At 38.0% G+C, this 137,055-nt stretch overlaps 2 protein-coding genes, 1 long non-coding RNA gene and 2 pseudogenes across 5 annotated transcripts; 2 read left to right on the top strand and 3 right to left on the bottom strand.

Moving 5' to 3' along the window:
• Window positions 1-19,451: 19,451 nt before the first annotated feature.
• LOC308395794 lies at window positions 19,452-21,468 on the bottom strand. Its single transcript, XR_013971471.1, has 3 exons — window positions 21,410-21,468; window positions 20,994-21,312; window positions 19,452-19,598 (listed from the first exon to the last, which is right to left on the bottom strand). It is a non-coding gene; the product is annotated as an uncharacterized lncRNA (long non-coding RNA).
• A 5,664-nt stretch (window positions 21,469-27,132) lies between these two features.
• Window positions 27,133-30,773, top strand: LOC308395033 (serine protease 1-like; the record flags this gene model as incomplete). Its single annotated transcript, XM_080879686.1, has 6 exons — window positions 27,133-27,172; window positions 27,426-27,621; window positions 27,716-27,883; window positions 28,341-28,402; window positions 28,700-28,842; window positions 30,615-30,773. 6 exons carry the CDS (start codon window positions 27,133-27,135, stop codon window positions 30,771-30,773), a joined length of 768 nt encoding a protein of 255 aa, XP_080735812.1.
• A 31,249-nt stretch (window positions 30,774-62,022) lies between these two features.
• On the bottom strand, window positions 62,023-67,542 carry LOC308395827 (kallikrein-8-like; annotated as a pseudogene). Its single transcript has 6 exons — window positions 67,494-67,542; window positions 66,143-66,311; window positions 65,805-65,982; window positions 62,702-62,754; window positions 62,278-62,435; window positions 62,023-62,178 (listed from the first exon to the last, which is right to left on the bottom strand). The product of its transcript is annotated as a kallikrein-8-like (transcript).
• A 1,907-nt stretch (window positions 67,543-69,449) lies between these two features.
• Window positions 69,450-75,632, top strand: LOC308395313 (ras-related C3 botulinum toxin substrate 2-like; annotated as a pseudogene). Its single transcript has 8 exons — window positions 69,450-70,068; window positions 71,117-71,234; window positions 71,366-71,428; window positions 71,827-71,986; window positions 72,293-72,426; window positions 73,633-74,089; window positions 74,293-74,379; window positions 75,077-75,632. The product of its transcript is annotated as a ras-related C3 botulinum toxin substrate 2-like (transcript).
• Window positions 75,633-97,329: 21,697 nt separating this feature from the next.
• LOC308395032 (lysosomal alpha-mannosidase-like) lies at window positions 97,330-100,493 on the bottom strand (the record flags this gene model as incomplete). The annotated part of the gene is made up of 5 exons (XM_080879685.1): window positions 100,395-100,493; window positions 98,483-98,656; window positions 98,213-98,406; window positions 97,644-97,776; window positions 97,330-97,538 (listed from the first exon to the last, which is right to left on the bottom strand). The coding sequence occupies exons 1-5, from the start codon at window positions 100,471-100,473 to the stop codon at window positions 97,330-97,332; spliced, it is 789 nt and encodes a 262-aa protein (XP_080735811.1). The 5' UTR covers window positions 100,474-100,493.
• Between the last annotated feature and the right edge of the window lie 36,562 nt (window positions 100,494-137,055).

Here is a 137,055-nt window from a genome sequence, read left to right as displayed (position 1 = left end):
AATTGCTGTTAAGTAACTTTCTTGCACTGAGGTCTGTTTGTTGCAAATATCTTTGACCTGTTTTTATGTCTTGTAATGTTTATGTGTGTATTTATGTCTTGTATTGCTGGTAAGTAACTTTCTTGCACTGAGGTCTGTTTATTGCAAATATCTTTGACCTGTTTTTATGTCTTATAATGTTTATATTTGTACTTATGTGTTGTATTGCTGGTAAGTAACTTTCTTGCACTGAGGTCTGTTTGTTGCAAATATCTTTGACTTGTTTTTATGTCTTATAATGTTTATGTGTGTATGTATGTCTTCAATTGCTGTTAAGTAACTTTCTTGCACTGAGGTCTGTTTGTTGCAAATATCTTTGACCTGTTTTTATGTCTTATAATGTTTATATTTGTACTTATGTGTTGTATTGCTGGTACGTAACTTTCTTGCACTGAGGTCTGTTTGTTGCAAATATCTTTGTCCTGTTTTTATGTCTTATAATGTTTATATTTGTACTTATGTGTTGTATTGCTGGTAAGTAACTTTCTTACACTGAGGTCTGTTTGTTGCAAATATCTTTGACTTCTTTTTATGTCTTCTAATGTTTATGTGTGTATTTATGTCTTGTAATGATTATGTGTGTATGTATGTCTTGTATTGCTGGTAAGTAACTTTCTTGCACTGAGGTCTGTTTATTGCGAATATCTTTGTCTTGTTTTTATGTCTTTCAATGTTTATGTGTGTATGTATGTCTTCAATTGCTCTTAAGTAACTTTCTTGCACAGAGGTCTGTTTGTTGCAAATATCTTTGACTTGTTTTTATGTCTTATAATGTTTATGTCTGTATGTATGTCTTCATTTGCTTTTAAGTAACTTTCTTGCACTGAGGTCTGTTTGTTGCAAATATCTTTGACTTGTTTTTATGTCTTCTAATGTTTATGTGTGTATTTATGTCTTGTAATGATTATGTGTGTATGTATGTCTTGGATTGCTGGTAAGTAACTTTCTTGCACTGAGGTCTGTGTATTGCAAATATCTTTGACCTGTTTTTATGTCTTGTAATGTTTATGTGTGTATTTATGTCTTGTATTGCTGGTAAGTAACTTTCTTGCACTGAGGTCTGTTTATTGCAAATATCTTTGACCTGTTTTTATGTCTTGTAATGTTTATGTGTGTATTTATGTCTTCAATTGCTGTTAAGTAACTTTCTTGCACTGAGGTCTGTTTGTTGCAAATATCTTTGACCTGTTTTTATGTCTTATAATGTTTATATTTGTACTTATGTGTTGCATTGCTGGTAAGTAACTTTCTTGCACTGAGGTCTGTTTGTTGCAAATATCTTTGACCTGTTTTTATGTCTTATAATGTTTATGTCTGTATGTATGTCTTGTATTGCTGTTAAGTAACTTTCTTGCACTGAGGTCTGTTTGTTGCAAATATCTTTGACTTGTTTTTATCTCTTATAATATTTATGTCTGTATGTATGTCTTCAATTGCTGTTAAGTAACTTTCTTGCACTGAGGTCTGTTTATTGCAAATATCTTTGACCTGTTTTTATGTCTTGTAATGTTTATGTGTGTATTTATGTCTTCAATTGCTGTTAAGTAACTTTCTTGCACTGAGGTCTGTTTGTTGCAAATATCTTTGACTTGTTTTTATGTCTTATAATGTTTATGTCTGTATGTATGTCTTCAATTGCTGTTAAGTAACTTTCTTGCACTGAGGTCTGTTTGTTGCAAATATCTTTGACTTGTTTTTATGTCTTATAATGTTTATGTCTGTATGTATGTCTTGTATTGCTGGTAAGTAACTTTCTTGCACTGAGGTCTGTTTGTTGCAAATATCTTTGACCTGTTTTTATGTCTTATAATGTTTATATTTGTACTTATGTGTTGTATTGCTGGTAAGTAACTTTCTTGCACTTAGGTCTGTTTATTGCAAATATCTTTGACCTGTTTTTATGTCTTATAATGTTTATATTTGTACTTATGTGTTGTATTGCTGGTAAGTAACTTTCTTGCACTGAGGTCTGTTTGTTGCAAATATCTTTGACTTGTTTTTATCTCTTATAATATTTATGTCTGTATGTATGTCTTCAATTGCTGTTAAGTAACTTTCTTGCACTGAGGTCTGTTTGTTGCAAATATCTTTGACTTGTTTTTATGTCTTATAATGTTTATGTCTGTATGTATGTCTTCAATTGCTGTTAAGTAACTTTCTTGCACTGAGGTCTGTTTGTTGCAAATATCTTTGACTTGTTTTTATGTCTTATAATGTTTATGTGTGTATGTATGTCTTCAATTGCTGTTAAGTAACTTTCTTGCACTGAGGTCTGTTTGTTGCAAATATCTTTGACCTGTTTTTATGTCTTATAATGTTTATATTTGTACTTATGTGTTGTATTGCTGGTACGTAACTTTCTTGCACTGAGGTCTGTTTGTTGCAAATATCTTTGTCCTGTTTTTATGTCTTATAATGTTTATATTTGTACTTATGTGTTGTATTGCTGGTACGTAACTTTCTTGCACTGAGGTCTTTTTGTTGCAAACATCTTTGACTTGTTTTTATGTCTTATAATGTTTATGTCTGTATGTATGTCTTCAATTGCTGTTAAGTAACTTTCTTGCACTGAGGTCTGTTTGTTGCAAATATCTTTGACTTGTTTTTATGTCATATAATGTTTATGTCTGTATGTATGTCTTGTATTGCTGGTAAGTAACTTTCTTGCACTTAGGTCTGTTTATTGCAAATATCTTTGCCTCTTTTTTATGTCTTATAATGTTTATGTCTGTATGTATGTCTTCAATTGCTGTTAAGTAACTTTCTCACACTGAGGTCTGTTTGTTGCAAATATCTTTGACCTGTTTTTATGTCTTATAATGTTTATATTTGTATTTATGTCTTGTATTGCTGGTAAGTAACTTTCTTGCACTGAGGTCTGTTTATTGCAAATATCTTTGACTTGCTTTTATGTTTTATAATGTTTATGTGTGTATTTATGTCCTGTATTGCTGGTAAGTAACTTTCTTGCACTGAGGTCTATTTGTTGCAAATATCTTTGACTTGTTTTTATGTCTTATAATGTTTATGTCTGTATGTATGTCTTCATTTGCTTTTAAGTAACTTTCTTGCACTGAGGTCTGTTTGTTGCAAATATCTTTGACTTGTTTTTATGTCTTATAATGTTTATGTCTGTATGTATGTCTTCATTTGCTTTTAAGTAACTTTCTTGCACTGAGGTCTGTTTGTTGCAAATATCTTTGACTTGTTTTTATGTCTTCTAATGTTTATGTGTGTATTTATGTCTGGTATTGCTGTTAAATGTGTATTTATGTCTTGTATTGCTGGTAAGTAACTTTCTTGCACTGAGGTCTGTTTATTGCGAATATCTTTGACTTGTTTTTATGTCTTATAATGTTTATGTCTGTATGTATGTCTTCATTTGCTTTTAAGTAACTTTCTTGCACTGAGGTCTGTTTGTTGCAAATATCTTTGACTTGTTTTTATGTCTTATAATGTTTATGTCTGTATGTATGTCTTCATTTGCTTTTAAGTAACTTTCTTGCACTGAGGTCTGTTTGTTGCAAATATCTTTGACTTGTTTTTATGTCTTCTAATGTTTATGTGTGTATTTATGTCTTGTAATGATTATGTGTGTATTTATGTCTTGGATTGCTGGTAAGTAACTTTCTTGCACTGAGGTCTGTGTATTGCAAATATCTTTGACCTGTTTTTATGTCTTATAATGTTTATATTTGTACTTATGTGTTGTATTGCTGGTACGTAACTTTCTTGCACTGAGGTCTGTTTGTTGCAAATATCTTTGTCCTGTTTTTATGTCTTATAATGTTTATATTTGTACTTATGTCTTGTATTGCTGGTACGTAACTTTCTTGCACTGAGGTCTGTTTGTTGCAAACATCTTTGACTTGTTTTTATGTCTTATAATGTTTATGTCTGTATGTATGTCTTGTATTGCTGGTAAGTAACTTTCTTGCACTTAGGTCTGTTTATTGCAAATATCTTTGACCTGTTTTTATGTCTTGTAATGTTTATGTCTGTATGTATGTCTTCAATTGCTGTTAAGTAACTTTCTTGCACTGAGGTCTGTTTGTTGCAAATATCTTTGACTTGTTTTTATGTCTTATAATGTTTATGTCTGTATGTATGTCTTGTATTGCTGGTAAGTAACTTTCTTGCACTTAGGTCTGTTTATTGCAAATATCTTTGCCTCTTTTTTATGTCTTATAATGTTTATGTCTGTATGTATGTCTTCAATTGCTGTTAAGTAACTTTCTTGCACTGAGGTCTGTTTGTTGCAAATATCTTTGACCTGTTTTTATGTCTTATAATGTTTATATTTGTACTTATGTCTTGTATTGCTGGTAAGTAACTTTCTTGCACTGAGGTCTGTTTATTGCAAATATCTTTGACTTGCTTTTATGTTTTATAATGTTTATGTGTGTATTTATGTCTTGTATTGCTGGTAAGTAACTTTCTTGCACTGAGGTCTGTTTGTTGCAAATATCTTTGACTTGTTTTTATGTCTTATAATGTTTATGTCTGTATGTATGTCTTGTATTGCTGGTAAGTAACTTTCTTGCACTGAGGTCTGTTTATTGCAAATATCTTTGACTTGCTTTTATGTTTTATAATGTTTATGTGTGTATTTATGTCTTGTAATGATTATGTGTGTATTTATGTCTTGTATTGCTGGTAAGTAACTTTCTTGCACTGAGGTCTGTTTATTGCAAATATCTTTGACCTGTTTTTATGTCTTGTAATGTTTATGTGTGTATTTATGTCTTCAATTGCTGTTAAGTAACTTTCTTGCACTGAGGTCTGTTTGTTGCAAATATCTTTGACCTGTTTTTATGTCTTATAATGTTTATATTTGTACTTATGTGTTGCATTGCTGGTAAGTAACTTTCTTGCACTGAGGTCTGTTTGTTGCAAATATCTTTGACTTGTTTTTATGTCTTATAATGTTTATGTCTGTATGTATGTCTTCAATTGCTGTTAAGTAACTTTCTTGCACTGAGGTCTGTTTGTTGCAAATATCTTTGACCTGTTTTTATGTCTTATAATGTTTATGTCTGTATGTATGTCTTGTATTGCTGGTAAGTAACTTTCTTGCACTTAGGTCTGTTTATTGCAAATATCTTTGACCTGTTTTTATGTCTTATAATGTTTATGTCTGTATGTATGTCTTGTATTGCTGGTAAGTAACTTTCTTGCACTTAGGTCTGTTTGTTGCAAATATCTTTGACCTGTTTTTATGTCTTATAATGTTTATGTCTGTATTTATGTCTTGTATTGCTGGTAAGTAACTTTCTTGCACTGAGGTCTGTTTGTTGCAAATATCTTTGACTTGTTTTTATCTCTTATAATGTTTATGTCTGTATGTATGTCTTCAATTGCTGTTAAGTAACTTTCTTGCACTGAGGTCTGTTTGTTGCAAATATCTTTGACCTGTTTTTATGTCTTGTAATGTTTATGTGTGTATTTATGTCTTGTATTGCTGGTAAGTAACTTTCTTGCACTGAGGTCTGTTTATTGCAAATATCTTTGACCTGTTTTTATGTCTTATAATGTTTATATTTGTACTTATGTGTTGTATTGCTGGTAAGTAACTTTCTTGCACTGAGGTCTGTTTGTTGCAAATATCTTTGACTTGTTTTTATGTCTTATAATGTTTATGTGTGTATGTATGTCTTCAATTGCTGTTAAGTAACTTTCTTGCACTGAGGTCTGTTTGTTGCAAATATCTTTGACCTGTTTTTATGTCTTATAATGTTTATATTTGTACTTATGTGTTGTATTGCTGGTACGTAACTTTCTTGCACTGAGGTCTGTTTGTTGCAAATATCTTTGTCCTGTTTTTATGTCTTATAATGTTTATATTTGTACTTATGTGTTGTATTGCTGGTAAGTAACTTTCTTACACTGAGGTCTGTTTGTTGCAAATATCTTTGACTTCTTTTTATGTCTTCTAATGTTTATGTGTGTATTTATGTCTTGTAATGATTATGTGTGTATGTATGTCTTGTATTGCTGGTAAGTAACTTTCTTGCACTGAGGTCTGTTTATTGCGAATATCTTTGTCTTGTTTTTATGTCTTTCAATGTTTATGTGTGTATGTATGTCTTCAATTGCTCTTAAGTAACTTTCTTGCACAGAGGTCTGTTTGTTGCAAATATCTTTGACTTGTTTTTATGTCTTATAATGTTTATGTCTGTATGTATGTCTTCATTTGCTTTTAAGTAACTTTCTTGCACTGAGGTCTGTTTGTTGCAAATATCTTTGACTTGTTTTTATGTCTTCTAATGTTTATGTGTGTATTTATGTCTTGTAATGATTATGTGTGTATGTATGTCTTGGATTGCTGGTAAGTAACTTTCTTGCACTGAGGTCTGTGTATTGCAAATATCTTTGACCTGTTTTTATGTCTTGTAATGTTTATGTGTGTATTTATGTCTTCAATTGCTGTTAAGTAACTTTCTTGCACTGAGGTCTGTTTGTTGCAAATATCTTTGACCTGTTTTTATGTCTTATAATGTTTATATTTGTACTTATGTGTTGCATTGCTGGTAAGTAACTTTCTTGCACTGAGGTCTGTTTGTTGCAAATATCTTTGACCTGTTTTTATGTCTTATAATGTTTATGTCTGTATGTATGTCTTGTATTGCTGTTAAGTAACTTTCTTGCACTGAGGTCTGTTTGTTGCAAATATCTTTGACTTGTTTTTATCTCTTATAATATTTATGTCTGTATGTATGTCTTCAATTGCTGTTAAGTAACTTTCTTGCACTGAGGTCTGTTTATTGCAAATATCTTTGACCTGTTTTTATGTCTTGTAATGTTTATGTGTGTATTTATGTCTTCAATTGCTGTTAAGTAACTTTCTTGCACTGAGGTCTGTTTGTTGCAAATATCTTTGACTTGTTTTTATGTCTTATAATGTTTATGTCTGTATGTATGTCTTCAATTGCTGTTAAGTAACTTTCTTGCACTGAGGTCTGTTTGTTGCAAATATCTTTGACTTGTTTTTATGTCTTATAATGTTTATGTCTGTATGTATGTCTTGTATTGCTGGTAAGTAACTTTCTTGCACTGAGGTCTGTTTGTTGCAAATATCTTTGACCTGTTTTTATGTCTTATAATGTTTATATTTGTACTTATGTGTTGTATTGCTGGTAAGTAACTTTCTTGCACTTAGGTCTGTTTATTGCAAATATCTTTGACCTGTTTTTATGTCTTATAATGTTTATATTTGTACTTATGTGTTGTATTGCTGGTAAGTAACTTTCTTGCACTGAGGTCTGTTTGTTGCAAATATCTTTGACTTGTTTTTATCTCTTATAATATTTATGTCTGTATGTATGTCTTCAATTGCTGTTAAGTAACTTTCTTGCACTGAGGTCTGTTTGTTGCAAATATCTTTGACTTGTTTTTATGTCTTATAATGTTTATGTCTGTATGTATGTCTTCAATTGCTGTTAAGTAACTTTCTTGCACTGAGGTCTGTTTGTTGCAAATATCTTTGACTTGTTTTTATGTCTTATAATGTTTATGTGTGTATGTATGTCTTCAATTGCTGTTAAGTAACTTTCTTGCACTGAGGTCTGTTTGTTGCAAATATCTTTGACCTGTTTTTATGTCTTATAATGTTTATATTTGTACTTATGTGTTGTATTGCTGGTACGTAACTTTCTTGCACTGAGGTCTGTTTGTTGCAAATATCTTTGTCCTGTTTTTATGTCTTATAATGTTTATATTTGTACTTATGTGTTGTATTGCTGGTACGTAACTTTCTTGCACTGAGGTCTTTTTGTTGCAAACATCTTTGACTTGTTTTTATGTCTTATAATGTTTATGTCTGTATGTATGTCTTCAATTGCTGTTAAGTAACTTTCTTGCACTGAGGTCTGTTTGTTGCAAATATCTTTGACTTGTTTTTATGTCATATAATGTTTATGTCTGTATGTATGTCTTGTATTGCTGGTAAGTAACTTTCTTGCACTTAGGTCTGTTTATTGCAAATATCTTTGCCTCTTTTTTATGTCTTATAATGTTTATGTCTGTATGTATGTCTTCAATTGCTGTTAAGTAACTTTCTCACACTGAGGTCTGTTTGTTGCAAATATCTTTGACCTGTTTTTATGTCTTATAATGTTTATATTTGTATTTATGTCTTGTATTGCTGGTAAGTAACTTTCTTGCACTGAGGTCTGTTTATTGCAAATATCTTTGACTTGCTTTTATGTTTTATAATGTTTATGTGTGTATTTATGTCCTGTATTGCTGGTAAGTAACTTTCTTGCACTGAGGTCTATTTGTTGCAAATATCTTTGACTTGTTTTTATGTCTTATAATGTTTATGTCTGTATGTATGTCTTCATTTGCTTTTAAGTAACTTTCTTGCACTAAGGTCTGTTTGTTGCAAATATCTTTGACCTGTTTTTATGTCTTATAATGTTTATATTTGTACTTATATCTTGTATTGCTGGTAAGTAACTTTCTTGCACTGAGGTCTGTTTGTTGCAAATATCTTTGACTTGTTTTTATGTCTTCTAATGTTTATGTGTGTATTTATGTCTTGTAATGATTATGTGTGTATGTATGTCTTGGATTGCTGGTAAGTAACTTTCTTGCACTGAGGTCTGTGTATTGCAAATATCTTTGACCTGTTTTTATGTCTTGTAATGTTTATGTGTGTATTTATGTCTTGTATTGCTGGTAAGTAACTTTCTTGCACTGAGGTCTGTTTATTGCAAATATCTTTGACCTGTTTTTATGTCTTGTAATGTTTATGTGTGTATTTATGTCTTCAATTGCTGTTAAGTAACTTTCTTGCACTGAGGTCTGTTTGTTGCAAATATCTTTGACTTGTTTTTATGTCTTATAATGTTTATGTCTGTATGTATGTCTTCAATTGCTGTTAAGTAACTTTCTTGCACTGAGGTCTGTTTATTGCAAATATCTTTGACCTGTTTTTATGTCTTATAATGTTTATGTCTGTATGTATATCTTGTATTGCTGGTAAGTAACTTTCTTGCACTGAGGTCTGTTTATTGCAAATATCTTTGACTTGTTTTTATGTCTTATAATGTTTATGTCTGTATGTATATCTTGTATTGCTGGTAAGTAACTTTCTTGCACTGAGGTCTGTTTATTGCAAATATCTTTGACTTGTTTTTATCTCTTATAATGTTTATGTGTGTATGTATGTCTTCAATTGCTGTTAAGTAACTTTCTTGCACTGAGGTCTGTTTGTTGCAAATATCTTTCACTTGTTTTTTTGTCTTGTAATGTTTATGTGTGTATTTATGTCTTGTATTGCTAATTGTTAGGAACCCTAACTTTATTTATTTTTTTAATAGTAAGATGTATGTATGTATGTGTGTGTGTGTGTGTGTGTGTGTGTGTGTGTGTGTGTGTGTGTGTGTGTGTGTGTGTGTATGTATGTATGTGTGCGTGTGTGTATATGTCTGTCTGTGTGTGTGTGTGTGTGTGTGTGTATATGTGTGTCTGTCTGTGTGTGTGTGTGTGTCTGTTTATTGTCCACAGATCAGGTTTGAAGTGTCTGTGTGGTGCAGCTGGTCTGGTCTGTCTCTGTACAGTCGAGGCTGCACCCACCCATAAAATGGTGTAGGCTCACCAGGACATGCACACCTCACAAGTTCCCGGCTCTCTCGGCTCGGTTGAAGACGGGTTTCTTGGAGAAGGGGAGGGCAGTGAGGCACAGTCCCCCGTCCCCCGACGCCCCTCGCGATGCCCCTCCTTCTTCGACTAACCCTCTGCAGAGGAGCCGTGAGAGCCAGGAACTTGTGAGTTTTGTATGTCCACTCAGGCATCCTTCATACCTGGTCTGTAGGAAGTTCCTGTCAGAAGGAGGATGGACAGTGAACATTTTAAGCCCACTCGGCAGCGACAGATGGCCACCCCTTCCTGAGCCTGGTTCTGTCGGAGGTTTCTCCCTGTTAAAAGGGAGTTTTTCCTCCCCACCGTCGCCAAGTGCTTGCTCATAGGGGATTTTTTGGGCTTTTTTTCTTAAAACCAACCGCTGATAAGTTCACTGGCATCAAGTTTAGGACTCTGCAAATATTTAAATGGATAATTCGTCATCAAGTGAGGAATGATCCATTTAAATCATATTTGAGAGTCACATATATTTGTATATAAATATGATTTGTTGGACAATAAGGCAAATCACAGACTAATTTGGACAATTGGGAAAAATTAAATAAATAAAAAAAATTGGATAAAATGCATGTGTCATTGTTTCATATTGATTTCAAATAACATACCATTTGATTTCAACATATTTTTGTTACACTTGCAGTGGTGTTATTTTGTTATGATCCTGTTCCTTTTAAATATAAATATAAATCATCTAAATAGAAATGGAAAACTAGAAAGATTAAAAATATAGCTTTACTAATCTGAAAGTTATTTGTCATTGGATCCATCATTCCCACAGTGGAAACACATTATTTCATATTATGTTCAATTCAGTAGTTAAAAGCATAAAATTTAATAATGTCTATTTTTAGTTTACTTTGTTAATAAACACATTTTTTAGTATTTTAGAAACACTAACATCATACATATCCAAATATGAAGCAATGTTTTAACTCCCATTTACATACAGACCTGTGGCCAACTTTACAAACCATTTTGAATTTTTCCAGCTGAGGCGTTCAAAATAGATATACTTTTGATTGTCACAGTGTTATTTGGGCAGCTGCCTGCCTAATATAACATAACATCACCACAATATTTTACATTAAATGAGGAAATGTATCTTTGTTTCCTCAGCTAAGACTGCTTGGCTGCTGTAGCTTGTGTTTATGTTGAGAGTGACATCTGATTTAAAAGCAAGAAGCAAAAGCCACTGAGCACCATCAGTCAGCACAGAGGCAATGCTACAAATTTAAGGAACGAAGGTCAATTCTTTGTGTGTGTACATGCACAGAGCACATGTGCACACGGTTGTGCAGATTAACTCACAGATGTATATGACAACTCACGTTTGTGGCATTGATATTGTTTTCCAATCTTAAATGTAATACATACATTTCCGTCATTGGCCATAATTCTTGCAAGGAAGGGACTCAAAGGTCACAAGTTATTAAATAAAATTAATTAAACACACCATTAAAAGAAGTTCACTATTCACTCCTTAAACGTCATAGCTAGCAGCAGTTATTTATATCTATGAAAGAGAGAGCTTAATTGTTTGATTAAGCTTGATTGGAATGTCAGCTCCACACTGTGGCTGGTTGATTAAATAAGTTGGGGGAGCAAAAGTAAAATGAGCTACTTGTGGGATACTATTTAACTTGGCTTGGGTAAGCTGCTCATTTTATGCTCATTTTACTTTTCAGATGGTGTCAAGCCTGGCAGTTTGGTGTAATTGTTAGCCTAGTAATTCATAGTAATATATTTCTCACACACAACCTCAACCTCTGCCTCTCCATGTGAGCAGAGACGCAGCAGCATCTTGTTTCTACAGGAAGCTTGATTAAAATGTGAGGCATTTATACGGTGTACAAGATTAAAGAATATAAAACTGATATTACTAAACCTGACTTCCTTCCATCTATTTTCTGCTGCTTATCTGAGTCCGGTCATGATGCCCAGACGTCCCCCTCCCCAGCCACCTACTCCTGCTCTTCCTGGAGAACAGTGAGCCGCCACTCTGGTGCCTTTCGGTGTAAACGAGTAGCTTTCCAAATAACTCAGCTCTTCATCGTGTTTCTAAGGCAGAGGTCAGACATCCTTCAGAAGATGCTCATTTGTGTCAGATTTTAGTCATAGGTAAAGGTATGACTGTAGACTGACGGGTAAATCAACAGGGATCAATACCCTGCTCCTCTTTTTTCCAATACAAGTTCCTCTATCAAATCATTTTTTGACACTTGAGTCAGCAGTCCAAGCAGAGATGTCCAGAAGTTCCTTTTCCCACTTAAGTGGTATTTATGGTCACACAAATGCGTCTGACAACAGACAGGCAGCGAATACTGGGATACCACGGCGAGCCGGCCGAGATACATAATGTGTCCAGTGTGTGTTTGGTCTGCCCTTACCAGCTCGTCTAGGAGACATTCTGGAGGCCTCCTATTTCAGATGCCAGTCAAACCACCTACACTGGCTCCTTTCCTTTCTGTGAATGATCGCAGTTGAGGAGGAGAAGCTATGCTGTCCCCTGGTATGGTCTCCCCAAGGCAACTGGTTCTTGATGAGGGGCCAAACTTAAGTACAATTCAAAAGACCAAAGTTACTAGCCTGGGACCAGTACTGGGGAGGTTTCTTTGTTTTCCAGAACAGCTAATAGCTGTGCCCCATGAGTTCAGCTTAAAATATCCACACAGGTACTTCGTCCTCCCTCGGGTGGGCAGAGAGCTTTGTGGTCCAGGTTGTGGTCCAGTCCCCGGCTGCTTTAGCTGGCTTTAGAAAAAACCTGAAATTAGAATTAAAACTGTTTTTACCTTCACCTGTGTTACTTACAGTGATATGTTATGTAATTTGTTAACTGTCTCTTTAAGCTTTCAGCAGCTGGAGAGTTAAAAATAGTCTGTGTGAAAATAGGCAGGCGGTGAACTCGAGCCTGTGATACGTTTTTAATGTCAGGCTGTGACCACAAACACCAGCGTGGTCATCAGCATTCAGATCAGCTGATAGTAACCAGAAACGGCTTTATGGTCATTCTCTTAATTGTTATTGGCGTTTTCTTTTATTTGACTTGTTTAAAATAATAAAAAGCTGATTTGGGTTCATTTTATAAGCAAATCACATAACTTAATACAACAGAAATAAACTGACAGAGTAATGGAAAATAAAAAATTATAAATGTGGCCCAAAGCTACATGGATCACTGGCCACAATTCATTCAGCTGGAGGTCTTTTTTTTTTTCAAAGTTAATTTTAAATAGAAATAAATGTGGGCAAGAAATTTAAACTAAATAGGGAGCAAGCCTGAACCCTAAAGGCTTTACTAAGTGTTAATTATGCAGGTTTAGACATGGGCTGATTTGTAAGCTTGTGATAAACCTTAAATAAGTATATATGTATATTTTTGTCTGTTCCCTTGAAACGCATGCAGGTTCTGCAGGAGTTTCAACAGCAGCTGTTTGTGCAGAAGAACATGGCGTTCCAGCAAGCACCAGACTTCATGTTCCAGCCTGTCGACTCAGATACGGTAAATACTGATGTTTTTCTCTTTTTATTCATTATTAAATGCATAAAATATCACATGCGATTGCTTTTAGTGATTATTGGGGAAAATAAACTCGTATTTATTATGCATGGAATGAAATCCCCAACCTTAAAAATTTAGAACTTAACATGATTTCTCTAAAATGTTCAAGTAAAACTTGAAGAATAATTTTTGAAACTATTAAAATCCAAATCTCAAAGTGTTTGGGTTGCTTTTAATACAAATTTTGTAGCATAAAATAAGGTTCGTGTTTGACTAATTTAGTTGGCAGGAGGTGTTAATCAGTTTACCGGAAAATCAATTTCTACAGAAAAGTGAAGTGAAATGTGGATCCTTCAGGTTTGAACTGCACAGGTTGGAAACCACAGGTAAAATGCTGTAATGAACACAGATCAGAGGAGATTGTTGAGAAGTGGAACAAAGCTCAACAGATGACAGATTAATTTGTTTAGACAACAATCAATACAAAATCAGACGAGTGGAACAAGCAGCTCACGGGCATCCTGAAAGCTGAGCTGGCCGTGGCCACAAAAGCCCGGACTGGACTCGGCTCAGGACCTTGATGCTCAAAGCGGCTTTAGGCAGAGCAGATCCACCTTTTTGGTCCAGAGTTAAACATCTCAACAATACCAGATGCAGAAAAGATTTTTTTTTTTTTTAGACATTCATGATCACTGGAGTATGAAGCTTGAGAAGCTGGGTGATGACCTTTCCTCTAAATTGATACACAAGCAGGAAAAAATGTTCTAATTTTCTAAAAAATTGTAAGTAACAGACAAAGTAGCTCCATTGTTTGAGTGTCAATAATCTGTCTGCACTGAAATAAACAACTAATTTAAATAGATTTTAATCACAAAAGTACTGCACACACATTATGGAACAGTCTGGGTAAGAAGTCAAAGCAGGAAACATAATAAGTCCTGCGTGATTGGTCTTTATCTTTGTTAGTCTGAACTATGAGCCTGAAGGCAGAACAGTGAACTTTGTACTGTACTCCTTTCCCTGCACAGGAACTTAGATTATTTCCCATTTTTAGTTTTTATTTACAGATGTGTCGTCCTGCTTCAAGTCCTCCACCATAATCCCTGTCCCCAAGAAACCTAGGATCACTGGACTAAATGACTACAGACCCGTGGCTCTGACATCTGTGGTCATGAAGTCATTTGAGCACCTAGTTCTCTCCCATCTCAAGACCCTCACGGCCCCCCTCCTGGACCCCCTGCAGTTTGCATACAGAGCCAACAGGTCTGTAGACGACGCCATCAACATGGCCCTACACTTCATCCTGCAGCATCTGGACTCCCCAGGAACCTACGCCAGGATCCTGTTTGTGGACTTCAGCTCTGCCTTCAACACCATCCTTCCAGACCATCTCCGAGGCAAGCTTTCCCAGATGAATGTGCCTGATCCCATCTGCCGGTGGATCACTGACTTCCTGACGGACAGGAAGCAGCACGTGAGGCTGGGAAAGAATGTCTCGGACTCCCGGACCATCAGCACCGGCTCCCCTCAGGGCTGTGTTCTTTCTCCTCTGCTCTTCTCCCTGTACACCAACTGCTGCACCTCCACCCACCAATCTGTCAAGCTAATCAAGTTTGCAGATGACACCACCGTTATCGGACTCATCTCGGACGGGGATGAGTCTGCCTACAGGAGGGAGGTTGAACGTCTGGTGTCCTGGTGCAGCCACAACAACCTGGTGCTGAATGCCCAGAAGACAGTGGAGATTATTGTGGACTTCAGGAAGCACACAGCTCCACTCCCCCCCATCATCCTGACTGACACCCCCATCACCTCTGTGGACTCGTTCCGCTTCCTGGGTACCACCATCACCCAGGACCTGAAGTGGGAGCCCACCATCACTTCCGTCATTAAGAAAGCCCAGCAGAGGATGTACTTCCTGAGGCAGCTGAAGAAATTCAACCTGCCAACACGGACGATGATGCAATTCTACACTGCAATCATCGAGTCCATCCTCACCTCCTCCATCACCGTGTGGTACGCTGGAGCCACTATCAGGGACAAACAGAGACTGCAGCGTGTTGTGCGCTCTGCTGAGAAGGTGATTGGCTGCAGACTCCCATCTCTGCAGGACCTGTACACCTCCAGGACACTGCGGCGTGCAGCTCGGATCTCAGCTGACCCTTCTCACCCTGGACACAGTCTGTTTGACCTGCTCCCCTCAGGCAGGAGGCTCCGGTCCATTCGCACCAAAACCTCTCGCCATAAGAACAGTTTCTTCCCCTCTGCTGTCGGACACATGAACAATAAACGTATGACTGTTCCCACCACTAACACATGACCCTACGCTGTGTTCACTGCATCATTCCATGTTTGGCACTGATCACCACCTGCACTCATGTATATATCATGTATATATCTATCCACTTAGCACTTTTAATTCTTATTCTTATTTTTATATTTTTATGACAGTATGTTTGCACTGAAGCACCGCAGCAATTTCCTAATGTTGTAAACCTGCTCAACATTTGGCAATAAAACCCTTTCTGATTCTGATTCTGATTCTGATTCTCATTTCCTCACCGTGGGACTATTTCCAGCTCGTGTTTGTTCCGACTTTATCAGACTGTTTATCTTCCTAAATAAATGCACAACCTCCACTTTTAATTAAATATTTGGATTGGACGTGGATCTTTAACATGTCACCAGGTGAAGGACTGGTGACATCCTTCAGAAGATGCTCATTTGTGTCAGATTTTAGTCATAGGTAAAGTTATGACTGTAGACTGACGGGTAAATCAACAGGGATCAATACCCTGCTCCTCTTTTTTCCAATACAAGTTCCTCTATCAAATCATTTTTTGACACTTGAGTCAGCAGTCCAAGCAGAGATGACCAGAAGTTCCTTTTCCCACTTAAGTGGTATTTATGGTCACACAAATGCGTCTGACAACAGACAGGCAGCGAATACTGGGATACCAGTTATAATTCTGACTTTGAAGTGAAGCCACTTTTTGTTTTGGCTGTTTTTAATCAGTTCCAGTCGTGTTTAACCCCCATTTAGATTTACTTTCCCAAACTTTGTGGCACTAATGATTCTGTGTCCAGGTTTAAAACACCTGCTCTTTGAATTTGTACAGAAATTCTAGTTTAAGTCTGAGTTTTGTGCTGCTTTGGAGTATTAGTTGTTTTATATTACCTGAGTCCTGAGTAAAGTGTGGTATAAATGCAGGCATGGTCTCAGTGTTTTCTTCAGTGTTCTGGCTGATGTTATTGAAGCCACAGTGAGCATTTTTGTCCGTTCACCAGTGTGGCGGTATTTGAAAAATATACATCACGGGTGAAATGAAGATGGTTAAACTGTTACATCGCAGCTTTAATTTGAATGAACGTGTTTGTCTGTCTGCAGGCTTCTCAGCCAGACGAGCTGACCATCGAGGAGCAGGAAATCTTGGAGGTCATCGATGATGGCGACATGGAGGACTGGGTCAAGGTACAAAAATAACACAAACACAGTTATGTAGCAGATGCACTCTCATGTTTGAGGGTTGGTTGTTTTGTGTATTAGTTCACTCTCTGGCTCTTAGACTGTTTGACAAACATTTAGTTTCAGTTTTTATAAGACCTCGCACCGGTACAGACTATCTACTGGACGTTTTAGTGTTTCTCTGGGATCAGTTGAACTGATGTGGCTTCAGGAATTAGAATAATTCAACTAAAATGCGTGCGGTGCATTGAGGCAGGTCAGGTTGGCCTGGGTGGTAGAAGCTCTGCTGAACATAAAGACAAATCAAAAAATGTACAAATACACAGTTCTCTGCTTCGTTTTTTTGGCCCCGCAGCCGTAAAGGGCTGATGGGAGATTCTCGTCACGCAGCCGGGCAGGCAGGTGGGCGGGCATGGCACCCAAGTTTGTGAATGCAATAATTCATGAATGAGGCAGTTTTTAAATTCATACCTTAAGTGCAGCTACTGAAAATCTGGACCAAATCCTGATTGATGGTGATCCAATCCTGCCTCAGCAGCGCTCCGGTTTGATCACAGTTTGTCAGCTTCTGCTTTTTAACAGCGGTTCGTGGACTCTTGATCAGTTTGAGATCTGCGGAGTGACCTGGTCATGGATATAAAATGTTAATTTGATGATCTCCCAGCTACTTAGTTATCATTTTCACTTTGTTTGTCACAGACTGTTACAAAGTTGCTCCTGGACCTTTGGGAGAAAATTTGAGAAGTCTTTGAGGACATTTTTCGGGTGGTCAGTGGTGTCTACTTAAATGTAGAAATGTCAGCTGTGGATGCTCCCATCATTGTGTGAAGTCATTCTTTTATAAACGCCTCTGCAGAGCTGCTGGTGTGTAGTCATTGTGTACTTTGTGTGTGGTTGTTTTCAGATCATTTCCCTGAAGGAACATTGTGCATTGTTGCTGTTTTACTTTTGTTTATTGTGTAAGTCTGGCTTTCCTGTGAGCCATTGTGCAAATGTTCCACGTGTTGAGCCAATATTTTATGTGTATTTACTTAGGTGATTATCTTTTCATATACAGATATAGTGTTTTAATGGGATATTTATTTTAATGAATATAATCATACATAAAAATGTGAGCAATATCATTTATATAGATCTGTTTTAGTGCTGTGATTCCCCACAGCATGCCCCAACAGAGATCCCAATACCTCTGAGTGTTTTCAATCTGAATGAAAATAAGTAAGCAGCGGAAGGGGAGGCCACCGGTGTTCATGAAATCAAGCTTCATGAATTCAGCAGAGGCTTGTTTAGGATTTTAGATTTCTCGTTAATTCAGGAAGAGCGAACAAAAGCTCTCCTATTATTCTCTTTGTGGCTGTTATTAAATTCTGGCGACGATGCAGTGATATTGTTACAGCCCTACTCTTTACATCTGACTTTATTTTTTCTCATTAGGAGTTTTCCTGTTGAAACATTTTTGGCTGTTGTCATCGTCTGTGTGCATTGTCTGTGTTTCCAGGCCAGAAACCGTAGCGGACAGGTGGGCTACGTCCCGGAGAAATACCTGCAGCTGCCCTCCTTCAATAGCCTGCTGAGCATGCTGCAGTCGCTGGCCGCGCTGGACGCCCGATCCCATTCCTCCAGCAACTCCACCGAACCTGAAACCGAACTCCCAACCGGCTCCGTCAACGGAGACTCGAGGAGTGAGATCCGCCTCCACCAGATAATATCGGAGTTTTGATTTCCTGCTTTGTTTAATACCCTCGTTGCCACTGTCTGTGTTGCAGTTTCATTCGCAAAGGCTTTGTACGACTACGCGGGACAAACGGAAGATGAGCTGTCGTTCCCAGAAGGCGCCATCATCCCCATCCTGAGCAGAGAGACCCACGAGGACGATGGCTTCTGGGAGGGCGAGTTTAACGGCGTTGTTGGTGTAAGAGTTCAAATAATAGTTTGCAAAAGCTTGTGACTGCAAAATTGTGTCTGCCTAAGGGACAGTTTGTTCCAGGAGATAAGCGAGAGTTAGAAGATTAATAGGAAGCACCTGGCCTCCAGACGGAGAAGATGTCCTTTTAAATGTGTCCAAAGTCGTCAACAGAACATTTGTGGTTTTGAAACTTATGCCTGTGTTGTATCTGCTTGACGCATGAGGGGGCGTCATAAAAGTAAACCCTGATGGTATAAAACAACTGCTTGTGTATCATTGGGCGGAGATCGATGCTGTCTGTGGGCAGTGTTCATCTCCCCACGCACGTGTTCATTAAAAACATTGTTTGACCGAAGCTCTTCTGGACCATTATTGTTTTGTGCTCACCCTCAATATTTGAACTCGTAACAAACAGCAATAACGGCAAAACATGTAATGGACGTGCTGGTCCACTAGACAACATCATGTTGATGTAAAGCTTTGGGTCTCTTATGCAAAGTAAAGAGGCTGAAATAAGGTGTCCATGAGTATCAGTTTTCAACATTCAGTATTAAGAGACAAAGACTGTACGGGTTGGGCCAGTCGTCAAGTCCCGGAGCAAAGTGAGCCTGCAAATCAATAAGATGCAAATCAGTTTATACCTTTCATATAATGTTTGAATTTGTTTATTCTGAGTTTTATTGTTCAGTTAGTTTCCACAGTTCATATATCATGTGTAATTTTTCATTAGTTTCAGTGTTTGTTTGTATTTTATTCTATTCATGATGGTTGTGTTGACAGATTTGTCCAAATTTAAAGCTATAGATGTGAACTTTTGGTTCCTTTATTATTACCTGTATAATTAGTTTCAGTCTTTGTGAAGTGGGGAAGGAGGACCCAAAAGCAGGACTCGTGCGATGGAGAGTGCTCTTTATTTACAGTGGAGTAAATAAGACAACACAATAATCTCTTGAGCTCCCTCGACTCCTGTGTCATGTCTTCACCCAAAACTCCGTGCTCTCTGCTCCGTGGCTGCTGTCCACCTGTGCTCCACTCTCCTCCTCCTGGGAAAAAAAACAACAGAGGCAGCCGTCAGGACACCATGCCGCCTAATCAACAAAAAACAGTCCCAGTCTAAATAATCTAAAAGACCAACCACGGCTCCAGTGATGGCAACACACAGTTCTAGTGACCAACCCAGTGGGCGGCACTCGAGACAAAGCAGTTCAGGTGGCCTGCATACATTTAGTATCAGGCTTTACAAAAAAAAGTATCAACTATGTTAGGATCCATGTTCATCATGTGTGATGTGTGTTTACATTTGAAGGTGTTTGTGGATTTGTCACCTCTCTTCAAGGTGTGGTTTGTGTTTGATGCTGAAACAGATAAAGACTGCTGATTGGCTGAAGTAGGGTCCAATAAAAATTGTTTGGTTGTTGGTTTGGGCACTGCTCAGGTCCACATTAAATAAACTGCTGCTCATGTGTGTTTGTAGGTTCTCAGTCATCCAGGTCATGGTTGTCTAAGGAGCCTGGAAAGAAAGCGACTTTACTTCTTTAAGGTTCTGGATGATGTTTAACTTCTGATCCAAGAAGCTTCTTCAGTTGATGTGCTTCCTTTGCTCATTTTCCACCTCTGCACAGTTTCGTTTGATGACAGTGCAGTGCAGTTCTCCCAAACATACAACAGAGGGCGCTATGCACATTCACTGAAGTGCAGAAAAATACAAGTGGAGGAGGAAACAAACAGCAGCATCAAGAGAGAAAACTGAAGTGTTCAAAGCGAGTTACTTTAGTCTCTTATTGTAATATTAATCGACATCTAAACATCACGTTGATGCTTCATGTTTGACTTCCGTGTCCTTTTACTGCTCAGTTGGAAAATATTGATGCAATTTAAAAGAAGAGGAGAAGAGTAATTTCTCTGTACTACTTCAAAAGTAATTTGAAAGCACTGCCTCATATGGAAAATGAATCATGATGAAATCCTGAAACAAATAGTGTTTGTGAATATGAAGAGTTTAGTTTTCATTTTGGTCTTAGAAGTATAAAAATGCAGGACTGAAGACAAGATGGAAATGATGTGTTATGAGAAATAAAACACATATGTCGCTATGTACTATAATTTTATTTTGTTTATTTTTTGTTCTTGTAGGTTTTTTGCTTTAGTGTAAATTTTGAAAGCACTGCTTTTAGTTTGAAAATTGGATTCAGTGTTTAGAGTTCGGACAAAACAATGGACGGTTTCAAGAAATGTATTTTATCAACAAAACTTATTTTCATGGTTACTGTATTTATTTTAATGCCCTCAGTGCAGTGATTGAAAAAAAGTTCATCTGACACCAATGAGCCAACAGCCTCCACGTAAACATTTCTTTTTTTCTTTCTTTTTTTTAAAACAGGGTTTAATCAGCGCTGACATACAGACATTTATGCGCTGGGTATAACAGACATGCTTACCGTGTGAAAGGACCGCGGATGTCTTGGAGCAGAGAAACATGCTGTATTGTTGTTTTTCTTTATTGCATAAGCAGCGCCCGACTGTCAGAAACGCTCTGTGCGGGTAGCAAAGTCGGCTCCAACGCACCTGCAGGCATCCATTTGAAAGAAAGGTGTCGCTGCGGCTAGGCTCTCGGGATAGTCAGACTTTTATTTATATTTGCGGCATTCTGGTGCGTTAAAACTAGCAGCCTCTGTGTCCCGCTTGGATCACCATTCTGAAAATTCAGATATTTAAATAAAATGATGAATCGGCGAGTGATGAGGAGCCACGTAGATCCTGAAATGAGGTTTGATTAAATTAAACTCTTATGAACAGTGATGACGCGTTCCAAACAAACGATGCTTTCTACATGGCCAAATTGTGTGCTAACTACCTCACAGCGCTGTGTCCGGGGTCCGAAAAAAAAAGTTAAAACGATATACCTTGCGAAAGTTGTGAAGTGCTGAGGAAAATACTGTGTGTCTGATGGGGTGTTTTTATATAGGTGGACTTGGTTTCAGTTGACCTCTGACATGGAGAGATGAAAAGAGCAGTTTGTAAAGAAAAAAGGTGGAAACTATGGAACTACAGTTGGGATGTGTGTGCTGGGATGCTCTTGATAAGTGTGCAGCTTTTATTGTTTTATGACTTGTTTTGCTGACTGTTGGGGCCCTACCTGTAACCCCCTCTGTCTAATCATCAAGTCTTACTGTTGCAGTGCGTTTGTGTGGCTACTAGACAATTATAGGTTGTATTAAAGGAACATTGGGGGGTCGATACAGTGCTATTGTGGCTAGTTAAGAATGTGGTTTTTAGAAGTATCACAAGAAAAGTTTATTTCTAAAGGGATACATGTTGTTTGTGGTACTCTGTTTTAAAAACTATTAGCCTCTGTGTCTTTCAGAGCACAAAAGAAAAGTGAAATGCTCCTAAACTAGTTATATTACTACTGAGGTTGAGGCAGTAACAAAGTTCTTTAAATCATCAGGCAAGAAAATCCAGAAACCTTGGGTTAGCCGTGGCTATCCGGGTCATCTGAGCCCGAATAGCCTCCTTCTCCTCCTCCTGCACAGGAAATAATCCAAAGTCCGTTAAATTCAAAAGAGTCACTGAAATAAATGTCTGCTGGGTAAAACACGGTCAGGTTAAAAGCGAGCCGTTTAATGTGGCTGATAAACGAGTACAAAAACAAAAGGCAGATGCACACAAGAAAGAACCTAACTAGAAGTAAACTGGGAAAACTAAATGCAAAGAACAAAACCTTGAACGTTGCAAAAACATAAACATGGACACTCCTGGAGACATGGAACAACAGACAACCTGACAAAGAATGAACAGAAACACACAGAATAAATACACACAAGGGTGATTAGGGGGAAGTGGAAACACATGGGGAAACAGCTGACACTAGTCTGACATAAGGAGACAAAGGAAGCAAAGCTGACTACACTGAAATAGGACACAGACCTTCAAAATAAAACAGGAAACATGAGACGCAGACAAGACAATATAAACTTGATAACATAAGAGGGCAAAGGGAGACTAAAACACAGGGGTAGAAGACACAAGAGGAATCTAAATAAACAAATGAGCTTAGATAACCTGATGAACTTAAAAATAAACCATAAACATCAAAAATAAACTAAAACTTAAAACGCTGGGTCAAAAGACCCAGGATCGTGACAGTGGGAGGTTGAAGCTGCCACAGGGCAAAAGCAGGACAGGCTGCCAGTTTATCACAGGGCTAACACAATATATGTGATAGAAAATCAACTGAAATGTTTGATATTTATTTATAATAATAAGAGAATAACTACTATTTATAATAATATTATAGTTGTTATTATAAATATGTGTATATTTTTTATAACACCCAACATAAAAGGCTTCTTTCCAAACCTGAGCTGTTTCAGACGCTTCTTGAAATTCTGACTTCTCTGAACTCAAATTCAAATACAAATACAAATTCAAAATACAAATACAAATTCAAATTTTATTTGTCACGTACACAGTCATACACAGTACGATATGTAGTGAAATGCTTGGACAACTGCTCGTGACCTAAAGAAAACAAAAAAAGGAAAAGGCTATGAATAAGATAGGAAATAAATATGAAAAATTAAAAAGGGTAAATTTAACTAGGAAGGAATAGAATATAAATTAAGGTTAAAAATGAAATAACTGTACAACACAAATTAGAATGAAGGGTAAATTTAACTGGGAAGAATAAGATAAAGATAAATATATAAATTAAAGTTGAAAATAAAATAACTGTACAACAAAATACACAATACACAATATAGAACTATATAAGAATGTATGAAGAAATCTAAATATAAATAAATATATACACAATAACAGCAGCTGTACAAGTATTAACCGGAAATGAAGAATATAGTGACCAGTGTTGTGCAAAACCAAAGTCCAGAAAGTCCAGTGTGTGTGTAAGAACTGTATGTGTGGGTCAGTACTGTGTGGTGGTGTGATTGAGAGACCGTATCGCCTGCGGGAAGAAGCTCCTCCTCAGTCTCTCTGTGTTGGTCTTCAGGGAGCGGAATCGCTTTCCTGACCTCAACAGAGAGAACAGTCTGTTGTTGGGATGGCTGAGGTCCTTCACGATCTTCCTGGCCTTGGTCCAGCACCGAACTCAGTGTAAGGTGTCTGCTCCCTCACTGTGGCTGTGCCTGGAAGTACTTCTGCTTCTTGTCTTCCCCTAATGCAGCTTTAAAGTATTAAGTATGAAGCAACAGTGCTTCTCTTTGCGCCTCTGAAATCTGTGTTCTCTCTACTGATAAACAAAAGAAACAATGTAAAATGTATTAATAAATCAGTAACAAAAATATAGCGTAGAAGGTAAGTAGAGATTTTCATACCATCTTCAAGCCTAATGCTTTTAAGTCCCACACTCAATGCAGCCTGACTCAAAACCTGATTCTAAATGGTTCAGCACAGACACAGACTCGCTGACTTTTTATAGTCACTCTATAAATGCTGTCCATTTAAATCATCTCACTTGTAAACACTGCCGTATCCACCGGAGATCAGTGAGAATGGATTCTGGAGTCTTCCCATCCTCCTGTTAGTGATCCTCCATCTGAATGGATGATAACAACCTTCTGAACTGACTAGCAGGTGTAGAAAGCCCGACTAGCCCATATCTATGGGACTGATCACTGCTGATAAACCCACTAAATGGATGGATAAGAGCTCTGGTCACATTTGGAGTTGGGCCACAGCTCTGCACAGTGGCTGCCAAATGGTCGTCTTCTATTGTGAAATTCAGCACAGCAGAGAAGAAATAGCACATTATGACACAGTATGATGGAAAGGCAAATAAGAAAAGTGTGTAAATTAATAGATTCAACTCATGTTTTACTTTACATTTTGACAGCATGACTGCTCTTCCCTTCCATCAAGTACATTTTTCCACTTCTAGAATCCCTAGAAGCCAGAAACACAAAACAAGGCTACGTCCACACGTACACGGGTGTTTTTGAAAACGGAGATTTTCCGTTTTCGTTTTTTTTAAAAATCCCATCCACACGTAAAAGCCAAAGACGAAGGAAAACGCTGCTAGGAACATGCCAAAGCAGCAGATGGCGCTATATTCCTATCCGTGTAGAAATGTTGGCCAATCAGAAGTCAGCCTGGGTGGGAAAGAGTAAACAAAGATGGCGCATAGAAGCAGAACTGAGTCCTATGTGTGGAGGGACAGTAACTGTGTAAGCATTTAAACACTGCAGAGAGTAAAATGAACAGTAATGGTATTTTGTGTAAGTCCGCCATTGTAGAAATTCATTTCACCGAAACAATAACCTGGCGCACAGTGTGACGTCAAAAAATGCGCACACCTTTGACGCTGCGTTTTCTCCGTTTTTCTCGTCCACACGTAAACGCAAAAACTGAGTTTTCAAAAATATCCACCCTGGCCGGAGTTTTTAAAAATCTCCGTTTTCAGTGACCGAAAACGCCGTTTACGTGTGGACGAAAGGTGCAAACGCATAGAAAAATCTGCGTTTTCAAAAATACCCGGGTACGTGTGGACGTAGCCCAAGATACTGCTGTTATTATTAAATAGTTTCAATTTGTTTCTTAGTTTATTTGTGATTTAAATTTTCACCTTTCATCTTTATGCTTAGTTTGTTCTGGTTACTTTGAATTTTGTAGCCTCGAGCTTATTTCTCAGACTATCTCCTTTTGTAATTTGTAAAAATAGTTCAGTGAGTTTATTTTCCTCCATTGTCCTGCGTTCTGTGTCACGTCTGTGTTTCTGTTCTTGCACACCAAGTTACTTATTGTGTTAGTCTGTTGTCTCTTGTGGTTTTTATTTAGTTTTACGTCGCTTGTCTCGTTTTCTTATTTAGGTTCAGCTGCCCTCCCAGGTGTCTCCTGTTTGTCCTGAGCTCCTTGTGTATTTACTCCCTCAGTTTGTCTTAATTGGTTGCTGTGTCCTCCCTCTCTGTATTGTTTCCTTCCTCAGTGTTTCCCTGCTTTTGCTAGTATCCAGTTTCCCTGCTGCTGCCCTGCCACTGTGTTTTTGTATTTTTTGCTACTGCATTGAAGCTGATCTTTGAGTTCATCCTTTGTCTCCTGAGTTCTGCATTTGGGTCCATATTTGAAATATATTCGAAAAACTAACTCTGTAGGTGCTCACACGCCACTGCACGCTCATGCATGTGTGGGAAAGAAAGAGAAAGAGAGAAATACTGCTACAAGCTAGTTCAGAAATCAGAAATCAGAAAGGGTTTTATTGCCAAATGTTGAGCAGGTTTACAACATTAGGAAATTGCTGCGGTGCTTCAGTGCAAACATACTGTTATAAATTACGTTTAAATAGACATGAAAATAAAAATAAGAGTAAGAATTAAAAGTGCTAAGTAGATAGATATATACATGATATATACATGAGTGCAGGTGGTGATCAGTGCCAAACATGGAATGATGCAGTGAACACAGCGTAGGGTCATGTGTTAGTGGTGGGAACAGTCATACGGTTATTGTTCATGTGTCCGACAGCAGAGGGGAAGAAACTGTTCTTATGGCGAGAGGTTTTGGTGCGAATGGACCGGAGCCTCCTGCCTGAGGGGAGCAGGTCAAACAGACTGTGTCCAGGGTGAGAAGGGTCAGCTGTGATCCGAGCTGCACGCCCCAGTGTCCTGGAGGTGTACAGGTCCTGCAGAGATGGGAGTCTGCAGCCAATCACCTTCTCAGCAGAGCGCACAACACGCTGCAGTCTCTGTTTGTCCCTGATAGTGGCTCCAGCGTACCACACAGTGATGGAGGAGGTGAGGATGGACTCGATGATTGCAGTGTAGAATTGCGTCATCGTCCGTGTTGGCAGGTTGAATTTCTTCAGCTGCCTCAGGAAGTACATCCTCTGCTGGGCTTTCTTAATGACGGAGGTGATGGTGGGCTCCCACTTCAGGTCCTGGGTGATGGTGGTGGTAGTTGTGATAAATGGTAGTTTAAATTGTGTCCAGGTAATGAACCATTAAATCTCCTCTTGCACCATCTGAATCTCTCTGCAATCACATCACATAGTATGCATATTTTAATTTATACAGCCAAATATCACAAATCTGACCTTAAGGTCTTTGCCACCTGGACACACACACACCAACCGCTCTGAAGAAGCTTAGAGTGGATTTGGAAATAGACACCTGAGGTGAAAGAATTCAATTGATTAAAGTTGTGCTATTATTAAAAAGGTAACAATATCAAGATATGATTCAGGAGGATGTGAAACAACTTCTTAGGTTATGTACTTATTGATTATCAATAATTAACAATGAATATGTTTATTTTACAACCATGCAAACATGACTGATTAACCTGCATGGGGAAAAACTGAATATTGAGTATTAACAACTAAGAGTGCAATAAGTGACCACTGAAAGAGGCCCACACAAAAAGTTTTAAGGCTGTAAGACAGCTGTATGTCACAGAACAATGAACTTCATTTTGAGCTTACTCATAATCAAATAGCATTTCATATCTTTGTTCACTAAGGCAGGAAAACAGCCTCAAGGTTTTGTACTGAGTGAATGAGACATTGTGGATTCGTTTCTGTCAAACATCGGTGTTCAATGTTGTCACTTATGGAAGTGCAATAACGATATGTACAAGACAAATAAAAGAAAAGAAATTGTTATATCAAGTGAGCCAATATCACATTAACTGAACAACTGATGTTTCATGCTTTTTTTATACTGCTTTTATAAAAAGTTTGAGACAGACCCTAATGAGCTACTGAAGCAAATAAATAACTGTCACTGAGCTTTGCATCTATATCACTGAAAAAGGCAAAGAGTTTGTGAAACAGAACAATTGGGACTGCGAGTATAGTTGCTGCACAATATGTTGTTCAGGTGGTAAGCCAACCATCTGTAAGTATATTACTCTTCTCTCAGGTTTCACGGTGTGCACAGAGGTGGATTTGCACAAGAGAATCTTTCACGACCATAGCTGTGAGAAAAATGATCGTCTGTATCACGTGCACATAACTCTGACCCATGGAACACATTACCATCATCTATGTGGCGGCTCTCTGATCCACAGCCAGTGGGTTCTAACTGCAGCTCACTGCTGGAAAGATCAACCTGGATGGTGAGAAATGACTGTTTCACATATTTAAAAAAAACCAGTCCAGAGACAAAAATCATTACTGGTATTTTGTTCTTTTACCATTTCCATTGTTTAGGACTATGTCTGCATATGTAGGAATTCATCCAGGTCCAGGAAGAATGGTGACAATTATTGATCACAAAATCTTTGAGGACCAAACAGGAAAACATGACATCATGCTTCTGAAAATCGACCCACCAGAGAATAAGATTAAGCCTGTTGTCTTCCCTAAATGTCGCAAAAAGTGAGTTTTGAGTAACCTTTTAAGTGTAAAGTTTGAATTCTGGAATTCCTTAATATGTTGACATAATATGTATTTTTCTTGTTTAGTTGGTTGGTTTTTTAAACTTCCAGGAAGAGCAAAAAAATGTAGCAACATCTGTAGTCTATGAACAGAATGACATCATGCTTTTGAAGTTACAAACCCCCATTAGTGACTGTAGAGCTTCTTTATTAACAATAATGTAACTGAGACTTGAATATTGAGCAGAGGGTTCTGGTTTTGATTTTAGGTACCTGCTTAGGAGCTACATCCATGATCTATAATAACTGACAATAAAACACGAGCATGAGGAAATGGAAGGAAATGTAATGTTTTAATAAAATGTTTGAATCTGAAAAGATTAGCTGACTTAGAGTGAACTGGAAATACTCAGCCTGCAGACATGGAGATGGAATTTTATTTATTTTTTAATTTGTAGGATGGATGTCATTCAGATTGCAGGCCATGGTGGCTATACGGTTGATGTAAACTACAACAAACGTAAGACCAGTATTGTTTTGATTATTTCACAATTTTTTAGTTTATATTATACTTTGATTTTGTCTTGTGTGCCTGTTATAGTTACTTTTTCATTTTATTTGAAAACTGTGATGACATAAAGTATTTATTTCATTTTTTTGTGGATATACTGTCAATTTCCCTCCTTTTTAAATGCTGCTCAGCTTCTTTTAAAGAACACATTTTGTTCCAGAAATGAGGCAAAGCATGTTTCTTTCAATAGCTGATTTCCTTGCATGAAACATGCAGTAGCATTTGTTATTTTCCTTTTTTCTCTAGTCCCTGATGAACCGCCTCATCTCCAGTGTGCAAAGATGCATGTTGTTGAGTGTGAGCTTAACCTCCATCCATGTAATTCAGCATTCTTATGGCCAAATGGAAACACGATGTGTTACAAAGAACCTCGAGTGGACATATGTAAGGTGAGTTACCATGCTGCCAACATTTTATCTGTATCATTATCCAGAGGTGTGGACTCGAGTCACATGACTTGGACTCGAGTCAGACTCGAGTCATTAATTTTATGACTTTAGACTTGACTTGAAAAAATGTTCTAAGACTTGTGACTTGACTTGGACTTTTACACCAATGACTTGGGACTTGAATTGGACTTGAACCGGTTTACTTGAAAAGACTTGATATTTTACCCCAAATATAAAATTTAACATGCATATTATATAGAGATTGAAAATGTGACGTCATTCACGGGTAGAACCGTAAAGGATTCTGGGAACTCGTGGCAAGCGGTACTAGCGCACGCAGGCTTTCAATTGAAATCAGTCACACAGCGATAAAAAGAAACACAAAAATGTCAAGAAGCTGTTGTATCATTAACTGCAATAGCCGGTCGCATGACAGCCACGGGAAGCCGACGGGTAAAGAGATCGGTTGTTATCGGATTACGTCGTTGAAGAGAAATTGTTCGAGCCATGTTTCCAAAGTAACAAAGACGCGACGGATGGTCTGGATTGCAGCCATTCAAAGACCAAATATAACGTCCCAGAACACTCCAGCTCACAGGTTAGTCTGCTCCAAGCATTTACACGAAGGTCAGTGTTTTTTAGTACTTAATACGTCATTTTCATAACATAATTGGTGATATAGGTTACAAGCAAGTCTGGCGCTGAACAGAAATTGTCGCGCTATGCTCCTTTATTTATTGTGCATAAATAGTGAATTGTCCTGACACAATATTGCGTTTCGCTTCTGTTATTATGGTACATTGACAAAAACATATACTTTTATTCACAGGATAAAACAGGTTTTTTGTATCACTAATTGCCCAGTGCGATTACAGCATACAGTATTATTGTCACTGCTACATTTCTGTAACGCGTACCAGAAATTATTTCCACTACTAATTAATTACCGTTGAGCTCAAAGGTCCTATTAATAAACGGTTAACGAATGTGTATTTATGACGACGATTTGTGAGACTGGTAAACTTATGATACGTACGATGGTCTTTCGTTCTACACGGTGCGTTTCAAGGTCCTGCACCCATCCGTCGGTAAACTGTACCTGGGCTTGTTGCAGTGACCGGAAGTTACTAAACTTCATGAGTGTATGCACTCACTCCAAGAACCGTATAATTATAAATATGCATATAAATATGCTACGATGAGATAGCTGACTTCATCTAACTAGCAAATGTTTTCCAGGCTACGTTGGTGATGCAGTTTTTTTTAATATGTATGATATTTTTGTCATGCGATTTTAAAGCTGGTCCTACAACCGCATCCAAGAATAACATGCAGCTTATCTCAGAACTGTCCGTGAAAATTATTCTTGGAGCTAGGTTTAATTGAGCTGCATTTTAAAGAGGTGCAATTTCACAATTTGTGTATATTTTCTAAGTTCACTATTTTGTCATGTGTTGAGAAAAACACAGATTAAAAAATTACATGGTCTAATATTTACATTTAGCATATAACTGCAACATTATTTTTTCGTTTTTTTTTTTTAAAGACTCGAAAGGACTTGAAATTCAAAGTTTCAGACTTGTGACTTGACTCGGACTTTTACACCAGTGACTTGAGACTCGACTCTGACTTGCCTGACATTACTTGAGACTTGACTTGAGACTTGAGGATAAAGACTTGAGACTTACTTGAGACTTGCAAAACAATGACTTGGTCCCACCTCTGTCATTATCAGATGTTTTGGTACAAAATATTTATGTTTTCTCTCTCAGGGTGATTCTGGTGGTGGAGTGATGGCCAAAAACAACAAGATTCATGGTGTGCATGTTGGTGGTTGTGAACCTGCCTGTACCGGACCAACTATTTCTCTGAAGGTCTGCTCTTACATTCATTGGATAAAGCCGATCATTACACCAAATAATGGAAAATAATAAAATTAAAATAACATTCAAAATAAACAGTCCGCTCTGCAAGAAGCTGCTTCGGTGTGAATTGTTTCTACATGTGAACTTTCGATTGTTAAAATATAAATATGTCATGTGTGTTTTCAATGTAGTTTCAGGCGTCAAGTAGATCATTCAGTTGTTCAGAAACTGTGAAGTTTGCATGAAGGTTGTTGGGTCCTTTTTGCCAGATGATATTAAGTACAATTACTACAGTAAAGTACAAATGTAAGGAATTTGTACTTTATTTTATTTTATTTGGTCTTTCCATCACATTTGTGGCTTCTTCTCCGCTGCTTCTAAGTGGAAATTGGTACATTTAACTTCACTACAATTATCTGACATCTTTAGTTGTTATTTTACAGATGAAGATTTGTGCTCATGAAACACATGAAGTACAATTTTGTTTCTGTAGTTGATCAATCAGTTATTTGACTTGCATGAATTTAGCAACTATTATTATATGTTTAATCTTTAAAAGTACTTACTGTTGATATTATTTACTGTAAATTGTTCAAAATCATAAATGTGTGAGAAGCACTCAATCAGGGACGACTCCAGCATCAAACCTTTAGGAGGGCTCAGCTCAGTCTTAATGTCATGCTTTTAGTGTTGCCTTCAAAAGAAATGTAATTTTTGGATGGCCTACAGCAGTGTCTAAGAATAACAGATTTTAATATAATACATCAGCTTTACGGTGGTCACTTTAGTTTAAAACCCGATGCAATGGCACAGTCATGTTGACCAGTAAATTTCAAAAACAGTTTAAGAAAAAGCAGATCAGAGGAGAAACCTGCACGGCATTGTTTCAGTCTCTTAACCACATAGAGGCCAGTCCACCAAATCATCAAGTATTTAAAGTACCATTATACAATACAGACAGTTCAAAATCCCCCTGCGACTCCACCTGCACAAGAAGCAAACTGGTAATAGAGCTGGTTTTAAATGACAGCTTTTGAATTCATGCAAACCCAAACACTTTGTTGAGCAGACTCAGCACAGAGACTCGTGTACACCAATTCAGAGAGTGGAGAACAGATTTGTAGTCTGTCACATCAGTATAGTAGCATTCATCCTGTTCAAGTTTACAGTGATGTGAATGCTGCTAAATGCTATTATTCACATTAATAGCAGAGTGCTACTGAAAAGCACACAACGCATCCATTTAATGCATGTAGATTGTGTGAAAAATCCACCTGATCTCTGTTAGTTCCAGTCTCTCTGTCCGCACTTCCTCTTTGTACTGACAATCACACACAAACATTTTATATTCAACTAAAACAATAACGAAAAATATATTCTTGTAATAATTATTTTAAAGGCGTCGTTTGATAAGAGCATAGCACCCTGCTTAGTTATGAGCGATCACCATAGATGAATGTGGGCAAAGCAGAAGTGACATATATGTAGCCAGGTGGAAGGTCTTTATTATCGGACATGTCCCTGACTTTGACTTCATGTCCACTCTTACCCGTTTCTTATATGTGCTGAGTTCCTCCATCTTTCTCCCTCTCTGTCATCCCCTCTCAGTCTTTGTGCAGTCACCCAAAGGTTAATTATAAAAGTATATCAGAGTTTACAACCGAATAAAAGGCATAAACTGGTCCATATCAGTTTGCTGCTGCTGGCGAGGGCGTTGCTAGGATCTTGAAGCATACAGGGCTTACAACAGCCCTGAAGTCTTTTGAGTTTTCACTCAATAACAGCACCTTTTAAAGTTATTTGTTTTTATTTATTTAAACATATAGTAAAATTAATATAAAGTGGTAAATGTTATGCACTACCTAAAGTGTGAAGTCACAGAATGATACTATTTAGTGCAGTTTTTAATCATTACTAGTCTTCATCTTAGAGCTTGTGCTCTTATTGTGCCATGATGTCTCCTTTTAAACTGTGTGGATGTTCACCTCTTCTTCATCCTTCCTGTTCCTTTCACCAAACTGCTCACTCTTGTTCTCCTCTGATGTCACTTCCTGTTCTGGTTATAAGAAGAATGCAGTCAGCATGTGTCAAAGACACTCCCTCCAAATATATGATTTTTGATATGATGATTAGATATTTAACATTTTATTTATCAACTATTTTATGCACTAAATCAATCAATTATTAAACAAATATCATATTGTAGAAAAGCAAATAATAATGCACTAAGCAGTTTCATGCCACAAGAGCTAAATGGTCACTTCACTGTATTTATTTCCCACAAACTACTATACCTAGGATCTTCAGGTTTCCACTATATTTCATTAATCTGCAGCGACTGTAGAACATAAAGTATATTGACCTCTATTGTTTTCTTTATGACTTGGCCTGAATACACACACATACACATCTTTGAATAGCACAACAAATGAGGTAATTTTCCATGTGTTTTAATAGGTTTTAGTGATTTATGGGTTTTATGTATGTGTGTGTATTTTGGTCTTCGGTGTAAATTTATACAAACTGTAATTTTTTCAGGTGAAAGATCCGTTATTTAATGTTGCTTAATGTTGACTCTATGGAGAATAAAGCCTTACATGAGTGTTGCTATTTTTAATTGCGGAGTGGAAGACCTACTGTACTTGTTGTTTAGTCTGTGATCTGAATGATGAATTTAACCAAACTGAAAGCAAAGGTTACAGCTGGGATATTCCACACATTTGAAAGACTCATTGTGTAACTCAGGTGTTTATGAGCTTTGATCACTCCAGCATAATAATTATCATGTAACTGCAAGAAGACTTAATGAAACTGAAACAATGCACCCTAACACAGGCATTTGAACTGTAGGCTAATGAGTACATGAAGTGTACCTCTACAGCTGAAAAGAGTTTGCCTCTATAATTTCTGGATCTACTGATTTGTTTCTGATGTATCTCTTCTTTTATTTAGCCTGTATTATGAACAGAAAGATGATGAAATCCTCTTTATTTGAGAAAGTGTCCTTAAACTATTTTTCCTCCTTCTTACTGAGTTTCCGAGCTACCTCTTTGTTAAGTGAATAAACTATTTGAACAAGAAAGATATCATGGCATTTATGATGATACAGTGTGTGTGTGTGTGTGTGTGTGTGTGTGTGTGTGTGTGTGTGTGTGTGTGTGTGTGTGTGTGTGTGTGTGTACGCTCAGCAGAGGGGAGGTCAAGACAGGAGCTGAGTTGACCTGGTACATCAAGTTTGGATTTGCCCAGTTGTTGGTAAACAAAAAAGATTTAAACTTAAAAGATTTTGAGTTCATGCACACTGGAAAAAAAATTCTCTTCATCACAATCATTTGTTTAAAAATATGGCTATTTTACTGATCTATGGTTATTATTAAAGAGGAAGGAAAGAAGAAGAGGAAGCCTGAGCCCAGGTTCTGTCCATTTTCATAACAAGTGACAGCACAGACATCTGAGCTTTTTCGTCATAAAGATTGTGATGTGAAGCATCAGCAGGTAAAGTGTCGTTAAAGTGTCACTTCAATAATGCTGCTGGCAGAAAGAAGTGTTGACACATACTAGCTTTGAATAAAAGGCTTAAAACACAAACAGTCTAATCCTGGGTGTTGCTTTTAAGCTTAAAGAATATAATAAGTTCTAAGACAATTCAGTTTACTTCTTACTGTCCATGTTGTGTTGTGGTTTTACTTTATCATGAATGTACGTGATAGGTTTGTAGCTTGAACCCATCCGCTGGAACGTTGAAGACAATATAATTACACTGCTAAGCAAGACACAAATAGGCAAAGTTCTTCATGTTACTCGTGCACGGGAGAGACCGGACAGAGTGCCGTTCCTTCACTTGACCCCAGTTGCTCTCGTCCGTTCTCCCGTACCACTGTCCTTTTATTGAGGTTACATGAATATGCATAGGTTCATTAACATGTGACGTCTACATACACACAAAGAGTACCTTGCCTGTGTGTGTGTGTGTGTGTGTGTGTGTGTGTGTGTGTGTGCCGGGTACTGCTGATCAAAGGGTCATAAAAGCACACAAGCAAACATCCTTGGTCAGGAAGAGGGTAGACCCCCCCTCATCCTAGATAACACAGTAAGGAAGTCCAGCAGTTCATTTATACACAAAAAGCACTTAGACTAGAACAGACGTAATTACGTTAATCCTACCATAAAACAATAAGAGAAGGTATGACCTCTCTCATGCTCCCAGGATGTAGGTGTGGAATGCACACCAAGCCTCTGTAGCCTGTTAAAGATCACACAACTTATCACTACACAATTGATTATACACCTCTAAGCATCTATGGTTAAATATTTCTAAGCATAAATGACAATCAACAATACAAACTCTAACATTCCCCCGTTTTTGACCTTTATGCTAGAAAGTTCCCAGTTATGAATACCTCATGTCTGACAGTTTCAATGCAAACATTTTTATACTCAGCATATGTCAAATCACCCTAAATTATTGCAAAGATACACAGTTTAATAAATGTATTAGCAGTTATCCCATTCATTGAGCTCATCTCATGGCAAACTGCATCTTACGAGCAACCAAAGAAATTGTTGATTTAATAGTGAAACTAAGAAAGTAACATTTTCAAACACATCTCAGCTTGGTGGTGCTTCCTCCAGGTGTGCACATCACATGTCTCTCTGCAGGGTGGTTTGAGTTCTGCAGGACGTCATAATGTCTCTTCCAGTTGTTTCATTGTCCATAGGACCAGAGTCCAAATGTATGTAGAATAAACATTCAAACATACCAGTTAGTGTTGTTGTTTGTCAACATGGGTCTCAGCTATTTCCAAAGCTGCAGACCTCTCAGCACCCTAGTTTTATGGCCTCCACCAACCCCCATCACCTCATTCAAGCCTTCGTCCTGTGAGGGGGATATTTATGACTCCTTAATTGTCCACGCTCTGCAGAGAAACACCTCTGTGGAAAGGGTGCAGGGTTCCGTTGTCTTACTGCTGTTATGATCCCAGCAGCCTTCAGAGTGTCATCATATGCACATAGGAAACTGCTGTCATCACCACCACAGCTTCTGGTTCCTGTGCTTTCACAGAATCATGATGTCATCCTTAGACTCCCTCTGCGCTGTCGATGGAGCTTGGCACGCTCCCCTCATCCTTCAGGTGCCCGTCTGCTGTCCACAATCTCCTCTGTTGGCCTCTGGAAAGCCCTTTTGGCACAGCTCTCATTCCAACGCAGTTTCATGGTCCTTGCTGTGGCTCCAAAGTCTGATCTCATGATGGGCCCCAACCAGCTTGACCTTTGACCTCAACCACTGCCTGGCTGTCGGCTATGCCTGGAATGGTTCACGCTTCTCACTGGGCCTCTGAAGATTTCTCAGGAGATTACTGCTGCACCTGTATTCCCTTGCTAAAAAGAAAAACTTCTATTTGGAGAGCATGTCAACAATCATCAAACCACATTCTTTAGTTCAGTGAACTTCACTTATAGGCCATCAAAGCCTCATCTGAACATGGATGCACCACTTGCATAGATTTAATACTTGTAAATAAACGGCTAATCACACAAATCACTGCAACAATAATAGTAAACCTTGTTTAATGTTAATTCCTGGACCCCTCCTCTTGACGCATGGGCACCCCCACGCGTCAACTCATCAAACCTGGATCCCTGTCTTACAGAAAAAGATTAGCTAGATCATGTCCCAGGCAACATCAGGGCATCTCCTCCGGAGTAGCTCCGTAACCCTGCAATAAAAGATGTTAGTGTGTCTTGCATATTAAGTTTGCTTAACACCTGGCTCCACCAGGAGCCTGCATACACACCATCACGGCCTGGAAAGAAAAATCTGGAAGTGAAATCAAACTTCATACCTGTAAACAATTGTATCATAAGAGTAATAAGCATTCAACATCAGCAAGACAAGTGTCATGTGCAGGTTTTCTCAGTAAACTACAATCATTTCCATAATTTGCCTCAGACATGGATCATCCCATGTACTCAGTCAACATTAATGTAATCAGTGACTACTCTTAAGCAAGGTCACTCCACTCATATATTATTATGGGTTCAAAAGTGGCCAGCAAATGAGCCCATAATAAACTATTCCATAAATACCGTAATCTCTTATTTGTTTTACTCATGTCACTTGTCCGCTTCAGCTGAATCTACTACAGCATTCGCAAAGAAACAAACATTAGCAATACACATTGACTGTGGTCAGACGGAGGTCAGACACAGGTCAACAGATTCTAGAGGTGCCATAAAAAAGACCATAAAGTCAACCATCCCTTCTCGTGGAAAGAATGTCATTCACATATAAACCCAAAAATCCTATAGTAAAAAAAAAAAACATCAACTAATCCTCTTATAAACCACATGATCAAACACATGATTAATCATCTGCTGTAAAAAGAAATGTAAATGTTAGCGCTGCGCAGGTGTGTACACTTTCTCACAGTAATGTCTGTGAGCAACACAAGGTAGGGAATAACACCTTTGGTAAATGCACAGACACAGAAAATGGCATTTCACAAGTTAAATCATCATGCAACCTCGAATGTTGCTGTCATCTTTCTGCTCCTGTAACAAAAACACATAAATTCATCCACCTTTGTCAGGTGGGGGTTAACTTTGAGTCGTGTTACATCAGTAAAGTCTTGTCAGCTTTTACCAGTTAGTCAGTTTTTTTTCCTCTTTCACTCATACATTCATACATGCATTCTTTCTTTCTTTGCTGATAGTGGAACCTGTCGTCGCATTCAGTTTCCACTCTCAGCAAAATGACGTCATTTCAAAAAGAAAAAGAACTTCTAGATCAGATTACATCGCTGTATCCGTTTTAGGCCGGGACTTTTATTTAATATTGTCCCAATAAGTGGCTTTCTCCAGAGCCCATTTTAATGTGGAGAACTCACTTGTAACGACTTTCTCGACAGGTCGTATAGCACTTTTAATTCCCGACGTGCAGATCTGCTTAAAGAAAAGAAATCGACAAACAAAATCAGTGCCTGTTCAAAAGATAAAAATGAAAAATAACAGAGATTATCAAACCAAACTCTCAGTGCACTGTGAAAGTATCAAAATAAAAAGGCCTTGTTAAGTCATGACACAAGCTCCTCATCTCAGGAGGGTAAATCATACCATTATACTAATCGGCAAGCTCGACTTCACAACAGAAGAAAAATCATCAGCTAGATTCACTCCAAATCAACCATCAGCTGCACAACACACACATAAGCCTAATGTCTTATTAGCTATGAGTTTAATCACCAGGTCTGTGCTCTTCACTCATTTAGGCCACAGATCTATTTTATTCAGTTTTCCTGTTCCCGTCATCATAAAACATGTGACATGCTGTCATGCACTTCACAAAAAAGTTTGTTCTGACGTATTCAGAGTTGTGTATCTAGATACAGAATTCACTCGCACATCAAAACAGGAAACTCAGTGTTTTAGAGTCTCCACTCTAACAAACTCCAACACATCTCATTCACTCGTGCTAGAATTCAATCACCTTTCATTAATCTAAGAACGATCAACTAATTTGCATATCAGCTATTAACCCACTAAGTTGACAGGACAACAGAAAAGCATGTTCAAAAAGTTATCACTAAAAGAGAATTTCCCTCATACAGTAAATTTATAGTAAACTTGTGCTGCATCAATCAAGCAGGAAGCTTCTCCCAATTTACTATATTAACAACTAAATTTATTGTCTGATCACTGGTTGTTCAAACCAGAATCTTTTTTCCCCACAAAAGTTAAACTGTTGTCCTGCAACCTAGAGAGTCAATTTTTTTTTTTTTGCATTGGATAAATTCAGCATTTGATAACAAGTGTCTGCTAAATTGACACTATTTTAACACTGATGAAAGATGACAAGCTAATTTTCATTGCATGTGTGTGGAGCTGCATCTCCAGCAGAGCATGTTCTTAAAGCTGCCTGTCCTACACACTTCTCTACTATTATTTGATCATTCTGTAACTAATGTGCTATGAGTCCACTGGTTTTTGCATCACACTGAGTGACTTGGACAAGATGATAAACAGACTCACACGCTTAAGATGTTGTCTAATCTTCATGAGCTCTCTTGTGTTTGTGTTAGTAGGGTTAATGCATGTTGTGCTTGTGTGTGTGATTTTGTATGTTTCTATTTTTGCAGTGTTTGAGACTCCTTCTCAATTTTCCAACTTAAGCAGTCAGTTTTCTTTTCCCCAGGTTTGCTAACCCAAATTTTGATTTCCCACATTAAATAATTCCTGTGTTCTCACCTAGTCTTCTCACTCTGTTGTCCTCTCCCACTTCAACAGTCCCGGCAGTTCTCCTTCAGCTTTGTCCTGTCTAGTGGCTGAAGTGCTGCTGCTGCCTTCTTGCGCGACTTCTTAGCAGCTGCTGCCGGTTTCTTGGCTTTGGCCGCGGCGGGCGTCTTAGCTTTGCTCTCAGTAACCTTGTTCATCTTGAAGGATCCGGAGGCCCCGGTGCCCTTGGTCTGCACCAGAGTGCCCTTCGCCACCAGACTCTTGATGGCGGTCTTGACACGGGCCTTGTTCTTGTCCACATCGTAGCCTCCGGCAGCCAGAGCCTTCTTGAGAGCGGCTGCGAACACGCCGTTGCGCTCCTTGGAAGCGGCCACGGCTTTCACAATCAGCTCGCCCACGCTGGGGCCGACCTTCTTGGGATTGGAAGTCGTCGTCTTCTTCTTCTTGGCCTGAACCTCTGCACAGGGCGCAGGGCGTGTTTATGATGGAGCCTTTCCCACCACAGCGCCGGCACGTTGAGCGCATCATGAAGGGTCCATTTCTTTCATGTAGCTATGGTCGCTAGCCAGCATGCTAGCCGCATGTGGCTTGCCCGAGTCACTCAGTCCTTTCTGAGCATTTCGACATGCTGCCGCCGCAGAACCTGGCCTCAGATCCAGCAAGCTTAGCGCGCTGATCTCCAAAAAAGTCCCGAAAGCCAGAAAGACGTCAAATAAGTGTCTCGTGCTAAGCGCTCGAACAAAAACTCTTCTTCACGCCGCCATCTTGCTCGCCCTTCCGTGGAATTCATCCAATCAGACAGGAAGATGGGTTTGCTTTTCTTCTTCTCTGATGCTTTGTTAGGTTGCTTCTGCAGCCTCTGCTCCGATACTGCCGCTGCTGATCAGGTTTTTTCAGGGACGAGTGAGAGCTTTGAGACAGATCGTGCTGTAAATAAGTCAGCCAGAAACTTGGCTTGAACGTTTCCAATTGTTAAACTATAACTTTTCTTCCGACCGCTGCATGTGGAAAATTGATTCAGGTCTGCTTTTCACCTGAAAGTGACAACTAAGACATTTTCATTATTATCATCACTGCTTAATCAACACATATCTCTCTCTCTCTCTCGCTCTGTGTTTTTGTGAACAATCCTTTCTTAAAAGCAGAAAATGAAATTATAGTTGTTTTTTTGGTTGATCAACACAAAACCTTTTTCCTATGATTATTTTTTTTCTACAATATAAATTCTCCCTCTTATTCACTCTTTTTTTTTTTACAATAGCTGGCGACCTGCAAAATCACCGCTGTCACTCACAATCAAAGGCAATTACTTTTGCACAGTGCACAAAAACACTGTGATGTCAGACACATTCACACTCACTTTGTCACCTGCATAAATAAATCATATGGCTGGAGATATGTGCCATGGTGATCCATAGGCATGATCACATGTTTATTTAATTATTTTCAACCCAACAAAACAAATAAACAAAAACATGATGCTGATGTTATGAACACTTCACACACAAGAGTCAAGATTCAGGAAAACTGCTCATGGAAACGCTGCACACTCCAGTTATCACAGTTATCATAGCGCTGTTTCCCTCTCTTTGAGTAGTTCTCAGACAGCTCTCGATCTGATAATGTGTAGCTTGCTCATCAGCTCAGAAAAAAAAACTGCAACGCAACATCACACAGTAGTTGCTCTGCCCACAGCGGCAAAGTCTTACACTTTCATATTCAACACAGCTTCTCCATCATGTACTTTTAGATGTTTCATACAGGGTTCAGCATATTAGTTGTTTTCACAGGTGTGCTCTACATCTCAACAATGGTTCATAATAAGACGACAGTCTTCCACACAGGTCAAGTGCCTCTATGCACTTCATTAGTTTAAATATTTATCTATATCACTTCACCTCATATGTCATTGTACTGAATTTGAGCAACCACAAGCGTAATGTAGATTACTTTTAACAACTATCCACCTCAATTACGTCTATGGTCTCCACACGCTCTTCAAGGCTGGTGTGTTTTCTGAAAACTTCTAACATTTGAATCTCTTCCATTTATAAGCCTGCGATTAACCGCACGGCTCAGGTCCGCGTGAAACCCGCGTGACCGCGCTCGCGTGAACCCGCGCAGCTGTGGAGCCGTCGCTCCCTCTCTTTTTTACATAAATACTTTGTGCTGCCAGGAGCAAAGTCCAGCACAAACGTCTGTCTCCCTCCGACTCACTCTTGGTTGCTTAGAAACCCATGATAACAACAACAGTCGGTGTCACAGACCACATGTTCTGCTCCGCACACACTCACACAACAACAACAACGACGACGACAATGACAACAACACAAAATAGGCCTACTGTCCAGCACAATCTGGACCCCGCGGAACCTCTCAACGCCTCACAAAGTGGCGGAGAACTCACCTCTCGCTGCACAAAGTAGCGAGGAACCTCTTACCCCACAAAGCGGTAAGGAACCTCTTACCCCACAAAGCGGTAAGGAACCTCTTACCCCACAAAGCGGTAAGGAACCTCTTGCTGCACACAGTAGCAAGGAACCCGGGTTTCGCTCCACAAAGCAGCGAACTTCTCAACGCCTCACAAAATGGCGGAGACTGCACAACAACACGGTTATAGAGTCGGCCTCTGTAAACTTACTCGGTGTTGCTTAGCGTGTAATATAGCCTCGAATCCCGCCGATCGCCATTCATCGAGGAGAAAGACAGACCGCGAATCCACAGGAACTTCCTGGCTGACGTCAGTCTTTCAGCGTGTCCCTCCTCCCCCCGGTGAATGCCGATTCCAGGGCTCCGGCACTCGAAGGACCAATTAATGATAGGTTTGTAGCTTGAACCCATCCGCTGGAACGTTGAAGACAATATAATTACACTGCTAAGCAAGACACAAATAGGCAAAGTTCTTCATGTTACTCGTGCACGGGAGAGACCGGACAGAGTGCCGTTCCTTCACTTGACCCCAGTTGCTCTCGTCCGTTCTCCCGTACCACTGTCCTTTTATTGAGGTTACATGAATATGCATAGGTTCATTAACATGTGACGTCTACATACACACAAAGAGTACCTTGCCTGTGTGTGTGTGTGTGTGTGTGTGTGTGTGTGTGTGTGTGTGTGTGTGTGTGTGTGTGTGTGTGTGTGTGTCGGGTACTGCTGATCAAAGGGTCATAAAAGCACACAAGCAAACATCCTTGGTCAGGAAGAGGGTAGTCAATTGCCCAACGGCTCGTATCAGAACAAATGACCAGACATCCTCCAGCTTCTGTCTCCTGAGGGGCACCAGACAGGGATGCCCACTCTCCCCTTCACTTTTTGCAATTTTTATCGAACCTCTAGCAGCAGCATTTAGACAGGCTACAACAATTAAGGGCATAAAATGTAAGAACATAGAACATAAAATCAGTCTCTATGCGGATGATGTGTTGCTTTTTCTGCAAAACACACAAACCAACCTCTCTGAGGTAATTACTTTAATAAACTGGTTTTCAAGAGTTTCAGATTATTCAATTAACTGGCCAAAATCTACAGTTCTCCCCATTAACTGCTCCTTCCATAATTCTTCCTCTGCCCCACTGCAATCCGGAAATATTAAATATTTAGGTATTAATGTCTCTCCTAAGCTTTCAGACTTAACTAAACTAAACCACATCCCACTTCTAAAGAAAGTAGAAGGCGATCTGACTAGATGGAAATCTTTACCCATATCACTCATGGGAAGGGTCGCCACTATAAAAATGATGATCTTGCCAAAAATAAATTACTTATTTTTGATGATCCCTAACAAACCATCACAAGATTGGTTCAGATCTCTGGATTCATATATTTCCAAATTCCTTTGGAAAGATAAACCCCCGCGTATTAGCTTAAAAACGCTACAAAGAACCAAGGATAGAGGAGGATTAGATCTGCCTAATTTTCACCAATACTTCTTAGCCAACAGGCTTCAGTTCATCTCAGAATGGTTAAAACATACCTTCTTAGTTGAGCCCTGGCTAGATGTTGGACAGGCACTATGCAAGGATCTAGAGATTTCAGACCTACCATTTATTAGCTCAAACATCAAAAGACATGAATGCTTTAAAAGTATCAACATCAGCTTTTCTCTAACAGCATGGTGGGAGTTTCTAAAAATAACGGAGTCTTCATTAATCCCATGCAAACGTACACCTATTTGGAATAACCCTGACATATTACAAAACAATAATATGATTAATTTCCCAGAATGGAGTTGTAAAGGAATTAAATACTTAGAACATATATTAGAGGGAACAGAATTTATTCCATTTGACAGACTAGTTGAACAATATGGGATCAACAAGACAAGGTTTTTAGAATATCAACAAATTAAATCCATAGTAAAAAAGAAATTTAACCTCAGTCAAGTTGAATTACAAACACCACTAAGTGCGGCACATTTTCTTACTCTTAAATCCCCCAAATTATTATCTAAAATATACAGAACACTTTCTAAATTAGATGAATCAATATCCCTTCCTACTGCAAAGTGGGAAGCAGATTTATCAGTCAACCTAGACCAAAACTTCTGGTCTCAGATTTGCTTAAAAACTTTTAAACTAATTAAAAATCCCAGTCTGCAATTAATACAATACAAAATACTTCATAGAGTGCACTATACAGGTCATCGGATGTTCAAGATGGGCTTTACATCTTCCAACAACTGCTCACACTGTCAAGGCAATACACCAGACAATTACATCCACGCTCTTTGGTTCTGTCCACCAGTGCAAAAGTTTTGGCGCGAGATATGTGAAGACTTATCGAAGTGTCTGAAATGTAACATTCCAACTTCCCCCTTAGTGTGTCTACTGGGCAGCTTAGATAATGTCACTTCAGAAAAGAATATAGCCCATATGATCTTCACTGCCCTATGCATAGCCAAGAAAACAGTCCTCATGAACTGGAAAAATAAAAATAATCTTAATTCTAACCAATATAGAAATTATCTATTAGATTACATTAGTCTTGACACAGCCTCTGCCACCACATTAGATCAATTGCTCTGGGCCCCTTTTATCAGCTCCATCACCTAGTGGGGGTGGGGGGTCATAGTTTGGTCCCGCCTTCACTGTTGTGATTGGTGAGGGGGTAGGGACAGGCTTAGGGCGTCGGGGGGTTCCCCGGAGGCATCTTCCTTGGGGGGCTCAACCCGGGGTAGCGGTCACGTCCGGTTGGGGGCTCTGTTGGCTCTCAGGTGACTGTTTCCTCGCGGCTGCGTGCAGCGGGGCTAGGGGAGGGTCTGTGCTGACGGACGTGGGTTACTGACCTGGCAACCTGGCTGCCCCTGGGTGGGTCCGGGATGGGCGTGAGGTTCTGGGGGCGCTCCGTCTCTGGGCTGGGGCCCGGGCCGGGCCTCGGGGGCTTGGGTCCTGGTTGGTGTGTTGCCGGGGTTGTGGGCGGGTGGGTGCATGGGGGCCCGGCCCTGGAGCAGGGTGCCGCCGGTGCGTCGAGCCGCCTGGGGGGCTCTTCAACTGGTGGGGGGGATGGTCACATCTTGCAGGAGCTTTCTTCTCTTCAGGAACTCTCTGCAGGAGGGGGAGATACAGGAGAGGTGGAGGAAGATCTCAGCCTGGGCGTTTACCGTCTTATGTAGTCTGGAAGATGTGTGGATGGTGGGGTGGGTGCAGTTTTCTCTGTGGTGGGGTTGGGTGGACTATCCAGGGCTCTGTGGAGCCGGAGGGCGCTACTGCACTGGGCCCCGGGCTGATGGGCCTGGGCCCCCCTTCCCTGGCGGGTCGCGAAGGGTGGGAGTGCCTACTGGGGTCAGCGGGGGAGCTGGCCCCAGGGAGGGGTTACCTGCCCCTCCCTTCCTTCCCTCCCCATCTCCAGCTGCCTCCCTCTTCCCGCTCCTCCACAACCACTCACACATGCAGGGCCTTGGAGTGGGGGTATGTCACCAGGGTGCAGAGGAGGCTACCCCCCCCCCCCCCTGTCCCCTTCTGGCTGCCTCTGCCTCAATTTTATCCCACAACTTAGACATTCACATTATTCACACTCTCATTACACATACATATAGGATCTTGGGGGTGGGCACAATCACGGAGTCCAAAATACCATCAGGGTGTATACCTCACCCCTGGCGTCGTTGCCCACCTCTCAATTTTAAATACATGTAGACATTGAGGGCTAGCAGGAGGGACTATGCGCTTACCTGCTGCTCCTTGGCAGGTAGCTCCATGCCCTCCTGGGTTTTAATTGCACCTTAGAACACATATGCATCAACACTACAATGAGCGGGTGGAGGGAGGTTTGGAGTCTTCTCCCACCCCCGTTCTCTGCGGCCTGCTGGAGCGGGAGGGCTAGTAGGAGGAGTTGGCCGTCCGACTGCGGTCTGGGGTGTGGGGCCTCCCTGCTGCTGCGGAGTCGGGGTGGTCTGCCTCTCCCCACCGCAGGGAAAAGGGTAACACCACCTGGGTCTGGGTGCAATTCCCCCCTCCAGGGACAAGGGTACCTAGACCCGGTTTGTAGAGTACGCTTGGGGAGTGTGATTGTGTGTACAGCGTCTCTTTATGTCTGTCTCCACGTTGGTTGAGTGTGGAGTGAGTGCATATGAGAGCATGAGGGTGGGAATGGATGTTTGTGTCTGTGTGTGCCCGTATGTCTGTGTCTATATGTCAGGTTGGGTATCAGACGCCACCTCTCTGGGGACACCTCAGGCCCTCCAAGGTTTGGAGGCCTATCTCCACCCACCACCACTTCCCCTGCCGGTGGCGGACTCCCTCAGGTGTCGGTGTGTTGGTGGTTCTTTGTATCTGGGGGTGGGCGTCCGGGTACACACCGGCTCACTCCTTGGCGGCCGCTTGTCGGGGCCTGGGGCCTGGGGCTCGCTCGGGCCCCTTTGGAGGTGGGGTGCCCCCGGCCTCTCGGCCTGGGGCTCGGTCACTCAGGCGCAGCTGGGGGCCGGCGGAGCTCACGGGCGCGTCACTGCAACTCCCCCTGACTTCTGCTCCGCGGCTGCTGGGCGAGCCCTCATCTGGGACTCTCCTCAGCTCTTACTGGGACAGTGGCGCGGCTGCCCCTCTGTTGGTCTTCCATGGTCTCTTGTGTTCTGGGGGCCTCTGGATGTCTGGAGTTTTGATCTCCTCCATACCCACTTCACACCCTGGAGGACGGGGCTGTGGCCCCCCCACACTCCCTAGCAGATCATTACATGGAGAAACCTTTGGAATGCAAGCATGCTGATCCACACAGGTATGCACACATGGGTATTCACAGACGCGGACTAAAGCTTTCTTGGCTGCTGCCTCAAAGCACACTGTGCGCTGTCTATCTTGCGTGCTGCACAATATCGTTTATTATTTAGTAAATATTGATATCTATGACTAGCTAGTTTATTGTGATGGTGCTTTGTTTTCTCTATTATTATGTTGCTCTTTGTTGTTTGCTGTCTCCTCTGTTTGTTTTTTTTGTTTTTTTGTTTTTTTCTCCATACAGGTGACCCAGGAGTTCTTTTTTTTTTTCTCTCTCTTCCCCCCCCTTCTCACCGTCTCTTCTCCCCTTTGGTTTTCTTTCTTTCTCTCCCCCTCTTTCTCTCATTCATTCCCCCTGTCCTATTTATTTAAAAAAAAAAAAAAAAAAAAAAAAAATGACAAAGGATGAACTGAAGCTCTGCCATCACGTAATGTCGCATACTGCTGTTTCTGATGTCATTTAAAAAAAAAAAAAAAAAAAAAAAAAGGAAGAGGGTAGACCCCCCCTCATCCTAGATAACACAGTAAGGAAGTCCAGCAGTTCATTTATACACAAAAAGCACTTAGACTAGAACAGACGTAATTACGTTAATCCTACCATAAAACAATAAGAGAAGGTATGACCTCTCTCATGCTCCCAGGATGTAGGTGTGGAATGCACACCAAGCCTCTGTAGCCTGTTAAAGATCACACAACTTATCACTACACAATTGATTATACACCTCTAAGCATCTATGGTTAAATATTTCTAAGCATAAATGACAATCAACAATACAAACTCTAACAGTACGCTACTTTGTTCTAGCGACTGTAAAAAATAATTGTATTCATGAAATAAACTAGACTTTCACAGTCTGCATCTTCCACAGTTTTTATGCTTTTGTTCACTCCAAATTTGACACAAACCCACAGACAACCAGAGTTAACTATGTGAAGCAATCACAGACACTGTAATGGCTGATTTTTCTAATAAACACAATCAGGTTAACATTAAGGTTTAACATTGAAGGAGATTTGTTCCATAGTCACAGTTATACTTGTATTTCCTTTACTTACATCCAACACTACTATGTTCTGTTTCAGTCCAGGTGCTGGCAGTTTATCCTTTGTTGTTTGGACAAATAAGCTTAAAGCTAAACCTTCATGTTTTTGATGGGAAAGTTTGTTAAACCATTGCTCAACTTATGTCTGCACAGAGCAGATAATTATGATGTACTTGTAAAAAGACTTGATAAGCAGGTCACAGCTGAATCAAGGGGTAATAAAAATAAGACCACGCGGTCTCAGCACGACTACACATGCAGTGGGTTATCGCACACATTTGAAAGACTCATTGTGTAACTCAGGATGTGACCCCTTATAAAGGAGACAGAGAAGTTCTGTTGTTCAGTCAAGTAAAACCTGGTGAAAGCGCAATTCTAAGACTCTGGTCGTTGCTTAAGTGTATAGATAAAAAATCTTTTTTTCATGCATTATTTTCTTACTATATTAGTATAATCACCAAATCGATCATTTCATATTTATCCCCTGAAACGATCTACATTAACTTTTCTATCCCTAGAAATGTGTTTCCAGAGTCCCAGGTTTAGTGACTTCCTGTCCACCATCACATCAGCTGAGTAGTTGTCAAATTTGAGGGGAGCAGAGAAGATCAGACACCAGTCAGCAGGTCAGAGGCCATCTCTCATTTCACAAATCAATCACTTGATTTATAAATGGAACAAACACCCCATCAGACCAGGTAATGACCCATTATGAGACAACAGCCGTCTGAGAGGAGATGTTCTGTATCACAAAACATGGAAAACAAACAAACTCTAGGCATTCTGAAATATATAAAGCTCAACAAAAAAACAAAACCATATCAGATCCTGATGTAATTCATTTTGTTGTTGTCTTTATTAGTCATTTAAAAAGAGGTCTAGAAAAAGTGTCCAGGAAGAGATTCTACTATTTATGCAGCACTGCCCCCGTGTGGCCACAAAGACACACAACAGCTTCATTTCTCAGCCTGTTGCCTTCTTTTTCCTTCATGATGTAAACAGTGAATGAACTGAAAGAAGTCAACCCATAAACTGTTAAACTGATACAACAGTCATGATGATTATGTAACAAGTTGTAGTTGACTTTCTGGTGGTGGTTTTGGTATACAATTTAAAAGCCATTTTCTTTTATAAATACACCATACACTTTGTTCTTGACCATTTCTTTTCCTCATATCCTTAATGGACAGTGGAGGAACACTACATCTAGCTTCTGTTTAACATTTATCCAGGCGCCCCCTCACTGTACCTCTACAGAAACCAAGGGAGAGAGACAGACACACAAAGATTTCCACTTGAATCTTGATCTCAAAATAGAAAAAGTTTTATCACAAAATAATTACAAGAGCTCAGCCAGGTGAGATATAGCAGAACCATCAATTCAGAGTCTGACAGTAAGGGTGACGACGAGCCTGACTGTTGGTCTGCTCCAAAACAAGCCCATAAGCAAGCTTTGAAATAATATGTTACAAAATTGTGAAACTGCGACATGAAATTTGATTTGAAAATGAAATTCATCCTGATCAGGAGCTGTTATGATCTAAATGGTGTTCTAGATCCAGTAAGCATTCATTCAACTTGTCTGCAGCAAAATTAAAAATAAGTTACCACATGTTGTTTTTTAAATTGGTAAATAATTGATAAAATGTTAAAAGTACTGGTTGTGTTTGACCTCATCACCAGGATGAGTTGGAAATACTTCAAATTCCCTCAGGTGGCCTTTTGCTGGTTGGATTGCCACTACAGTCTGTAAACTGTGGAGGTAATTTTGTGAGCTCATTGGATGAGCAGTTTCTGAAATACTCAGACCAGCCCATCTGGCACCAACAACCACGCAATCTCTTTCCCCCATTCTGATACTTGCTTTGACCTTCAGCAGGTCATCATGAACATGTCTGTATGCTTAAATACTTTAATTTGCTGACGTCTGATTGGTTCACTAGACATTTGTGTTTAACGAGCAGGTGAACAGGTGTACCTGGCAAAGTGTGTGTAACCCTCAGTGTTACTGACATGTTCCACACTGATGCACAACAATACTCTGTGCCCCACACTGTTTTATTAAGTATGTCTAATCACTGTAGACATTACATGTACCTTCTTGAAGGAGAGGTCAAAGGTCAGTTACCTTTATAGGTTCCTGCTATATGTTGTGACATATACACAGCACAGTTGTAGGAATGATAGTTTCTAGATTAAGTTGATAAAGTTGACCTTGAAGACCACAAGTTTGAATGGATTGTTAACATGACCCCACTCTACAGCACTGCAACATTTTAACATGAGTTATTTAAGACTTTCCAGGTATCCTGGTTACAGAAAAAGATTGATTAGCAGAAAAAAAAAGAAACAAACTTTAATTGTTTCTGATTAGAAGCTGTACAATCCGGACTGACTTTAACAAATGTGCTATAGGCTCAGCTGGAAAATAGTGAGCTTTACAAGACTGATTTTGTTCCAAAGGCTTTCACAGACCTCAACCAATCCTAAGGCTAATTAGCACGGCTAGAATTTTAAAAACATTTGTTAAATGTTGTCATTGCTAACATATACCTGTTTTAGAGCATGGTGAGTAGCGAGAATGCAAAGTTATTGTTATCTCTAAAAAAAAAAGTGAAGATGTGATATTAGCATGTACGGAGCCCCTCTGATGACATGGTCCAAAAAATAAATAAATTGTGGCCACAAAATACTACTTCGTGGCCACGAAATGGGTATAACGTGCGCACGAAATGCTTATTTGTGAGCACGAAACACTTGACCAATAACCGTGATCCTTCCCAGGCCCTTGCAGTTGGTTGACAATAGAATCTATCCCAACGTCCGGGTCGTACTTACGTCTGCAATGCAACTGGGCTCTTAATATCCTGTTTAAATGTCTCCCCATAATAATGGTTCCTTTCAGTGCCAGGCTTTTCAAAATGCATGTGTAGCTCATTCCCAGCCTAAAATTGTCAGGGATCTGGGTCTGAGGGACATAGACCTATTATTGTGTATTGTTTACTCCACTGTAAATAAACGCATTTTGGGTCCTCCTTCCCCACACACCCAAGGTCTGCCACGCAGACCATGACAAAAATAAAACTCAATCATACTGTCTCTGGCCATGTTGTACAGGTTTAGCCTACTCTTATGCTTATGTCTCTACACAGCTGTCCAATGTATCAATATGATGTGCGCACGTCATCTATTTGTTGCCACAAATGCGTAATTCGTTGCCACGTTATACCCAATTCGTGCCCACAAATTAGCATTTCGTGCGCACGTTATTTCGTGCCCTCGAAATAGTATTTTGTGGCCACAAATAAGTATTTCGTGGGCACTTATACTATTTCGAGGGCAGGAAGTAGTATTTTGTCACCACAATCTATTAATTTTTTGGAGGATGTCATCAGAGGGGCTCCGTAAGCATGAGCTATATAGTATCTCCAAGAGAAAAGCGATCAGCTGATCATTGATCAGTTTCATGATTTAAGTAGCAACAGGAGAGAGAGGGAGAGAGAATGGGAGAAGAAGAGGCAGCTGGCCACGTAAAGACACAGAAGAACTCCAGCTTTGTGTATTTGTTTTTCATTCAAGCTGAAGTCCGGGACAAATCGGGTTCCTTTTCAATACGAGACGCGGCCGGTCCGCGGGTCTCTCCTCCTCCTTCCTCCCCTTTCCCTCATCCACCTGCTGTACTCAAAATTTGTACTCAAGTACAAGTACTGTTACACTGGTTAAATTGTACTCAATTACAAGTAAAAGTACTGGTGTTAAAAAAATACTTGAGTAAAAGTACAAAGTACTCTTCTCAAAAACTACTCAGAGTATTAATTACTTTTTAACAGACTGATGTTTTATTCTGTCGTCAATAGCAGGCATTCAACTCGATTCACCAGTATAAATATTTATGTTCAAAGCACATTTCTCAGATGAACAAGGTATAGAAAGGTAACTTGTTTTGTAAATAAATGTAGATATAAAAGAAGGAATTTTGTTTGTTAAAACAATGACAAATATGTTTCTGAACATGCGTAGAACCATTTAAACTTTTCCCCATACACTGAACAACAGGCAGGTGAGTGTCTTAAACTCTTAGCATTTCTGTCACACTTGAACCTTTTGTTCAGTTTCAGCAAGAGCTGGTTTTCTAAATTAACAGAGGCAATCCAACTTGGTTTGGCTGTGAAGAGTAGACCAGCACAGCTAAAAAGTCGTTCACACGCAGCAGAAGCAGGCAGAGCTGTGTTCAGTTTAAGAGAGAGGTTTTTGATACCTGAGAAGGAGTGCAGCAGCTCCATGGTGTCTGTGGCACAAGCAAGGTAACCATCAAGCTCAACTGCACTTTGCAGCCTTCTGGAGATTGGTCTGGAGAAGAATTCATCTTCATCAGATGACTCTCTTTGCTGATCCTCACTCTCATGCTCTGTCGTTTCAAGATGTTGTTTGATGTATGTCAAGGCTGTAATTGCAAGTAGATAACACAATTTTGTTATTTAAATTTCAGTGATTATTCCTGAACACAAATTTAAAAACGGCAAATTCTCAAAAAGGATTGTTTAGTATTCAGGACAGACCATCAATAGCTTACAATGTATTAGGTGAAATACTCACTTAAGCATGTGTTCTTTGTTAAGTCTTTGTTGTGGAGTCTGACAGCAGTGGGGAGGAAAGACCTGCGAAATCTCTCCGTCCCACACCGTGGGTGCCGCAGTCTCCCACTGAAGGAGCTGCTCAGTGCTGTCACAGTCTCCTGCATGGGGTGGGAGACGTTGTCCAACAGGGATGACAGCTTAGCCGCCATTCTCCTGTCACTCACCACCTCCACTGGGTCCAGAGGGCATCCTAGAACAGAGCTGGCCCTTCGGATCACCCTGATGAGTGGCACACATGTCTTGCTTGATGTCTCCAGCCTGCTAAGTTTGGACAGTAGTTGTTGGATTACTGGCAGGAGCCATCCCATAAAGGAAGTGGACTCAGACTGAAGAATGTTTGAAGCTTTCACCAGTGGCTTCATGGTGGTACAGTACTCCCTAAGGAATGCAACTTCTGCAGGACTCAACCTGTAAGACACAACAACAAAACCCACCATGACTATAATAGGGATCTTCTGATTTAATATTAAGAGTCTGCTCACGTTTTTAACCATCCATTAAGGAAAATTCACAAAATTTGCAACCATATTGGTAGGTGTCCAATTTTACTCACATTTTCACCTTGAACTCCTCACAAATGCTCCTGATGTCATTTTCCCCCTTCTCATCAATGATGCGTATTATCCTTTCAATGGCAAGGTAGGTTGAATTCCATTGTGTTGCATTGGGACGAATGATCTGTAGTTCACACTTGTCCTCTACCACTTCATTAGCCAAATGAGTTTTGTTCCAAATGGCCTGGCATTTTGCAAAGCTTGCACGGGAGAGCCTCTTGTAGGTTTCATTCATGCTCTCTGCTAGGGCAGCATCAGATGTTGCCACAAGGTTTAGCAGGTGACATGCACATCGCTGATGAGGCGGGAGTTGATACTCCAAACCAGAGTCTTCATCAAGAATTGCACTTGCCTCATGGTAGTCAATATGGTCAGTCAGGTCAATAGTTTCTGGGTCTGCTTCATCTTCAGCTTCATCTGCATCATTTTGTGCCCCAAACATGTGGAAGGCCTTGACAAAGTTGGATCCACTATCAGTTGTGGTTCTTACAACTTTGCCTCTAATCTTGTATTGGCAATGGATATCATCAAGCGCACCAGCAAGCATGTCAAATGTGTGAGACCCTCTCAATCTTTTGCATGCTGGTGCTGCAGATCTTCTTTCCAGGGACTCTTCCTCCAATGGCATGTGACTCCAAGGTAATTTTTCTGATGAGCTGACCAACAATCAGTAGTGGTAGCAACCAATTTGACTTTATCCAATGCTGCAACCAAAGTCATCTTCATGTGATCAGCAGCTTCACAGATTCTGGCACGGACAGTGGGTCTGGAGATGACTTTGGCTTGAGGTTGTAATGTGGTAACCAATTCTTTGAAAGATGGCTGTTCTAGCACTGCAAATGGCTGTAGACCCTCACATGTGAAATTGATGACAAGCATGTCAACAGTTGCTTGTGGAACATGTTTGTTTGCAGCTCTCAACATCAGGTCTGGTAACTTGGCTTGTGTATTTGCTGAGAGCTTGTTTGGTGTGGCTGTGGTCTTTCGCTGACGAGATGTTGATGCCACAGTGATATTGTACTGCTCAATCTTCGATGGATGTTTCCTCTGTAGAGATAAATATTATCATACGTCAGGTTCATACATTACTTCATAACATCACTGTGATTAACACTACAGGAAAACACATTTTTAAAACATCATTCAACTAGACATGAGCTAATCTTTGATTGTTTAGCATAGTATAAAAGAGTGGTGAATTTGGTCAAATCTTGCAGATATATTGCTGTATTTATTTACAAATGTAAACCAATTTTGAACGATCATTGCAAAAAACATGAATTTCTGTATACATTCTAAGTTCTGTAATCTGTATACTATCTGTAAAAAGAGTATCGACCAATGTATCAGTATCTAAATTTTTAACTCCTTTTTATCAGTATCACCCTAAAGTTTTCAGTATTAGTCGGGTTCTAAAAATACTAAGAGAGCAAAATATGTGTATATAGCAAATGTAATTTAAGAAAAGGGATCACATACACAAAAATGCTGCCCATACAGCTAACAAATAAAAACAATCCACATTATGTTCTTTAAAAAAAAAAATCATATTGGGAAACATATAACCCTACTGATTAAGAGCCATGTCACTATGATAGACCTATATCAGGCCAATGATCCTGATCAACTGATCCATCGGGCTCTGATACATGTCAGCTGAGAGCTGGAAGATTCATTTGAGATGCAGCTCAGCACTGTGTTCAAATTTTGTTTTTGTTTTTTATATAGGCCAGCTGATTGTAGGCCCGTGAGTTTTAAATGACTACAAATTTAATTTATTGTAATGACGGTGGTTATCCAAATAATAGGCTAAAACATTCCTACGAATTTAGCTCAATTATGCACACACACGCACATTAGCTAGCTCCGTCTTATTTTAATATCAGGCTAACCAATGGCGGTGACAATATCTTAGCCAAACTAATAACCTTAACACACATGAAAAATAAGAAGGCAATATTGTACACGTATAGTTGTAAAACCTCTTACCTCAATGTGTTTTTTTAAGATTAGACGCTGAAGTCTTGTAAGCTGAAATGACTGTAGAGGTCAAACAAAGTTTGCACTGCATCTGGACGCTGTCTCCTTTTCTCCCTCTGCACATGAAAAATTCCTCCAGGTATGGCCACGGGCACGCGTCCTCCGTCTTTTCTACGTCGTTTTCATGGTTGACAGTGTTGTCCTCTGTCTCCATTTTGGCTTCTTTGTCTCCAAATCTTCCGTCTATAAAGTAGTTTGTACTCCACCATGTAGCACCTCCAGACACCTGTGCCTGCTGCTGCAGCAGAGTTTATCTTTGCTTATGTCTTAAATTGGCCGGTCGGGATTGCACGGCCTTATTGGCTGCAAAAATGCAGACGAAAGGTTTGAATATTAATTCAAATTGTGGGCGTACTCAGTAGTACTCAGTAGATTACATGGTGTAAGTTGTACTCAAGTATGAGTAAAATTACACACTTGAAAAATTACTCATAAAAGTACAAGTACCCAAAAAAATCTACTTAATTACAGTAACGTGAGTATTTGTAATTCATTACTTCCACCCTGACAGTAAATGACCATAAATTAACTGTAATTACACTGTGGTGAGCTCCATTCCTATAGTTCTATCACGTGCACCTGTACACGTTGACAACCGTAACCATGGCCGCCGAGGGTATATAAATGCTTCACAAGGTTCCAAACGTCTGTTTACACTTGCTCGTGGACTTGTTTCGACCTGCTCCAACCTCAGCCTGTGGAAAGCTAAGTTTTGCAAACCATTTTACTAAAAGCGGATATAACTTGAACGCATAACAAGTACTTCATCTGTGGATCGTTTGTACTTGTTTTTGTTTTTCAAGTTTGAAGATGGCTCGCCGTGGACCCGGACTCCCCGACTGTCACCTGGACTTCGCTGCAGGTACGTTTGAAAATTTCTTTAAATGTAAATTACTGTAATAATTTAACAAGTTCCAGTGTGAATATCAAGTTTTAACGTGATCAAATATGTGTATTCAAGATTGTTTCCCGTAAATTGTTTGTATGTTTTAAATTTTCCGGGAGAGGTGTAGAAATTATTAACGACTGGTGTATGAATATGAAAAAAAGGTGTTACTTTGATTTGAAGGCTTCAAATTTGACACTTTTCTTTAAAATGAAATGGTTAAAAATAGCTTAATGGACTAAAATTTGTAAAATGCCCAAAAATCAGTTTCTGTGGTAACGGCATCTTCAAGATGTCATGGCCTCAGAACACGCAGGCGTAAACACACATATCCAGGTCCCCTCCTGACATCATTCTCTTCTCCGGATCAAAGACTTTATTGACATAAACTATATTTTTTCTCTGCTGCAAAACACAAAGATAAAAAAATACAAATAAAATAATATCAAAAGAATATGAAAACAGTAGTAATAATGGCATTAAGACCTATCTTCTGTTACGGTAATGCTTTTAACCTTATTAGATAGCAGAGAGAGATATTGTACACAGGGATATTTACACAGTGATAGCATGTTTACCACAGATTAGATGTATCTGTCCTTATGGCAGATACAGTCCTTGTGCACATTTCTAAAAATGTGGATTCTGAGTTAAGAGTTTCTGTTTGTTTGTTTGTTTGTTTGCTTGTTTGTTTGTTTGTTTTTCACTTGACCATCATTTTCAGACATACCTGCAGAGCTTTGTGTGTGCAATTCTTGCCAACTCTTGCCAAGAAGGTTGTGTTTTTATTTAAAAAAAAAAAAAAAAAAATATATATATATATATATATATATATATATATATATATATATATATATATATATATATATATATATATATATATATATATTTAGGACATGCAATTGGTACATGTGGTCTAAATGTTACATTATGGTTTGCATCCACATATTTAACCTATGAGCTTTTTTCAAAATGTGTGACATCGTGAATTGTAAATAAAACAGGAGAATGAGCTGCATGGTTAGTTATAAATGTACTGTAGTATATTTATATAATAAGTTACTCATGTCCGGCTATTTACAAATCAATACCTATTATCCATTACCTATTCCAACATAGTGTTTGCATAAAGGCTTACAAGGAACAAATAAAACAAATTGAATGTACACAAAATACAGTGACATATATAGTGTCAATATAGTGTCACCTTAAAAGTACACAGAGTGAGCTGCCTTGGTGGAGGTTTGGTGGTCTTCTATTAAAAAACTTGACTTAAAGATTGAACAAGTAGAAGTGTCATTCAGTCTGACATAAAATGCTTTTCTCTCATCCTCTGCTCAAACTAACAGATGTAGGTCTGTTGCTTTAACACTGGGTGTCTATTACATTCCTAATGTTATTTTAAAAATTGTTTCCTCACAGGGCGTCTTGACTATGTGGTTGAACGCCCTGCAGAAGAAGGCCTTCCTGAAGTCATCAGGATCCTGGATGACAGTCTCCAGAGCACCACCTCTTCTGGTGAAGCTCAGGACACTGATACCCAGCGTATCAGCGAAGGTGAGTATGGTGAGTATTTTATCCCTCTCTCACCCTCACCCTCTTCTGATGAAGCACCAGATGCTGATGACGGTGAACAGCAAGGTGAGTATGGTAGGTATTTTATCCCTCTCTCACCCTCACCCTCTTCTGATGAAGCACCAGATGCTGATGTCGGTGAACAGCAAGGTGAGTATGGTGAGTACCCCCCCTACCTACCTGTAGACGATGAAGAGTTTAGTGAACAGACTGACAATTCATCTGACTGGAACGACTCAGAAGAGTGGGGGGATTGGCTTAGCGATGACTCTGGGTATGACACCATGGATGAGAGAGATGATTCCCCTCTCATCCGGGAGCACCCTCCAGAGCCGTTTTGGCACGATTGGCAACGTCCTATCGCTCCAGGTGCTGCCCCCATCGCCATGCCGCCTTTCGGCCAGGCCAATGCCCCATTCTTCCCTCGAGTTGTTGCCCCAGTTGGTGATCCGCCAGCTGCTCCTCCCTCAGCTGCTCCCTCAGCTGCTCCCTCTGCTGCTCCCTCTGCTGCTCCCTCTGCTGCTCCTCCCTCAGCTGCTCCCTCTGCTGCTCCTTCCTCAGCTGCTCCCTCTGCTGCTTCTTCCTCAGCTGCTCCTTCCTCAGTTGCTCTCTCTGCTGCTCCCTCTGCTGCTCCTTCCTCAGCTGCTCCCTCTGCTGCTCCTTCTTCAGCTGCTCCCTCTGCTGCTCCTTCCTCAGCTGCTCCCTCTGCTGCTCCTTCTTCAGCTGCTCCCTCTGCTGCTTCTTCCTCAGCTGCTCCCTCTGCTGCTTCTTCCTCAGCTGCTCTCTCTGCTGCTTCTTCCTCAGCTGCTCCTCCCTCAGCTGCTCCCTCTGCTGCTTCTTCCTCAGCTGATCTCTCTGCTGCTCCTTCCTCAGAAAAGAGAAGCAGAGAAGACATCTGCACCGAAGAGGTAAGTGCAAAGAGGTGCAAGGTGAGTGACCAGTTTGATGCCCCTTCAACATCCTCAGGTAGTTTTGGAGTCAGACGTTTCTGGGAGAGGCCTTTTAGCCTTTCCATGGATGACAGTGACTCTGATTAGTTTATGTTAGAATGTGTTTTTAAACTTTGTTTTTACAGATATAAGAACATGTGACTCGCACATGTGAAATGTATTGCTTTTTTTGTTGATATGTGACATTAATATTAATATTACATTGTGAATTAAAGGTCGTTTTTTAGTTGTTATTACTTCCAGTTACGTCCAAGATGGAGCAAACACCCCACCCAGAAGACAGCCTTACCCCAACCAACCCGATGAGAAGGATGGATGACCAAGTGAAAAACGGGAGAGTGGTGCTGTGTTCCAACTATGTAAGTTATCACCTCACATTGACAACAAACTGTATTGAAGACAAAATTCTTCCAATAGTTGGTATAAATCATCATCCTATGTCAGCAGCACTGTAGGTTTAGCTTTATTTATATTTTTCATGTGTATACGTTGGGTTTAAAATTGCTTTTTAACAACATACTGCAGTTACCAACAATGAAAATGCTGTTTTGTGTTAAAATGACGTTTTTCTTGTGTTATTACTTTGCAGGGCAGCTGAGAGTGGACAGAGCTGCACAGAGGACCAAAGATCCACTCTCAGCACTTCATACCTGACTGGCCACAGCACCAACCCTCCTCACCCTAGGTGAGGAGGGTCCTGACCCCGCCTGCACAGAGGGAGTTGTGAACATGCACTTCTGTGTTGGTGGGTTTAGGATCCTCCTCACACTCACACTGATGAAGACTGTCACTGGAAGATGTCTCCATTGCATCAGCAGGACGTAAGCATTTGTAAAATATTACAGTTTGTGATGTTTTATACATATTTTTATTGCATCATTTAAAACTATGAGATATAAAATAAACCAATTTTCATAAAATTTTCTGTGTATTTAGTTGTTTTCTTAATAAGTTATTTGGAACGTCATTGCAACCTGTCAGCTTTTTATTGAGGATTTAGAAAGTTGCTGGTGGCCCGAGTGTGTAGAGTGGGGTGTTGTTTTTGTCACATGGTGAAAGTGACCTCATGGGGAGCAAAGAGAACAACTGAACAATTTGGGGATTCACAGACTTTCGTAATCGCTAAAAACAATTAATAAAAATTGTTCTGTGTGAACTAAAAGCTCAAATATAAACCATCCTGACACTGACACAAATGATCTGCTGTTTATAAGCAGGACAGTGTTTTCATGAGCCTGGATGAAGCTAATTTGCATGAGTTTAACCTGCTGGTCAAAAACTTGCATGACTCTGATATCACTCTAACTTTCTTCTGTTTATTTATTCATTTTTGCTAATTGTAGTAGATTAATATGTTCACCAACTGATTGTTGGCCTGAATGTTTGAATGTTTGCAGTTTCAGGTCCTACTGATCAGTTTTAAGTACTGTAGAAAGTGAGCAGCAATTTAATCAAGTCCTGGGATGAAATGGGACAAAAGGGTAATGTGACAGCCACATTAGTTCCCTTCCCTCGTTTAACAATGTGTAAGCAGACTGCTTTAACCTGCAATTTACTGCATGTTGTTAGGCTGCATGGTACAACCACAGTCTGCTAACCACCCGTGGTGATCGAAGGTTTTGAGGTCTTGCTTGAGCTACTGATGAAGTTTTATCAAAGCTTGTTAAGTTTCCCAACCACATTTTATCCTGATGGTCCAAGGCTTACATCTTTATGCTCACAGACGTACTTCTGTAATTAATCAGTGACCGATTTATTACTTTAAGTTACAGTGTGAGGGGCATTAATGAACATAAATCAGATTTAACTGGATTATGTGTTTAGGTCAAGAGACACAGACCTTCATCTTTAAGAGGCTCTTCTTGAATATCTAATCACGATGTTTGCCATGCAAGTACACTGGGCGGTTGTTTTTAACACAATCATTTGAAGATTCTGATGAAATGAAGTATTGTTTCAATGAGTTGTGGCACCATTCTTGCTTTAGCAGTGAAAGGAGTCAGGTAGGGCTCCATCAGGAAGAGGGCCCCAGAGGTCCTATCCCCCCGCCCACTTCCCTGGGGCTTGAACATCAGTGGATTTCCACTTAAGCAAAGCCTCATCAAGTTCCTGCAAACAGCACCACACACACACTATCATGTACAGAGTGTGGATGCTGTGTCTAAGACCACGATCATTGTGTTCCCACCATCTGGTGCAAGCTTCATCTGTCTCACTGTGTTCTCCTAAAGGCCAAGACAGCAGGACAGTGAAATCAATCTCACTTATAGGTGCCAGAAATCAGAGGATGTGAGATGGTGGTAATCAGGTTATGCATTTGTTGTCTTCTCAGCAGGTGGGAAACATCTCTCTTTATTTGTTTATGTACATGTGTATCAGAAATCTATTTTCCTGTACAGCTCAGGATTAAGGAACAATGTTGATCTAATCTAATGAAGATCAGTGCCTTTTTAGAGTCAGTGAAAATACTGACATTAGTGACGTTAACCCTTGACTAAGAGTTTCTTAGTCAATTGTTAATGGGAAACACATTTCCACACCACCATCTTCTAAGCTGTGATGCTACATGTGCAGCAGCAAACGTCCAATTAGTACCGATCAGAAGGTTGGAGGTTCGATCGCAGCCTGATCTGATCTGTATCTCAAAGTATCCTTGGACACGATACTGAACCCCAAACTGCTCTTTCATGTGTCCATCAGAGTATGAATGTTAGATAGAAAGAACTTAGGTACAGAAAAGTGCTTGTATGAATGGGTGAATGAGGTGTATAAAGTACTTTGAGTGCTTGAGTAGAAAAGTGCTATTTAAGAACAAGGATGTGCAAGAATTTGCTAGACACGCTCTTCTTTTTCCAAAACTAAAAATGTTATTTCAAATTTGGCAGCCTGTGTGTCAAAGAGACTGAAGAGTAACTAAAGGGCAAAGTCCAGGAATACAGCCAAACTCAGGAGACCAGTTAGGAGCACAACTGAGCAAAGGTGATTCAAAAAAATGGAGAGAAACTCTGCCATGCAGTGCCATGCTGAGCAGACTGGTTTACAGCCACAAGAGAGACTCAGCGTTCACAGATCATAAAATCTTCAGGGAGCAAAGCTCTCAGAGAAGCTATAATGCAATCCACAGATAGAATACAGTCAATAAGCTCCAAGTGAAATGTTAAACAGTGCATGGATAGCTTTTTGTTCAGCTTTTTCGTCGTATCCTTTTTCCCCCTTTCTAAAGTCTCTTCAGAGGCTTTGCAGTTTGTCAAACAGCAGCTGGTAAAAAGGCTTTTGCAGTGAGGCAGGGAGCCTGTTCAAACCAGATTATGCTTGATTTGATGACTGCAGAGAACTTGGGGCTGACAGCTCAGATTAGGATCGGTTCTCCCTTGAAAAGGCATTAGTGTGTTCTGTCATGGCAGGATTTCTGTTCAATGTGCAGGTAGATTGAAATCAAAGGGCACCAAAGACACCCAAACCTGAGGGATCATTACGTGACACCCAAAGCATCTGAGCAGTCTTATTCCTTCATCTGTACCAAATTACTCAGATTCACAGACGTCGTGCACAGCAGACCTGCAATACAACAATGAATAACAGGAGTTACGCCTGCGTTTGACAGGTCAAAATGTCACAGGGAGCAGTTCAGTTAAGTTTCATTCCCCTCCAGAAATCACTTCATGCATGATTATCAGGAACCTTTGAGTAATGACAGCACTTAAATGAGTGTTTCCTTACCATATTCCACTTTGTCACCAAGTTTTAGGATGAGAATGTTTTTTTTCTACTTTATTTTTTTTTATATCGTTGTTATTATTTCTGTTGTAATTTGTGTTTGTTTTTTGTTTGTTTGTTCAGTTTTTCAGCCCTGTTGCATTTTTTTCTATTTCCGTTGTGTTTTATTCAACTTCTGTTACATTTTGCAGGATTTTGCAGCTTTTTCTATTGACGGGTGTTTTCTTCAGGGCCACCATATTATCATTATCTTTAAAACTGCATTTGAAACTTAATGCTGAGTTTTTACTTTCTGCAGTTGAAGTTATCTAAAGAAACTGTGTGTTGGTGCAGCTGAAAAAACGTCTTTTGGCAAATAACACAGAAATTCTGAAATCCTCTACTGCTTATATCAAAGAGAATAAAAGAAACCAAAGCTAAACTCTAAAAGATTATTTATTTCAGCTTGTTTACAGTTATCCACACCTCACAGCTTTTTATGGGTTGATAGTTTTCCTGATCCAATCTGCATACTCAGGATCACAGAGGTCCATGAAGGCAGCCGGTGCTCTGCATACAAAGTCTGGATCTCCCACAAAAGAAGAGACACCATAAATCCTGCCATTATGAACCACTCCTCCACCAGAGTCTCCCTGCAAGACAGAAATACAGTTTCCCAGTTTTATAAAATCTTTCTGTATTTTGAATGTTTAATAAATGCAGCTGTGAGCTGAGGGATCATGCAAACTCACTCGACATATATCTTTCCCAGGACTTTGTCCACAGAACCAGTGCTGATAGCTCCTGACTCGGTGGACCTCGGGGAATTATTTCTGTAAAATATCATTGAGCTCTGTACAGCTGACAACCTCAGTCTCTGCACAGTGAAGAGAGGGTGATTCACCAGGTTCTAGAAATAAAGGGACAATTAGTTCAGCTTAAAGCACTTTTTTAGAAAATGATGCAGATTTGTATTTTATGCAGAAATGCAGCAGAAAGAAATAAAATGGTCTGAGCTCACAGGAAAAGCTTGTTTTTGCTTTGAACACATTAGAAATGAAGAAAAATACAATTTCAGTACAAATATCTGCAACATCTCTTTACTAATAAAGTAACAGTTTGGATGGTTTGTTTTCTTTTTTCTTAATACAACAAATTTGTTAAAAATCATCTTCCTTCTTTTCTCATTAGCTAGTCCAGTGGTGGCACCATAACCTGCGACCTCAACTCTGGAATGACACAAGAAGTGTTTGGACGCTTTTCTCTCCTTTTTTTGTCAGTTACATACAAATACATATATTGATTGTTTTGCACGTTAACTTTGAAATGTTGCCCTGAGGCCTGTACTATGAAGCAGGATCTCATCTCTCCAGGTAACTTCAGAGTTCTATATGAAGGATTTTGACTTCTTACCAGAGAAAATTGTAAGAGTAACCCTGACCTGCTGTTATATTAGTTATGTCCTTTATAGAGTTTTAGTCACCACTTTATCATCACGCACCACACCTGGCTAGCATGCTTGCACTGTGCTTGCTCAGCGCATTGGGACACCATTCAAGCTCACTGCAGCACATGCTACTTCCTGTTTTAAAGGGCTTTGTAGCAGCCCTTGTTACATGCGTGGGCACGGAGCGTGAAGCAGAAAGCACAGCTTAAAAGAGAAGTTGATATACCCGGCGGCGTGACACTGACTGGTGTTTTACGTTTTCTCAAGCCAGCTAACGCAAAGTAAGCCAAGCCTTGTTGAATTTTCTTTGTACTATATCCCTCTGGTTAAGTTCAAGCTTAGAGATCATTTGTCCAGAAAAGCAGCATCACCATTCCTGGAAGATCCCTTGAAACTTTCAACTTTAGACCCTCCTACTGTACTACATGGACAGTGGGAGGGGCTAAAATTCTTCAATAGCATTTTTTCGTAGACATTTTTCAGTTTGCAGCCTATGTTTAAATTCTGTTGTTATATTAAGTTTTATTTTCTCTTAAACTAATAAACAGCAGAAAGTTTGCAGCTGACAGAATAAAAGCTGAAACTGTCTTTCAAACATTAATTAAATGAAATACTTGATTAATGATCCATCAGATTCTCCTGTGTAATGATAGGTCGTGATGTCAGTCAGGATTTTTGCTGTCTTTTTTTTTTTTTTTTTTTTTTGCCTGTCCCATTTGGTTCTTTAACCATCAGAATTGTTGTCTGAAGACCAACAAGGATACCCAATGGATTTACTTTGCCAAATGGATCATCGTGGCATTGCCGTATTGGTCCATTTGGTCGATCTTTGTTTTTATTATTTATTATATTTTATTTTCAGATTTTACAGACGGGACAGACATGAGTGAGGGATAGGAAAGGAAGAAAGAAAGAGGAAGGAAAGGAGAAACAGAAGGGGAGAGGGACAGTGAGAAAGAGGGGGGAGAAAAAAAATCTCCTGGATCACCTGTTGAGAGAAAAATAGAAAACAAGCAAAAAAAACAAAGCAACATACTAAACACAACACCATCGCATTAATCTAGCTAAGTGTAAACAGCAGTAAATACTAAATATTCAATGTTGTTGTGCAGCACGCAGGACAGATGTGCTTCGAAGTAGCGGCCAAGAAAGGTGTAATTTGGGTCTACGAGCAGTGAACACCCGTGTACATACCTGTGTGGATCAGCGCGCTTGTATTCCAAAGGTTTCTCCATGTAACGATCTGCTAGGGAGTGTGTGGGGGGGCCACAGCCCCGTCCTCCAGGGTGTGAAGCGGGTATGGAGGAGGTCAAAACTCCAGACATCCAGAGGCCCCCAGAACACAAGAGACCATGGAAAACCAACAGAGGGGCAGCCGCGCCACTGTTCCAGTAAGAGCTGAGGAGAGTCCCAGATGAGGGTTCACTCAGCAGCCGCGGAGCAGAAGCCAGGGGGAGTTGCAGTGACGCGCCCGTGAGCTCCGCCGGCCCCCAGCTGCGCCTGAGTGACCGAGCCCCAGGCCGAGAGGCCGGGGGCACCCCACCTCCGAAGGGGCCCGAGCGAGCCCCAGGCTCCAGGCCCCGATAAGCGGCCACCAAGGAGTGAGCCGGTGTGTACCTGGACACCCACCCCCAGACACAAAGAACCACCAACGCACCGACACCTGAGGGAGTCCGCCACCGGCAGGGGAAGTGGTGGTGGGTGGAGATAGGCCTCCAAATCTTGGAGGGCCTGAGGTGTCCCCAGAGAGGTGGCGTCTGATACCCAACCTGATATATAGACACAGACATACAGGCACACACAGACACAAACATCCATTCCCACCCTCATGCTCTCATGTGCACTTACTCCACACTCAACCAACGTGGAGACAGACATAAAGAGACGCTGTACACACGATCACACTCCCCAAGCGTACTCTACAAACCGGGTCTAGGTACCCTTGCCCCTGGAGGGGGGAATTGCACCCAGACCCAGGTGGTGTTACCCTTTTCCCTGCGGTGGGGAGAGGCAGACCACCCCGACTCCGTAGCAGCAGGGAGGCCCCACACCCCAGACCGCAGTCGGACGGCCAACTTCTCCTAGCCCTCCCGCTCCAGCAGGCCGCAGAGAACGGGGGTGGGAGAAGACTCCAAACCTCCCTCCACCCGCTCATTGTAGTGTTGATGCATGTGTGTTCTAAGGTGCAATTAAAACCCAGGAGGGCATAGAGCTACCTGCCAAGGAGCAGCAGGTAAGCGCATAGTCCCTCCTGATAGTCTTATTGAACAAAGCATCTGAAGTTCTTGCACATTCATATAGTGCTTTTACTACTAAGCAATTTTCCACACACACACACACACACACACACACACACACACACACACACACACACACACACACACACACACACACACACACACAACACTGATTTTTCTGCAGCAGCTGTTACCTTCAGTCTGTATTATGCATTTAAACCCTTCATATTTTTCTAATATTACAGTTTTATCTTCCTTTTTAAAACCTGCACTGCCAGTATAGTTTATCCACATCCATTAGGATTGAAAGCCCTGGTTAACTTGATAACCAGGGCTTTCAATTGATAAGCAGCTTCCTGTGAGTACTTATCCTGATTCCCACTGTTGGGATAAGATAAAGGAAATATATTCTACATATGCTGAACTCACTTCACAGCACAGAGCTCAGGTCAAGAAGAAACTTTAAGAAAAAAAACTTCAAAGCAAGAAACTTTGAGCCACAGGAACATCAAAGTATCATTTGAATCTAAAACTGAAGTTAGCACGACGTGTCAGTATCTGTCAGAACACATGAACCTGAAGCAGAAACATCCACAACTCACAGTCAGGTAGTTTTATAGGTTGGACATCAGAGCTGCTAGTAGCTGCAGCAGCATGATGTCATGAACTCTGCCTGTGCTGGTGTCTTTGTCTGTATAGATCTCAGCTTCTGCTGTTATCTGCACTTCTTGTTCGGACCCCCTTGATGCACACTTAGATTTGCAAACATGGTCCTGCATGTGCACAGCAAACATAAAACATGATTACTGATGGTCACCATATTCTATTTCTCATCTTGTCTGAATGTATTTTACTTTTTACTGAATAGCAAAAACACGGCTACTAGACATTCCTTGGGTTAACAAGTTTTAGTTGCTGCTCTGGTCTCCTCACCCTCCTGGCTTCAGCTGCAGAATCCAGCGGTCGCTGATCAAAGAGCCTCCACACAAGCTGGAAGGTCCATGTGGATAAACTGCTCTGAGCTGTACATGATACTGTCGCTCACATTCATCACCTCCAATGACTCTCTTTTGCAGAGCGACCTCTGTGTTCGCCGTCACACCTGAAAGAGGAATCCCCCGCCCACCAGGTCACTGCCAGTTTTTCTTTGTACCTGTAAAATATCTGCTCTCAGAAGTAAGGCAGAAACACACAGTGAGGACCAGAGCCATTAAATATAGATACTGTAGCTGAACACTCGCTGATACACAGAGAAAAGAGAAGAGGCACCACACATAGTGTTGCTGCCATTCACTCTCTAATGACTGCATTTCAGTTTGAATATTGGACACTGCATAGTCACATAGTGTCATTATGAAGCTTTATGAACTGCAAAGCTGCAAAGCTCCACACATTTATGCAAAGTTACTTATCGTCTCTTTTTGCTTTTGGCTTTCATAAAGTGACAGAAGGGAAATGAAGGTAAAATATTTCTATAGAGAAAGTGCTTCACAATAATAATCAATAAAAATAAATACAAACATTAAAAGACAATAATAATATCCACTACCTAAAATTAAGCCTGTACAAATAAGTAGAGCTGCTCTTTCAAATGTTCAGACCGCAGAGATCAAATGTAATATTAGTGCATTCCATAGATTATCAGCCAACAGCCTTGAAGACACACTTAGTCTCTTTTGGTTTTCAGCCTAGAACGAGGAACCACCAGCAGGTTTCTGTCAGAAGACCTCAGTGACCTGCACCTTATAGATGGAAGCAAATGAAGTTTGATCTCAGCTTCATGCTCTTGTTCTGCTCGTGCTCTGATTTGAATTACATGTTCTACACACTTCACTGTATCTCACTGTCAGTTTGTCAATTTGTGACATTAATTCAGAGGAATGTGGTGTAAACCAATGATTTATAAACCTAAAACAGCTCATGATCACTAACCAATGCTAACTTTGAGAAGCAATGCAGAACATATTGTGCCCTCTGTGTGGCTAATGGAGCTCTTAAGAGTAGAAGAGCAAAACAAAAGAAAAAAAAAACCTCGCTCACGAGTCTGCGACTGCGTGCTGACAGAGAGCGAGTGGGTTACCTCTGTGTGACTTCAAGCTGCAGAGGGTAAGGCTCTGACTGTGGTCTGCATATATGTGCCGAGCAGCAATTCAGAATACCCACCGTGCACAGTTTCTGTGAGGTTTGGCATAACTCGATGCATTGAATCATTTTCATATTATACAGACAGAATTATGCAGTAAGAACCAGCAGTTAAATATAGAAACTGTTGTTGAATACTCACTGATACACAGAGGCAAGAGAAGAGGCAGCAGACACAGTGTTCCTGCCATTCACCCTCTAACAACTGCCTTTCAGTTGAGCAAACACTTTGGCGACAGTGGGAAGGAAAAACTCCCTTTTAACAGGAAGAAACCTCCAGCAGAACCAGGCTCAGGGAGGGGCGGGGCCATCTGCTGGGACCGGTTGGGGTGAGAGAAGGAAGACAGGATAAAGACATGCTGTGGAAGAGAGACAGATTAATAACAAGTATGATTCAGTGCAGAGAGGTCTATTAACACATAGTGAGTGAGAAAGGTGACTGAAGAAGAAATACTCAGTGCATCATGGGAATCCCCCAGCAGCCCACCGCATTGCAGCATAACTAAGGAAGGATTCAGGGTCACCTGGTCCAGCCCTAATTATATATTTTGGAAAGTTTTAAGCCTAATCTTAAAAGTAGAGATAGTGTCTGTCCAAACAGGAAGCTGGTTCCACAGAAGAGGGGCCTGAAAATTGAAGGCTGTCCCTCGTATTCTACTTCTAAATACTCTAGGAACAACAAGTAAGCCTGCAGTGTGAGAGTGAAGTGCTCTAATAGGGTGATATGGTACTACAAGGCTTTTCAGGGAGTTTTTAGGACATCCTGATAATAATGAATTACAGTAGTCCAACCTGGAAGTAATAACTGCAGCTTCACTCTGAGACAGGATATTTCTAATTTTAGAGATGTTGCTCAAATCGAGGAAAGCAGTCTTACATAGTTGTTTAATATGTGCATTGAAGGACATGTCCTCGTCAAAAATCACTCCAAGGTTCCTCACAGTGTTACTGGAGGCCAAGGTAACGCCATCCAGAGTAAGAATCTGGTTAGATGCCATATTTCTAAGATTTTAAGGGCCGAGTACAATAACCTCAGTTTTATCTGAATTTAAAAGCAGAAATTAGAGGTCATCCAGGTCTTTATGGCTTTGAGACATTCATGTAGTTTAACTAATTGGTCTGTGTTATTTGGCTTAGCTAAGCTAAGGTAGCAAATTCCTAAAAATACAGGGAGTGAATACAAGAGAGTGTGCTTCGGATGAAGCAAGTGAAGATTAAACTATGAAATAAGAAGTTATCTATAAGTTTTTAGTTATTTCGGCTATCCAGATAAGCTACACAAAAACACAACCATGTGTTGGAACAGGAAGTGATAGGAGGTGAGAAAAATAACCTTAGGACAGGTGAGATTGGTCAATGGTAGAGCTATTTTTCTGAAATTACACACGTTAGTAACGTGTGTAATTTCAGAAAAATAAAATAAAAATAAAAATAAATAAAATAAAAATAAAAAATAAATAAAAATAGGAAGACACAGTGCTGGTTCAACAAGACAAAGTGGACAAGTTTACAACACCATTCAACGCAACACCACACAAAGTTGTAAGCAGAACTGGAAACCAAGTCATTATTGAATCACCAACAGGAGCTCGCTATCACCGGAATACCACACATGTGAAGAAATACGAGACAAATGAGACCAGAGAAGGACACTATGACACAATACCTGAAAGGGAGGAAGGTGAAACACCCACAAAGACTGACACCTTCACTCCAACACCACAAGAGGGCTCCCAGGGGCCAGAGAGACCAAGTAGATCACAGAGGGCTAAAAAGATACCCGAGAGGTTTCGTGATTTTGTGGTGAAATGAACTATAATATGTTAAGGTGAAGAGGTAACTTACATTTGGCAAGTTTCAAGTTCATATGTGTATTTCGACATGTATATATTGAAAAAAGAAAGGTACATGTGTGGTGAGACATTTAGATTATATAATTGTTAGAAAGTAAGACAAGAAGAATGTTCAATGTTGGGGGAAAAAAAGACATAAAAGTTATTACAACTAAAGTTTGAATCTAAGGAAAAGGGGGGTATCATGTATTGATATGGCTATGTCTTAATGTGATGACCTTTGAACCGGATGTGGTTGTCCGAAGGAAGCCCCGTTAAGTGGCTAGTTGTAAGATGGACAGTGTTCAATAAAGCAACATAAAGACCGTGCTTTATGTCCTGATTCAATTCAGAGTGCTCTGCCTAATTTAGTAATAAGGTGGGCACACAACAAGTGGGCTTGACTTTTGCGCCTATTGGCTGATCGTTTACTATCGACTAGTTTTCCTGGATACCTGCTCCGCGGACGGCTGCCACAGGTAGCAAAAACGTGCTAGGTCAAAGGTCAGGGAGGATGGCGGACTGGTGTGAACTTCAGTCAATTCTGCTCATTTTAGCAGATCAGATAGAGAGGGATCATTTACCTGTAGATACTGTTTTGAGTCGTTTAGATGATGTTTCTGAAATGCTTGGGATGATAATTGCTCTTCAAGATGTTAGCATCGATGACAGCATTGTCGAAAGTTTAAGATCAATTCAGCACCGTGTTCGTTTGGAATACGCCGAGGAAGAACAGTCTTCAAATGTTGGTCGTCCACGTCTTGAAATCCCGGCTGCAGCACTCAGGACTTTAGTGCTGTCCTGGATAACCATCGGGGTAATTGCCGATATGTTTTCTGTGTCTCCGAGCACAATTAGGAGGAGAATGACGGAGGAAGGTCTAAGGTAAGTTTATGCTGTAATTTAACACCTGTGTGAGTCTGTACACAGCATTATTTAGATGTTGACCTTAATTATGACGTTTGATATTGAAATATTATCGCTTACTTTTTTATTGTGAATGTCTAAAATAAGCGGGGCAGCTACGGCTAGTATAATAACTATACTAACTATATTATATATGTCAAAAAATACACTCTGTTAATATCACTAATGGCACAGGAGGATGAGTGTACTTAAGTAGTATTTGCACAGACCTAATGGAAAAGCAGAGTGTGCCATGGTTAGCAGGTGTTTCTACATTTTGGGAGAAAAACAGCAATCAGACTGCGTGAATGTTGTTCTTCCAGCAATCTGAACTCTTAACTCTATAAATATGTTTAAACAACAAACAGAATCACGTATATCCTCCCTAACCACCAGCAGGATCTCAGATAGTGTTGACTGTTTGTCATAGTTGTTCTATGTTTGACAGTTAACGTTATTTCAGTGACTTTTCTATTTCAGGAAATCCATCCATCTTTTTAACTACTGGGTCATTAAGGAGGCTGAAGCCCATCCCAGCTGTCATTAGGCAAAGGGCGGGGTAGACCTCGGACAGGCCATAAAACAGGATTAATCTGGTACACTAGTCTCTTTCTTTCTGTAAAAAAAACATCTGTGTCTGCAAACATTTGTGTTATCAGTTTCATTTGAGCCTGAATACATTTGAATATGAATATGAAATTTCTCAAGTTTTTAAAAATGAGAAATTAAACTGTTATTCTACTATGAGACCACACGGGGGCAGCCCTGCCTTATTATGTATTATTCTCTCTTACTAGACATGGTTAGGATGGCTTTTGTGTCAAACTAACCAAAGTAATGTTGTTGGTTAATGTTTTTGTGAACAGTGGTATTTCAAGTATGGTCCTGTTTTTTTCTCCATTACAGGAGTTTCACTGGTTAAACAATCAGTGAATTGAAAGATTGTTGAATGAATGAATAACCAATGAAATGAAAGGTTGCCTATGACTTGTTGGCTGATCGCTGACCTTCTCTACTCTCCCCACAGATTCGACAAATATTCAGCTAATGTGATGGTGGACAGCAAGCCGGTCAACCTGGGCCTCTGGGATACAGCTGGACAGGAAGATTATGACAGGCTCCGCCCACTGTCCTAGCCACAGACGGTACAGACTCACACAGGCACACACAGTAACTAATGGACATAAAGTTACACAGACAGAACTTGTATAACATGTCAGCTAATTAAAACTGCAGCAGCTATTCTAATTCTTTGTCTCCTTGTCTCTCCATCCAGGATGTTTTCCTAATCTGCTTCTCCCTGGTTAGCCCGGCATCCTATGAGAACGTCAGAGCTAAGGTGAGTTTTGGCTGTTTTTTATGAGGCCTGTCTCTCAGCTGCCGAGGAACAAAATGTAAAAAAGAACAAACGGAACAAAAGCAGTAATTTATTATAGAGAAAAAAAATAGGTACTTGGATTACAAAATGGAGAAAAAGCCTAAACAGGTCTAATAATTGATGTGAATGAATGATTGATGCTGTGGGTGAAAGTTGGATGATGTATTTCTCTCATCTTTAATAGCTACAGCATATCATTTGTTTTTCATGCCTTCATCCACCTTTCTGTAACACCTGGCATCAGAGCTTCATCTCCCTCCACCTTTGATTCTGTTTTTTGCCTCTAACACGTTCCTTGATTTTGCGTGTTCCCCTTTCTTGCCTCTTATTTAGTTTTCCTTTACTCTGTATTCTGCCAGTGGTACCCTGAGGTCCGTCACCACTGCCCCTCCACGCCCATCATCCTGGTTGGCACTAAGCTGGATCTGAGGGATGAAAAGGATACCATTGAGAAACTGAAGGACAAGAAGCTGGCGCCTATCACCTATCCACAGGGCCTAGCTCTGGCTAAGGAGATAGGTCAGTCACTCTTACTTTATTTGCTTGAAAAGCACTTTAAGATTTGAATCTCTCCTCACCAGTGAAGATATGAAACTAGCAGATGAAGATGCTAGAGAACTTTGTAGCCTGACTGCCTCTGCAAATTTTTGTTATTCCCCTCATTTCCTGGCATCACAGTAAAAGTATAGTAGCTGTAGTTGACTATAGTGTTCTTTGAAAGTTGAACTTATTCTTCTCCACTACCAGCAAACCTTTCTTCTCTTACTTTGTCTTTGTAGTTCTTTCTCTTCTTTTATTAACATATATGTGTCTTCGCATGTATAGATGCAGTCAAATACCTGGAGTGCTCAGCCTTGACCCAGCGTGGTCTGAAGACTGTGTTTGATGAGGCCATTCGTGCCGTCCTCTGCCCTCAGCCCGCCAAGGTCAAGAAGAAGCCCTGCTCGCTGCTGTAAACGGTACGACTGAATAAAACACAGAGGAAGAGGAGGAAGAGAGATTAGACGTTTGAGAGAAGAGAGAAACAAAGTGAACTCGCTCATTAAATCAACACATAAAGTAGAGTAGAGGTTTGAGGGCTTCTTTTCTTTTCTTTGAACATAAGTCTGAAGCTATTCAATCAAGCCTTTTATTTGTCACATGCAATGTTTACATCTGCAGTGAAATTGGACCCCCCGAACATACATACGTATCAGCTCCAGCCTTGAGACCACAGCTGACACCGATACGGTAGCTGCATGAAATGATGGTGGTTTTCCTTTAGTGCGAACAACTGCATGTCAATTTCACAGTTGGTCTAACAGTCCGTCACTGGTCTCTCAGTCTCCCATTGGAGAGCTTCTCTGAGATGTTATCAATCTTGTGCTCAGAGAGCAGAGACTGCCGTGAGCTTCTCCAAGATCTTATCCGTGCTGCGTTCAATGAGCCCATTTTGAGAAGTCACGACCCGTCCCATCATTTCCATCACAGCGGGCAGCCTTGTGGGGTTTTGGAAAGCCAATTCCGCCTTCCTTGATAAGCCAGGGCCAAGCCAACTCCGAACAGCAAGAACCCTGTTATCATGGTTCCGAAAAGGTAGATGTCTACAATGTCCTCGATTGACAGTCCCGCCAGGCACACGACCCTCCAGTTCCTCCACCCGTCCATTGTGTATCCAGAGGGGAACGTCCCTCTAGGACACTCGGACTTACTCAAGCCCAGGCTTCTCGTTGAGAAGAGCGTGTCAATTGCATTCAGGGACTAGTTGTTCAAATCCATAATTCCTCTTTTAGGTTGTAACAGACCGTGAGAGTCATCCAGGGCAAAAGTAGAAAAGTAGACGAGACTAGACAAGGACATTGAGAAGCCAAGCAGGAAAGAGAAGGAAGAGGGAGAGGAGAAAAGTGCGACTGCCTTCGTCCAGAGCCAAACGAGAAAGGAAACTGTAGACACTTATCACTAAGAGGTGATTCAGAAGTTTGTTCTTGCACATATAATGGACAGAAACATTAAAGAGAAAAGAAAAGACATAAATGAACACAACACAAGACAGAAAAGTTTCACATGCTTTGTACTCAATTTCATTTTTTTGCAGAGGAAAAATAAATTTGTCCTGAATATTGTTGGAGTAATTTTGTCCCACAGGCATCAATTTAACCCCATGATTTATGTGACCTTTGTTTTAGATTCTCACAGGAGCACAGAAGAAGAGAAAAGGACTGCAGACCCTGAAGAATATATGCAAATCTGCCATGTCTCTAATGTATATCTACAACTTTAAACAAAACAAAAAACCAAACAATGTATGGTGTGCAGGTTTGCTACAGGGGCGGAGCGTGGGGGTGGCTTACTGGGCTTAAGCCCGGGTTGTTTTGTCAGAAGCCCGGGGTATTTTGGAGTGCAATTTTTTCATAGTTAGATGCCTGGCTGACAACTGTATAAAACAAAAAGTACACACAATATTCGAAGCACATAGTGCACACTGTGGGAATTTACGACTGTGCGTGAATCCCCCCCTGATATTGGTATGATCCAAGCTCAGGCACTAAGCGACTGAGCGAGGGGGCGGGGCAGCTGCTGCCCGTCAGTGCGCTGTTGGAGAGACGGAGCCAGCCATACTAAGGAGAGCTTAAGTTTGACCAGGTACCAAAGCAAATCATTCGTACCGTACAAATAATGTAAATATGACGGTGAATCACGAAAGATTGATATCAAACTGATCACTTGACCCATATTACGTTACTTGCTCTTCAAGTGAATCAACAAATGGCGAAATGAAAAGCCGAACAAATGCTATTTTTTTTTTAGAGATTCTTAGCTTACGTGTGTTTATTTCATATTTTCAGTTCTTACCCTCCCCGACTAAATCGGTTTCAGTTATGTACTGAAATATAAGAATGGACATTAGAGGGTTCTTTCAAAGAAAAACTCAGGTAAATGTTATTTTATATATTATGCTTTGTATGTTGTTCAGTATATTTGTATGCAAAACGAGGAATTTCAGTACACAGCAGGATATTCACATTTGTAACCAGATATTTACACTTTAGGGAGAAAACATAAAACATTTTTACTGCACAACATCAATTTAGAGTAAACTTTTGTTTTAGATAAATATTGAAATATCTTTTGAATTAGTTAAATGTCACAATAAAGAGAGACAGAGCTTTCTGTTTTTTATCACTTTCATCAAATTTAGGAGTACATGTACACTAAGTTTATTGTTAATTAATAAGAAAACTCCAGACGATTCCATTCTGAGCTGAAGAAGCTTCTGATAGGTTAGTAGAGTCCATGTGAGTAAACAGGTGGCACAGCTGTGGATGCATATAAGGCAAAACACAGAGCCTGTTTCTGTGACATGGGAAAATCAAGAGATGTCAACCAAAACACCAGGAAAAGAACTATGGAGCTCCATAAGTGTGGCTCAATTTTGAATACAATTTGGTGCCATTTGCAATTAAGAAATACAGACGATTTCTCTCTTTACTCTTAAAGTTAACAAATATGTTTTTTATATTTATCAATCTAAAAAAATAAACATTTAGTCTGATTTGATGTTACAATTAAAAAGTGTTTGTGTTTTTATCTGAAGAGTTTGTAAATATCTGTATATTTGATGATTGTCAGCACAAAGAGGGAGAGAGGAACAGAGAGGGAGATGGAGAATGAGGACAGAACAGAGATGAACAAGAGCAGGTGAGACACACATGTTAGTCAAATGGTTGTTTACCAAAAGTATCACCGTATCATAGGTACTCATGTATCTCATACCTAGTGTTTCTTTTTAGGTTTGTTATTTTTCAAATTCTATATTTATTAAGTTATGCAGGCTTGTTTGCACAACAAGGCTAAATAATTATATAAACCTTTCTCAATCTAAATATTGTACTTTGGTAAAATTAAAAAATAAATGTAGTGCAGGTCTATGATGATTTTTAGTGCTACTATCATCTAGTTCTGATTCTGGTTCTGTCTTGGTTAAGTCCCAAGTAGTCCTGATTTTGAACTGTTGTAGTCCTGTTTTAATTCTGGATCAGTTCTTAGTCTGGTTGAATTGGGGTTTAGTCCTCGTGTCTTGATACAGCCCTGATTTTGTTCTGCCTTGCTGCTTAATTAAAAAACTAGTTTAAGGTGTTCTGCACATGTGATATATATTTTTCCCTATATGAAGTCATTCTTTTTTGAACAAAACTCAAAACAGAGCCAATTAATCTTTCAGTCATTTCTACCCCCCCCCCCCCCCCCCCCCCAGGGAAAAAAAAATCCCACATGCATACTATCCTTTTGGGCTAAGCCCCGGGTGTTTCAAATGTCTGGCAAGCAACAAGCAAACTTGTGTCTGAATAAGATTTATTAACAAATGTATTATTTGTTGTGCTATTAAAATAAAAATAAAACATTTGATTGCACAAAAGATTCACATTATTTCTCCACAACATGTGACCTTTTGGATTGAATGCCTATACTCAACTATGGGGGATATAAAATTCTCATTTTGATCCAGCTGCTGATATCGCCTATACTCTATCCTTATTTACATATTGTGGAGAACAGCATCTTTTTCTGGTGGTGAGTTGAAAATGTTCAGACTCAAACAGCACTTTCAGTTTTGCAGTTTAATGTTTGACCAGCTTTTTTTGCCAAAACACCTTCATGTCTGTGAAGGTTCTCAGTCATCCAGGTCATTGTAGTCAAAGGAGCTTGCAAAGAAAAGCGTCTGGACTTCTTTACAGTTTTTTACAGACGCTAGGACACATGTCTCAATACTTAGGTCACTTTTGCAAAACTCTTCACACAATTCTCCGAACTGACCCTCAGCGTGGCAAAGCAGTTCATTTCACATTCAAAATGCACTACAACTACCAAAACACTTCATTCAGGTCTCAAATAAACTCATTCTTCCAGAACACTAGCAAAGGTTGACAGCCGACAAACACACTTTGTCACCCACAAAACAATGACCTAAAAAACACTAACAACATGTAGCATTACACAGTGTTTTCCTGTGTAAAACAAGGAAACATCTCTGTTTATAATTTCAATATATGTTACTGGAATGAATCAGACATCATGCAGAATTCATTAATATTTGTTTATGTATTTTTATTTTTCTGCACTAAGTAATCCCAAAATACAAGAATTTGTATACACACCATCCACTGATACTCATACAATAGTAATGCTAATCTACTCGGTCTTCTCCATTTGGCCACAGGTTCTCATCCACATCACATCTTATGTCATCTAGGGCAATACACCTAGGAAAGAATCTTCTGGCTGCCAGAATTGAAGGAGTTGAAAAATTGAAGGAGTAACACCTGTGTAGATGTTCATCTACAATGAGAATAAGCTGTGGCTGGTTAAACTGCATTTTTAGATTTAAAATATGTGTCAATAAAATATTGCTGTTGGATTTTGCTGTCTTTTCAAGTTTTGCATTGTGTTATTGTTTTGGCCATAAGTTTAACAGTTTTGAAAACAGTATGTAAGCACATGCAAAATGTCCTGCACGTACAAAGGTTTTTGGCAGTTGTTGTGTCTGAGTGAGAAGATAATTCATGAAATTTGAGAGATGTAGTCATTGAATGCATTTTGTGCCAAAACAATGATAACTGGTCCTCAGTTTAGCCCACATAGACTTCTGTTGTGCTCACTGTGTGAGGAGTTTTGCAAATGTGACCTAAGTATTGAGAAATGTGTCCTAGGTCTGTAAAAAACTGTAAGTTACTTGAAGACGTTTCACCTCTCATCCGAGAAGCTTCTTTAGTTCTAAGGTCAAATGGTGGAGAGTCCCAGATATAAACCTAGTGGGAGTATCCCCCCACAGAGGGACAAAAGGACCCCCTGATGATCCTCTAATCGCCTGAGCCAAGGTGTGAAACTGGGTGTGGGTCCCAATCAGCCAGAGTTTCGGGTGAGTTCATTGTGAAACCTGGCCCCACCTTATCATGCGAATTCCTGAGATCAGATGGCCCAGGATGTGAGTGGGCGTTAAGGCGTCTGGGGAGGGAACTCGAAACTGGATTATAGATGGCAGAGAGTTGGTGTCGTAAACCCCCGCCTCTGTTCAAAGATGGTCGCTCACAGTGGACATAGATGGCTTCTTTCACTCCTCTTTCAAACCATCTGTCCTCTCTGTCCAAAATGTGAACATTGGCATCCTCGAAAGAGTGTCCTTTATCCTTAAGATGCAGATGGACTGCTGAGTCTTGTCCTGTGGAGGTGGCTCTTCTGTGTTGTGCCATGCACTTGTGAAGTGGCTGTTTGGTCTCTCCAATGTAGAGGTCTGGGCATTCCTCGCTGCACTGTACAGCATACACCACATTGTTAAGTCTGTGTTTTGGCGTTTTATCTTTCGGGTGAACCAGTTTCACTGGGGGACAGAAACGCGTCTTACAGAAGACGTTACAGGTCTGTGAGAGCCAGAGATTTTCCATGTTTGAGGTGACCAAATACTTATTTTCCACCCTGATTTACGAATAAATTCTTTACAAATCCTACCATGTGAATTCATGGATTTTTTTTTCACATTCTGTCTCTCACAGTTGAAGAGTTGAAGTGTACCTCTGGTGCAAATTACTGACCTCTGTCATCATTTTAGGTGGGGGAACTTGCACAATCGGTGGCTGACTAAATACTTTTTTGCCCCACTGTATGTAGCCAGGTGGAAGGTCTTTATTATTGGACATGTCGCTGACTTTGACTTCATGTCCACTCTTACCTGTTTCTTATGTGTGCTGTGTTCCTCCATCTTTCTCCCTTTTCCTCCCCAGCCCTGAAGTCTTTTGAATTTTCACTCAATAACAGCACCTTTTAAAGTTATTTGTTTTTATTCATTTAAACATATAGTAAAATTAATATAAAGTGGTAAATGTTATGCACTACCTAAAGTGTGAAGTCACAGAATGATACTATTTAGTGCAGTTTTTAATCATTACCAGTCTTCATCTTAGAGCTTGTGCTCTTATTGTGCCATAATGTCTCCTTTTAAACTGTGTGGATGTTCACCTCTTCTTCATCCTTCCTGTTCCTTTCACCAAACTGCTCACTCTTGTTCTCCTCTGATCTCACTTCCTGTTCTGGTTATAAGAAGAATGCAGTCAGCATGTGTCAAAGACACTCCCTTAGATTAGATATTTGACATTTTATTTATCAACTATTTTATGCACTAAATCAATTATTAAACAAATATCATATTGTAGAAATGCAAATAATAATGCACTAAGCAGTTTCATGCCACAAGAGCTAAATGGTCACGTCACTGTATTTATTTCCCACAAACTACTATACCTAGGATCTTCAGGTTTCCACTATATTTCATTAATCTGCAGCGACTGTAGAACATAAAGTATATTGACCTCTATTGTTTTCTTTATGACTTGGCCTGAATACACACACATACACATCTTTGAATAGCACAACAAATGAGGTAATTTTCCATGTGTTTTAATAGGTTTTAGTGATTTATGGGTTTTATGTATGTGTGTGTATTTTGGTCTTCAGTGTAAATTTATACAAACTGTAATTATTTCAGATGAAAGATCCGTTATTTAATGTTGCTTTATGTTGTGTGTGTGTGTGTGTGTGTGTGTGTGTGTGTGTGTGTGTGTGTGTGTGTGTGTACGCTCAGCAGAGGGGAGGTCAAGGCAGGAGCTGAGTTGACCTGGTACATCAAGTTTGGATTTGCCCAGTTGTTGGTAAACAAAAAAGATTTAAACTTAAAAGATTTTGAGTTCATGCACACTGGAAAAAAAATTCTCTTCATCACAATCATTTGTTTAAAAATATGGCTGTTTTACTGATCTATGGTTATTATTAAAGAGGAAGGAAAGAAGAAGAGGAAGCCTGAGCCCAGGTTCTGTCCATTTTCATAACAAGTGACAGCACAGACATCTGAGCTTTTTCGTCATAAAGATTGTGATGTGAAGCATCAGCAGGTAAAGTGTCGTTAAAGTGTCACTTCAATAATGCTGCTGGCAGAAAGAAGTGTTGACACATACTAGCTTTGAATAAAAGGCTTAAAACACAAACAGTCTAATCCTGGGTGTTGCTTTTAAGCTTAAAGAATATAATAAGTTCTAAGACAATTCAGTTTACTTCTTACTGTCCATGTTGTGTTGTGGTATTTACTTTATCATGAATGTACGGTACTTTGTTCTAGCGACTGTAAAAAATAATTGTATTCATGAAATAAACTAGACTTTCACAGTCTGCATCTTCCACAGTTTTCATACTTTTGTTCACTCCAAGTTTGACACAAACCCACAGACAACCAGAGTTAACTATGTGAAGCAATCACAGACACTGTAATGGCTGATTTTTCTAATAAACACAATCAGGTTAACATTAAGGTTTAACATTGAAGGAGATTTGTTCCATAGTCACAGTTATACTTGTATTTCCTTTACTTACATCCAACACTACTATGTTCTGTTTCAGTCCAGGTGCTGGCAGTTTATCCTTTGTTGTTTGGACAAATAAGCTTAAAGCTAAACCTTCATGTTTTTGATGGGAAAGTTTGTTAAACCATTGCTCAACTTATGTCTGCACAGAGCAGATAATTATGATGTACTTGTAAAAAGACTTGATAAGCAGGTCACAGCTGAATCAAGGGGTAATAAAAGTAAGACCACGCAGTCTCAGCACGACTACACATGCAGTGGGTTATCGCACACATTTGAAAGACTCATTGTGTAACTCAGGATGTGACCCCTTATAAAGGAGACAGAGAAGTTCTGTTGTTCAGTCAAGTAAAACCTGGTGAAAGTGCAATTCTAAGACTCTGGTCGTTGCTTAAGTGTATAGATAAAAAATCTTTTTTTCATGCATTATTTTCTTACTATATTAATATAATCACCAAATCGATCATTTCATATTTATCTCCTGAAACGATCTACATTAACTTTTTATCCCTAGAAATGTGTTTCCAGAGTCCCAGGTTTAGTTACTTCCTGTCCACCATCACATTAGCTGAGTAGTTGTCAAATTTGAGGGGAGCAGAGAAGATCAGACACCAGTCAGCAGGTCAGAGGCCATCTCTCATTTCACAAATCAATCACTTGATTTATAAATGGAACAAACACCCCATCAGACCAGGTAATGACCCATTATGAGACAACAGCCGTCTGAGAGGAGATGTTCTGTATCACAAAACATGGGAAACAAACAAACTCTAGGCATTCTGAAATATATAAAGCTCAACAAAAAAAGAAAACCATATCAGATCCTGATGTAATTCATTTTGTTGTTGTCTTTATTAGTCATTTAAAAAGGTCTAGAAAAAGTGTCCAGGAAGAGATTCTACTATTTATGCAGCACTGCCCCCGTGTGGCCACAAAGACACACAACAGCTTCATTTCTCAGCCTGTTGCCTTCTTTTTCCTTCATGATGTAAACAGTGAATGAACTGAAAGAAGTCAACCCATAAACTGTTAAACTGATACAACAGTCATGATGATTATGTAACAAGTTGTAGTTGACTTTCTGGTGGTGGTTTTGGTATACAATTTAAAAGCCATTTTCTTTTATAAATACACCATACACTTTGTTCTTGACCATTTCTTTTCCTCATATCCTTAATGGACAGTGGAGGAACACTACATCTAGCTTCTGTTTAACATTTATCCAGGCGCCCCCACACTGTACCTCTACAGAAACCAAGGGAGAGAGACAGACACACAAAGATTTCCACTTGAATCTTGATCTCAAAATAGAAAAAGTTTTATCACAAAATAATTACAAGAGCACAAATAAAAACCAAAGACAAATGAAATAAAAGGCAAGGCCCTGCGACTGAACACAGCACATCTTGCACCTTTAAAATTCACAAATTTCAGTTTTCTTTGTCAGTCTGTGGTATTAAAAAAATCTCAACATGATGACCAACGTTTGACCTTTCACCTCTAGCATAGTTTTCTCTGGATTTCAATCTGGCCACTCCTGAAATGACATTTATCAGTGTATGTACAGCATCCATTTTTGGTTTAGACAGTCTGACACAGACCGTCTCCATGGCAACCTCCAAGACTCTTCTTTTCCTAAAAAAAAAAAAAAAAAAGTCTATATGACCACCAACAAACCTGTTACACCATATTTTTTCACCAGCTCACCTTTGCTGAAGGTTCTCATACAAATCTAAACATCTTTTGAGAAAGTCCACATCACTCTGATCTGTAATGAAAACAGAAAAACAATGACAACACCAGCAGAGGCCTCCGACATAAATCTGGCAACATAAATCCAGATAACTTTGCTTATTTATCTCTTAAAACATTCAACAAAGATTACATTTCTAACAAATATACCAATATCAATATATATTCCAGAAACAGGACATTCCAGTTAGATCCTCTCCAAACTTACACTGGGCAGCTCAGCCCATCATCCACTTTTACAAAACAGAAAGCCGCCTGATACAACAGCCCCAAAAGTGACAAAAATCCACCTCCAAAAAGCAAAACTTCTCATAATGGAAAAACAAAAAAGATTGTCAGTCCTATCAAACACTTTCTCTTAATCTAAAGAAATTATTCCAACATCAAACTGTACAATTTACAAATAACTACCAAGTCTCTCATGAGAAAACTCTTGTTCACATTAGAGCTGTGTGGTACACAGTACGACTGATCTCTGTGAGTGATTCATTTCACAAAGTGTTTCGGCCTGGTGGCCAGTACCTTTGAAGGAAGTTAGTAATCTGTGCATAACAGAGCCACGTCTCCAGTTCTAAGCAGAGACAAATCTCTGTTTTTTAGGGAGAAGAGAGAGCCCCACATGATGACTCGATGCCAGTAACAGTCTTTTACAGAAGTCTGCAGGCAGCCCACCCTGTGCAGGAGCCAGCTGACCAGCAGCAGCACTAATCTCCTCCAAAGAAAAGTTAGCATCCAGGACAGCTCTGTCCTCAGAGCTCAGCTGAGGAAGCCCCTGCAGCAGCTTCTCCACGCAAGCTTTGTTACTTTACTCCATCCCTAACATGGTGGTGTAAAAGTCCACGGCATACTGACCTGCTCTGCATCCAGGAAAAACCACTAACGCCACATAAACTACACCATACACAATTACACTAACTCATCATCAGCCTCACAACACACCACACATAAAAAAAACACAACTTTCAGCCAGACAAACCACACAGTCCACCAAACTTCCATCATTCACCAGAGAGAGGGAGAGATATAGAACGAGAGAGTTTAGTGGATGTGTGTTTGTGTGTGTGATACACACAATTTATGAATGTACTCTCCAATAAAGGTTATGTAGTTGATGAAAAGTGGGTTAGATTAAATGTTTACATTTCTTGTGCATGAAGTAAACTATAATATTTATATGTAAAATTCCACACCTACACCTGTGCGCCCTCACACTGCAGCACATTTTACTCCCCTGGTTGCAGAAACCGTTCTATATTTTGTCACAGCTGCAAAAGAAGCTCCACTCAAAGAAACTCAAAGATGATGGAGAGGAAGAGATTTCAGAACATGAGGCAGGAAGGTGGGGAGAGAGTGAGGCGGTATGGCACACAGGAAACGGTCGAGGGCAGACTCAAACCCAAGCTCCTGCAGTGGGAACTCTAACGTTTAGTACATGTGTCCCCACTCAGCCAGGTGAGATATAGCAGAACCATCAATTCAGAGTCTGACAGTAAGGGTGAAGACGAGCCTGACTGTTGGTCTGCTCCAAAACGAGCCCATAAGCAAGCTTTGAAATAATATGTTACAAAATTGTGAAACTGCGACATGAAATTTGATTTGAAAATGAAATTCATCCTGATCAGGAGCTGTTATGATCTAAATGGTGTTCTAGATCCAGTAAGCATTCATTCAACTTGTCTGCAGCAAAATTAAAAAATAAGTTACCACAAGTTGTTTTTTAATTTGGTAAATAATTGATAAAGTGTTAAAAGTACTGTTTGTGTTTGACCTCATCACCAGGATGAGTTGGAAATACTTCAAATTCCCTCAGGTGGCCTTTTGCTGGTTGGATTGCCACTACAGTCTGTAAACTGTGGAGGTAATTTTGTGAGCTCATTGGATGAGCAGTTTCTGAAATACTCAGACCAGCCCATCTGGCACCAACAACCACGCAATCTCTTTCCCCCATTCTGATACTTGCTTTGACCTTCAGCAGGTCATCATGAACATGTCTGTATGCTAAAATACTTTAATTTGCTGACGTCTGATTGGTTCACTAGACATTTGTGTTTAACGAGCAGGTGAACAGGTGTACCTGGCAAAGTGTGTGTAACCCTCAGTGTTACTGACATGTTCCACACTGATGCACAACAATACTCTGGGCCCCACACTGTTTTATTAAGTATGTCTAATCACTGTGGACATTACATGTACCTTCTTAAAGGAGAGGTCAAAGGTCAGTTACCTTTATAGGTTCCTGCTATATGTTGTGACATATACACAGCACAGTTGTAGGAATGATAGTTTCTAAGTTCTAAAGCTTTTTGTCAATTTTCAACCAATAAATCTTAAAGTTGACCTCGAAGACCACAAGTTTGAATGGATTGTTAACATGACCCCACTCTACAGCACTGCAACATTTTAACATGAGTTATTTAAGACTTTCCAGGTATCCTGTTTACAGAAAAAGATTGATGAGCAGAAAAAAAAGAAACAAACTTTAATTGTTTCTGATTAGAAGCTGTACAATCCGGACTGACTTTAACAAATGTGCTATAGGCTCAGCTGGAAAATAGTGAGCTTTACAAGACTGATTTTGTTCCAAAGGCTTTCACAGACCTCAACCAATCCTAAGGCTAATTAGCACGGCTAGAATTTTAAAAACATCTGTTAAATGTTGTCATTGCTAACATATACCTGTTTTAGAGCATGGTGAGTAGCGAGAATGCAAAGTTATTGTTACCTCTAAAAAGAAAAATGTGAAGATGTGATGTTAGCATGAGCTATATAGTATCTCCAAAAGTTGATTCTGTTCATCTGGACTTTACGTTTTGTGGGAAAAACGTTTCGTCACTCATCCAATTGACTTCTTCAGTCTCAGCTGACTGCAGGTTTCCCCAATCTTACAGGGAGTGCAGAATTATTAGGCAAATGAGTATTTTGTCCACATCATCCTCTTCATGCATGTTGTCTTACTCCAAGCTGTATAGGCTCGAAAGCCTACTACCAATTAAGCATATTAGGTGATGTGAATCTCTGTAATGAGAAGGGGTGTGGTCTAATGACATCAACACCCTATATCAGGTGTGCATAATTATTAGGCAACGTCCCTTCCTTTGGCAAAATGGGTCAAAAGAAGGACTTGACAGGCTCAGAAAAGTCAAAAATAGTGAGATATCTTGCAGAGGGATGCAGCAGTCTCAAAATTGCAAAGCTTCTGAAGCGTGATCATCGAACAATCAAGCATTTCATTCAAAATAGTCAACAGGGTCGCAAGAAGCGTGTGGAAAAACCAAGGCGCAAAATAACTGCCCATGAACTGAGAAAAGTCAAGCGTGCAGCTGCCAAGATGCCACTTGCCACCAGTTTGGCCATATTTCAGAGCTGCAACATCACTGGAGTGCCCAAAAGCACAAGGTGTGCAATACTCAGAGACATGGCCAAGGTAAGAAAGGCTGAAAGACGACCACCACTGAACAAGACACACAAGCTGAAACGTCAAGACTGGGCCAAGAAATATCTCAAGACTGGTTTTTCTAAGGTTTTATGGACTGATGAAATGAGAGTGAGTCTTGATGGGCCAGATGGATGGGCCCGTGGCTGGATTGGTAAAGGGCAGAGAGCTCCAGTCCGACTCAAACGCCAGCAAGGTGGAGGTGGAGTACTGGTTTGGGCTGGTATCATCAAAGATGAGCTTGTGGGGCCTTTTCGGGTTGAGGATGGAGTCAAGCTCAACTCCCAGTCCTACTGCCAGTTTCTGGAAGACACCTTCTTCAAGCAGTGGTACAGGAAGAAGTCTGCATCCTTCAAGAAAAACATGATTTTCATGCAGGACAATGCTCCATCACACGCGTCCAAGTACTCCGCAGCGTGGCTGGCAAGAAAGGGTATAAAAGAAGAAAAACTAATGACATGGCCTCCTTGTTCACCTGATCTGAACCCCATTGAGAACCTGTGGTCCATCATCAAATGTGAGATTTACAAGGAGGGAAAACAGTACACCTCTCTGAACAGTGTCTGGGAGGCTGTGGTTGCTGCTGCACGCAATGTTGATGGTGAACAGATCAAAACACTGACAGAATCCATGGATGGCAGGCTTTTGAGTGTCCTTGCAAAGAAAGGTGGCTATATTGGTCGCTGATTTGTTTTTGTTTTTGAATGTCAGAAATGTATATTTGTGAATGTGGAAATGTTATATTGGTGTCACTGGTAAAAATAAATAATTGAAATGGGTATATATTTGTTTTTTGTTAAGTTGCCTAATAATTATGCACAGTAATAGTCACCTGCACACACAGATATCCCCCTAAAATAGCTAAAACTAAAAACTACTTCCAAAAACATTCAGCTTTGATATTAATGAGTTTTTTGGGTTCATTGAGAACATGGTTGTTGTTCAATAATAAAATTATTCCTCAAAAATACAACTTGCCTAATAATTCTGCACTCCCTGTATGAACAGTGCATGTATATGGTTACCTGTCCCCTTGCAAAACTTTGCTAGACCCGTCCCTGCACAGTTACCAGCTGTCAGTAGAAAAGGATCCTGATGTTATTTGTCTCTTAGAAACAGTTCATAACTTCCCTTCAACTCATCCATGTCACCTAAAAGGTAAACCTGTTTCTCCATCACCTGTTCAGCTCTGATGATTCAGTAAGGACATCTGCTGGTTTCATCTTCACGTTTCCCTCTCACCACATATCCAAACCGATATCAATGACCAGCAGCTGTTACAGCTGTGGCTCCAGCCAACATCAGCTGATACTAGAAAGCAATATTAAATTAATTCTAACAGCAGCTGATCAAGCTTTAACCTGCTGTTGTTGTTTAGAGCGACCACCGCTGGTTTCCTCTTTCTGGCTCGAAATGTGTGATAAACAAACAAGAGAGAAGCAGGCAGAGCTGTGTTCAGTTTAAGAGAGAGGTTTTTGATACCTGAGAAGGAGTGCAGCAGCTCCATGGTGTCTGTGGCACAAGCAAGGTAACCATCAAGCTCAACTGCACTTTGGAGCCTTCTGGAGATTGGTCTGGAGAAGAATTCATCTTCATCAGATGACTCTCTTTGCTGATCCTCACTCTCATGCTCTGTCGTTTCAAGATGTTGTTTGATGTATGTCAAGGCTGTAATTGCAAGTAGATAACACAATTTTGTTATTTACATTTCAGTGATTATTCCTGAACACAAATTTAAAAACCAAAGTCATCTTCATGTGATCAGCAGCTTCACAGATTCTGGCACGGACAGTGGGTCTGGAGATGACTTTGGCTTGAGGTTGTAATGTGGTAACCAATTCTTTGAAAGATGGCTGTTCTACCACTGCAAATGGCTGTAGACCCTCACATATGAAATTGATGACAAGCATGTCAACAGTTGCTTGTGGAACATGTTTGTTTGCAGCTCTCAACATCAGGTCTGGTAACTTGGCTTGTGTATTTGCTGAGAGCTTGTTTGGTGTGGCTGTGGTCTTTCGCTGACGAGATGTTGATGCCACAGTGATATTGTACTGCTCAATCTTCGATGGATGTTTCCTCTGTAGAGATAAATATTATCATACGTCAGGTTCATACATTACTTCATAACATCACTGTGATTAACACTACAGGAAAACACATTTTTAAAACATCATTCAACTAGACATGAGCTAATCTTTGATTGTTTAGGATAGTATAAAAGAGTGGTGAATTTGGTCAAATCTTGCAGATATATTGCTGTATTTATTTACAAATGTAAACCAATTTTGAACGATCATTGCAAAAAACATGAATTTCTGTATACATTCTAAGTTCTGTAATCTGTATACTATTTATAAAAAGAGTATCGACCAATGTATCAGTATCTAAATTTTTAACTCCTTTTTATCAGTATCACCCTAAAGTTTTCAGTATTAGTCAGGTTCTAAAAATACTAAGAGAGCAAAATATGTGTATATAGCAAATGTAATTTAAGAAAAGGGATCACATACACAAAAATGCTGCCCATACAGCTAACAAATAAAAACAATCCACATTATGTTCTTTAAAAAAATATATCATATCGGGAAATATATAACCCTACTGATTAAGAGCCACGTCACTATGATAGACCTATATCAGGCCAATGATCCTGATCAACTGATCCATCAATCGGGCTCTGATACATGTCAGCTGAGAGCTGGAAGATTAATTTGAGATGCAGCTCAGCACTGTGTTCAAATTTTGTTTTTGTTTTTTATATAGGCCAGCTGATTGTAGGCCTGTGAGTTTTAAATGACTACAAATTTAATTTATTGTAATGACGGTGGTTATCCAAATAATAAGCTAAAACATTCCTACGAATTTAGCTGTTCAGTGGTGACGCACGAATCCTACTTCCGGGTCTAAAGTAGTCTGCGTTTAATATGGCTTTTGTATTGTTAACATGTTTAATGTTATGTATTTTCTTCTATTTGATCTCAAAAAGCTCCTAAAACAGTCAGTGATCACTGTTGACCTCCCTCGGCTTTTATTACCGCTAATCATTTATTTAAGCTCAGTTTTTAAAACCTTAGTATGTAACTACAGCCCAGCCCATGCAGCAGTATATGAATGACTAACCTCGTATTGTGGATGGATTATCTCAGCATCCTGCCATGCGATTACATTTGTTCCTGATCACCGAGAACACTCACATTAACGTTTATGGAGTGGAAAAAAGTTAGCTTGTTTATATTATGCTAACATAGCTGTGTCGCTAGCGGTCACGTAGCACATCATTATATACCAGCTAGCCAAACTTCAGTAACCCTACAAACGTCACTGCTGTTTAGTTTTCTGTCTTCATTTATGCTGGAAGTGATAGCAGAGCTGTACGTTTGAATTTGTTTCCAAAACCCTGCAGTCAGGACATGCTATATTGTATTTAGATAGAAGCTAGCGAGCTAACGCCCTGCTAACTTCTAACTCTGTTAAATGTCATAAATTCCGTTTTCATGGATGCCTGGATGTTAAACTCAATTGTTACACCTGGTAGAGCAGAACGCTGATCATTTTATTAAAAATGAAAGACTTTAGACAGTTTTTCAACTCTCAGTAATGCCATAGTGATCGTTTGATATATGGACCTGCAGCGGAGTTTAGACCCAGACACGGCTAGTGAGGTCAGACTGAACAACCGGATAGTTCTATCACGTGCACGTGTACACGTTGACAACCGTAACCATGGCCGCCGAGGGTATATAAATGCTTCACAAGGTTCCAAACGTCTGTTTACACTTGCTCGTGGACTTGTTTCGACCTGCTCCAACCTCAGCCTGTGGAAAGCTAAGTTTTGCAAAACATTTTACTGGAAGCGGATATAACTTGAACGCATAACAAGTACTTCATCTGTCGATCGTTTGTACTTGTTTTTGTTTTTCAAGTTTGAAGATGGCTCGCCGTGGACCCGGACTCCCCGACTGTCACCTGGACTTCGCTGCAGGTACGTTTGAAAATTTCTTTAAATGTAAATTACTGTAATAATTTAACAAGTTCCAGTGTGAATATCAAGTTTTAACGTGATCAAATATGTGTATTCAAGATTGTTTCCCGTAAATTGTTTGTATGTTTTAAATTTTCCGGGAGAGGTGTAGAAATTATTAACGACTGATGTATGAATATGAAAAAAAGGTGTTACTTTGACTTGAAGGCTTCAAATTTGACACTTTTCTTTAAAATGAAATGGTTAAAAATAGCTTAATGGACTAAAATTTGTAAAATGCCCAAAAATCAGTTTCTGTGGTAACGGCATCTTCAAGATGTCACGGGTCAGAACACGCAGGCGTAAACACACAGATCCAGGTCCCCTCCTGACATCCTTTTCTTCTCCGGATCAAAGGCTTTATTGACATAAACTATATTTTTTCTCTGCTGCAAAACACAAAGATAAAAAAATACAAATAAAATAATATCAAAAGAATATGAAAACAGTAGTAATAATGGCATTAAGACCTATCTTCTGTTACGGTAATGCTTTTAACCTTATTAGATAGCAGAGAGAGATATTGTACACGGGGATATTTACACAGGGATAGCATGTTTACCACAGATTAGATGTATCTGTCCTCACGGCACATTTCTAAATATGTGGATTCTGAGTTAAGAGTTTCTGTTTGTTTGTTTGTTTGTTTGTTTGTTTGTTTTTGACTTGACCATCATTTTCAGACATACCTGCAGAGCTTTGTGTGTGCAATTCTTACTCTTGCCAAGGAGGTTGTGTTTTTATTTTAAAAAATAAATAAATAAATAAATATATATATATATATATATATATATATATATATATATATATATATATATATATATATATATATATATATATTATAGCTTATGTATATATATATTATAGCTTATGTATATATATATATATATATATGTGTGTGTGTATATATATGTGTGTATATATATATTACATTCCTAATGTTATTTTAAAATTGTTTCCTCACAGGGCGTCTTGACTATGTGGTTGAACGCCCTGCAGAAGCTCAGGACACTGATACCCAGCGTATCAGCGAAGGTGAGTATGGTGAGTATTTTATCCCTCTCTCACCCTCACCTTCTTCTCATGAAGCATCAGATGCAGATGTCGGTGAACAGCAAGGTGAGTATGGTGAGTACCGCCCCTACTTACCTGTAGATGATGAAGAGGTGAGTGAACAGACTGACAGTTCATCTGACTGGAACGACTCAGAAGAGTGGGGGGATTGGCTTAGCGATGACTCTGGGTATGACACCATGGATGAGAGAGATGATTCCCCTCTCATCCGGGAGCACCCTCCAGAGCCGTTTTGGCACGATTGGCAACGTCCTATTGCTCCAGGTGCTGCCCCCATCGCCATGCCGCCTTTCGGCCAGGCCAATGCCCCACTCTTCCCTCGAGTTGTTGCCCCAGTTGGTGATCCGCCAGCTGCTCCTCCCTCAGCTGCTCCCTCTGCTGCTCCCTCTGCTGCTCCCTCTGCTGCTTCTTCCTCAGCTGCTCTCTCTGCTGCTCTCTCTGCTGCTCCCTCTGCTGCTTCTTCCTCTTCTGCTCCCTCTGCTGCTCCTTCCTCTTCTGCTCCCTCTGCTGCTTCTTCCTCAGCTGCTCCCTCTGCTGCTCCTTCCTCTTCTGCTCCCTCTGCTGCTCCTTCCTCAGAAAAGAGAAGCAGAGAAGACATCTGCACCGAAGAGGTAAGTGCAAAGAGGTGCAAGGTGAGTGACCAGTTTGATGCCCCTTCAACATCCTCAGGTAGTTTTGGAGTCAGATGTTTCTGGGAGAGGCTTTTTAACCTTTCCCTTGATGACAGTGACTCTGATTAGTTTATGTTAGAATGTGTTTTTAAACTTTGCCTTTGTGTTTTTACAGATATAAGAACATCTGACTTGCACATGTGAAATGTATTGTTTTTTTCTTGAATAATATATGTTTTTCCCAAGCCCTAATTCATCATGCAGGACAAAGGTAAGTCTGTACTTAATCTCAACACAAATAAGTAGAAAAGGTTTAAAAATGATGCAGTGAACTGACTGTAGTCTCTTGTTTTTACATAAGATATAGCCTGTGGCTAAGAATTCAACACTTCAGACACTCAACATCCAAGATGGAGCAAACACCCCACCCAGAAGACAGCCTTACCCCGACCAACCCGATGAGAAGGATGGATGACCAAGTGAAAAACGGGAGAGTGGTGCTGTGTTCCAACTATGTAAGTTATCACCTCACATTGACAACAAACTGTATTGAAGACAAAATTCTTCCAATAGTTGGTATAAATCATCATCCTATGTCAGCAGCACTGTAGGTTTAGCTTTATTTATATTTTTCATGTGTATACGTTGGGTTTAAAATTGCTTTTTAACAACATACTGCAGCTACCAACAATGAAAATGCTGTTTTGTGTTAAAATGACGTCTTTCTCGTGTTATTACTTTGCAGGGCAGCTGAGAGTGGACAGAGCTGCACAGAGGACCAAAGATCCACTCTCAGCACTTCATACCTGACTGGCCACAGCACCAACCCTCCTCACCCTGGGTGAGGAGGGTCCTGACCCCGCCTGCACAGAGGGAGTTGTGAACATGCACTTCTGTGTCGGTGGGTTTAGGATCCTCCTCACACTCACACTGATGAAGACTGTCACTGGAAGATGTCTCCATTGCATCAGCAGGACGTAAGCATTTGTAAAATATTACAGTTTGTGATGTTTTATACATATTTTTATTGCATCATTTAAAACTATGAGATATAAAATAAACCAAGTTTCATAACATTTTCTGTGTATTTAGTGGTTTTCTTAATAGGTTATTTGGAACATCATTGCAACCTGTCAGCTTTTTATTGAGGATTTAGAAAGTTGCTGGTGGCCCGAGTGTGTAGAGTGGGGTGTTGTTTTTGTCACATGGTGAAAGTGACCTCATGGGGAGCAAAGAGAACAACTGAACAATTTGGGGATTCACAGACTTTCGTAATCGCTAAAAACAATTAATAAAAATTGTTCTGTGTGAACTAAAAGCTCAAATATAAACCATCCTGACACTGACACAAATGATCTGCTGTTTATAAGCAGGACAGTGTTTTCATGAGCCTGGATGAAGCTAATTTGCATGAGTTTAACCTGCTGGTCAAAAACTTGCATGACTCTGATATCACTCTAACTTTCTTCTGTTTATTTATTCATTTTTGCTAATTGTAGTAGATTAATATGTTCACCAACTGATTGTTGGCCTGAATGTTTGAATGTTTGCAGTTTCAGGTCCTACTGATCAGTTTTAAGTATTGTAGAAAGTGAGCAGCAATTTAATCAAGTCCTGGGATGAAATGGGACAAAAGGGTAATGTGACAGCCACATTAGTTCCCTTCCCTCGTTTAACAATGTGTAAGCAGACTGCTTTAACCTGCAATTTACTGCATGTTGTTAGGCTGCATGGTACAACCACAGTCTGCTAACCACCCGTGGTGATCGAAGGTTTTGAGGTCTTGCTTGAGCTACTGATGAAGTTTTATCAAAGCTTGTTAAGTTTCCCAACCACATTTTATCCTGATGGTCCAAGGCTTAAATCTTTATGCTCACAGACGTACTTCTGTAATTAATCAGTGACCGATTTATTACTTTAAGTTACAGTGTGAGGGGCATTAATGAACATAAATCAGATTTAACTCAACTTTTGCCTCTGTCAGTGCGCCCCAGGGCAGCTGTGGCTACAATGTAGCTTGCCATCACCAGTGTGTGAATGGGTGAATGACTGAATGTAGTGTGAAGCGCTTTGGGGTCCTTAGGGACTGATCTGATCTGTATCTCAAAGTATCCTTGGACACGATACTGAACCCCAAACTGCTCTTTCATGTGTCCATCAGAGTATGAATGTTAGATAGAAAGAACTTAGGTACAGAAAAGTGCTTGTATGAATGGGTGAATAAGGTGTATAAAGTACTTTGAGTGCTTGAGTAGAAAAGTGCTATTTAAGAACAAGGATGTGCAAGAATTTGCTAGACACGCTCTTCTTTTTCCAAAACTAAAAATGTTATTTCAAATTTGGCAGCCTGTGTGTCAAAGAGACTGAAGAGTAACTAAAGGGCAAAGTCCAGGAATACAGCCAAACTCAGGAGATCAGTTAGGAGCACAACTGAGCAAAGGTGATTCAAAAAAATGGAGAGAAACTCTGCCATGCAGTGCCATGCTGAGCAGACTGGTTTACAGCCACAAGAGAGACTCAGTGTTCGCAGATCATAAAATCTTCAGGGAGCAAAGCTCTCAGAGAAGCTATAATGCAATCCACAGATAGAATACAGTCAATAAGCTCCAAGTGAAATGTTAAACAGTGCATGGATAGCTTTTTGTTCAGCTTTTTCTTCGTATCCTTTTTCCCCCTTTCTAAAGTCTCAGAATCAGAATCAGAATACTTTATTGATCCCTGGGGGAAATTATTTTTTGTTACAGTGCTCCATTTTAAACCAACAACCAACCTCTTCAGAGGCTTTGCAATTTGTCAAACAGCAGCTGGTAAAAAGGCTTTTGCAGTGAGGCAGGGAGCCTGTTCAAACCAGATTATGCTTGATTTGATGACTGCAGAGAACTTGGGGCTGACAGCTCCGATTCGGATCGGTTCTCCCTTGAAAAGGCATTAGTGTGTTCTGTCATGGCAGGATTTCTGTTCAATGTGCAGGTAGATTGAAATCAAAGGGCACCAAAGACACCCAAACCTGAGGGATCATTACGTGACACCCAAAGCATCTGAGCAGTCTTATTCCTTCATCTGTACCAAATTACTCAGATTCACAGACGTCGTGCACAGCAGACCTGCAATACAACGATGAATAACAGGAGTTACGCCTGCGTTTGACAGGTCAAAATGTCACAGGGAGCAGTTCAGTTAAGTTTCATTCCCCTCCAGAAATCACTTCATGCATGATTATCAGGAACCTTTGAGTAATGACAGCACTTAAATGAGTGTTTCCTTACCATATTCCACTTTGTCACCAAGTTTTAGGATGAGAACGTTTTTTTTCTACTTTATTTTTTTTTATATCGTTGTTATTATTTCTGTTGTAATTTGTGTTTGTTTTTTGTTTGTTTGTTCAGTTTTTCAGCCTTGTTGCATTTTTTTCTATTTCCGTTGTGTTTTATTCAACTTCTGTTACATTTTGCAGGATTTTGCAGCTTTTTCTATTGACGGGTGTTTTCTTCAGGGACACCATATTATCATTATCTTTAAAACTGCATTTGAAACTTAATGCTGAGTTTTTACTTTCTGCAGTTGAAGTTATCTAAAGAAACTGTGTGTGGGTGCAGCTGAAAAAACGTCTTTTGGCAAATAACACAGAAATTCTGAAATCCTCTACTGCTTATATCAAACAGAATAAAAGAAACCAAAGCTAAACTCTAAAAGATTATTTATTTCAGCTTGTTTACAGTTATCCACACCTCACAGCTTTTTATGGGTTGATAGTTTTCCTGATCCAATCTGCATACTCAGGATCACAGAGGTCCATGAAGGCAGCCGGTGCTCTGCATACAAAGTCCAGATCTCCCACAAAAGAAGAGACCCCATAAATCCTGCCATTATGAACCACTCCTCCACCAGAGTCTCCCTGCAAGACAGAAATACAGTTTCCCAGGTTTATAAAATCTTTCTGTATTTTGAATGTTTAATAAATGCAGCTGTGAGCTGAGGGATCATGCAAACTCACTCGACATATATCTTTCCCAGGACTTTGTCCACAGAACCAGTGCTGATAGCTCCTGACTCGGTGGACCTCGGGGAATTATTTCTGTAAAATATCATTGAGCTCTGTACAGCTGACAACCTCAGTCTCTGCACAGTGAAGAGAGGGTGATTCACCAGGTTCTAGAAAAAAGGGACAATTAGTTCAGCTTAAAGCACTTTTTAAAAAATGATGCAGATTTGTATTTTATGCAGAAATGCAGCAGAAAGAAATAAAATGGTCTGAGCTCACAGGAAAAGCTTGTTTTTACTTTGAACACATTAGAAATGAAGCAAAATACAATTTCAGTACAAATATCTGCAACATCTCTTTACTAATAAAGTAACAGTTTGGATGGTTTGTTTTCTTTTTTCTTAATACAACAAATTTGTTAAAAATCATCTTCCTTCTTTTCTCATTAGCTAGTCCAGTGGTGGCACCATAACCTGCGACCTCAACTCTGGAATGACACAAGAAGTGTTTGGACACTTTTCTCTCCTTTTTTTGTCAGTTACATACAAATACATATATTGATTGTTTTGCACGTTAACTTTGAAATGTTGCCCTGAGGCCTGTACTATGAAGCAGGATCTCATCTCTCCAGGTAACTTCAGAGTTCTATATGAAGGATTTTGACTTCTTACCAGAGAAAATTGTAAGAGTAACCCTGACCTGCTGTTATATTAGTTATGTCCTTTATAGAGTTTTAGTCACCACTTTATCATCACGCACCACACCTGGCTAGCATGCTTGCACTGTGCTTGCTCAGCGCATTGGGACACCATTCAAGCTCACTGCAGCACATGCTACTTCCTGTTTTAAAGGGCTTTGTAGCAGCCCTTGTTACATGCGTGGGCACGGAGCATGAAGCAGAAAGCACAGCTTAAAAGAGAAGTTGATATACCCGGCGGCGTGACACTGACTGGTGTTTTACACCCTTTTTGGCTCCTACCTCAAAGCACACTGTGCGCTGTCGATCTTACGTGCTGCACAGTAATGTTTAATATTTAGTATTTACAGTTATATTCCCATATATCATTGTGATGTTGTTTATTCTATTGCTCTCGTTTTCTTCTGCTTGTTTTCTTTTTTCATTCTCAGCAGGTGAAATTAAAAAAGTATCTATTGTTAGCTAGTTTATTGTTTATTGTTTATTTATTGTGTCATTCTTTCTCCCTGTCCTATCCCCCAGTCATGTCTGTCCCGTCTTTAAAAAACAAAAATAAAATAAATACATAATTATAATAAAGGTCAATCAAATGGACCAATATGGCAAGGCCATGATGATCCACTTGGTAAAGTAAATCCACTTGGCATCTTTCTTGGCCTTCAGACAACAATTCTGATTGCTAAAGATCCAAACCGGACAACAAAAAAACAAACAAAAACAAAACAAAACATTTCTATGAAAAAAAACAAAACAAAAAAACACAGAAAACCGTACATTTGCACTCAATGCTTGAACTTAACGCTGCTACTGTATTTGTTTTTGTCCCTGTTAGCCTTTATGAGCAGTGGCTCAGGAGGCACAGACCATCTCCACGTGTTGAGCCAATATTTTATGTGTATTTACTTAGGTGATTATCTTTTCATATACAGATATAGTGTTTTAATGGGGTATTTATTTTAATGAATATAATCATACATAAAAATGTGAGCAATATCATTTATATAGATCTGTTTTAGTGCTGTGATTCCCCACAGCATGCCCCAACAGAGATCCCAATACCTCTGAGTATTTTCAATCTGAATGAAAATAAGTAAGCAGCGGAAGGGGAGGCCACCGGTGTTCATGAAATCAAGCTTCATGAATTCAGCAGAGGCTTGTTTAGGATTTTAGATTTCTCGTTAATTCAGGAAGAGAGAACAAAAGCTCTCCTATTATTCTCTTTGTGGCTGTTATTAAATTCTGGCGACGATGCAGTGATATTGTTACAGCCCTACTCTTTACATCTGATTTTATTTTTTCTCATTAGGAGTTTTCCTGTTGAAACATTTTTGGCTGTTGTCATCGTCTGTGTGCATTGTCTGTGTTTCCAGGCCAGAAACCGTAGCGGACAGGTGGGCTACGTCCCGGAGAAATACCTGCAGCTGCCCTCCTCCAACAGCCTGCTGAGCATGCTGCAGTCGCTGGCCGCGCTGGACGCCCGATCCCAGTCCTCCAGCAACTCCACCGAACCTGAAACCGAACTCCCAACCGGCTCCGTCACCTCACACTATTCAAAGCACATTTATATGATGGCTAAAGTGGTGAATGTGGATTATTAAAGGAGGACATTGCATTACACTATCTGTAGATGTCTTTATTATTGTGATCATGACAGGTTCATAAAATAAAACCAGACAGGTTGAGAAAAAAATTATGGGGACCTGCATGAAGATATGCTGACATTACTTGAAACAAGAGGTTCCTACTGAAATTTTACATGTCATGTTAGCTAGTCACAGCTGTATATGGGCTGGGATAAAAAGCACAGCATCCCTTCTGCTTCCTCTTTTTCTAAATCAGAAAGCGTTGTTTGATGTCTTTTGATTTAACATGAGCATTTTTTTCGTAGTGTTAGTTAAACATGCGGTGTTAAGAACACCACGTGACTGATAAATCAGTGTCTCTGTGCGCCAGTGTGGAGTTGTGTCCAACCTGACTGTTGGCGATGACGAGGAAGCGTCCCACCACATCATCAACATTATAGTCTTCAAGATCAGGATCGTCTCTGATAGGTGGGTCACTGCAGAGCTGGTCCCAGCAGAAGCCCTCAGGAGGGTTGTAGCCATTAGGAAGGATCCCTGTTGGTTAACGGGGGCAAGCGGTTAAAAAATAATGTGACACCGTCCTGTTGCTGAGTCCAGAAGTCATTAACATAAAGGGATGAAGAAAGAAACTTTGCATACCAGTAAAGAGGTCAGCCATTGGAGGAGTGAGGCTGTCGGAGGCTCTCCATAGAAGCTCCTGCTCCTTATTCCTCATCCTGCGAGCCCGGTCTTGATAGTCTAGACGACCAAAGAAGAAGCCATCGAATCCCATCTGCAGCAAAAGACAGACAGTTAATGGTTAAAGGAAAGTCAAATGGAAAGCCAGTGAACTAAATTGTGCCTTCATGTAATAATGCAGCATTCTGGAAATAAGCCCATTTGATTCATTGCAGAGCAGCAAATCTGATAATGACGATACAGCCAAAAATTTGTAATGAGAAAACGGAGAGTCTTTCTCGACGTGAGTGCTACCTTCTAACTCTAATTAGCCTCAACTCTCTTCTTTAACTGATAAATTCTCCCATTTTAAGTCTCACTAGAAATCAGGCCTTCCTTAAGGTGACCAATTATGCTCATCCTTCTATTCTGCCCTATACTGCTGATATTAAACATGGCCAACGTTTGAAAGTGTGACAGTGAATGAGCTGAGCAATTCTGAAGCGTGACTCGTGCAAAACTCGAAGAATAAACATAAAGAGCTATGCTACCTGTGCAAACATGGAGGCGTGTTCCCGGGCGTGGCCAAAGGGGTCGATGTGCCAGGCGACGCGGGGACGGCCACAGGCTCCAAAAGTCTCATTAAGGAACCTCAGACCAATGGTCATCTGGTCTATGACGGCGCTGTAGTGTGTGGCAGCCTCGTCGCTCATACACCAACCACCATTCACAAATTCCAGACGGCCTGCGGGAGGAGCAGCTTTTGGTAAGGATGCACTGAAACACTTAACGCAGCTGTATAGTACTGAATGGGTATTTACCTTCATTAACCAGCTGTTTGACTGTCTGCTGCATGCTGGAGCTCTGACTCTTCCACCAGTGGTAGAAAAAGGCCGTCTCCACATAGATGAACCTCCTATCTGGATTCTTCCACAACTGATCCACAACTGAGTCCAGGATGTACTGAACACCAGCGTGCTGGATGTCATTACGATCTACGCGCACAAATGTGCACAGATTTAGGACAAAAGAGACGTTATTTTGTCAATGCTTCAAGAAGTGGTCAGAATTTAGTTGCTGTGTGTCACAGTTTGAAAAATATTTATTTACACTAACGTATCTTAACAGCAAGAAAGTATATGTGCTCATCTGCATTCATGCATATGCCCAAACAAACCACCCTCATTGCAGATGAGTTCTGCTTACATATTAACCCAGACTGGAAATCAATATCAGATGACGGTCACCTGCACAACACCTGGCCTTACAACTTACTATAAACAACATGTGACATTAAAATATGCAAGCTCGACAATCAATTGCACTAAAAGCATAAAACTCTAAAGCAATGAAGAAGTAAACTGTTGCAGTAAACAGTACATTATGAGGCAGCGTGAAATACACGACAGAGTATAAAATTAAACGAAGGTGTTTTAATATCGTCTTCTGGTACATTTCGACAGTGGCTCGGGCCACTTCGGGGGTGGGGTGCCCTCGGCCTCTCGGCCTGGGGCTTGGTCACTCTGGCGCAGCTGGCTGCCGGCGGAGCTCACGGGCAGGTCACTGCAAACCCCCCTGGCTTCTGCTCCACAGCTGCTGAGTGACCCCTCATCTGGGGCTCTCCTCAGCTCTTTCTGGGACAGTGGCACAGCTGCCCCTCTGTTGGTCTTCCTTGGTCTCTTGTGCTCTGAGGGCCTCTGGATGTCTGGAGTCTTGATCTCCTCCATACCTGCTTCATGCCCTGGAGGAGGGGGCTGTGGCTCCCCACACCCTCTAGCAGATCATTACATGAAGGAACCTTTTAAAAACAAGCGCGCTCATGCTCACAGGTGTACACACGAGTGCTCACACACACAAACTACACCCTTTTTGGCTCCTACCTTAAAGCACACTGTGTGCTGTCGATCTTACGTGCTGCACAAAAATTGTTTAACATTTAGTATTTACTGTTATATTCCCATAGATCATCGTGATGTTGTTTATTCTATTGCTCTAGTCTTCTTCTGCTTGTTTTCTTTTTTCTTTCTCAACAGGTGATCCAGGAAAAGAAAAAGAGAAAAAAAAGGTGATGAAGCAGATTTTCATTGTCTTTTCTCTCTATCTCTTTTCTCCTTTTTCTTTCCCTCTCCTTCTGTTAACTTTCTTCTGAACTTTTCTTCTTGTTTTTCTTTCCCATCCCCGAGTCCAGTCTGGCCTGATTACAATATCTTAGAATAAAAATAACTAATAAAGATCAAATAAACTATGACAATCAAGTGGGCCAGTATAGCAAAAGGCCCACTTGGGAAAGTAAATCTGTTGGGCATTTTTCTTGGCCTTCAGACAATAATTCTGATTGCTACAGTGCCAGACAGGACACAAAAAAAAAAGAAAAAAAAAAGATACATTTCCACATTTCGCACAGCCCCAACAACAGACAGTAGTTCGAACATGAGTGATGGCTGTCACTCCAGTTCACATTCAAATCAAATCCAGAGATCATGTGAATGAACCACCATTAAAACACATCATAGGGCTTTAAAGCAGGAGGATAACGCTGCTGGTCACAAGACCCACAATCACTTGTAGCAGCAATCAGGAAGATATTTAGTACCAGTCAATAGAGCAGATTAACTTGCATCAGCAGAACTACTAGAGTAAATAGAAACATATGCAAACATTTGACAGAGTAAACACAGAGCAGGAGGTTGGCTAATAGCTTCACAGTGTTTTTTCTGTATGTGTCACACTGACCTCCATAGAAGTACTGGTCCACAGTCTTGAGCCAGCCAACGTCATCATGTGTGTGCGGGACCAGGTGGACATTCAACATGCCCGGCTTGGTGGCATGACATGACTGCACACAGACACACACTCTATGAATACAGCTGTACTGCTCTGTCGGAAGAGTCATAATGTCGACAAATATTCACTCCAAAAAGTGATCGTCTGCCAAAAATATTTTCTTTCTTTCTTTCTTTTTAAATTATAAATATGTATTTATTTGATTTGATTTTCGGTTGTTACAGACGGGACAGACATGACTGGGGGATAAGACAGGGAGAAAGAATGAAAGAAAGAGAGGGGGAGAAAGAAAAATAGAGGGGAGAAGAGATGGTGAGAAAGGTACGCAAGATCGACAGCGCACAATGTGCTTTGAGGTAGCAGCCAAGAAAGGTGTAGTTTGTGTCTGTGAAAACCCGTGTGTCCGCCTGTGTGCACACCTGTGTGCACACCTGTGTGGATCAGCATGCTTGTATTCAGTTCAGTTCAGTTCAGTTCATTTTTATTTCAAACATTTCAAACATGTGCCTTCACAATCATTACAAAATATCATTCCATTATTTGTTTGAAAAGGAGTAGGCTGAAGTATTTACTTATTTGTCCCTACCCCCTCAAGTTTTACCTGTCATTCATTTAATTTTTTTTTTTGTCTTAAATTAAACAAACAACATATGAAACATATAAACATATGAAGTAAAACAAAACATAACATACATAAATCAAAAACAAGAAATTAGCAAGCCCCACCACAGTATAGTTTCTTTCATATGAAAAATACAGAATGTGTATATTTGCAGATACACAAGTTATGGAAAAACAACAAACCAAAACAAAACAAAAAAACAAAAAAACAACCAAAAAAGAACCGCAACACCATTACCAGCAACATTACCATCCTGGGTTAACCCCGTTTTCTTCATTCTTATACTTATTTAAAATTAGGTTTTTATATTTTACTTTAAACTGTTTTATGTTTTGACTGTCTTTTATTTCTTCTGTTAGACTGTTCCATAATTTAACTCCTGAAATTGAGATTGACATAGTTCTTAAAGTCTTGGAATTTAATAGCTTGCATTTTGACAAAGAGTGCATTTGTATGGTCCCTGTACCCTACATTATTTATTAATCTAATGGCCCTTTTCTGTATTATAGTTATTGTTTGTGTGTTACTTTTGTATGTGTTTCCCCAGACCTCTACACAGTAGCTCATATATGGCAGTAGTAAAGCACAGTATAAAATGTGCAGTGCTTTCTGATCCAACATATGCTTTGCTTTTCCCAGGACGGCAATGCCCCGTGCCAATTTCCCCCGAACATAAGTAATGTGTGGCTTCCAACAGAGCTTGTGGTCAATGATCACCCCAAGAAATTTTATTTCATTTACTCTTTCTAAATATACATTGTCAACACATATTTCTACTTCGATGTTTTTCTTTTGGTTTCCAAACAACATAAATTTGGTTTTATCGAGATTCAATGATAATTTATTTATATCAAACCACTTCTTTAATATCGTTAATTCCTGTGTGATCATTTCCAAAACCTGTGGCAATTCCCCACCTGCACACAGTATATTTGTGTCATCTGCAAATATTACAAACTTTAAAATCTCCGATACTCTGCAGATATCATTTAAGTACATAATAAACATTTCTGGACCCAGTACTGAACCTTGCGGTACTCCACAAGCTATATCCATCAAATTAGATTTATATTCATTTATTTGTACATATTGTTGCCTATTCCCTACATAGCTTTTTAACCATTCCAAAACCACTCCCCTAAACCCGTACTTTTCCAGTTTTTTTAATAGAATTTCATGATTAACAGTATCAAACGCCTTCTTTAGATCTAAGAAAACTCCGAGCGCATACCTCTTATTATCCATACATTCCGTTATCTTTTCCATTAGATCTATCAGTGCCAAAGCTGTTGATCTGTTGTTTCTGAACCCATACTGACTATCTGTCATTAATTCATATTTTTCCACAAAACTGTCAAATCTTTTTATGAAGAGTTTTTCCAGTATCTTAGAGAACTGGGAGAGTATTGACACTGGTCTATAGTTTGTAAAATGATGTCTTTCACCGGTTTTGTAAATGGGAATAACTTTAGCAACTTTCATTTTTTGTGGAAAAACTCCTTTTTGAAACGACAAGTTGAATATATATTTTAATGGTTTTACGATACCATCAATAACTGTCTTTACCGTTACCATATCAATATCATTCCAGTCTGTACTGGTTTTGTTCTTAAGTCCTCTAACCATGTCATAAATCTCTTTCTCTTCCACTGCTCTTAAAAACATTGAGCTACTATTCCTTTCAATATTTTCACCAGTGTCCCTTTCTATTCCATCAACCTTTATTTCTTCTGCCAGTTTTGGCCCTATGTTTACGAAGAATTCATTAAAGCCATTTACTATCTCCTCCATGTTATTAATACTTCTTGTCCCTTCTATAAAGTACCCAGGGTAATCATTATTCCTTGTTTCATTTTTGATTATTCTGTTTAATACATTCCATATATCTCTTGTGTTATCTTTATTGTGTTCTAACCTTTTAATGTAATACTCTCTTTTACAGGATCTCATTATATTAGTTAATTTATTTTTGTAAGTTTTATACTTCATTTCAGTTTCTATTGTTCTCTTTTTTATGAATTCTCGATATAAGGTATTCTTTTTTTTGCTGGCATTTTGTAGTCCTTTTGTCATCCATGGTCTTCCTGCATAGTTGTGTTTCCTATTGATTTCAATTACTGGGCAGTTTTTATCAAGTAATGTGTTAAATGTTCTTAAAAATCCTTCGTAAGCTTTATTAACTTCTGTTTGTTCATATACAATATTCCAATCTTGCTTTAAAAGTTCATTTCTAAGACAATTTAAGGTCTTCTCTGTTCTTATTCTTTTGTAAATAATCTTATGTCCATCGTTGTTCACTTTATAATGGCAATTATACGATGCAAAGACTGGTAAATGGTCACTTATATCATTGATTAACAGCCCACTTGTTATCTTTCCTTCTATTATATTTGTAAATATATTATCTAATAGAGTTGCACAATGAGATGTTATTCTGGTCGGTCTTGTTATCAGTGGAAATAAACCGATGCTGTACATGGAATCAATAAATTCTTCTGTACTCTTATTATGATTTGGATTCAATAAGTCAATATTAAAGTCCCCACAAATAAACATTCTTTTCTGATTTATATTTGTAAATAAGTCCTCCATATTATCCTTAAATATCTCAATCTTAGATCCTGGTGTTCTATATATACAACTGACAATTAGGTTTTTCCTTTTTTCTATAATTATTTCCACTGATAAACATTCCATCACTCCATCAATAACAGTTGTCATTCTTCCCATTCTTTTGTACTTTAGGTTTTTATCAATGTAAAGTGCCACCCCACCTCCTTTCTTGTTGATCCTGTCTACATGAAGGAATTCATATCCATTTATTTTAAAGTCTTCTTCTTTTCCAGGAGTTATCCAGGTCTCCGATATGGCTATCACATTGAATGGCTGTTCAAACTGTGTTATGTAGTCTTTGATGGATTGAAAGTTTGCATATAAGCTTCGACTATTAAAGTGAACCATTGTTATACCCTGTTCTACCTTGAATTCCTTTTTAAGTTGCTCATTTGTATAATAATTGCATTCATTTGTCTTATTGTTAAAGAAATTACAATCAGGATCTATGTTGCTGTCATACATCAATGTCTTATTTTCAATATCTATATGAGTTGTTAGTTGAAAATTGTCAGACATCTGCGTTGGTTGTGCACTTGGACGGTCACATCATATTTAGCACTGCTTTGCATTTATCAGTTATATTTTTCTAGTTCAGTCATCTCTTTGATGACTAGAACCTTAGCCTGCTCTGGTGTTCCATTTAACTTAATGAATATTTTACAGTCTATTCAAAAGGTTTCTCCATGTAACGATCTGCTAGGGAGTGTGGGGAGCCCCCAGACATTCAGAGGCCCCAGAATACGAGGACCCAAGGAGGACCACCAGGGGTGCAACCGTGCCACCCTCCTGGGAAGAGCTGAGGAGAGCCCTAAACGAGAGGTCACCCAGCAGCCACAGAGCAGAGGCCAGAGGGAGTTGCAGTGGCGTGCCCGCGGGATCTGCCGGCAGCCAGCTGTGCCAGAGAGAATTGGGCCTCAGGCCCAGAGGCTAGAGGCCTGAGTGCACCCCACCTCCCGGAAGGGGCCCAGCCGGGCCACGGGCACCAGGCCCTGCCAGTTGGCCACCAGGAGTGAGTCGGCACATACATGAGCGCTCAGCCCCAGACACCAAGAACCACCAACACACCAACGTCTGAGGGCATCAGCCACTGGCAGGGAGTGCAGTGAGGGGAGATAGGCCTCCAAACCTCGGAGAGCCTGAGATGTTCCCAGAGAGGTGGAGTCTAAGACCCAAGCTGACATATAAACACAGACGGTGCATTCCCACCCCCATATACACAAACTCACCCGACGTGGAGACAGACACAAAGAGTCTAACTCTATATCTCAGGTCCAGGTACCCCCGCCCTCAGAGGGGCAAACCGGACCCGGACCCAGGAGATGTAACCCTTCTCTCTGGGGTGGAGGAAAGCAAACCGCCTCCTTATCTGCAGCAGCAGGGAGGCCCCGCATCCCAGACCCCAATCTGACGGCCAGCACCTCCTCCCAGTCCCCCTGCCCAGACGGTTAACAGAACGGGGGTGAGTGAAGACCCCAAACCTCCCTCCACCCGCTCATATGTAGTGTTGCTGCGTCCTGTTCTTAAGTGCATTTAATTATTACTGTCTGTAATTTTAAAAAGCAAAGTTTTCAAGAAATCAACATCCAGGTTTGCAGTTAAAGCCACAAACTCAATCTTCTACCAGTTAATTGTATAACAAACAACCTCACCAGATCTAATAGTACAGGAACAGATCGCTCAGGATTTGACAGGACCAAAACAACATCATCTGCATATATATTCCACAATCACATAGGGATGGGGGTGGGGGGTGGGGCTCGTGTTTAGAATTAGAATTAGAATTAGAATTCAACTTTATTGTCATTGCACATGCACAGGTACAGGGCAACGAAATGCAGTTTGCATCCATCCAGAAGTGCTTTAGTGATATAGATATATTACAATATATAATAGCAATAATATAGATATGTGGCTACAATGTAGCTTGCCATCACCAGTGTGTGAATGTGTGTGTGAATGGGTAAAAAAAAAAAAGAGGCAGCACGGTGGCACGGTGGTTAGCACTGTTGCCGCACAGCAAGAAGGTCCTGAGTTCAATTCCAACATCAGGCTGGGGTCTTTCTGTGTGGAGTTTGCATGTTCTCCCCGTGTTTGCGTGGGTTCTCTCCGGGTACTCCGGCTTCCTCCCACTGTCCAAAGACATGCAGCTTGTGGGGATAGGTTAATTGGATAATTCAAATTGCCACTAGGTGTGAATGGTTGTCTGTCCCTGTGTGTTGGCCCTGCGACAGACTGGCGACCTGTCCAGGTTGTACCCCGCCTTTCGCCCTATGACAGCTGGGATAGGCTCCAGCGCCTCCCGCGACCCTGAAAAGGATAAGCGAATGGATGGATGGATGGATAGATATGTAAGTATATTACAGAAATGGGTCTATTATGGTATGTTATAATGTACACGGTATGAAGTATGTTGTGAATATTCTATAACTATAAGTATGTACAGGCTGTAGTGAGTACAAGCTATGAACAGGATATAAATATGAAAAACTATACAGAATATGAAATAATGATACTGATGTTTGTTGCATTTGAAATTATCTGACAGTTAAAATGTTTTATTATTTGTATTGCTCAAAATGACAGCGTGTAATCTGTTATCAGACTCAACTGGCTTCTCTCAAAAAGTAAAATAAGCCCCCCCACCACTTTAATCACACTCTAGATCTTGTTTTAACATACGACATAGAAACGGAACATTTAACAGATAACTCGTAAGCTGGAGATGAAATGGTGTGCAAAAATGTAGTAGATCATCATTTAGCCTGCTTTATTAAAAAAGCCCTCCATAAAGCTAGAACATCTTACTATTCATTACTGATTGAAGAAAATAAGAACAGCTTCTTCCCATGTGCTGTCAGAACTCTTAATGCAAACTAAAAGTATGAACTGACTTCCCCAGTTCATCCACTGTGATGCTGCTATTGATTAGCTATGTGCAATATCTCAGTCTTTCCATGTTTTGTGCAATATTTTAGGCTCATGTGCCATATCTCTAGTGTGTGCAATATTTATGGTCCTGTGCAATATTTTGGTCTCAGTGGTATCTCAGTGGTATTACCACCCTAAACAACCATAGCCCCTCCATCCAGCCAGCGATCGTGGCTCAAGAGTTGGGAGGTCGCCTTGTAATCGGAAGGTTGCCGGTTCGAGACCTGGCTTAGACAGGCTCGGTCGTCGTGTCCTTGGGCAAGACACTTCACCTGTTGCCTACTGGTGGTGGTCAGAAGGCCCGGTGGCGCCAGTGTCCGGCAGCCTCGCCTCTGTCAGTGCGTCCCAGGGTGGCTGTGGCTACAATGTAGCTTGCCATCACCAGTGTGTGAATGGGTGGATGACTGGATGTACAGTGTTTTGGGGTCCTTAGGGACTAGAAAAGCGCTATACAAATACAGACCATTTACCATTTCACCCCTATTTATTTTATTATATAACTGCCCTTGTATACACCCACAATGTTTCTGTTTCAATGTTTCTTACGCATACACCATGTATATAGTTGGTTATTTTTTTCCCTCGTTGTACATTGTTTTCTCTTCTTTACTTTCATTGCATCTCCAGCCCAGTACAGCTTAAGGGAAGTTGGGACAATGTAAAAGACTTTCTTTAGGCAATTGCATTTGAATTACCTAAATTCATGACAGGCATTCAAGCAGTAATGCCTGGACTGAGAAACAAACACACCAAGCTTCTGTGTTGTTTGAGCCAGAGACTGCACTTGTGGATGAACAATACAAACATTTTATGTTTATTATGTCAGTAATGTAACTTGCAATAAAAAGTTATGGGAAGCTTAGACTTAGTTTCAGAATAATTACATCTGATACTTTGTTTTATTGAAAAGGTTATTAAAGTTTTAAATTGTATGACAAATAAAATAATAAATTACTAAAAAACACCAGCTACAATATTCGTAATATGTGTGTTGTTCAGCAGAACAGTGTCCAGTATGTTAGTTGATATACTTTATTTACATTTGAAAACAAAAGTTGGCATTACAAGGAGCGTTTTTAATTCTTAATTTTTAAATAAACATACAGTGTTTATATTAAGTGTTGAATTAGAAAAAGATTCAAGGATATTATGTCAGACAATGGCAGTAAGAAACATAGTGTTAAAATAGCTGTATATAGCATTATCTCTTTGACCTGAAGATTAATCTTGAGAAGAGGTCAAAGGTCAGTTATCGTTATGGGGTCTTGCTATATGCTATGACACAAACATAGCAGAGTTGTAAGTATCATAGTTTCTAGGCTCTAAGGCTTTTTGTCAGTTTAATAGTGAGCTTTACAAGATTGATGTTCGTGCTCAAGGTTGGCACAGGCCTAAGTTCGCTTATGACCACTAGAGCTGAAAACAAGACCTCAAGCAATCCTAAGGCTAATTAGCGCGGCTAGCATTTTAATATCTGTTAAATGTTGTCATTGCTAACATATACCTGTTTTACAGCATGGTGAGTAGCGAGAACGCTAAGTTATTGTTAGCTTCGATAAGAAAAATGTGAAGATGTAATATTACCATGAGCTATATGCTAATGTTATTCACTCAAGCAAACATCTCAGTTACGGATTTGCTGCTTTCTAATATCTATGTTTATTTCTGGATATACCTATACCTACGTGCTTATATTACATCCCACATAAAGGGTGATAAGGCAGTAACTATAAATGACCATAAATTAACTGTAAATTACATTGCAGTGAGCTCCATTCTTATAGTTTTATTACGTGCACACGCAGTTGGCAACCGTAACCAAGGCGAGTGTTTAAATGCACTTCCACAACGTTCCATTCGTTCTTTTGTGCTGGCTCGTGAACTTGTCTTGACCTGCTCCAAACTCAGCTTGTGGAAAGATAACTTTTGGAGAATATTTCTACAGAAAGCGGAATTTACTAGAAAGCGACAGTACAAACGACTTCTGAGTCGTTTGTACTTGTGTTTCGTCATAACAGCAAAGCTGGCTGGCTCATCATGGATCCGGACTCATTGAAAGTCACCTGGCTGGTACGTTTCAAAGATTCTTCAATTATTTTAAGAGTCACTAGACAACTATAATAATTTAACAAGTTCCAGTGTGAATATCAAATTTTTAATGTGATCAAAATATGTGTATTCCAAGATTTTTCCCGGTAAATAGTTTGTATGCTTTAAATTTTGCGGGACAGCTGTAGAATTTATTACCGACTGGCCTATGAATGTGAAAAAAGGTGTTACTTTGATTGAAGGCTTCAAATTTGACACTGCCCCCCAATAAAATGGTTAAACTAGCTTAATGGACAAAGATTAGTAAAATACTCCCCAAAAAAAGAATAAAAATAAAATCAGTTTCTATGGTAACAGCATTTTGTCACAATGATAGAACATGCAGGTGAACACACCAGATCCCCTGTAGCTCCTGACATCATTTTCTTCTCTGGATCAAAAGCTTCATTAGGTAAACTATAACGTTTTTTCCCAGCTACATAACGCAGTGATAAAAAAAATAATCAAAACAAAATAATATAAAAATAATATTGAAAACATTAAGCATAGTCAAAATAATCATGAAGTTAAACCTTTATGTGTGTGTTTTATTTTGTGTTTTATTTTAAAAATATGTGCTTGGAGTTCCACTGCCTTTGTTTGTATTGGGAACATTTAGGACATGAAATTGGTACATTAAACCTCTGATGCTGTTTCAAAATGTGTTACATTGTTAATGAAAGAATCGTAATAAATAAATAAATAAATAAGAGAATGAGCTGCCTAGTTAGTTATACATTTCCTGTAGTATATTTATGTAACAAGCTATTTATGTCCAGTTATTTACAAATGAGTACCTATTATCCATTACCTACTCCAACGTAGTGTTTGCATAAAGGTTTAAAAAGGACAAATAAAAAGAAATGAATGTATACAAAATAAAATAGTGTTACCATAAAAGTGTAGTGTGCACAGAGTGAGCTGCCTTGGTGGAGGTTTGGTGCTCTTCTATTAAAAATGGATGCTTCACTTAATGATGTGAACTTAGTTGACATCTTTTGATCTCACATGAAAAAGTCGAAGTGTCACTCAGTCTGACATAAATGTAGCCTAAAATGCTCTTCTGTCATCATCTGCTCAAACTAATAAATGTAGGTCTGTTGCTTTAGCACTGGCTGTTTATTACATTCCTAATGTTATTTTAAACTTGTTTCCTTACAGACTGTCTTGACTATGTGGTTGAGCGTCCTGCAGAAGAAGGCCTTCCTCAAGTCATCAGGATCCTGGATGACAGTCTCCCGAACGCCATCTCTTCTGATGAAGCACAGGAAACTGATGCCCAGCGTGTCGGTGACGGTGAGTATATCCCTCCCTCAGTCTTCCCCTTTTCTCATAAAGAACTGGATGCTGATGCGTGTCAGCGAAGTGCAAGATGAAAAAACCCTCCCTGAAAATGAGGAATCAATGCTGGAAAGTCATTTTATTGCTTTGAGGTCTGTTTATTGCAAATATCTTTGACTTGTTTTTATGCCTTGTAATGTTTATGTGTGTATTTATGTCTTATAATGTTTATATGTGTATTTATGTCTTGTACTGCTGGTAAGTAACTTTCTTGCACTGAGGTCTGTTTATTGCAAGTATCTTTGACTTGTTTTTATGTCTTATAATGTTTATATGTGTATTTATGTCTTGTATTGCTGTTAAATGTGTATGTATGTCTTCAATTGCTGGTAAGTAACTTTCTTGTACTGAGGTCTGTTTGTGGCAAATATCTTTGACTTGTTTTTATGTCTTGTAATGTTTATGTGTGTATTTATGTCTTGTATTGCTGGTAAGTAACTTTCTTGCACTGAGGTCTGTTTGTTGCAAATATCTTTGACTTGTTTTTATGTCTTGTAATGTTTATATGTGTATTTATGTCTTGTATTGCTGTTAAATGTGTATGTATGTCTTCAATTGCTGGTAAGTAACTTTCTTGTACTGAGGTCTGTTTGTCGCAAATATCTTTGACTTGTTTTTATGTCTTGTAATGTTTATGTCTGTATGTATGTCTTCAATTGCTGTTAAGTAACTTTCTTGCACTGAGGTCTGTTTGTTGCAAATATCTTTGACTTGTTTTTATGTCTTGTAATGTTTATGTGTGTATTTATGTCTTCAATTGCTGGTAAGTAACTTTCTTGCACTGAGGTCTGTTTGTTGCAAATATCTTTGACTTGTTTTTATGTCTTGTAATGTTTATGTGTGTATTTATGTCTTCAATTGCTGGTAAGTAACTTTCTTGCACTGAGGTCTGTTTGTCGCAAATATCTTTGCCTTGTTTTTATGTCTTATAATGTTTATGTCTGTATGTATTTCTTCAATTGCTGTTAAGTAACTTTCTTGCACTGAGGTCTGTTTGTTGCAAATATCTTTGACCTGTTTTTATGTCTTATAATGTTTATATTTGTACTTATGTGTTGTATTGCTCGTGAGTAACTTTCTTGCACTGAGGTCTGTTTATTGCAAATATCTTTGACCCTTTTTTTATGTCTTATAATGTTTATATTTGTACTTATGTCTTGTATTGCTGGTAAGTAACTTTCTTGCACTGAGGTCTGTTTATTGCAAATATCTTTGACCTGTTTTTATGTCTTATAATGTTTATATTTGTACTTATATCTTGTATTGCTGGTAAGTAACTTTCTTGCACTGAGGTCTGTTTGTTGCAAATATCTTTGACTTGTTTTTATGTCTTTTAATGTTTATGTGTGTATGTATGTCTTCAATTGCTCTTAAGTAACTTTCTTGCACTGAGGTCTGCTTGTTGCAAATATCTTTGACTTGTTTTTATGTCTTCTAATGTTTATGTGTGTATTTATGTCTTGTAATGATTATGTGTGTATGTATGTCTTGGATTGCTGGTAAGTAACTTTCTTGCACTGAGGTCTGTGTATTGCAAATATCTTTGACCTGTTTTTATGTCTTATAATGTTTATATTTGTACTTATGTCTTGTATTGCTGGTAAGTAACTTTCTTGCGCTGAGGTCTGTTTGTTGGAAATATCTTTGACTTGCTTTTATGTCTTATAATGTTTATGTGTGTATTTATGTCTTTTATTGCTGGTAAGTAACTTTCTTGCACTTAGGTCTGTTTATTGCAAATATCTTTGACCTGTTTTTATGTCTTATAATGTTTATATTTGTACTTATATCTTGTATTGCTGGTAAGTAACTTTCTTGCACTGAGGTCTGTTTGTTGCAAATATCTTTGACTTGTTTTTATGTCTTTTAATGTTTATGTGTGTATGTATGTCTTCAATTGCTCTTAAGTAACTTTCTTGCACTGAGGTCTGCTTGTTGCAAATATCTTTGACTTGTTTTTATGTCTTCTAATGTTTATGTGTGTATTTATGTCTTGTAATGATTATGTGTGTATGTATGTCTTGGATTGCTGGTAAGTAACTTTCTTGCACTGAGGTCTGTGTATTGCAAATATCTTTGACTTGCTTTTATGTCTTATAATGTTTATGTGTGTATTTATGTCTTTTATTGCTGGTAAGTAACTTTCTTGCACTGAGGTCTGTTTATTGCGTATATCTTTGACTTGTTTTTATGTCTTTCAATGTTTATGTGTGTATGTATGTCTTCAATTGCTGTTAAGTAACTTTCTTGCACTGAGGTCTGTTTGTTGCAAATATCTTTGACTTGTTTTTATGTCTTGTAATGTTTATGTGTGTATTTATGTCTTGTATTGCTGGTAAGTAACTTTCTTGCACTGAGGTCTGTTTGTTGCAAATATCTTTGACTTGTTTTTATGTCTTATAATGTTTATGTCTGTATGTATGTCTTCAATTGCTGTTAAGTAACTTTCTTGCACTGAGGTCTGTTTGTTGCAAATATCTTTGACCTGTTTTTATGTCTTATAATGTTTATATTTGTACTTATGTGTTGCATTGCTGGTAAGTAACTTTCTTTCACTGAGGTCTGTTTATTGCAAATATCTTTGACTTGTTTTTATGTCTTATAATGTTTATGTGTGTATTTATGTCTGGTATTGCTGTTAAATGTGTATTTATGTCTTGTATTGCTGGTAAGTAACTTTCTTGCACTGAGGTCTGTTTATTGCAAATATCTTTGACTTGTTTTTATGTCTTATAATGTTTATGTCTGTATGTATGTCTTCAATTGCTGTTAAGTAACTTTCTTGCACTGAGGTCTGTTTGTTGCAAATATCTTTGACTTGTTTTTATGTCTTATAATGTTTATGTCTGTATGTATGTCTTCAATTGCTGTTAAGTAACTTTCTTGCACTGAGGTCTGTCTGTTGCAAATATCTTTGACTTGTTTTTATGTCTTTTAATGTTTATGTGTGTATGTATGTCTTCAATTGCTGTTAAGTAACTTTCTTGCACTGAGGTCTGTTTGTCGCAAATATCTTTGCCTTGTTTTTATGTCTTATAATGTTTATGTCTGTATGTATTTCTTCAATTGCTGTTAAGTAACTTTCTTGCACTGAGGTCTGTTTGTTGCAAATATCTTTGACTTGTTTTTATGTCTTATAATGTTTATATTTGTACTTATGTCTTGTATTGCTGGTAAGTAACTTTCTTGCACTTAGGTCTGTTTATTGCAAATATCTTTGACCTGTTTTTATGTCTTATAATGTTTATATTTGTACTTATGTCTTGTATTGCTGGTAAGTAACTTTCTTGCACTGAGGTCTGTTTGTTGCAAATATCTTTGACCTTTTTTTATGTCTTCTAATGTTTATGTGTGTATTTATGTCTTCTAATGATTATGTGTGTATTTATGTCTTGGATTGCTGGTAAGTAACTTTCTTGCACTGAGGTCTGTTTATTGCAAATATCTTTGACTTGTGTTTATGTCTTATAATGTTTATGTCTGTATGTATGTCTTCAATTGCTGTTAACTAACTTTCTTGCACTGAGGTCTGTTTGTTGCAAATATCTTTGACTTGTTTTTATGTTTTATAATGTTTATGTGTGTATTTATGTCTTGTATTGCTGGTAAGTAACTTTCTTGCACTGAGGTCTGTTTATTGCAAATATCTTTGACCTGTTTTTATATCTTATAATGTTTATATTTGTACTTATGTCTTGTATTGCTGGTAAGTAACTTTCTTGCACTGAGGTCTGTTTGTTGCAAATATCTTTGACCTGTTTTTATGTCTTATAATGTTTATGTCTGTATGTATGTCTTCAATTGCTGTTAACTAACTTTCTTGCACTGAGGTCTGTTTGTTGCAAACATCTTTGACTTGCTTTTATGTCTTATAATGTTTATGTGTGTATTTATGTCTGGTATTGCTGTTAAATGTGTACTTATGTCTTGTATTGCTGGTAAGTAACTCTCTTGCACTGAGGTCTGTTTGTTGCAAATATCTTTGACTTGCTTTTATGTCTTCTAATGTTTATGTGTCTATTTATGTCTTATAATGTTTATGTGTGTATGTATGTCTTGTATTGCTGGTAAGTAACTTTCTTGCACTGAGGTCTGTTTATTGCAAATATCTTTGACCTGTTTTTATGTCTTATAATGTTTATATTTGTACTTATGTGTTGTATTGCTGGTAAGTAACTTTCTTGCACTTAGGTCTGTTTATTGCAAATATCTTTGACCTGTTTTTATGTCTTATAATGTTTATATTTGTACTTATGTCTTCAATTGCTGTTAAGTAACTTTCTTGCACTGAGGTCTGTTTGTTGCAAATATCTTTGACTTGCTTTTATGTCTTATAATGTTTATGTGTGTATTTATGTCTTCAATTGCTGGTAAGTAACTTTCTTGCACTGAGGTCTGTTTGTCGCAAATATCTTTGCCTTGTTTTTATGTCTTATAATGTTTATGTCTGTATGTATTTCTTCAATTGCTGGTAAGTAACTTTCTTGCACTGAGGTCTGTTTGTTGCAAATATCTTTGACTTGCTTTTATGTCTTATAATGTTTATATTTGTACTTATGTGTTGCATTGCTCGTGAGTAACTTTCTTGCACTGAGGTCTGTTTATTGCAAATATCTTTGACCCTTTTTTTATGTCTTATAATGTTTATATTTGTACTTATGTCTTGTATTGCTGTTAAGTAACTTTCTTGCACTGAGGTCTGTTTATTGCAAATATCTTTGACCTGTTTTTATGTCTTATAATGTTTATATTTGTACTTATGTCTTGTATTGCTGTTAAGTAACTTTCTTGCACTGAGGTCTGTTTATTGCAAATATCTTTGACCCTTTTTTTATGTCTTATAATGTTTATATTTGTACTCATGTCTTGTATTGCTGGTAAGTAACTTTCTTGCACTGAGGTCTGTTTGTTGCAAATATCTTTGACCTGTTTTTATGTCTTATAATGTTTATGTGTGTATTTATGTCTTGTAATGATTATCTGTGTATGTATGTCTTGTATTGCTGGTAAGTAACTTTCTTGCACTGAGGTCTGTTTATTGCAAACATCTTTGACTTGCTTTTATGTCTTATAATGTTTATGTGTGTATGTATGTCTTCAATTGCTCTTAAGTAACTTTCTTGCACTGAGGTCTGTTTATTGCAAATATCTTTGACCTGTTTTTATGTCTTATAATGTTTATATTTGTACTTATGTCTTCAATTGCTGTTAAGTAACTTTCTTGCACTGAGGTCTGTTTGTTGCAAATATCTTTGACTTGCTTTTATGTCTTATAATGTTTATGTGTGTATTTATGTCTGGTATTGCTGTTAAATGTGTATTTATGTCTTGTATTGCTGGTAAGTAACTTTCTTGCACTGAGGTCTGTTTATTGCGAATATCTTTGACTTGTTTTTATGTCTTTCAATGTTTATGTGTGTATGTATGTCTTCAATTGCTCTTAAGTAACTTTCTTGCACTGAGGTCTGTTTGTTGCAAATATCTTTGACTTGTTTTTATGTCTTATAATGTTTATGTCTGTATGTATGTCTTCAATTGCTGTTAAGTAACTTTCTTGCACTGAGGTCTGTTTGTTGCAAATATCTTTGACTTGCTTTTATGTCTTATAATGTTTATATTTGTACTTATGTCTTGTATTGCTGGTAAGTAACTTTCTTGCACTTAGGTCTGTTTATTGCAAATATCTTTGACCTGTTTTTATGTCTTATAATGTTTATATTTGTACTTATATCTTGTATTGCTGGTAAGTAACTTTCTTGCACTGAGGTCTGTTTGTTGCAAATATCTTTGACCTGTTTTTATGTCTTATAATGTTTATATTTGTACTTATGTCTTGTATTGCTGGTAAGTAACTTTCTTGCACTGAGGTCTGTTTATTGCAAATATCTTTGACTTGTTTTTATGTCTTTTAATGTTTATGTGTGTATGTATGTCTTCAATTGCTCTTAAGTAACTTTCTTGCACTGAGGTCTGTTTGTTGCAAATATCTGTGACCTGTTTTTATGTCTTATAATGTTTATATTTGTACTTATGTCTTGTATTGCTGGTAAGTAACTTTCTTGCACTGAGGTCTGTTTGTTGCAAATATCTTTGACTTCTTTTTATGTCTTCTAATGTTTATGTGTGTATTTATGTCTTGTAATGATTATGTGTGTATGTATGTCTTGTATTGCTGGTAAGTAACTTTCTTGCACTGAGGTCTGTTTGTTGCAAATATCTTTGACCTGTTTTTATGTCTTATAATGTTTATATTTGTACTTATGTGTTGTATTGCTGGTAAGTAACTTTCTTGCACTTAGGTCTGTTTATTGCAAATATCTTTGACCTGTTTTTATGTCTTATAATGTTTATATTTGTACTTATGTCTTCAATTGCTGTTAAGTAACTTTCTTGCACTGAGGTCTGTTTGTTGCAAATATCTTTGACTTGCTTTTATGTCTTATAATGTTTATGTGTGTATTTATGTCTGGTATTGCTGTTAAATGTGTATTTATGTCTTGTATTGCTGGTAAGTAACTTTCTTGCACTGAGGTCTGTTTATTGCGAATATCTTTGACTTGTTTTTATGTCTTTCAATGTTTATGTGTGTATGTATGTCTTCAATTGCTGTTAAGTAACTTTCTTGCACTGAGGTCTGTTTGTTGCAAATATCTTTGACTTCTTTTTATGTCTTGTAATGATTATGTGTGTATGTATGTCTTGTATTGCTGGTAAGTAACTTTCTTGCACTGAGGTCTGTTTGTTGCAAATATCTTTGACCTGTTTTTATGTCTTATAATGTTTATATGTGTACTTATGTCTTCAATTGCTGTTAAGTAACTTTCTTGCACTGAGGTCTGTTTGTTGCAAATATCTTTGACTTGCTTTTATGTCTTATAATGTTTATGTGTGTATTTATGTCTGGTAATGATTATGTGTGTATGTATGTCTTGTATTGCTGGTAAGTAACTTTCTTGCACTGAGGTCTGTTTATTGCAAATATCTTTGACCTGTTTTCATGTCTTATAATGTTTATATTTGTACTTATGTCTTGTATTGCTGGTAAGTAACTTTCTTGCACTGAGGTCTGTTTGTTGCAAATATCTTTGACCTGTTTTTATGTCTTATAATGTTTATATTTGTACTTATGTCTTGTATTGCTGGTAAGTAACTTTCTTGCACTGAGGTCTGTTTATTGCAAATATCTTTGACTTGTTTTTATGTCTTTTAATGTTTATGTGTGTATGTATGTCTTCAATTGCTCTTAAGTAACTTTCTTGCACTGAGGTCTGTTTATTGCAAATATCTTTGACCTGTTTTTATGTCTTATAATGTTTATATTTGTACTTATGTCTTGTATTGCTGGTAAGTAACTTTCTTGCACTGAGGTCTGTTTGTTGCAAATATCTTTGACCTGTTTTTATGTCTTATAATGTTTATGTATGTCTTCAATATCTCTTAAGTAACTTTCTTGCACTGAGGTCTGTTTGTTGCAAATATCTTTGACCTGTTTTCATGTCTTATAATGTTTATATTTGTACTTATGTCTTGTATTGCTGGTAAGTAACTTTCTTGCACTGAGGTCTGTTTGTTGCAAATATCTTTGACCTGTTTTTATGTCTTATAATGTTTATATTTGTACTTATGTCTTGTATTGCTGGTAAGTAACTTTCTTGCACTGAGGTCTGTTTATTGCAAATATCTTTGACTTGTTTTTATGTCTTTTAATGTTTATGTGTGTATGTATGTCTTCAATTGCTCTTAAGTAACTTTCTTGCACTGAGGTCTGTTTATTGCAAATATCTTTGACCTGTTTTTATGTCTTATAATGTTTATATTTGTACTTATGTCTTCAATTGCTGTTAAGTAACTTTCTTGCACTGAGGTCTGTTTGTTGCAAATATCTTTGACTTGCTTTTATGTCTTATAATGTTTATGTGTGTATTTATGTCTGGTATTGCTGTTAAATGTGTATTTATGTCTTGTATTGCTGGTAAGTAACTTTCTTGCACTGAGGTCTGTTTATTGCGAATATCTTTGACTTGTTTTTATGTCTTTCAATGTTTATGTGTGTATGTATGTCTTCAATTGCTCTTAAGTAACTTTCTTGCACTGAGGTCTGTTTGTTGCAAATATCTTTGACTTGTTTTTATGTCTTATAATGTTTATGTCTGTATGTATGTCTTCAATTGCTGTTAAGTAACTTTCTTGCACTGAGGTCTGTTTGTTGCAAATATCTTTGACCTGTTTTTATGTCTTATAATGTTTATATTTGTACTTATGTCTTGTTTTGCTGGTAAGTAACTTTCTTGCACTTAGGTCTGTTTATTGCAAATATCTTTGACCTGTTTTTATGTCTTATAATGTTTATATTTGTACTTATATCTTGTATTGCTGGTAAGTAACTTTCTTGCACTGAGGTCTGTTTGTTGCAAATATCTTTGACTTGTTTTTATGTCTTTTAATGTTTATGTGTGTATGTATGTCTTCAATTGCTCTTAAGTAACTTTCTTGCACTGAGGTCTGCTTGTTGCAAATATCTTTGACTTGTTTTTATGTCTTCTAATGTTTATGTGTGTATTTATGTCTTGTAATGATTATGTGTGTATGTATGTCTTGGATTGCTGGTAAGTAACTTTCTTGCACTGAGGTCTGTGTATTGCAAATATCTTTGACCTGTTTTTATGTCTTATAATGTTTATATTTGTACTTATGTCTTGTATTGCTGGTAAGTAACTTTCTTGCGCTGAGGTCTGTTTGTTGGAAATATCTTTGACTTGCTTTTATGTCTTATAATGTTTATGTGTGTATTTATGTCTTTTATTGCTGGTAAGTAACTTTCTTGCACTGAGGTCTGTTTATTGCGTATATCTTTGACTTGTTTTTATGTCTTTCAATGTTTATGTGTGTATGTATGTCTTCAATTGCTCTTAAGTAACTTTGTTGCACTGAGGTCTGTTTGTTGCAAATATCTTTGACTTGTTTTTATGTCTTATAATGTTTATATTTGTACTTATGTCTTGTATTGCTGGTAAGTAACTTTCTTGCACTGAGGTCTGTTTATTGCAAATATCTTTGACCTGTTTTTAATGTCTTATAATGTTTATATTTGTACTTTTGTCTTGTATTGCTGGTAAGTAACTTTCTTGCACTGAGGTCTGTTTGTTGCAAATATCTTTGACCTTTTTTTATGTCTTCTAATGTTTATTTGTGTATTTATGTCTTGGATTGCTGGTAAGTAACTTTCTTGCACTGAGGTCTGTTTATTGCAAATATCTTTGACTTGTGTTTATGTCTTATAATGTTTATGTCTGTATGTATGTCTTCAATTGCTGTTAACTAACTTTCTTGCACTGAGGTCTGTTTGTTGCAAATATCTTTGACTTGTTTTTATGTTTTATAATGTTTATGTGTGTATTTATGTCTTGTATTGTTGGTAAGTAACTTTCTTGCACTGAGGTCTGTTTGTTGCAAATATCTTTGACCTTTTTTTATGTCTTATAATGTTTATATTTGTACTTATGTCTTGTATTGCTGGTAAGTAACTTTCTTGCACTAAGGTCTGTTTATTGCAAATATCTTTGACCTGTTTTTATGTCTTATAATGTTTATGTCTGTATGTATGTCTTCAATTGCTGTTAAGTAACTTTCTTGCACTGAGGTCTGTTTGTTGCAAATATCTTTGACTTGCTTTTATGTCTTATAATGTTTATGTGTGTATTTATGTCTGGTATTGCTGTTAAATGTGTATTTATGTCTTGTATTGCTGTTAAGTAACTTTCTTGCACTGAGGTCTGTTTCTTGCAAATATCTTTGACCTGTTTTTATGTCTTATAATGTTTATATTTGTACTTATGTGTTGTATTGCTGGTAAGTAACTTTCTTGCACTGAGGTCTGTTTGTTGCAAATATCTTTGACTTGTTTTTATGTCTTATAATGTTTATGTCTGTATGTATGTCTTCAATTGCTGTTAAGTAACTTTCTTGCACTGAGGTCTGTTTGTTGCAAATATCTTTGACTTGTTTTTATGTCTTATAATGTTTATGTCTGTATGTATGTCTTCAATTGCTGTTAAGTAACTTTCTTGCACTGAGGTCTGTTTGTTGCAAATATCTTTGACTTGTTTTTATGTCTTATAATGTTTATGTCTGTATGTATGTCTTCAATTGCTGTTAAGTAACTTTCTTGCACTGAAGTCTGTTTGTTGCAAATATCTTTGACTTGCTTTTATGTCTTATAATGTTTATGTGTGTATTTATGTCTGGTATTGCTGTTAAGTAACTTTCTTGCACTGAGGTCTGTTTGTTGCAAATATCTTTGACTTGTTTTTATCTCTTATAATGTTTATGTCTGTATGTATGTCTTCAATTGCTGTTAAGTAACTTTCTTGCACTGAGGTCTGTTTGTTGCAAATATCTTTGACCTGTTTTTATGTCTTATAATGTTTATATTTGTACTTATGTGTTGTATTGCTGGTAAGTAACTTTCTTGCACTGAGGTCTGTTTGTTGCAAATATCTTTGACTTGTTTTTATGTCTTATAATGTTTATGTCTGTATGTATGTCTTCAATTGCTGTTAAGTAACTTTCTTGCACTGAGGTCTGTTTGTTGCAAATATCTTTGACTTGTTTTTATGTCTTGTAATGTTTATGTCTGTATGTATGTCTTCAATTGCTGTTAAGTAACTTTCTTGCACTGAGGTCTGTTTGTTGCAAATATCTTTGACTTGCTTTTATGTCTTATAATGTTTATGTCTGTATGTATGTCTTCAATTGCTGTTAAGTAACTTTCTTGCACTGAGGTCTGTTTGTTGCAAATATCTTTGACCTGTTTTTATGTCTTATAATGTTTATATGTGTATTTATGTCTGGTATTGCTGTTAAGTAACTTTCTTGCACTGAGGTCTGTTTGTTGCAAATATAATTGACCTGTTTTTATGTCTTATAATGTTTATGTGTGTATTTATGTCTGGTATTGCTGTTAAGTAACTTTCTTGCACTGAGGTCTGTTTGTTGCAAATATAATTGACCTGTTTTTATGTCTTATAATGTTTATATTTGTACTTATGTGTTGTATTGCTGGTAAGTAACTTTCTTGCACTGAGGTCTGTTTGTTGCAAATATCTTTGACTTGTTTTTATGTCTTGTAATGTTTATGTCTGTATGTATGTCTTCAATTGCTGTTAAGTAACTTTCTTGCACTGAGGTCTGTTTGTTGCAAATATCTTTGACTTGCTTTTATGTCTTATAATGTTTATGTCTGTATGTATGTCTTCAATTGCTGTTAAGTAACTTTCTTGCACTGAGGTCTGTTTGTTGCAAATATCTTTGACTTGTTTTTATGTCTTATAATGTTTATGTCTGTATGTATGTCTTCAATTGCTGTTAAGTAACTTTCTTGCACTGAAGTCTGTTTGTTGCAAATATCTTTGACTTGCTTTTATGTCTTATAATGTTTATGTGTGTATTTATGTCTGGTATTGCTGTTAAACGTGTATTTATGTCTTGTATTGCTGGTAAGTAACTTTCTTGCACTGAGGTCTGTTTATTGCGAATATCTTTGACTTGTTTTTATGTCTTTCAATGTTTATGTGTGTATGTATGTCTTCAATTGCTGTTAAGTAACTTTCTTGCACTGAGGTCTGTTTGTTGCAAATATCTTTGACTTCTTTTTATGTCTTCTAATGTTTATGTGTGTATTTATGTCTTGTAATGTTTATGTGTGTATGTATGTCTTGTATTGCTGGTAAGTAACTTTCTTGCACTTAGGTCTGTTTGTTGCAAATATCTTTGACTTGCTTTTATGTCTTATAATGTTTATGTGTGTATTTATGTCTGGTAATGATTATGTGTGTATGTATGTCTTGTATTGCTGGTAAGTAACTTTCTTGCACTGAGGTCTGTTTATTGCAAATATCTTTGACTTGTTTTTATGTCTTTTAATGTTTATGTGTGTATGTATGTCTTCAATTGCTCTTAAGTAACTTTCTTGCACTGAGGTCTGTTTGTTGCAAATATCTTTGACCTGTTTTTATGTCTTATAATGTTTATATTTGTACTTATGTCTTGTATTGCTGGTAAGTAACTTTCTTGCACTGAGGTCTGTTTATTGCAAATATCTTTGACTTGTTTTTATGTCTTTTAATGTTTATGTGTGTATGTATGTCTTCAATTGCTCTTAAGTAACTTTCTTGCACTGAGGTCTGTTTGTTGCAAATATCTTTGACCTGTTTTTATGTCTTATAATGTTTATATTTGTACTTATGTCTTCAATTGCTGTTAAGTAACTTTCTTGCACTGAGGTCTGTTTATTGCAAATATCTTTGACCTGTTTTTATGTCTTATAATGTTTATATTTGTACTTATGTCTTCAATTGCTGTTAAGTAACTTTCTTGCACTGAGGTCTGTTTGTTGCAAATATCTTTGACTTGCTTTTACGTCTTATAATGTTTATGTGTGTATTTATGTCTGGTATTGCTGTTAAATGTGTATTTATGTCTTGTATTGCTGGTAAGTAACTTTCTTGCACTGAGGTCTGTTTATTGCGAATATCTTTGACTTGTTTTTATGTCTTTCAATGTTTATGTGTGTATGTATGTCTTCAATTGCTCTTAAGTAACTTTCTTGCACTGAGGTCTGTTTGTTGCAAATATCTTTGACTTGTTTTTATGTCTTATAATGTTTATGTCTGTATGTATGTCTTCAATTGCTGTTAAGTAACTTTCTTGCACTGAGGTCTGTTTGTTGCAAATATCTTTGACCTGTTTTTATGTCTTATAATGTTTATATTTGTACTTATGTCTTGTATTGCTGGTAAGTAACTTTCTTGCACTTAGGTCTGTTTATTGCAAATATCTTTGACCTGTTTTTATGTCTTATAATGTTTATATTTGTACTTATATCTTGTATTGCTGGTAAGTAACTTTCTTGCACTGAGGTCTGTTTGTTGCAAATATCTTTGACCTGTTTTTATGTCTTATAATGTTTATATTTGTACTTATGTCTTGTATTGCTGGTAAGTAACTTTCTTGCACTGAGGTCTGTTTATTGCAAATATCTTTGACTTGTTTTTATGTCTTTTAATGTTTATGTGTGTATGTATGTCTTCAATTGCTCTTAAGTAACTTTCTTGCACTGAGGTCTGTTTGTTGCAAATATCTTTGACCTGTTTTTATGTCTTATAATGTTTATATTTGTACTTATGTGTTGTATTGCTGTTAAGTAACTTTCTTGCACTGAGGTCTGTTTGTTGCAAATATCTTTGACTTGCTTTTATGTCTTATAATGTTTATGTGTGTATTTATGTCTGGTATTGCTGTTAAATGTGTATTTATGTCTTGTATTGCTGGTAAGTAACTTTCTTGCACTGAGGTCTGTTTATTGCGAATATCTTTGACTTGTTTTTATGTCTTTCAATGTTTATGTGTGTATGTATGTCTTCAATTGCTGTTAAGTAACTTTCTTGCACTGAGGTCTGTTTGTTGCAAATATCTTTGACTTCTTTTTATGTCTTCTAATGTTTATGTGTGTATTTATGTCTTGTAATGATTATGTGTGTATGTATGTCTTGTATTGCTGGTAAGTAACTTTCTTGCACTGAGGTCTGTTTGTTGCAAATATCTTTGACCTGTTTTTATGTCTTATAATGTTTATATTTGTACTTATGTGTTGTATTGCTGGTAAGTAACTTTCTTGCACTTAGGTCTGTTTATTGCAAATATCTTTGACCTGTTTTTATGTCTTATAATGTTTATATTTGTACTTATGTCTTCAATTGCTGTTAAGTAACTTTCTTGCACTGAGGTCTGTTTGTTGCAAATATCTTTGACTTGCTTTTATGTCTTATAATGTTTATGTGTGTATTTATGTCTGGTATTGCTGTTAAATGTGTATTTATGTCTTGTATTGCTGGTAAGTAACTTTCTTGCACTGAGGTCTGTTTATTGCGAATATCTTTGACTTGTTTTTATGTCTTTCAATGTTTATGTGTGTATGTATGTCTTCAATTGCTGTTAAGTAACTTTCTTGCACTGAGGTCTGTTTGTTGCAAATATCTTTGACTTCTTTTTATGTCTTCTAATGTTTATGTGTGTATTTATGTCTTGTAATGATTATGTGTGTATGTATGTCTTGTATTGCTGGTAAGTAACTTTCTTGCACTGAGGTCTGTTTGTTGCAAATATCTTTGACCTGTTTTTATGTCTTATAATGTTTATATGTGTACTTATGTCTTCAATTGCTGTTAAGTAACTTTCTTGCACTGAGGTCTGTTTGTTGCAAATATCTTTGACTTGCTTTTATGTCTTATAATGTTTATGTGTGTATTTATGTCTGGTAATGATTATGTGTGTATGTATGTCTTGTATTGCTGGTAAGTAACTTTCTTGCACTGAGGTCTGTTTGTTGCAAATATCTTTGACCTGTTTTTATGTCTTATAATGTTTATATTTGTATTTATGTCTTGTATTGCTGGTAAGTAACTTTCTTGCACTGAGGTCTGTTTATTGCAAATATCTTTGACTTGTTTTTATGTCTTTTAATGTTTATGTGTGTATGTATGTCTTCAATTGCTCTTAAGTAACTTTCTTGCACTGAGGTCTGTTTGTTGCAAATATCTTTGACCTGTTTTTATGTCTTATAATGTTTATATTTGTACTTATGTCTTCAATTGCTGTTAAGTAACTTTCTTGCACTGAGGTCTGTTTATTGCAAATATCTTTGACCTGTTTTTATGTCTTATAATGTTTATATTTGTACTTATGTCTTCAATTGCTGTTAAGTAACTTTCTTGCACTGAGGTCTGTTTGTTGCAAATATCTTTGACTTGCTTTTATGTCTTATAATGTTTATGTGTGTATTTATGTCTGGTATTGCTGTTAAATGTGTATTTATGTCTTGTATTGCTGGTAAGTAACTTTCTTGCACTGAGGTCTGTTTATTGCGAATATCTTTGACTTGTTTTTATGTCTTTCAATGTTTATGTGTGTATGTATGTCTTCAATTGCTCTTAAGTAACTTTCTTGCACTGAGGTCTGTTTGTTGCAAATATCTTTGACTTGTTTTTATGTCTTATAATGTTTATGTCTGTATGTATGTCTTCAATTGCTGTTAAGTAACTTTCTTGCACTGAGGTCTGTTTGTTGCAAATATCTTTGACCTGTTTTTATGTCTTATAATGTTTATATTTGTACTTATGTCTTGTATTGCTGGTAAGTAACTTTCTTGCACTTAGGTCTGTTTATTGCAAATATCTTTGACCTGTTTTTATGTCTTATAATGTTTATATTTGTACTTATATCTTGTATTGCTGGTAAGTAACTTTCTTGCACTGAGGTCTGTTTGTTGCAAATATCTTTGACTTGTTTTTATGTCTTTTAATGTTTATGTGTGTATGTATGTCTTCAATTGCTCTTAAGTAACTTTCTTGCACTGAGGTCTGCTTGTTGCAAATATCTTTGACTTGTTTTTATGTCTTCTAATGTTTATGTGTGTATTTATGTCTTGTAATGATTATGTGTGTATGTATGTCTTGGATTGCTGGTAAGTAACTTTCTTGCACTGAGGTCTGTGTATTGCAAATATCTTTGACCTGTTTTTATGTCTTATAATGTTTATATTTGTACTTATGTCTTGTATTGCTGGTAAGTAACTTTCTTGCGCTGAGGTCTGTTTGTTGGAAATATCTTTGACTTGCTTTTATGTCTTATAATGTTTATGTGTGTATTTATGTCTTTTATTGCTGGTAAGTAACTTTCTTGCACTGAGATCTGTTTATTGCGTATATCTTTGACTTGTTTTTATGTCTTTCAATGTTTATGTGTGTATGTATGTCTTCAATTGCTCTTAAGTAACTTTGTTGCACTGAGGTCTGTTTGTTGCAAATATCTTTGACTTGTTTTTATGTCTTATAATGTTTATATTTGTACTTATGTCTTGTATTGCTGGTAAGTAACTTTCTTGCACTGAGGTCTGTTTATTGCAAATATCTTTGACCTGTTTTTAATGTCTTATAATGTTTATATTTGTACTTTTGTCTTGTATTGCTGGTAAGTAACTTTCTTGCACTGAGGTCTGTTTATTGCAAATATCTTTGACCTGTTTTTATGTCTTATAATGTTTATATTTGTACTTATGTCTTGTATTGCTGGTAAGTAACTTTCTTGCACTGAGGTCTGTTTGTTGCAAATATCTTTGACCTTTTTTTATGTCTTCTAATGTTTATTTGTGTATTTATGTCTTCTAATGATTATGTGTGTATTTATGTCTTGGATTGCTGGTAAGTAACTTTCTTGCACTGAGGTCTGTTTATTGCAAATATCTTTGACTTGTGTTTATGTCTTATAATGTTTATGTCTGTATGTATGTCTTCAATTGCTGTTAACTAACTTTCTTGCACTGAGGTCTGTTTGTTGCAAATATCTTTGACTTGTTTTTATGTTTTATAATGTTTATGTGTGTATTTATGTCTTGTATTGTTGGTAAGTAACTTTCTTGCACTGAGGTCTGTTTGTTGCAAATATCTTTGACTTGTGTTTATGTCTTATAATGTTTATGTCTGTATGTATGTCTTCAATTGCTGTTAACTAACTTTCTTGCACTGAGGTCTGTTTGTTGCAAATATCTTTGACTTGCTTTTACGTCTTATAATGTTTATGTGTGTATTTATGTCTGGTATTGCTGTTAAATGTGTATTTATGTCTTGTATTGCTGGTAAGTAACTTTCTTGCACTGAGGTCTGTTTATTGCGAATATCTTTGACTTGTTTTTATGTCTTTCAATGTTTATGTGTGTATGTATGTCTTCAATTGCTCTTAAGTAACTTTCTTGCACTGAGGTCTGTTTGTTGCAAATATCTTTGACTTGTTTTTATGTCTTATAATGTTTATGTCTGTATGTATGTCTTCAATTGCTGTTAAGTAACTTTCTTGCACTGAGGTCTGTTTGTTGCAAATATCTTTGACCTGTTTTTATGTCTTATAATGTTTATATTTGTACTTATGTCTTGTATTGCTGGTAAGTAACTTTCTTGCACTTAGGTCTGTTTATTGCAAATATCTTTGACCTGTTTTTATGTCTTATAATGTTTATATTTGTACTTATATCTTGTATTGCTGGTAAGTAACTTTCTTGCACTGAGGTCTGTTTGTTGCAAATATCTTTGACCTGTTTTTATGTCTTATAATGTTTATATTTGTACTTATGTCTTGTATTGCTGGTAAGTAACTTTCTTGCACTGAGGTCTGTTTATTGCAAATATCTTTGACTTGTTTTTATGTCTTTTAATGTTTATGTGTGTATGTATGTCTTCAATTGCTCTTAAGTAACTTTCTTGCACTGAGGTCTGTTTGTTGCAAATATCTGTGACCTGTTTTTATGTCTTATAATGTTTATATTTGTACTTATGTGTTGTATTGCTGTTAAGTAACTTTCTTGCACTGAGGTCTGTTTGTTGCAAATATCTTTGACTTGCTTTTATGTCTTATAATGTTTATGTGTGTATTTATGTCTGGTATTGCTGTTAAATGTGTATTTATGTCTTGTATTGCTGGTAAGTAACTTTCTTGCACTGAGGTCTGTTTATTGCGAATATCTTTGACTTGTTTTTATGTCTTTCAATGTTTATGTGTGTATGTATGTCTTCAATTGCTGTTAAGTAACTTTCTTGCACTGAGGTCTGTTTGTTGCAAATATCTTTGACTTCTTTTTATGTCTTCTAATGTTTATGTGTGTATTTATGTCTTGTAATGATTATGTGTGTATGTATGTCTTGTATTGCTGGTAAGTAACTTTCTTGCACTGAGGTCTGTTTGTTGCAAATATCTTTGACCTGTTTTTATGTCTTATAATGTTTATATTTGTACTTATGTGTTGTATTGCTGGTAAGTAACTTTCTTGCACTTAGGTCTGTTTATTGCAAATATCTTTGACCTGTTTTTATGTCTTATAATGTTTATATTTGTACTTATGTCTTCAATTGCTGTTAAGTAACTTTCTTGCACTGAGGTCTGTTTGTTGCAAATATCTTTGACTTGCTTTTATGTCTTATAATGTTTATGTGTGTATTTATGTCTGGTATTGCTGTTAAATGTGTATTTATGTCTTGTATTGCTGGTAAGTAACTTTCTTGCACTGAGGTCTGTTTATTGCGAATATCTTTGACTTGTTTTTATGTCTTTCAATGTTTATGTGTGTATGTATGTCTTCAATTGCTGTTAAGTAACTTTCTTGCACTGAGGTCTGTTTGTTGCAAATATCTTTGACTTCTTTTTATGTCTTCTAATGTTTATGTGTGTATTTATGTCTTGTAATGATTATGTGTGTATGTATGTCTTGTATTGCTGGTAAGTAACTTTCTTGCACTGAGGTCTGTTTGTTGCAAATATCTTTGACCTGTTTTTATGTCTTATAATGTTTATATGTGTACTTATGTCTTCAATTGCTGTTAAGTAACTTTCTTGCACTGAGGTCTGTTTGTTGCAAATATCTTTGACTTGCTTTTATGTCTTATAATGTTTATGTGTGTATTTATGTCTGGTAATGATTATGTGTGTATGTATGTCTTGTATTGCTGGTAAGTAACTTTCTTGCACTGAGGTCTGTTTGTTGCAAATATCTTTGACCTGTTTTTATGTCTTATAATGTTTATATTTGTATTTATGTCTTGTATTGCTGGTAAGTAACTTTCTTGCACTGAGGTCTGTTTATTGCAAATATCTTTGACTTGTTTTTATGTCTTTTAATGTTTATGTGTGTATGTATGTCTTCAATTGCTCTTAAGTAACTTTCTTGCACTGAGGTCTGTTTGTTGCAAATATCTTTGACCTGTTTTTATGTCTTATAATGTTTATATTTGTACTTATGTCTTCAATTGCTGTTAAGTAACTTTCTTGCACTGAGGTCTGTTTGTTGCAAATATCTTTGACTTGCTTTTATGTCTTATAATGTTTATGTGTGTATTTATGTCTGGTATTGCTGTTAAATGTGTATTTATGTCTTGTATTGCTGGTAAGTAACTTTCTTGCACTGAGGTCTGTTTATTGCGAATATCTTTGACTTGTTTTTATGTCTTTCAATGTTTATGTGTGTATGTATGTCTTCAATTGCTCTTAAGTAACTTTCTTGCACTGAGGTCTGTTTGTTGCAAATATCTTTGACTTGTTTTTATGTCTTATAATGTTTATGTCTGTATGTATGTCTTCAATTGCTGTTAAGTAACTTTCTTGCACTGAGGTCTGTTTGTTGCAAATATCTTTGACCTGTTTTTATGTCTTATAATGTTTATATTTGTACTTATGTCTTGTATTGCTGGTAAGTAACTTTCTTGCACTTAGGTCTGTTTATTGCAAATATCTTTGACCTGTTTTTATGTCTTATAATGTTTATATTTGTACTTATATCTTGTATTGCTGGTAAGTAACTTTCTTGCACTGAGGTCTGTTTGTTGCAAATATCTTTGACTTGTTTTTATGTCTTTTAATGTTTATGTGTGTATGTATGTCTTCAATTGCTCTTAAGTAACTTTCTTGCACTGAGGTCTGCTTGTTGCAAATATCTTTGACTTGTTTTTATGTCTTCTAATGTTTATGTGTGTATTTATGTCTTGTAATGATTATGTGTGTATGTATGTCTTGGATTGCTGGTAAGTAACTTTCTTGCACTGAGGTCTGTGTATTGCAAATATCTTTGACCTGTTTTTATGTCTTATAATGTTTATATTTGTACTTATGTCTTGTATTGCTGGTAAGTAACTTTCTTGCGCTGAGGTCTGTTTGTTGGAAATATCTTTGACTTGCTTTTATGTCTTATAATGTTTATGTGTGTATTTATGTCTTTTATTGCTGGTAAGTAACTTTCTTGCACTGAGATCTGTTTATTGCGTATATCTTTGACTTGTTTTTATGTCTTTCAATGTTTATGTGTGTATGTATGTCTTCAATTGCTCTTAAGTAACTTTGTTGCACTGAGGTCTGTTTGTTGCAAATATCTTTGACTTGTTTTTATGTCTTATAATGTTTATATTTGTACTTATGTCTTGTATTGCTGGTAAGTAACTTTCTTGCACTGAGGTCTGTTTATTGCAAATATCTTTGACCTGTTTTTAATGTCTTATAATGTTTATATTTGTACTTTTGTCTTGTATTGCTGGTAAGTAACTTTCTTGCACTGAGGTCTGTTTATTGCAAATATCTTTGACCTGTTTTTATGTCTTATAATGTTTATATTTGTACTTATGTCTTGTATTGCTGGTAAGTAACTTTCTTGCACTGAGGTCTGTTTGTTGCAAATATCTTTGACCTTTTTTTATGTCTTCTAATGTTTATTTGTGTATTTATGTCTTCTAATGATTATGTGTGTATTTATGTCTTGGATTGCTGGTAAGTAACTTTCTTGCACTGAGGTCTGTTTATTGCAAATATCTTTGACTTGTGTTTATGTCTTATAATGTTTATGTCTGTATGTATGTCTTCAATTGCTGTTAACTAACTTTCTTGCACTGAGGTCTGTTTGTTGCAAATATCTTTGACTTGTTTTTATGTTTTATAATGTTTATGTGTGTATTTATGTCTTGTATTGTTGGTAAGTAACTTTCTTGCACTGAGGTCTGTTTGTTGCAAATATCTTTGACCTGTTTTTATGTCTTATAATGTTTATATTTGTACTTATGTCTTGTATTGCTGGTAAGTAACTTTCTTGCACTGAGGTCTGTTTGTTGCAAATATCTTTGACCTTTTTTTATGTCTTCTAATGTTTATTTGTGTATTTATGTCTTCTAATGATTATGTGTGTATTTATGTCTTGGATTGCTGGTAAGTAACTTTCTTGCACTAAGGTCTGTTTATTGCAAATATCTTTGACCTGTTTTTATGTCTTATAATGTTTATGTCTGTATGTATGTCTTCAATTGCTGTTAAGTAACTTTCTTGCACTGAGGTCTGTTTGTTGCAAATATCTTTGACTTGCTTTTATGTCTTATAATGTTTATGTGTGTATTTATGTCTGGTATTGCTGTTAAATGTGTATTTATGTCTTGTATTGCTGTTAAGTAACTTTCTTGCACTGAGGTCTGTTTCTTGCAAATATCTTTGACCTGTTTTTATGTCTTATAATGTTTATGTCTGTATGTATGTCTTCAATTGCTGTTAACTAACTTTCTTGCACTGAGGTCTGTTTGTTGCAAATATCTTTGACTTGTTTTTATGTTTTATAATGTTTATGTGTGTATTTATGTCTTGTATTGTTGGTAAGTAACTTTCTTGCACTGAGGTCTGTTTGTTGCAAATATCTTTGACTTGTTTTTATCTCTTATAATGTTTATGTCTGTATGTATGTCTTCAATTGCTGTTAAGTAACTTTCTTGCACTGAGGTCTGTTTGTTGCAAATATCTTTGACCTGTTTTTATGTCTTATAATGTTTATATTTATACTTATGTGTTGTATTGCTGGTAAGTAACTTTCTTGCACTGAGGTCTGTTTGTTGCAAATATCTTTGACTTGTTTTTATGTCTTATAATGTTTATGTCTGTATGTATGTCTTCAATTGCTGTTAAGTAACTTTCTTGCACTGAAGTCTGTTTGTTGCAAATATCTTTGACTTGCTTTTATGTCTTATAATGTTTATGTGTGTATTTCTGTCTGGTATTGCTGTTAAGTAACTTTCTTGCACTGAGGTCTGTTTGTTGCAAATATAATTGACCTGTTTTTATGTCTTATAATGTTTATATTTGTACTTATGTGTTGTATTGCTGGTAAGTAACTTTCTTGCACTGAGGTCTGTTTGTTGCAAATATCTTTGACTTGTTTTTATGTCTTATAATGTTTATGTCTGTATGTATGTCTTCAATTGCTGTTAAGTAACTTTGTTGCACTGAGGTCTGTTTGTTGCAAATATCTTTGACTTGTTTTTATGTCTTGTAATGTTTATGTCTGTATGTATGTCTTCAATTGCTGTTAAGTAACTTTCTTGCACTGAGGTCTGTTTGTTGCAAATATCTTTGACTTGTTTTTATGTCTTATAATGTTTATGTCTGTATGTATGTCTTCAATTGCTGTTAAGTAACTTTCTTGCACTGAAGTCTGTTTGTTGCAAATATCTTTGACTTGCTTTTATGTCTTATAATGTTTATGTGTGTATTTATGTCTGGTATTGCTGTTAAACGTGTATTTATGTCTTGTATTGCTGGTAAGTAACTTTCTTGCACTGAGGTCTGTTTATTGCGAATATCTTTGACTTGTTTTTATGTCTTTTAATGTTTATGTGTGTGTGTATGTATGTCTTCAATTGCTGTTAAGTAACTTTCTTGCACTGAGGTCTGTTTGTTGCAAATATCTTTGACCTGTTTTTATGTCTTATAATGTTTATATTTGTACTTATGTGTTGCATTGCTGGTAAGTAACTTTCTTGCACTGAGGTCTGTTTGTTGCAAATATCTTTGACTTGCTTATATGTTTTATAATGTTTATGTGTGTATTTATGTCTTGTATTGCTGGTAAGTAACTTTCTTGCACTGAGGTCTGTTTGTTGCAAATATCTTTGACTTGTTTTTATGTCTTTTAATGTTTATGTGTGTATGTATGTCTTCAATTGCTGTTAAGTAACTTTCTTGCACTGAGGTCTGTTTGTTGCAAATATCTTTGACTTGTTTTTATGTCTTGTAATGTTTATGTGTGTATTTATGTCTTGTATTGCTGGTAAGTAACTTTCTTGCACTGAGGTCTGTTTGTTGCAAATATCTTTGACTTGTTTTTATGTCTTATAATGTTTATGTCTGTATGTATGTCTTCAATTGCTGTTAAGTAACTTTCTTGCACTGAGGTCTGTTTGTTGCAAATATCTTTGACTTGTTTTTATGTCTTGTAATGTTTATGTGTGTATTTATGTCTTGTATTGCTGGTAAGTAACTTTCTTGCACTGAGGTCTGTTTGTTGCAAATATAATTGACCTGTTTTTATGTCTTATAATGTTTATATTTGTACTTATGTGTTGTATTGCTGGTAAGTAACTTTCTTGCACTGAGGTCTGTTTGTTGCAAATATCTTTGACTTGTTTTTATGTCTTATAATGTTTATGTCTGTATGTATGTCTTCAATTGCTGTTAAGTAACTTTCTTGCACTGAGGTCTGTTTGTTGCAAATATCTTTGACTTGCTTTTATGTCTTATAATGTTTATGTCTGTATGTATGTCTTCAATTGCTGTTAAGTAACTTTCTTGCACTGAGGTCTGTTTGTTGCAAATATCTTTGACTTGTTTTTATGTCTTGTAATGTTTATGTCTGTATGTATGTCTTCAATTGCTGTTAAGTAACTTTCTTGCACTGAGGTCTGTTTGTTGCAAATATCTTTGACTTGCTTTTATGTCTTATAATGTTTATGTCTGTATGTATGTCTTCAATTGCTGTTAAGTAACTTTCTTGCACTGAGGTCTGTTTGTTGCAAATATCTTTGACTTGTTTTTATGTCTTATAATGTTTATGTCTGTATGTATGTCTTCAATTGCTGTTAAGTAACTTTCTTGCACTGAAGTCTGTTTGTTGCAAATATCTTTGACTTGCTTTTATGTCTTATAATGTTTATGTGTGTATTTATGTCTGGTATTGCTGTTAAACGTGTATTTATGTCTTGTATTGCTGGTAAGTAACTTTCTTGCACTGAGGTCTGTTTATTGCGAATATCTTTGACTTGTTTTTATGTCTTTTAATGTTTATGTGTGTATGTATGTCTTCAATTGCTGTTAAGTAACTTTCTTGCACTGAGGTCTGTTTGTTGCAAATATCTTTGACCTGTTTTTATGTCTTATAATGTTTATATTTGTACTTATGTGTTGCATTGCTGGTAAGTAACTTTCTTTCACTGAGGTCTGTTTATTGCAAATATCTTTGACTTGTTTTTATGTCTTATAATGTTTATGTGTGTATTTATGTCTGGTATTGCTGTTAAATGTGTATTTATGTCTTGTATTGCTGGTAAGTAACTTTCTTGCACTGAGGTCTGTTTATTGCAAATATCTTTGACTTGTTTTTATGTCTTATAATGTTTATGTCTGTATGTATGTCTTCAATTGCTGTTAAGTAACTTTCTTGCACTGAGGTCTGTCTGTTGCAAATATCTTTGACCTGTTTTTATGTCTTATAATGTTTATGTCTGTATGTATGTCTTCAATTGCTGTTAAGTAACTTTCTTGCACTGAGGTCTGTTTGTTGCAAATATCTTTGACCTGTTTTTATGTCTTATAATGTTTATATTTGTACTTATGTCTTGTATTGCTGGTAAGTAACTTTCTTGCACTGAGGTCTGTTTGTTGCAAATATCTTTGACCTTTTTTTATGTCTTCTAATGTTTATTTGTGTATTTATGTCTTCTAATGATTATGTGTGTATTTATGTCTTGGATTGCTGGTAAGTAACTTTCTTGCACTGAGGTCTGTTTATTGCAAATATCTTTGACTTGTGTTTATGTCTTATAATGTTTATGTCTGTATGTATGTCTTCAATTGCTGTTAACTAACTTTCTTGCACTGAGGTCTGTTTGTTGCAAATATCTTTGACTTGTTTTTATGTTTTATAATGTTTATGTGTGTATTTATGTCTTGTATTGTTGGTAAGTAACTTTCTTGCACTGAGGTCTGTTTGTTGCAAATATCTTTGACCTTTATTTATGTCTTATAATGTTTATATTTGTACTTATGTCTTGTATTGCTGGTAAGTAACTTTCTTGCACTGAGGTCTGTTTGTTGCAAATATCTTTGACTTGCTTTTATGTCTTATAATGTTTATGTGTGTATTTATGTCTGGTATTGCTGTTAAATGTGTATTTATGTCTTGTATTGCTGTTAAGTAACTTTCTTGCACTGAGGTCTGTTTCTTGCAAATATCTTTGACCTGTTTTTATGTCTTATAATGTTTATATTTGTACTTATGTGTTGTATTGCTGGTAAGTAACTTTCTTGCACTGAGGTCTGTTTGTTGCAAATATCTTTGACTTGTTTTTATGTCTTATAATGTTTATGTCTGTATGTATGTCTTCAATTGCTGTTAAGTAACTTTCTTGCACTGAGGTCTGTTTGTTGCAAATATCTTTGACTTGTTTTTATGTCTTATAATGTTTATGTCTGTATGTATGTCTTCAATTGCTGTTAAGTAACTTTCTTGCACTGAGGTCTGTTTGTTGCAAATATCTTTGACTTGTTTTTATCTCTTATAATGTTTATGTCTGTATGTATGTCTTCAATTGCTGTTAAGTAACTTTCTTGCACTGAGGTCTGTTTGTTGCAAATATCTTTGACCTGTTTTTATGTCTTATAATGTTTATATTTGTACTTATGTCTTGTATTGCTGGTAAGTAACTTTCTTGCACTGAGGTCTGTTTGTTGCAAATATCTTTGACTTGTTTTTATGTCTTATAATGTTTATGTCTGTATGTATGTCTTCAATTGCTGTTAAGTAACTTTCTTGCACTGAAGTCTGTTTGTTGCAAATATCTTTGACTTGCTTTTATGTCTTATAATGTTTATGTGTGTATTTATGTCTGGTATTGCTGTTAAGTAACTTTCTTGCACTGAGGTCTGTTTGTTGCAAATATAATTGACCTGTTTTTATGTCTTATAATGTTTATATTTGTACTTATGTGTTGTATTGCTGGTAAGTAACTTTCTTGCACTGAGGTCTGTTTGTTGCAAATATCTTTGACTTGTTTTTATGTCTTATAATGTTTATGTCTGTATGTATGTCTTCAATTGCTGTTAAGTAACTTTCTTGCACTGAGGTCTGTTTGTTGCAAATATCTTTGACTTGTTTTTATGTCTTGTAATGTTTATGTCTGTATGTATGTCTTCAATTGCTGTTAAGTAACTTTCTTGCACTGAGGTCTGTTTGTTGCAAATATCTTTGACTTGCTTTTATGTCTTATAATGTTTATGTCTGTATGTATGTCTTCAATTGCTGTTAAGTAACTTTCTTGCACTGAGGTCTGTTTGTTGCAAATATCTTTGACTTGTTTTTATGTCTTATAATGTTTATGTCTGTATGTATGTCTTCAATTGCTGTTAAGTAACTTTCTTGCACTGAAGTCTGTTTGTTGCAAATATCTTTGACTTGCTTTTATGTCTTATAATGTTTATGTGTGTATTTATGTCTGGTATTGCTGTTAAACGTGTATTTATGTCTTGTATTGCTGGTAAGTAAGTTTCTTGCACTGAGGTCTGTTTATTGCGAATATCTTTGACTTGTTTTTATGTCTTTTAATGTTTATGTGTGTGTGTATGTCTTCAATTGCTGTTAAGTAACTTTCTTGCACTGAGGTCTGTTTGTTGCAAATATGTTTGACCTGTTTTTATGTCTTATAATGTTTATATTTGTACTTATGTGTTGCATTGCTGGTAAGTAACTTTCTTGCACTGAGGTCTGTTTGTTGCAAATATCTTTGACTTGCTTATATGTTTTATAATGTTTATGTGTGTATTTATGTCTTGTATTGCTGGTAAGTAACTTTCTTGCACTGAGGTCTGTTTGTTGCAAATATCTTTGACTTGTTTTTATGTCTTGTAATGTTTATGTGTGTATTTATGTCTTGTATTGCTGGTAAGTAACTTTCTTGCACTGAGGTCTGTCTGTTGCAAATATCTTTGACCTGTTTTTATGTCTTATAATGTTTATATTTGTACTTATGTGTTGCATTGCTGGTAAGTAACTTTCTTGCACTGAGGTCTGTTTGTTGCAAATATCTTTGACTTGTTTTTATGTCTTATAATGTTTATGTCTGTATGTATGTCTTCAATTGCTGTTAAGTAACTTTCTTGCACTGAGGTCTGTTTGTTGCAAATATCTTTGACCTGTTTTTATGTCTTATAATGTTTATATTTGTACTTATGTGTTGCATTGCTGGTAAGTAACTTTCTTTCACTGAGGTCTGTTTATTGCAAATATCTTTGACTTGTTTTTATGTCTTATAATGTTTATGTGTGTATTTATGTCTGGTATTGCTGTTAAATGTATATTTATGTCTTGTATTGCTGGTAAGTAACTTTCTTGCACTGAGGTCT

The sequence above is a fragment of the Rhamphochromis sp. 'chilingali' genome, assembly GCF_963969265.1.
Source record: "Rhamphochromis sp. 'chilingali' genome assembly, chromosome: 4".
Classification (NCBI taxonomy): domain Eukaryota; kingdom Metazoa; phylum Chordata; class Actinopteri; order Cichliformes; family Cichlidae; genus Rhamphochromis; species Rhamphochromis sp. 'chilingali'.
This window is presented reverse-complemented; position numbering and strand designations above follow the sequence as displayed.